The sequence below is a fragment of the Thalassophryne amazonica genome, chromosome 13 (assembly GCF_902500255.1).
Source record: "Thalassophryne amazonica chromosome 13, fThaAma1.1, whole genome shotgun sequence".
NCBI lineage: Eukaryota > Metazoa > Chordata > Actinopteri > Batrachoidiformes > Batrachoididae > Thalassophryne > Thalassophryne amazonica.
The window spans coordinates 59,471,624-59,588,800 of NC_047115.1; the positions used below are offsets into that span (position 1 = coordinate 59,471,624).

General features: G+C 41.2%; 2 protein-coding genes and 1 long non-coding RNA gene across 3 annotated transcripts; 2 read left to right on the top strand and 1 right to left on the bottom strand.

Annotated features, from left to right (window-relative positions):
- Positions 1-24,430: 24,430 nt before the first annotated feature.
- gpr137ba (G protein-coupled receptor 137Ba) lies at positions 24,431-38,287 on the top strand. Its single transcript, XM_034184312.1, has 7 exons — positions 24,431-25,113; positions 31,388-31,437; positions 31,508-31,730; positions 33,819-33,965; positions 35,761-35,889; positions 37,659-37,771; positions 37,856-38,287. Exons 1-7 carry the CDS (start codon positions 24,766-24,768, stop codon positions 37,965-37,967), a joined length of 1,122 nt encoding a protein of 373 aa, XP_034040203.1. The 5' UTR covers positions 24,431-24,765; the 3' UTR covers positions 37,968-38,287.
- A 142-nt stretch (positions 38,288-38,429) lies between these two features.
- Positions 38,430-39,470, top strand: LOC117522897. Its single transcript, XR_004564364.1, has 2 exons — positions 38,430-39,010; positions 39,047-39,470. It is a non-coding gene; the product is annotated as an uncharacterized LOC117522897 (long non-coding RNA).
- Positions 39,471-39,762: 292 nt separating this feature from the next.
- Positions 39,763-95,442, bottom strand: egln1a (egl-9 family hypoxia-inducible factor 1a). The gene is made up of 5 exons (XM_034184313.1): positions 94,503-95,442; positions 57,639-57,758; positions 40,563-40,699; positions 40,415-40,482; positions 39,763-40,307 (listed from the first exon to the last, which is right to left on the bottom strand). The coding sequence occupies exons 1-5, from the start codon at positions 95,172-95,174 to the stop codon at positions 40,252-40,254; spliced, it is 1,053 nt and encodes a 350-aa protein (XP_034040204.1). The 5' UTR covers positions 95,175-95,442; the 3' UTR covers positions 39,763-40,251.
- Positions 95,443-117,177: the final 21,735 nt, after the last annotated feature.

The following is a 117,177-nucleotide window of genomic DNA, read 5'->3' on the forward strand; positions in this document are numbered from 1 at the left end:
TCCTCTTGCCTTACAGCCTGGACAATTAGGGGAAGATCTGAGGGCGAGGGGTAGTGGGGTTGTACTTCACAGGGATGTGAGGCGGCTAGTTGTTCTGCTACCTATTGAGGAACAGGGGTTATAATTTTGATGTGGGCGACCTTCAATGCGGACAATGTAATTTGGGTGCGTGTGCGCATGAAGCTCGAGTGGGAGGTGTCGCGCTGATCAGCTGTTTGTCATTTGTGCTGATTAGGGCGGAACTGTCGGCTGGTTAGCGCGTGTACCCAGGCCCTTTATAGGGGCGGACTTTATTCATACCGGATGTTACTGTAGCGACAAGTAGTGGTTGTGGGGCGAGCTTTAAGTTATGCTCGCTCCGATTGATTCTAAACAACTGCGCGCGTACCTGCAAATAATCTGTGAAAGGCAGTCGGTAAGATTTTTGTGTGTTAATATGATCACACTGTTGGGTGTCTTTACTTCTGCCCCACGTCGCTACATGTGCTTGTGAAGGCGCTGTAGGCGACATGGGGCGTTGTTCGTGTGCAGTTTGGATGGGATGATTCGTAGATATTTGTTGTTTGTACGAAAGGGGATCTTTGTGTATGTGGTGTGGGCGTGAATATTCATTTAGATTCACGTGCACTGAAGCTGCAAGCCGCTTGGCTGCGGGCTTATGTTTTAAATTATGATTTTTGATTGTTACTTTATAGTTTGATAATATAAGCTGCTGATTATTTATTGTGTAAGGAGTAATTTATTCAATCGCGTGGCTGCATCAATCAGTAGTGATAATGAGGACAATAATTTGGTGTTGGCGGCTTTTATATGTATTTTAGGAAATGAAATTGATTAAATGATAAGGCACGTGTCGCTAAGTTAATTTGAGTTATTTGGAAATGGTTTATGGTATATTATATTTACAGTTGTGTATGTATGTGTGTTTTAAGGTTTTTTACCTGGTGGCATTAAAGCAAAATCCAATAAACAAGAAGTGGAAAATGTCAGTGTCATCTGAGTAAAACATCTGCTGCATGATTAAGGAATTGCGGGTGAAATCCCTTCGAGCGTGGGGCGCAGTAAAATAAGGAATAACGCTCGACACCCTGAGAACACAGAGCCCGGGCCGGTACGTAGGGTTTAATTAGGTCAGCTAGGTAGGGAGGTGCCAGTCCATGAACAATTTTATAGGCTTGTAGCAGAACCTTAAAATCTGATCTCACAGGATAGACAGGAAGACAGTGAAGAAATGCCAAAATGGGTATAATCTGGTCAAACGTTCTGCTTCATGTCAAAAGTCTGGCAGGAGCATTTTGAACAAATTGGAGACCCCTAATGCTGGAATGTGGTAAACCAGAAAATAAAACATTGCAGTAGTCCAATCTGGAATAGACAAACACATGAATCAGGGTCTCAGCATCAGCCATAGACAGGATGGGGCAAATCTTAGCTATATTTTGCAGGTGGAAGAAAGCAGTCCTTATAATATCTGTAATGTGGAGGTCAAAGGACAATGTATGATCAAAAATTACTCCAAGGTTCCTCACTTTGTCAGTGTGATGTATCACACACAAGCCTAGGCTAAGCATTAGCTGGTCAAATTGATGCTGATGTCTCACTGGACCAAGAACCATCATTTCAGTCTTATCAGAGTGTAAAAGTAGGAAGTTGCTAGTTTTTCAGCTTTTCACTGATGCAAGGCAGTCTTCTGAGGATTTTATGCGGATGAGATTACCAGCAGTTATCGGCATGTATAACTGAGTATCATCAGCATAGCAGTGAAAGGTAACCCCAAAACACAGCAATATGTACCCAAGGGGTGCTATATAAAGGGAGAAAAGCAGGGGGCATAAGACGGACCCCTGTAGAACCCCAAATTTCATATCACTAAGGTCAGAGGTAGTGCTATTGTACAAAACACAGTGAGAATGACTGGTCAGGTATGATGTCAAACATGCAAGGGCATTCCCAGTAATCCTAAAACGATTCTCCAGCCTATCGAGTAGAATATGATGATCCACGGTATCAAACGCAGCACTGAGATCTAACAGCACCAGAATCATAGAGGTGTCCGAATCCATTGCAAGCAGAAGATCATTCACCACATTAGTGAGAGCCATCTCTGTGGAATGATATTTTCTAAAAGCAGACTACAGTGGCTCAAAGAGATTATTCTCGGTAAGGTCGTCCACGGGCTGCTGTGAAACCACTTTTTCCAGAATTTTACAGGAAAATGGTAGATTTGATATCGGCCTATAGTTTTTCAATACACTAGGGTCAAGATTAAATTTCTTAAGTAATGGTTTTAATCACTGCAGATTTGATACATGTAGGAACAGATCCAGAAGTTAACGAGAGATTAATAATTTTCAACACAGTCGGCCTAAGAGTGGACCACAGGTCCTTAAACAGTTTTGTTGGTATAGGATCAAATAAGTAGGTTGTGCTTTTTATAGACATGTAGATATGTATGTATGCATTTTTTATAATTATGTATTAGTTTGTGTTCAGCCATAAATAAATATTTTCCAACCTTGTGCTGTGGACCTCATAGAGTTTGATACAGTTTTAAACTGCCACCTTCTGGTCATTCTGTGAAGAAGCAGTTCTGTTTCACATAAAATGACGAGTGAATCTTGAACACAATAAATAATTCAATTCAAGAATTCATTTTTTGTATTATGCTTTGGGGGAGCACGGTGACTGAGTGGCTATGGCACTGTTGCCTCACAGCAAGAAGGTCATGGGTTTGATTTCTGTGTGGAGTTTGCATGTTCTCCCCGTATTTGCGTGGGTTCCCTCCAGGTGCTCCGGCTTCCTCCCACATTCAAAGACATGCAGGTTAGGTGAATTGGAAACTTTAAATTGTCCATAGGTGTACATGTGTTGGTTTGTCTGTATGTGGCCCTGCAACAGACTGGCGTCTTGTCCAGGGTGCCCCCCGCCTCACGCCCTATGACTGCTAGGATAGGCTCCAGCTACCCATGACCCTTAATTGCAGTAAGCACTTGAAGGTGAGTGAATAATACGCTTTTGAGGTCAAAGATGATATTTTGTCTGATGTGCTTCTTCAAAGTGAAGAGGAAAGTACTGCAGATGGCAGCGAGCTGTGAGGTGTGGGTCAGTGTGTTGGGGAGTGACTAAAGATTAATGTATCCTGCAGCCAAAGGTGAACTTGAGTGACCTCGATCCTTGACCATCCTCATGTTCACATGCCCCTGTGCTGTGAAATGCCGGCCGGCCCCTCTACTACCAAACATGGCTGACTTCACCGAGGATTGTGCACACATTGGAAGATTTTTAAGAATTTTAATTTTCCTGCTGAGGTTTTCTTGTTTGAAATTAGACCATCTTTATGAAGATTTAACTATTTTCACGTCAGACACAGACATAACCCATAATTTTTGAAGTGATGTGACTTTTATTTTTATGAACTGTACCAATTACAGTACTTATGTTGCAAGACACAGCAACCTAACATCCAAGTTTAAACCCCCACCACCACCACCTTTGTAACGTTAACACATTTTAGAAGTACTGCTAAATATTTGAAGTGATTTTCATTTCAATCTATAAGTGTATGAAGTCATGGAAAGCCTGGAACCTAGTCTCCAAACAGCACAGTTGTAAATTCAGACACTGATTCAAGTGCTGCAATCAGAGTATCAAATTGATTCTGTAAAGATCACAGCATTTTTCACAATGTCAAGATCAGTAAACCTTTCCTCACCAACAAAACCAACTAAGCCGCTGCTTTTTGTAACCCTACCTAACACCCAGTCCATGCAAGCACTAAATATCATTCCACTTTTTAAAACCCTTCAAACTAGTGTGTTGAAATCTATATATTAAAAGCCAACTAGCCTCCGTGTATGTGTGCATGCGTATGATTTTGATCACAGAGAAAATGGGGAGAGCTGACATTTGCCATTTGGTATGCTTATGTATTTTGTGTCAAGGATGAATACAGCCAAAACAGAACATTGATAGCACTAATATTTTTGGAGAAATTCCGAATATTTCATAACAACAGTGAACATGTCAGCTACCTATTTTATATGAGATCTGTTAGAAAAGTAACGGACCTTTTTATTTTTTGCAAAAACCATATGGATTTGAATCGTGTGATTGCATCAGCCAAGCTTGAACCTTTGTGCGCATGCGTGAGTTTTTTCACGCCTGTCAGTTGCATCATTCGCTTGTGAGCACACCTTGTGGGAGGAGTGGTCCAGCCCCCTCTGCGGATTTTCATTGTCAGGAAATTGGCTGATCGACTGCCGCTTTGCTTCATCAAAATTTTTTCAGAAAGTGTGAGAGACAGCCAGGTGGAAACCATTTGGAAAATTCAGATGGCTTTCGGTGAAGATCTTATGGGGATCACACAGATTAAGGACAATTCCAACTGGATTAAAGACGGCCCACAGCGGTTGAGGGCACACCACGTCGAAAGGAGTCAGTTGAGGTGGCTCGGGCATCTTTTCCGGATGCCCCCTGGACGCCTCGCTGGAGAGGTGTTCCGGGCATGTCCCACTGGGAGGAGGCCCCGGGGAAGACCCAGGACACACTGGAGGGACTACATCTCTTGGCTGGCTTGGGAACGCCTTGGGGTTCCCCCGGAGGAGCTGGAGGAGGTGTGTGTGGATCGGGAGGTCTGGGCGGCTTTGCTTGAGCTGCTGCCCCCGCGACCTGACTCCAGATAAAGCGGAAGAAAATGGATGGATGGATGTTCATCTTAATCAAGACTACCAGGACACTGGCAGAGAACTCCATATCCTCCCTCACTTTTCTAAACAGGGGAGCAAAATAAACTTTATACATATGCTTAAATGTAGGGGTTTGTGCACCCAATTCTTCTGTTTAAAGACATTAATGATGTATGCTGTACAACCATTCCACCCTGGCAAAAGAACAGCTCAAAGACATTAAAAGCCCCAAATTACCATGACATTCATGCCCGTGATGTGTGTATGTAAACTTCCAACCACAACGCTATAAGCTTGTTATCATGTGCACAATTGCCTCGGGCATTGCAAAGGGCTGCAGTGGTTTGTGACTGCTCTTTTATTTTTTGTAAGTTGGGTAAACACACGTCTAATATATGTGTATATAACTAAAATCTGCAGGAGGAGCATGACTCTATATAAATTAAGCATGCAAAGTACACTCAACAAAAATATAAATGCAACACTTTTGGTTTTGCTCCCATTTTGTATGAGATGAACTCGAAGATCTAAAACTTTTTCCACATACACAATATCACCATTTCCCTCAAATATTGTTCACAAACCAGTCTAAATCTGTGATAGTGAGCACTTCTCCTTTGCTTAGATAATCCATCCCACCTCACAGGTGTGCCATATCAAGATGCTGATTAGACACCATGATTAGTGCACAGGTGTGCCTTAGACTGCCCACAATAAAAGGCCACTCTGAAAGGTGCAGTTTTATCACACAGCACAATGCCACAGATGTCGCAAGATTTGAGGGAGCGTGCAATTGGCATGCTGACAGCAGGAATGTCAACCAGAGCTGTTGCTCATGTTTTGAATGTTCATTTCTCTACCATAAGCCGTCTCCAAAGGCGTTTCAGAGATTTTGGCAGTACATCCAACCAGCCTCACAACTGCAGACCACGTGTAACCACACCAGCCCAGGACCTCCACATCCAGCATGTTCACCTCCAAGATCGTCTGAGACCAGCCACTCGGACAGCTGCTGAAACAATCGGTTTGCATAACCAAAGAATTTCTGCAAAACTGTCAGAAACCGTCTCAGGGAAGCTCATCTGCATGCTCGTCGTCCTCATCGGGGTCTCGACCTGACTCCAGTTCGTCGTCGTAACCGACTTGAGTGGGCAAATGCTCACATTCGCTGGCGTTTGGCACGTTGGAGAGGTGTTCTCTTCACAGATGAATCCCGGTTCACACTGTCCAGGGCACTGTGGGTGAGCGGTTTTCTGATGTCAATGTTGTGGATCGAGTGGCCCATGGTGGCGGTGGGATTATGGTATGGGCAGGCGTCTGTTATGGATGAAGAACACAGGTGCATTTTATTGATGGCATTTTGAATGCACAGAGATACCGTGATGAGATCCTGAGGCCCATTGTTGTGCCATACATCCAAGAACATCACCTCATGTTGCAGCAGGATAATGCACGGCCCCATGTTGCAAGGATCTGTACACAATTCTTGGAAGCTGAAAATGTCCCAGTTCTTGCGTGGCCGGCATACTCACCGGACATGTCACCCATGGAGCATGTTTGGGATGCTCTGGACCGGCGTATACGACAGCGTGTACCAGTTCCTGCCAATATCCAGCAACTTCGCACAGCCATTGAAGAGGAGTGGACCAACATTCCACAGGCCACAATTGACAACCTGATCAACTCTATGCGAAGGAGATGTGTTGCACTGCATGAGGCAAATGGTGGTCACACCAGATACTGACTGGTATCCCCCCCAATAAAACAAAACTGCACCTTTCAGAGTGGCCTTTTATTGTGGGCAGTCTAAGGCACACCTGTGCACTAATCATGGTGTCTAATCAGCATCTTGGTATGGCACACCTGTGAGGTGGGATGGATTATCTCAGCAAAGGAGAAGTGCTCACTATCACAGATTTAGACTGGTTTGTGAACAATATTTGAGGGAAATGGTGATATTGTGTATGTGGAAAAAGTTTTAGATCTTTGAGTTCATCTCATACAAAATGGGAGCAAAACCAAAAGTATTGCGTTTATATTTTTGTTGAGTGTAGAAACAAACAACAACAACAAAAAACAAACAAACAAAAAAAATGCTTCAGAATGCACCATTTAACAGAGAGTTTATTTCATGGCACCACTGTAGCAGAACACTACATTTCACCCCCCGCAGGATGAGATTTGCTTCTGCTGCCTTTGAGTAACGGAGTATGACTCCTTTCAAATATTTTTACAGTGTACGGTTTTGGACAGGCAGACTTTCCCAGACATTCACTGCAACATTTGCAGACCTTTACTGATAAATCAAACATTTTTCATGTGCTCCAGCAGAAGGAAAGCGTAGCCAGTCTGAGCGGCTCTTTCAGTGTTGGTGGGAAGTTAAAGGTTAAACAGGGTTAAAGGTACAACCATCTGCGTCAGCAGTTATATCATGTTGGGGGGGGCACTGCTCCCTGTCTGTGGGTTCCTGTTCAGTGGGTCCTCCTCACAGATCATGTGCCTCTTCTGTCCGCAGTGGTGCTGACACAAAGCTTTCGGAACCACTGAACCATTCTGACACAAGATTCAAGGGATAGAATTATTGCACGTATTTATAGTGATTTACAATTAAGTAATTTATACATTTTATATTTTGCTGAGCAAATGTTATGTAACAGTAACTAATCTGTGCATGTGGTATTATTATTTAAATGTCAGTATGTTATAGTAATGATCCAGGTATGATGAATAATAAAGGTATAAAAACAGTGTTGGCTAAAACAATGATGTGTGTATTGTATTTCTGTTGGCAGACACAGGCAGATACTAGAGATGATGTTGTTAACATGTTACAATACCCCGAGAAATTAACATGACAATTTTAGAATAACTAAGACTTGACAGGTGTTTCATTGGAAACATTTGTGCTGTTGTCTAAGACAGTTTCAAAGATTTTTTTAAACTAAGGCAGTTTAATGCTGCCAAGCAGTGGAGTTTATGTGATTGCTTCCCCTCAGTGTGTGTGTGCACAGTAACTCAAAAGCAAATAGGTAGATTTTAACAAAAAATATTTTTGGAAGGATGGGTCTTTGAGTCTTGAGTTTGAGAGCAATCTGGGTCAGATTTACAATATTTTCTTTTATCCTTTCCTGTTATTTTAAAGACTGGCCTCACATCAAACAGATGTGTGTGTGCATATGTATGTTAGGCTCCCGTACACACATATGCCCCTCCCTCCAAAAACACAAACACCCCCCCCCCCCACACACACACACACACACACACACACAACCCCTAACACTTTCTCCCCCTTCGTGTGTGTGTGTGTGTGTATGTGTGTGTGTGATTTTGCAACATTATGCAACTGATGATGACTTACTTGAAAAATGTGACTAGTATTGTGTCATACTGAAACAGGAAGCTCTGGCTCCGTTGCTTAAAATGTCAATTTTTTGTGATGTTACAAATTAATTTCTATGTAATATCACACATGTTAATTATTTTACTGGATATGAAACAGTGTGTTGCTGCATTAAAATAATTCATCTTTCAGTCATTGTCCTTTACCAGTGTTAAAGGTAAATGGTGCATCCATTTGTGTTTGTTGCTGCGACAATTGGAAAAAAAAGTTGAAAATTAACTTTTGTGTGGTGGATTTTTCTGTCTTGTGCTTAATAAAAATAATAATAATAAAGTAAGACCTTTCGGCTGCTCACTTGTTTTCACTTGATTTGGCACAGGTTTTACACTGGATGCCCTTCCTGACACAGCTCCACAGTGCGTGGATAAATGTGGCAGGGGTGGGGTTTGAACCCACCAATAATAATAATAATAATAATAACAATAATAATATAATACAAGCGAAGTGCCACACAGTGGCACGAAGCTCGCTCATGGTACAGGGAGCCCGAAACAGGAAGTGCCAGATTTTGAGTCCACAGTAAAACAGGAAATGTCAAACACTTCCTGGATCGACACTTCCTGGATTGACAGACAAGATCCCATAGAATCTTGCAGGAACACAGTGGCAAGTTCACACTGGAACAGGAAGTGCCAAATTTTGAGCCCACAGTGAAACAGGAAATGTCCAATGTTGAACACTTTCTGGCATGGGTGGAGCTAGAGTGGAGGCCAGGGTTGCGCTGGACTCCCCTGAAATCTGATTGGACGCAGATGATTGACATGTCACGGCACCACGTCTGGTTGAAAAGATTTGTATTTTGAAATCAGTGAGTCACACTGACTGCTAGATCCCTCCTGTCCAGTAGTTGGTACTGTGTACCACAAAAAGTTCAAATCCACCTTAGTAGAAGAAGAAAAAGGTTTGCCTCAGATTTGAAATGAACACATCGTTTGAAACATGGACTAATAATGACACCAAAGTTATATTAGTGAATAAACTACCATTTTTATTTATTTATTTATTTATTTTGCCAGAAATGAGGACCAGGGTTTTATTTTTATTTTTTTATTTTTTCCCCTGTCTGCATATATAGTAATAGTAAATGCCACACTGGCAGAACCATTTATGAACATTAATACCCATATATGCAATTTATTCTTGCAAGACAGAAGGTATGCAATGCATGAGTGAATGTGGTGTGTGTGTGACCCCCATCGGCCCTTCCCGATCAGCCTACAAAGCCAACTCAAAGCCAACCAACAATTTCTATCAGGAAGGGCCGACCACCAAAACAACACAAAGACAGACAAGAACGAGAGACAAGTGGTGAAGACAATAACTGTGACATGAGACACCAAGGAGACGGGGCCCCAACCATACACCATACCATGGCAAACAACCACACATAAACAAACAGTGACAGCAACAGTCTGTTGTCTAATTAGTGAGCATCCATACCCTAATCTAGAACACCGTAGTGTTAATCCCATTAAGAGCACCCAAAAACCGAATTGTGGTGATGGCCACAAACAAGCAACCATCCACACACATAGACCCAGATCACAGCTAAATATCCGATCACTACTGTGGCTGATGTGTTGGGCCAAGACAAGAGTAAAGAACCTTACCATATGACATGGACCACTCCGGCATGTCTGAAGTCATGCGGCCGGCCGCAAGCACTGACAGAAGTGGGTCCAGGACGCAGGGCCCCAGGGGAACCAGGAGAAAAGGGGCAGCGGAAGGGCACAGGGGCCAGGAAAGGCAGCCCCCAGAGCCACCAGGCAGCACAGCAAACCAACAGGGGAGTGGCCCGACGGCGCCGGAACGCACCCCCGACACCACCCCTCCCCACAGAGGCACAGGGAGCAGCCCCATACCCAAGGGAAGCACACAGGATGCCGGCATAGGTCCACCAATAGGGGGAGCCCCAGAACTACACCACCAGGGCCATGGCCCCCGAAGGCAGGAGCGAGCGGTGGCAAGTACGGGGGGAAAAGGAGCCAGGTTTTTAAAAGCAGCATTTCCCCTTTAATTCGGGTTGCCTTATATATGCGTGTGTCTCCCATGATTTTTAAAGGAGCAGGCAGCTGTTGACTAAATCTCTTAATTTTGCTGTCTGAAGGACTTAAATAACCTCTTAGTTTTGCTCTCTGAGTGACACCGGGATGATGCATTTCACTTAAAAATGCACATGCCACAGAGTGTTTCTCAACTGTACTCAAAAATATTGGAACACTTGGCATTTCACACATTTTAATTTGTTTATGCCATTTTAAATACAAATAATAAATACATATAAAGTTATCTTCCTTAAACTGAAACTGGAAGCAAATTCTAGAACGTCATATAAATTTATTAAAAATATAAAATACAACTTTCTGATGAAGTGGTGTAGAGGAGGATTTTCTTACAATTTGCCAGAAAGTACATCTGAGATGCAAGCCTGATGTTTTGGCAAAAGAAACTTTTGTATTTCTTCATAATTGATGTATATATAGTCCAAGACATATTCAGTGACTTGGAAATGTTCATGTTTCCATCCCCTGACTTGTCTGAAGAAAACTGGCAATAAAACTGATAATTGTTTACAGGTACTATCAAGTTTTAGAGATTTGCTTTCAGTATGAGTTTGAGGAAGATAATTTTAGAAATATTTATTCTTTATATTTTTTGTATTTCTTGTATTTGAAATGGCATAAACAAATTAAAATGTGTGAGCTAAACCTAGATTTATAAATAAGAGCAACACCCCCACCTTGCTTTGCATCACGAGGAACGTGACTAAATGTGTAAGCCGGTGGGCAGGCCTCATTTAAGGGTAGGACAGCTGTAGGTTTAAGCCAGTTTTCACATAACCCAATCATATCTAAGTGATGATCCACAATTAGATCATTCATCAACAATGATTTTGAGGATAGTGATCTTATGTTAATGAGACCCAGACTAAGGACCTCTGTGGGGTTGATGGTTGGACTGTTTGGGTTTAGGGGTGGTTCCAGAGTAGCATATATAAGATGCCTGGAAGTAGGTTTAAGTTTGAGACATTCCACTCGAGTTGGAGGTAGCAGACACGAAATCTTTGATATTGCTGGAACAGCCAATGGGCCATCTCAATTTCAACATCATCCAGTGTAGTAATGGGTATTACGTTTGCAAAGCATATCCCTCTGTGATTTTTATGGACACGTCTACGGAAGCAGGCCACAGTCTCAACTTGTTGAATTTCCCTCCCTGGCAGATAAACTGCTCTATCACCATAGTGGATTTTCCCCACTAAGATAATGGATTAGCACACTCACCTTTGTCACAAACCTTGCAGAGTCACTAATCATCTGCTCCGTGGTCTGCTATAAAAACCTAATGTTACCCTCCCTGTAGAGCTCCATTTATGTTCGCAGACAAGATGGCGGCGCCTTCCCCAGTAGGGTGAAGGCCATCCGGCATCAGCAAGCCACGGCAGCCCCAGAACGTTGCTAAATAAAAATAAAGATGAGCGGAGGATCCAGTTCATTTGGCTCTGCCGCCATCCCCAACTCAATGGTTCCGCTCACATTGCTCCCCAGACTTGGGGTGTTTTGTCATTTGACTTCTCCATGGGAGTGTATCTCAATAATGTGCACCAGTGAAACCAACCAAACAAGATCCACTGGTTTGTCAGTTCTTTTTCCATCCTTATCCAAGTGTAGCAGGATGAAGGTCCTGGGTCCTGATTGAAAAAGACGTTCCCGCTAGCTTGGCTAACAGGGAATTCCCCTTTGGCTGACCTGGTACAGGAATGGTCTTTAGTGCGAGCTGTCTGGGGTTCAATCCCACCGCCGCCCTGACCACAAAGGCCCTACGGTCACACAAGGTTGAATCACTGAGCAACAGCTTTACTTTTCTGACTCTTCCATCTGCACTTGGATATACTTCTGTTACTCTTACCAGTTTCCACTTGTTCCTTGGAGAATTGTCCTCTTGAAGAATAGCAGTGTCATTCACTTTTGTGTTCCTATTATCCTTTTGCCAGATTTCTCTCTGTTTAAGATTGAGAAGACATTCTTTCTTCCACCTTGTCCAGAATTTATTGGCTAAAAACTGAACTTGGCGCCATCTCTTTCTTAGGTACAGGTCCTGACTCAAAAACTTGCCAGGAGGGGGCAGAATGACACTGGAGGTTCTATACTTGGATCATTCAGGTTTTCTGTGGTTAATAGTCTGCTATTCACAATAGCCATAACTTCATAAAGAAATGCTCTAAGGAAGCAGTGGTGGGCACAGTTCTGCTAATCCACTAATTATCGAAGCTAATGTTTTCATTATCGGATTAGATTTTCAGATAATTTTGAAAACCATCAGCGGACTAATTATTTTTCGATAAATTTTGGTCCAATATTTTTAGATCACTGACGTATTTTTGCAGGCGTGGTGAACAAAGCTTAACAGTTACAAACATTTATGAAGTCTGACATCAAAGATTTACTGTACAGATATAATGTTCTATCCTCTGCAAACAAAGGAGAGCTAGTTCCAGAAGAATCTACTCTATTCTTTGCAGACAAAAGGAGAACTAGTCACAGAAAGGAATAATAATAATAATAAGAAGAAGAAGAAGAAGAAAATCTCATTTCTTTTGACCCCATACCGGCTTGCTGGCCATATCACCCAAGTCATCCAGAGGCATACAGTTATAACTTATGGTTAAAATTTTAACCAAACTAATTTTGGACAAGTTATTTAAATTAATGTCACTTCTGAAGTTTTAGAAAGTGAAAATATCAGATATATGTTTTAGTTTTAAAGTAATGCGCTAATTTTGAAGGTTTCAGTGTGGACATTGTGTCTCCAGACAGTGCATTATGGGTAATCTCAGTACATTCATGACAGGAGAAATGCATTTGAGACACTCTGATCAGGCTCCACACGGACAACAGCATTAAATACCTTGTATATTGTGCCTAAGACTCTTGTGAATCTCTGGGTTTATAGACATTGTTATTGTGTTTGTTTTATGTAAAAATACCAGGAGAAGTGTTGTGTCGGCCGCTGAAGAGGAGGTACTGCTGGCCCACCACCACCAGAGGGCGCCCTGCTTGGAGTGCGGGCTCCAGGCACGAGAGGGCGCCAGACCTAGAAGAAGTGACAGCTGTCATTCATCCCCTGCACCAGCTGTCACTTGTTCATCATCATCACACCATAAAAGCTGGACTGCAACTCCACCTCCTCGCCGAAAAATCGACTACCAATACCAAGGTAATTTCTCTGCTGACTGACACTGTGTGTGTTTAACCTGAACTTCTATTGCAGCCGTTTTTGTTATGTGTCGACGCGGGTTGAGGAGCGGACCTGCGTCAGACGGAACCCAGCGCTACAAATAACCAGAAAAGCGGTTCCAAAAACAATATATTTATTACACCCACTGTGCATAAAGGTGTAAAAACAAAAACAGCGTCCCTCTGGTGGAGTGACTGTTGGTATGCTCTCCAGCGCCCGCAAGGATCAAAGCCCGGCGCTCCTGGACTCACTACCACCGCCAAACACCCCCCAGGTGGACACGACAAACCGACTCTCTGTGAAGCAAAGAAGAGGTGAGGTAAGTCAGCAGTTACAACAATATCTTTCAAAAGACACGCTATCAGCAACACATTCAGGTCTGTATCTTTTTTAACTTTATGCAAATGAGCAGCTTCCCACAACAAGTGGAGGATCACTTATCCGCACACCACAGCAGTGAGAAGCAAGCTGCACAATTCTCGTCACAATTCAAGTATACTGCGCAACAAAACACCAAGTCACTATCAACAATTAATCAAACACTTAATTACCTTTAATGTGTGCTGACAGCATGTGTCCTCACCCTTCCCTGCTTCACGGGCTCGATGTGTCAAATCCAGGCGCGGTCCTCAGCGTCTCACAAACGAACATCACAAGGTCGAGTTCCCGGCAGTTCTGCTTGAATCACACATGCCTTAAATGCAGAACGCCATCCAATTATCTGCTTCAGCTGAAAGTCTTTAAGGTTGCATGTGAGCACCAGTCACAGGTGCTACACATGATGTTGATGAGGGTGAGGACTCTTCAGCCAGCACCTTCTCCACAGACAAATCAGTTTCCATGCCACCTGAAGAGCAAAGAAAAGAAAAGAACACCAAAACATCCAGCCACACCCCCCAACACACAACAGTTTTCCTGGAGTGTTTCCTTATCTGGAGGATTGGCGTTTGGTGTGACAGTGACGGCTTCGCCTCACACCCCATCTCAGATAAGTGGTTGACCAGGAGCTGCATGAGTGTGTGTGATTTGGAGGTGGAGGTGCTCCCTCCTAACTGTGTTTGGACTGTGAATTACTGAGTGTGCGGACTCACACTCACACATCATATCTCTGCTTTCTGCCAGCAGTACCAGGGTCGACAGCCGAAGACAGAGGCCACCTGGGGACTCGGGACTTGGCGGCTCCGGTGTTCTTCAGACCGTTGGTGGTGGAAGCCGTGTGGGACGCGGCTTCTCTCTCGTCAGGGGTCTTCTATCTTCGAGCCTGCCCACACGTCACCTGGTGTTTATTGACTGTGAAGATTACTGTACGTTTCGTTGTGTATTATCACAACATTAAATTGTTACCTTTTGGCTTACTCATTGTCCGTTCATTTGCGCCCCCTGTTGTGGGTCTGTGCTACGACACCTTCCCAACAAGAAGCTCAGGTTGCTTCTCCATTATTTTCATTTGGAATTACTGTGAGCTGCAATCGCTTCCTGTTTGCTCTTTAATGTCTTGCTTATGTCAAACACTGTCTGTCCTCTTTGTTCCAGAGTAATATATATAAGATGTCTTAAATTCGGTTATTAAATTCCACGCATCTTAAATGTAGCAGACACGGATTATTTATTTGGAATGTTTGTTTTAGCAAGTTTTCAGGATCTCTACTGCCATCTCCTGGCCAGTAGTGTTCATGGCAGTATTCACACTAAGTATTGAGATATCACATAGTCCTTTGCGCGCCAGAGAGTTGTTGCAGCTGATGAAAAGAAATAAAAATGTACATTTTGGTTGTTCATTTGCAATTGCTGTCATAGATTCTCTCTGTGCTGTTTAAACCGCAGCAACTCTCTGACGCGCAAAAAGATTGTAGGTTAGGGTTTGAGCATCTGTGCACCAGTAGATGGCAGTGTTCTATTTATTTTGACCCTGGTTATATCAGACAGTTGTCTAATCACAACTTGACCTTTGGCTTTTGAAATGGCTTTTTTTAACAAATAAAAAATGGCATATTTTACAAAAGCACATTTATATGTAAACAACACACACCTCACATTAACGTGTTGGATTTTACATACAATGAATGATTCAACCAATCAGTGTTAGCGGAGGCTCATTTACCCATAATCCCTTTGGCATCTGTCTGTGTTTGTTACGAAACGTCAGAATGAGTGCATTATTTAAAATTAAAAGATATGTGTTATATTTAACTTTATACAAATGACAGAATTGACATTAATGGAGTTATTCTATCCGGATTAATTTGTTTTATAAATCAAAACCATAAGTCAAAACTGCTTTATTTTCCAAGACCTCTTCCTCGCAGCGACACTGTTGTATGCTGTTAAGGAATAATGATGTATTTTTTGACGTATTTTCCATAAGTTCTTTTTGCCCTCTTTTATATAAAAAGGTCCAAAACAGTCAATACCACAATAGGAGAATGGGGGTGCTGTTTCCATTCTATCCTCTGTTAAATCTGACATTGGTTGATCTCGTATTTCTCCTGCATTTTCTGCAGATTGTGCACCTGTAAATGTGTCATGCAACTGTGCTGCTGCATCCTGTGATCCACAGTCATGGAGCACAGCTCACTGACAGTTATTCCTCTTCCTTGATGCTGCACTTTCTCGTGAAAGTGTTTAATAAGTAAAGATGACACATGGCTTGATTTGGGGATAATGGCAGGATGTTTGATATGTGGGTGAAGACTAGATCTTGTTAAACATCCTTCCACTCTAAGTACTCCTTGTTCATCAACAAAGGGACTTAGGCTACTTCCAGTAAAATCAGTGCCCCCCCCCGGTTCACTTCTCGGCTGCTGAAGTAATGACATTTGCGATCTCGCTCTGGGTATATAGTGAACATGGATGGTATCATATACATGGGGGGGGGAGAGCTGTTCAGACTTATTATAGCTCTCGGAGGGACTATTCAGATCAGTGTTGCAAACCAAACGGTCCCCCCTAAAAACTGGTCCATCCTGCTTTCACTGTGCATAAGTCATTTGGAACCACTGCAGCTCATCTGCTCTTTACACCCAAAGTGATCAAAGGGAATAACGTGATTATTAATCACCAGATGACAAAGTAAAACCACTTACATCATTCTAAAGTCAGATTTAAGCAGAAACGAGGAGATAATCTGAGGCACTACTGACACTTTGAAATGACAGCGGCACAGTGAACGCAGCACCTGCAGCTCCTCTGGTTATGGCGCTCTGATCACTTCCGCTGTCTTTTATGATGAAATAATGCTGAATTTATGTGGAAATTTGTTGTACTAAAGCTTCAGGTATCTGTCGCTGAGATAGATAATGACTGGAGTGTAGTTTTAAGCAGAAACGAGGTGATAATCGGTGAACCGCGGCTGACACACAGAAATGACATGCGCAGTGAAGGCAGGGTGGACCAATTTTTAGGGGGGACCATTAAGTCTGTGACACCGGGTAGTAATATAAATACACCAAGTCATAGAAGACTATCGATCAGTAGCTTGTGCCAATCTGTAATAAATATACCCTTTAAAATAATTTAGAAATTACAAGTAAACTACGAAAAACACTAAACATTATGGCTTTATTTTGCTTTAATTTATAAATATAACACGACTAATGATTGGAGGGGTGATCAGACTGCAGTGCCTGTCAACTAATCGTTCCATTCTGAAATGACGTGTGCGTTGTCAAGGCAGGGGGACTGATCAGACAGCGACACCGGACCAATCACAGCATGTTCCATGGTGCAGGAGCAGCTGAATGGTTGAGTTATCCTCTCCACTGAAAACTCAAGAGCCAGGGAGTTGGACATTTGGTAACAGAGGATTTTTCCCAGCGCAAAGCTCACAAGATGACCCTCCACTGAACCAAATGTTTTTCAGGGAACTTGGGGTATGTTAATGATCTGACTGTGGAGGGCTGCCATGCCCTTTCCCTGTTTGATCACCACTGTGTGCCAGTTTCACGAGAGGTCTGTGTTTTCCACGTTACACACTTGCTGTTTGGTCAGAAGATCTTTAAATAAAGTGTCCAAAAATATAAAAAAACAATAGTATCTCTCTTCTGTCTTGTCATAGGCTTCATTTTATTATCATCGCTTTTTGCCTTAAGCTTTATCATGTTGGGCTGCACTCTGCAAGAAAAATGATTTTGTAGTCCTTTCAGCACCACCATGAATTAGATAGCTCCTTCCCTGCTGTCTGATGCCATGATGAGGTATGTTGACCTGCAGACTGTTGGTACACATGTGATTCAGAGTTGGCTGTTAAATCTAGATTCTTGACCTCTTAAAAAATTTCTAATACAATAACCCAAGTCATATATTTGATTGCTAAATCCAACACACTGTTGGTGAAAATCTATACAGACCTCATTATGTGGGTGGGCACGTCCATGTGCGTGATTGCCCATGTACACCTAATAACTAGTAACATGCGTGTAGGGCCCGTCAAAATATCTTGCACTGGGGCCCGTACCACTGGGGAGGGTGTGCTACTTTTATTATTTATTTTTACATCAGTGTCTAGCAGACTGGCCCCGAAGTGTGAGTGGGTCGTGTTTGACCAAGGGACAGTGGAAGTGATAACTATTCAGTTATGAGTGGGTTCCAGTGCATGTGGGTCTCCCAACAAATGAGAAGGTGGCCAAAAAAGCTGTGACAAAAGAAAACAGACATCAGTATCAATCTTTCCAAAGCAGAGTACAAATGTATTTGTATGGAGGGAAATGAATTTACAATGGCAAAAATGCTGGGAGCAGGAGACTAAGGGTAGGTATTTATTTTCAGTAGCTAGTAGAGTGACAGATTCGGTAATTAGGTGTAGAAGAAACAGGTGGAAAAGAAAGGATAAAGTGACTATTACTAGACTGACAATTGGTCCTACTTACTTGAACAGTACTCTCTTCCTCCTTGGAAATCATCAGGATGGACTATGTTTGGAATGTCCACAGCTGTCCTCATGTAATGCAATAAATATTCCAGAGAAAGGCAAGAGCTTCTCTCAGAATTTTGAAGAATAAGACTGAAAGAAGTTTCTGGAGGAAGTATTTTAAACATAAGGTCAAGTGGGAGGAGAAAGTGTTAGTTTTTTAAATACTTTAAATGGTCCACAGTATATAGCAGATATACCCATCACTAATTGCAATAGTTTTAATCTATGTGTAATTTGATTTTAAATGACCACTGAAATAACACACTAAAGTAAAAAGTATAGAAAATTCTATCGATGGGAAGAGCTTTTTAAGGCTTCTGTAAAAAAAACATCTCTGATGTCATTAGTGTTTTTGTTCTTACAGTGTTGAAATATGCTGCATGATGTTTAAGGCTGGCTTTCTTGATGACAAATGTACCGAATTAAGTGAATGTTTTTGGTCACCATGGGAACTAAAAAGAATATACATACCACTTCAAATGGCCCAAAATCCAGGTTTCATTGATTGCATTGGTTTTACAGATTTCAGTCTAATGCACCCCAGATTTATTTTTGTCAGGGTTAGACTGGGGTCTGTTATTTAACATTGTACTTTCTTAAAATCCTCGAAACTAGGAGTATACAGATTTTGTTGTCCAAATTCAAATTTTCATTTCACTTGTCAGAAGAGGTGTGAACATCCTCATTGACTACATTCAAAACAAATTGTTTTAAAAACACACAATCTTTCATTGAAAATGCTTATGCTAATGTTTCACTGGATTTTTATTCTTGCAAATGGTTTGGTTAATTAAAGTTTTGGTACAGTCTGAAGAGTTTATTATGATGATTGTCAGAAACGTATCCAGTCCAAATGAATATGTGTGTGTTCTGTGGAAAACCTTTGTGTGATAATGAAGAGACAGTGACATGAACACGACGAGGCTGTGACGGCATCCAGAGAGCAAGTGCAGCGCCAGAAGAACTGCTGTCTGTTTGTGTTGGTCAGAAGGTGCATACTAAATGCTGAAGAGATGACATCAACATCATTGCGAGAGACAAAGAGGTCATCTAAGGAAGCAGATCGACTCCAGACATCTCTGAATTTACAGTCAACCGAGACGGCTTTTGTCTATGTTGAACAATGTTTGTTCTGTGGTTGTGGAGACAGCTCTGGAGGCAGGCAAGAAGTCCTAAGGTCATACCTGTCCACACAATGGACATGCAAAAACCACATCCTCAAGGCATGTGAGAAGTGTGGTGGTTCATGGGTCGACATTGTCAGACACCAGGTTCTCTCTGTGTATGAATTTCCTGTTGCTGATGTAACGTACCACAGTCTCTGCTCAACAAATTTCAAAACTGGAAAACAGATTCCTGATATATTCTAATCTGATAGCAGAGCCTTCAAGCAGACCCCCAGGCTGGGCGGCGCGGGCCCCTCCTGCTGTGGCCTTCACCTACTTTGCCTCAGTTCAGAAGACGGACTACTTCAAGTTCAGTGCACATAAACAATGTCAAATGTATATGTGTTGTCTTTAATTTTGATGTGTGCCATTATTGGGTGATTCTTAGACTACGGGCACTTATGTCCTTTGATCATATTGTATGAAAAACAGAAAAAAAAGGGGAAATTTCACACTTTTATAGTTATCTTTACAATGAAAGTGTGTTAAGAAATTTGTTCTAGTAGTCTATGATGACTTTTTCACCTTTTTTCAGCATCATTATATGCAAATATTGCCGTTTTGTGCTTGTCCCACACCCAGACTTTTGATCTTCAATGATAAAAATGAATGGTAAAGAAACATTTTTTCTAATGTTTTAAAATATCTCTGAATAAAATATCAGTAAAATAATCAAAACATAATTGGGGTATTCAATGTCATACAACTGTTGTGATTTTTTTTTAAACAAAATGTAGTTGTCCCACACTATTGCCGTAATTTCCACCACAACACTGTAATGTCCCTTTAAACAGTTTGTATGAAAGATTGTTTGGGTAGTTTCTATGGAGATAAACAGTGACATCAGAGCACATGTATATAGCACCAAATCACAACAAGCAGTTGCCCCAAGGCGCTTTATATTGTAAGGCAATGGTGTGGTGGAAATTACATTTACAAGGCCAATAGTGCCCGTAGTTAAAGAATCACCCTATTACGTTAAACAAGTAATAATTGCTGTATCTTGTCTGAGGTAATTGGAGTGTAAACGTAATTGCCCTTTATGGGATCAATAAAGTTGTCTGAACTCCGAAGACCAAGAGGAGTGAGTGACCAAAGAAGCCACAACAAGAGAAGCATTCTGCTATGGTTAGAGGTCTGGGATGGAACGAGACCGTTTTAGACAATGGACCCAAATGCTAGGGAGCAGGATACGGGAATGAGTACAAAAGAAAAGATATTTATTGGTACAAATAACAAATTATGCTGAATGGAGAGATGGCCCACCTCCTACTGGTGAAAATAGGGAGCTGCAGTATCCTGAGCCAGTCTTGAGGATAAACTGAGGAAAGGGGTTCAGATACCAGGACCAGGTGAAACGCTCACCTCTGAGACCAGGAACTAGGGGGAATGAAGACACAGACAGTGAGTGAATGCGTTTGTAACTGTCAAGGCGGGCGGTTGCCCAAAACCAGGAGTGGTTGGACCCATGAAGCAGACTCCCAGACTTGGTTTAGGCGTGTGAGTAATCATGGTCTTTATTCCATGCTCAGGTTCAGCACACAGGTGATCAGTCAGCGGAGCAGAAGCACAATATGGGTTAGGCAAGAACGCAGTCATATTCAGGCAGGGTTCAAAGGCATGAGCAAACAGTTATCAAGGGTGAGGCAAAAAGGCATGGTCGAGGAGAACAGAGCAAAACACGGTACACGGCAAGGCAAGAAATCAGGACAAAATACAGAGGCTGGGATGTGTGCATAGAGCGACAACAAACTGGCAAATGTGTGGTGGCTGGGTGGAGATTAAATAGGTAGGTGATAAGGTGCACGTGAGGAATAATCTAGAAGGGGGTGTGGCTAGTGAACAAAGAGTATGGATGGGACAAGATGGTGAGGAAGGGAGTGCACAAAGTAGAGTGATGTAAAAGACAAAGATATGTGAACAGGTGCCAAGAGTGTGAGTAAGCGGGAACACAAAGCAGACTGGAACAAAGTGTGAGAGCAAAGTGTGAGAGCAGGGCACAAAGCACAGACAGATGTGAGAGGGATGAGAACAGAGCAGATGCAGGGCGTGGAGTGAAACAGAGAACTCCAGGGGGCATGAGGAAAACCAGGGAACTATGAACAGAACATAATATAACTGGAAGCAGGCATGAGCACTGATCGGAAACATAAATACTAGAGCAAAACAAGGTGACAAATGAACTACAAGAAAAAACAAACTACAAGAAAATAAAAAGCAAAACTGGAAAAGTAAGCATAACTGATAACAAAACAAACAAGTGATAACCTAATAAAACTAAAAGAGCATAAGAGATAAATACTGAAACTAAACAGAAGCCGACTAAGAAAACAAGGTGGCAAAACAAACCATAAAAAAGCAGAGACAAAATACTAACAGAAAACAAAACCTGACATTAAGCACAAGAAATGTTACAAATAAGAGAAACTAAATAACCAAGTGATGAATTAATGAACAATAAAAAACAACTGACTAAACAAAACTAGAACAGAACGAAAGGCCAAAGTAAAAAGTAGCAAAAAACAAAGCAACAAATCAAAACAGAACAGAGAACAATCACATGATGAAAATAAAATAACTAGTACATCAAGACTGGGGCATGTGAAGGGGAAAAAAGAAAGAGGGAAAACCCAAATCAAACCCCAGATCTGGCCGAAATTGTGACAGTAACACTGAAGCCACTAAACAGTCACTGTTCATAAAAGGCTTAGCACAGGATTCTTCAGAGGCTTGGAAATAATATTCTCTTCTTAGGAAATAAGGTTCACAGTTCATAAATTGTGTCCACAGTTTATCAATTGTATCCAAAGGTCAGAGGTCAAGTACCGCATGTGTGACACAGTTCCAATTAAGCAGGACTTAAACAGCTGGGCTCAATACAGTTTGATATCAGAGTTAATGCAGTTCTTAGGAAGAGTTCTTGGAAAAGTTCTTAATCATAGCACAGTCACAGACAGGAACGAGTGGAATCCCACTAAGACGAGGAGGAACTTAACTGGCGTGAAGCAGATCCGCGCTCTGAGCTGAAAGCCGAGGAGTTCCAAGGTGACTTACTGTGCTGGGATCCAGGGTCCTTGATCCAGGGCAGTGTGGGAGCCACTCAGGAAAGCGTCTGGAACACCAGGAAAGACAGTTCGCTCTAATACAGGAATTAGAAAGTTGGCCAGGTTACCTGAAGTTTAGCTGCGGGAAGCTCCAACATCTTAAGCGCATGGGAGCGGCAGGTAGATGCAGTCAAGGTCACAGAGAGGCAGTCAGGCTTGATCCTCCTGGAAACGGTCTGGATCTTGGAAGAGTCTGTGAAGAACCAGGCCTCAGGGATCTCAAGCAATCTCAAGGAACATACAATGCAAACCGCAACGCAAGTATCTGACAACTACTGAACAGAAAGTCAGGGTTTAAGTAGTCTATCAATCATCAGTCACATATGTGATCCAGGTGTAAAAAATAACAGAGGGTACCATCTGGTGGAGAAACTAACACATGACACTGGTAAAAAGACTAGTTAAAACTAGGATCCAGGGGAAATCCTGACACGTTCCTTTTAGTGGAGCAGATATGACTTTTGGTCAGAATTGTTCATGTGGTGATACAAGCATCAGATTTGACATGAATGTGCTTCATAAATCAGTGTTTGAGAAAAAAGTGCTGGCCGCTTGAAAATCCAATATGGCGGCCAATCACTTTTCAATATGATTGGAGCATTTTTAAATTTTGACCCCTGTGTAATTCGTCATTTGACCCCTACCTGGCCGCCTTATTGGATTTTCAAGCGGTCAGCACTTTTTTCTCAAACACTGATTTATGAAGAACATTCATGCCAAATCTGAAGCATGTATCACCATGTGAAGGATTGTTTCAGTTATCTGCTGCACTATGAAAGTTATTGAATATTTGAAGGAAAATGACAATGAACAGACTGTCACAGACCTGATCATGAAAATGGAGTACTGTGATGACAAGTGTGATGCGTATGGATTCACTGACATGAAAAATGAATTCAAAAAACTTTGAAGAGGAAACTGCCATCACAGAAACTGAAGGCAAAACAAATGTAGTCACTCTGAAAAGTACAACATTCCAGATATTGCATGATTTTCACATAAAATCAAAGGAAGAATCTTTTGACGAGAAATGTGAAATAATAAAAACAGCTGCCAAACTCATCAAGAATGATATCAAAGAAATTAAGCAACCACGAGACGATTACTGAGCCTCCAGCACAAAGCAAACCACAGAAGACAACTTGAGTGACCTCCCAGAGCAGAGGGATATGTTCAAAGACTATGTGCACCATCAAACTGGAGGAACAAACACAGAGAACCTGAACCAGAAAATATAATGTTCATATCATATATTCATGTGATGTATATATGTATTCCATGTCATGTATACTTTCAGCTTTAAGAGAGAAAATAAATTTATGTGAACACCAACTTTGAATTTATTCTGTGTGCCTTAATAATTATATACCTAATGTGTATAACTTTGCATCACTGTTTAACTTCGCTTCAACAGTGACGAAACGTTCAAGACTTTCGTATTATACATAAAAAATAAGAAATTAAAATAATAATTATACATAAAAAAAAATCCAAAATAACTGAAAATTATACAAAAAATAGCTTATAATGAAAGATATGTATTTTCTTAGATGAAATCACTCTGGTATAAAAGTATTTTCTGTTTTAATTCATCGCTACATGTTTAATTTGATGCAATAAAATGAGATTTAAAAGGATGGCGGGTGGGTGTCTGAGACAGTTTAAAAAAATGTTTGCATACTTTTGATATGTTTGTAGTGCTTGAAATTTTGCACAAGATGCAACAATCGGGAAAACTATTGATTAAATAGAAATCGTTGGTTTGAGCCCCATTTTGCAATATATTTACTGGACTAAAAGACACATCGAGAGGATTTAGTACTGCTATAACGGACTGATGCAGAAGGTGGCACCAATGCAACAATAAGGATGCCGGTGTTGTGCCTGGCTGCCGTTAAATGCCAAAGAAGAAGAAGAAGAAGAAGAAGAAGAAGAAGAAAAAGAGGAGGAAGAAGCGTTAGTTTACTTTTCAAATAAACCTCTTCTTTTCTCAGCACTGTAAACGGTTTCTCACAGGACGCTCCTGTGAGAAACCGTTTACAATCTTGAGAAAGGAAGAGGTTGTTTTGAAAAGTAAGAGCGTAGGGGGCGTAGCTTCAGTTCGCCGACGAGCGTCATGAGACGAGCGTCATGAGACAGGTGTCGACTCTCAGAGTGTGACAGCTGCTTCATCTCTCTGCCTTCCTGCGGTGACAGCAGCCTTTCCTCTCCGTTCCCGGTCGGCGGACTCTGGCGTCGCTCCGCTCCATCTTCCCGTGGACTCATGGAGGAACGTTCGGAGCCTCTGCCCACGCTCAGCCCGGCCGTGCCCCTCTACGTGACTCAGGGCCTGACGGTGGTCTACACGGTCTTTTACTCGCTGCTCTTCATCTTCATCTACACCCAGCTGTGGCTCGTCCTGCGTTACCGACACAAGCGCTTCAGCTACCAGACCGTGTTCCTGTTCTTGTGCCTGCTGTGGTCGGCCCTCCGAACCCTGCTCTTCTCCTTCTACTTCAACAACTTTGCTACGGCCAACACTTTGGGTCCCTTTGCCTTCTGGCTGCTGTACTGTTTGCCGGTGTGTCTGCAGTTCTTCAGCCTGTGTCTGCTCAACCTTTACTTCACTCAGGTGAGTGTGGAGTCCCAGCGGCGGCTCCAGGGGGGCCCGAGCCAGCGCGGGTGGTCTACAGGGCCACCATGCTAGCTTCACCGTGGTTTCCTGTTTCCAGCTAATTTGTTTATTATTATTATTTTTATACTGTGTGAGCTGTTATTAGAGGAAGTTGCTTCGTGCATAGTTTCATTTCATGCTGGTACAACTTCTTCTTCTTCTTTTTTTTTTTTAAGTGTTGATTTTTTTTTCTTTTGAATATTTATGAGTGAAACTCCCTGAGGGAGCTTAACCAATTCTCAAAGGCATTCATCTGGCAGCGCCCCGATGTTCGTTTTTCACTCAGTGATAAAATTCTCGAACTCGGTGCAAATACATACAATTTGGTCACTTTTAAAAGCTGTGAAATGAACCATTATCCATTAAATTGACTTTATTGATGACTCCAGCCCCAACTTGGTGAATACATCTCATTGAACAAGCCAGACAGAATACAGAACCATCTGATTTCAGTTGAAAAGCACACAGCCCGAGCGCATTTTCACTCAGGGGCCAGTCGCACATGTGTGCGAAAGTACAAATTCTCACCTAATTTTCATTGGAAGTGGCATATACCCAACTGCGAGAATATCAATCAATCAATCAATTTTTTTATATAGCGCCAAATCACAACAAACAGTTGCCCCAAGGCGCTTTATATTGTAAGGCAAGGCCATACAATAATTATGTAAAACCCCAACGGTCAAAACGACCCCCTGTGAGCAAGCACTTGGCTACAGTGGGAAGGAAAAACTCCCTTTTAACAGGAAGAAACCTCCAGCAGAACCAGGCTCAGGGAGGGGCAGTCTTCTGCTGGGACTGGTTGGGGCTGAGGGAGAGAACCAGGAAAAAGACATGCTGTGGAGGGGAGCAGAGATCGATCACTAATGATTAAATGCAGAGTGGAGAATAGTTGCTTCCATTCACCTAAATGTACTATGTTGTGAAGATGGAATTTCATACATTTATATAAAAATTCTTCCCATAATACTTTATCTTCCTATTTGATCTTTCTGCCAATAAATATAGATATTTTTTCTGTCTATACATGTAATAAGATAGAAATCTGATGTATTAAAAATGAGATGGTTAAAAGTGTAGCCCCTTTCAGTTCTTTGAACCATTAAATGTATAACAAAAAATACTTTGTTTGGCATGCTATAAATTTGTTCCTTAGTTTTCATATAAACGGTTCATAATCTTACATCACTGAAATGATCAAAATACACCTGATCTGGAAACAAGATTTTTACCCATGTGGATTAAAATGCACTTATTTTAACCCTTGAACAGCAAATTTAGTTGGCCTCAGCATCATGGATATGAAGAACGTCTGTAAACTTTCAGTTGCAACTGAAGTGCTAAAAATAATAATAAATAAATAAATTAAAGCATAAAGAAAATGACAGATACAGATAGTAAACAGGCAACCAGAGACTGTGTTGTGAAGTAAGGATACAATCTGGACATATTTCACACATGATTTAATGAACAGCTGGACGGGTGAGGGCTCAGTCACACTGGGGTTACGATCAGCATGTTACAGGTTCAAGACAAAATGTCCCATTTGTGCGTACCTCATTCTCTCGATTATTCCATTAAAAATGGGTGACGGCAGTGCGTTGTGAGCTGAAAGTCAGTCTCAGAGCATATCGTGAACATGTTCAAAATATGCTTGGTGACTCCAAAATGTGGCGACTGATTTTACAGAACCATATCAGTGGTCACAGAGGTGTGTGTGTGGGTGTGTGTGTGCTGGTGACTGTCACTATTATTTGGGTGAGTGTGGGGGGAGTGTAACAGTTTTCAGTTTTACTGCATACTGTACGCATGACCATCCTGCCACAGTCATGTGAATTTCTGAACAAAAGGAAGACCGTCTTAGAAATTTGTGCCTCATACGTACAACCATCCCACGACAATGGCACCATCACCATACTTATGTTGTGCCACAGTGTCTTTGTGACATCACGAAACAATCTTATATATATATGACTGCAACTCTATTTATTGCCAAAATATTGGCAGCTGTGTTCTTGAGGGGCGGTGATGGAGACTGTCGGCAACTCTCCCAAATCGCAGACAGTCTTATTTATGTCTGTGTGACTGGGGCTTAAGAAAACACTCACACAGGTCTGCTGTGTCAGATGTCAATAGGAACTTGAGTTGCAGTTACAATCATTTTACTTGATTTAAGTCAGAGGGGACGCTTAGTTTGAAATTCCATTGAATGCATCATAAACATCACTTACATCTTCTGCATCTCATGGAGTGAACTCACTGTATTTGCTATGTAATCCTCCCAAAATAAATACTTTTAATAAATACAAGCTACAGCTAATAAATACAATTAGCTGTAATTTAATATCTGTCACAGAAATAAAGGTACTGTATTATTATGACATTTCAACGCACAGCAAATTTTGTCAATCAAAGGGGACTCCACCTTTAAGGACTATGTTATTAAACTATTAGACATACAGTCCTGCTCAGAATTACTGACACCCCTATATTTTAACTACATATTTTAAAATACGTTCAGAAATGAATGCAAACAAACCAATTGTGCAATCAGAATATATTCATGTTCAAAGGTATTGAACAGAAACAAACAATAAAACAAAATGCCAGTTCCCTTTAGGCAAGTCACAAGATGAACACATGAGCATTTGCAAGTCACTGATTCACTGCACTGAATTATTAAGAAATACAAACTGTTTGACACTGTATGGCGAATCTGTTTGGAGGGGGCAGTTCTCAGAAACAGAATGATCCCGGAACAATGGCAGTTCTGAGGGAAGCTATCAAGACCCTATGTCAACTTTGAAAGAGTTATGGCATAGTTCAAAAATAATGAAGCCTAACTGCTGATTTGCATTGCATTTGTCATGAACAAACCGTTATGTTATTTAACACCATCCAGATTTATCTGTGAGTGCCTATAATCTCTGACAGGTACTGAAAATTTCCTGAAAAAATTCAGCATGGTTCCAGAGATATGCATGAACTTTACCCCAAAAATAGCACTTTTTTTCATCAATTTTGTGTGACATTAATATTTAGCATTATCATTTAAAGTTGAATGTTAAAGAAATAACCTTGTATTTTGTCAGTTTGTTTGTGCTTCATACTAACACACAGTAATACATTTTTGTAAAGGTAGAAATGTCATTTCCTAGGAAAAAACATGTTTCTAAAGCAAGGTAAACCTGTTGCAAACGTAATGCTGAGAATAAGTCCTTGATTTATTTGTGTCCAAACCTTAGCTATATCTCCTACTCTGCTTCAATAGAATAATTATATTACTCAATAATACCAGGAAGTAGTGGACAGAATTTCTTTGTTTCAGGCTTTTGCAGACTAAAGAAGATACCTCCAACTGTTGTTGCAAGCGTTACACACATAATGATATATATGCACTGATAATTTCTAGCAATGACTGAACTGAGGCCAATAGAAATATTGAAACTCTGATATATAGCATACCTAAAATAACATTTCACAAAAAAGACCACTTTTAAATTTTGATGGTTATGTCACACTTTGGCTTCATTATTTTTGAACTAGGCCTTATAGGCTTCAGCGGCTGTGATTGGAGAAACTTGTCGGTTGCATCACCAGTAGCAGCTTCATGTTGGAGTGGGACAGAGGAAGATTTTTAGACAAGAAAATATCTAGATCCAGGCTTCAGTCTCACATGTGCCTTCTGTCAAACTGTAGTTGAAGTGTCATGTTTTCTTTTTAAGAAAGTGCCACTCCACCACTATAAAAGGGTGCCAGTAATTCTGAGCATGACTCGTATATGTCTGTGAAAAGAGGAATGGTGAAAGAGACTACACTGATGTTCTCTCCAACCAACTTATGAGCAATTTAGTGAGATGATTCGCAGTCAAAGAAAACTGCAAAGAACAAAGAAACAAAACAGACAGGTGGAGTTTCAGAAAGTGGCCTCTAAGTATTAATAACAATAAAATTAGCTATAACAGCATGAAAATCAAACAAAAAATTTAAATGGACAACATAAAATTAGGGAAAAAAGTAAGAGAAAGGAAGGCAGAGAATGAAATTTCAGAAAACATTTAAAAATGACCATTGTGTTTGGAGTTGTTAACTGTTGCAACCTTTGTGTTTCCACAGTATTAATTCTTATTTTTATGGTCTTATTTATCCCTGAATATTCAGAGCAAGTACTTTGACTACATTCATACAACATCTTTCGACAGGGTTTGAGGACTGTAATTGAGTTTTACTTCTAAAACGTTATCAATAAATAATCAGGAAATAGCAGTTTAGTTCTCAGATTAATACATTTTTCTGTGTAGTAACACTGTCTCTATCACGCCTGCTCCTAATTCATCATCCAATACCCATCCAGCAGGTGGCAGACATGTCTGCGGAGTATTACACAGGAAGGACAAAGCAGCTTTTCGGATTGGTCTTGTGCATGAAAGTTTAAGAGATGTGAAAGTGGTTGTTACATACATACACTCATACTGTTGGACAGCATGTCTCATGGCCATATCCTTGGTCTATTTGATAACTTCATATCTCCTCTGGGACACCATGATGGATACTGTTCTTTGCTTACCACGCTACACAGACAAAACACAATTTTGATTTGACACATACGGATATGCAGCGCGAGCAGCCACTAAATGTCAAATGTGACATTTTTCAACCAATCACTTAACTTTACTGATCCACGTGTAGGGTAATGGCCCGCCTTGGTGCGGAGTCAAGGGCAGGCGGAAGACGTAGGTAGAGCGCAGGGTGAGGGCAGCTTGCAGGCTGTCATAGCAACTCTCTGTTCAAAGAACTCCTCCTTCTGTCGGACAGCTTCCCTGAGGCACCTAAGACCTTCAGTCTATAGCTCCCTGCTGCAGTTTCAGCAATAGAAGCTTTGAACATTGCCCATTCTGGTTCAGTGCTCCCAACCTCTACAGGGATGCTAGAAAAGCTCCACCAGAGGTGTGAGTTGAAGACCTGTAGGACAGTGGGCTCCTCCAGATGTTCCCAGTTCACCCGAACTATCCGTCTGGGCTTACCAGGACTGTCCAAAGTCCTCCTCCATCCTCTGATCCAGCTCACTACCAGATGGTGATCAGTTGACAGCTCTGCCCCTCTCTTCACTCGAGTGTTCAGAACATGCGGCCTCAGATTAGCTGATCACAAAATCGATAATCGACCTTTGGCCTAGAGTGCTCTGGTACCATGTACACTTATGAGCATCCTTATGTTCGAACATATGTTTGTTATGGACAGCCCATGACTTGCACACAAGTCCAATAACAAACAACCACTCGGGTTTAGATCAGGTAGGACGTTCCTCCCAATCACTGGACTTGCTTATCTATGCATTTATTCACTCATTACATTTTACATTTTATAAGGTGCACACCGAGGCTTTTCCACAGACTTGGAAGATGCAAAAAAAAGTTTTTTTTTAAAGGCCAACTCTTGATTTGTTTGTGCTTGTGGAACTCAAACTCCTGTGAGTTTTAAACATTTCAAATTGTGCCCTTTTTGCCCAGTACTCAGGTGACAGCTGCTGTGAGATCAAGGGTCAAGTTTCATACAAAGAATTTGACTTATTTTCTAACAGTATGCTTTTTTGGTCACATTTAGTTCTGAAGGCTCACCTCCCCCTCACTCATATGCACTTACTGCTTATGACGCACAAACAAGGTCACCATTTCACAATAAAACCGCATGATTAGTTTACAGCACATCATCTGACACCAAAATGTCCTTTTCAGAATTTCAATCAATCAATTCAATCAATTTTTTTATATAGCGCCAAATCACAACAAACAGTTGCCCCAAGGCGCTTTCAACCTGCAGCACAAATATTTGCATAATTTATTTGTCTCTTTCAGAAGTTTTAATACAACAGCAAATCTTTATTATCTGCAAGGAGAAAGTGGAATCTTTCAACTCCCATTAGAAACAGGGCTCATCTTTTTCCATTACAGGACTTCCTGTTAAACACGGTGCTGCCAGTCTAACACACTCCCACTCAGAGCATTGTACAAACTGCCAGCACTGAGTCACTGACTCATCATCTTATGTCATCAAAACATCAAATAGCTTCTCTTTCAATGCTTATTTTTAGCAGAGTCCTCCCGTACCGATCTAGGTCACGGCTGCAGCTCCCCCCGCTGTACAATCTGAACACTTTGCTTTTCTAGGAGTACAGCCATGTTTTAAAAGAGCGTCATGCATTTTAGTGATGTCATTTATTTTCTGTTGGCAGGTTGTTTTCAAGGCAAAGTCCAAATATGCACCAGAACTTCTGAGATACAGGTAAGAAAACTTGGAGCCATAACTGCATTTGAGGAAACCAGCAGTTTATTGAACACATGTCCACCTGCAGGCTACCGCTGTACCTGCTCTTCCTGTTCGTCAGCCTGCTGTTTTTGGTGGTGAACCTTGTTTGCGCCCTGCTAGTGAGGATGACTGCAGCGCAAGTCCACACCGTGGTGTTGGTGAGGGTGACCATCAACGACACGCTGTTTGTCCTGTGTGCCATCTCACTCTCCTTTTGTCTGTACAAGATCGCCAAGATGTCACTGGCCAATATCTACCTGGAGTCAAAGGTGACACATGCAGATAAACGCAGAGACCACAGGCATTTCACGCTGTGCAGAGCACGCTTTAATATAGATGCAATTCTGTAATTTATGCTCTGCTTTCATAGCAGCATGGTTTTTATTGCTAAAGATCTGTGCATGTGCCGCTCGAAGACCGGCGTGGTTTGATAAACAGAAACAAGCTCAGCCAGCTGTGTTCAGACATTAAAGAGCTACTCGTCCCCAGAGCAGAGCTGGAAAACGTGCAGGCAGGAGGTCCGGGACCAGGATTGAGAATCACTCCTTACTACAGGGTTTAAAAAAGAAAGAAAATTTTAAAAAATGCAAATGACAGAATTTTATAAAGATGAAGGTCATAGTCAAGTCTCATCTGTATTTTTATGCAAGGCACCCCCACCCACCCACCCACCAGACACACACACACACACTTCTTGTTAGTTTCATAACCTTTTTACATTTTTAACTTAACTAAAATAAAAATATTTATCTGTCTTAGATGGCAGCTACAGTGGGGTAAAAAAGTATTTAGTCAGTCCCTGATTGTGCAAGTTCTCCTACTTAGAAAGATGAGAGAGGTCTGTAATTTTCATCATGGGTACACTTCAACTATGAGAGACAAAATGATAAAAAAAATTCCAGGAAATCACATTGTAGGATTTTTAAAGAATTTATTTGTAAATTATGGTGGAAAATAAGTATTTGGTCAATAACAAAAGGTTTGCACACACTGTAGCTCGTATTTTGGCCCATTTCTCCATGTAGATCTGCTCTAGAGCAGTGATGTTTTGGGGCTGTCGCTGGGTAACACGGACTTTCAACTCCCTCAACAAATTTTCTACGGGGTTGAGGTCTGGAAACAGGCTTGGCCACTCCAGGACCTTGAAATGCTTTTTACGGAGCCACTCCTTTGTTACTCGAGCGGTGTGTTTGGGATCATTGTCATGCTGGAAGACCCAGCCATGTTGCATCTTCAATGCTCTCACTGATGGAAGAAAGTTTTGGCTTAAAATCTCACGATACATGGCCCCGTTCATTCTTCCCTTAAAACGGATCAGTTGTCCTGTCCCCTTTGCAGAAAACAGCCCTAAAGCATGATGTTTCCACCCCCATGCTTCACAGTAGGGATGGTGTTCTTGGAATGCAACTCAGCATTTCTTCCTCCAAACACGATGAGTTGAGTTTTTACCAAAAAGTTCTATATTGGTTTCATCTGTCCACATGATACTCGAGTCCCTCTCTGCGTAGTGTGTAGCCTTTGTTACTTTGGTCCCAGCTCTCTGCAGGTCATTCATCAGGTCTCTCTGTGTAGTTCTGGGATTTTTGTTCACCGTTCATGATCGTTTTGACCCCACGGGATGAGATCTTGTGTGGAGCCCCAGATCGAGGGAGATTATCAATGGTCTTGTCTTTCATTTTCTTACAATTGCTCTTACAGTTGATTTATTCACACCAATCTGCTTGACTACTGTAGATTCACTCTTCCCAGCCTGGTACACATCTACAATTTTCTTCCTGGTGTCCTTTGACAGCTCTTTGGTCTTGGCCATGGTTGAGTTTGGAGTCTGACTGTTTGAGGCTGTGGATAGATGTCTTTTATACAGATAATGAATTCCAACAGATGCCATTAATTCAGGTAACAGGTGGAGGACGGAAGAGCTTCTTAAAGAAGTTACAAGTCTGTGAGAGCCAGAACTCTTGCTTGTTTGTGAGTGACCAAATACTTATTTTCCACCATAATTTACAAATAAATTCTTTAAAAATCCTACAGTGTGATTTCCTGGAATTTTTTTTTCTCATTTTGTCTCTCATAGTTGAAGTGTACCCATGTTGAAAATTACAGACCTCTCTCATCTTTCTAAGTAGAACTTGCACAATCAGGGACTGACTAAATACTTTACCCCCCCTGTCTTTTACAAAAAAAAAATGTATTGTGTGATTGCCAGGGTATTATAATCACTCATGGTTGTCTCTACTTGTATTGTTACTTTGGTTAGTGTCTCCAGAACGTTTGGGACAGATTGATCACAGGTCAAAAATTGAGGTTAGGGGAACGGTACAGTATGTTTTTTTAATTTAACCACTCAAATTGCGCAGGGGACGTCTGTGTGCCAGGCGATGCTGATCGGCGTCACGGTCATCGTCCTGTACACTACCAGAGCCTGTTACAACCTGGTGGTCCTGGCGCTGTCCAACAAGAGAATCAGCTCCTTTGACTACGACTGGTACAACGTGTCAGATCAGGTAAGCCACATACAACCCCTGGCAATAATTATGGAATCACCGGCCTCGGAGGATGTTCATTCAGTTGTTTAATTCTGTAGAAAAAAAGCAGATCACAGACATGACACAAAACTAAAGTCATTTCAAATGGCAACTATCTGGCTTTAAGAAACACTATAAGAAATCAGGAAAAAATTGTGGCAGTCAGTAACGGTTACTTTTTTAGACCAAGCAGAGGGAAAAAAATATGGAATCACTCAATTGAGGAATAAATTATGGAATCACCCTGTAAATTTTCATCCCCAAAACTAACACCTGCATCAAATCAGATCTGCTCGTTAGTCTGCATCTAAAAAAAGGAGTGATCACACCTTGGAGAGCTGTTGCACCAAGTGGACTGACATGAATCATGGCTCCAACACGAGAGATGTCAATTGAAACAAAGGAGAGGATTATCAAACTCTTAAGAGGCTAAATCATCACGCAATGTTGCAAAAGATGTTGGTTGTTCACAGTCAGTTGTGTCTAAACTCTGGACCAAATACAAACAACATGGGAAGGTTGTTAAAGGCAAACATACTGGTAGACCAAGGAAGACATCAAAGCATCACGACAGAAAACTTAAAGCAGTATGTCTCAAAAATCAAAAATGCACAACAAAACAAGTGAGGAACGAATGGGAGGAAACTGGAGTCAACGTCTGTGACCGAACTGTAAGAAACCGCCTAAAGGAAATGGGATTTACATACAGAAAAGCTAAACGAAAGCCATCATTAACACCTAAACAGAAAAAAACAAGGTTACAATGGGCTAAGGAAAAGCAATCGTGGACTGTGGATGACTGGATGAAAGTCATATTCAGTGATGAATCTCGAATCTGCATTGGGCAAGGTGATGATGCTGGAACTTTTGTTTGGTGCCGTTCCAATGAGATTTATAAAGATGACTGCCTGAAGAGAACATGTAAATTTCCACAGTCACTGATGATATGGGACTGCATGTCAGGTAAAGGCACTGGGGAGATGGCTGTCATTACATCATCAATAAATGCACAAGTTTACGTTGATATTTTGGACACTTTTCTTATCCCATCAATTGAAAGGATGTTTGGGGATGATATCATTTCTCAAGATGATAATGCATCTTGCCATAGAGCAAAAACTGTGAAAACATTCCTTGCAAAAAGACACATAGGGTCAATGTCATGGCCTGCAAATAGTCCGGGTCTTAATCCAATTGAAAATCTTTGGTTGAAGTTGAAGAAAATGGTCCATGACAAGGCTCCAACCTGCAAAGCTTATCTGGCAACAGCAATCAGAGAAAGTTGGAGCCAGATTGATGAAGAGTACTGTTTGTCACTCATTAAGTCCATGCCTCAGAGACTGCAAACTGTTATAAAAGCCAGAGGTGGTGCAACAAAATACTAGTGATGTGTTGGAGCGTTCTTTTGTTTTTCATGATTCCATAATTTTTTCCTCAGAACTGAGTGATTCCATTTTTTTTTTTTTCCCTCTGCTTGGTCTAAAAAAGTAACCATTACTGACTGCCACAATTTTTTTCCTGATTTCTTAGTGTTTCTTAAAGCCAGAAATTTGCCATTTGAAATGACTTTACTTTTCTGTCATGTCTGTGATCTGCTTTTTTCTACAAAATTAAACAACTGAATGAACATCCTCCGAGGCCGGTGATTCCATAATTTTTGCCAGGGGTTGTACACTCGGTGTGCTTCAAGTCAAAAGTTCTGAAAGGAAAAAGCTGAAAGTTTTGTTACTGTGTGCTGTTATACGGGGATAAATCGAACCCCTAACCCCCATAGGCAGATTTGCAGTCCACTCTGGGTGACACTGGATACGTAGTCTTTGGGGTGATCCTGTTTGTGTGGGAGCTGCTTCCGACGTCTCTGGTGGTTTTCTTCTTCAGAGTGCGGCAGCCAATCCATGACCAGGTGAGTCATCCACTCTCCTGTTTTGTATAAGTACATCATGACAGTGTCAAAGGTTTAGGTCATGTCAGCCGTTGAGGATATCTTCCCCCAATGGCAGATGCAGTTTCTTGTTGGTCAGGTTGGTGGGGAAGGAGGGGGTGTGATACCATTATTTAGTGGCAGGGTGACATTTGAAAATATGCATTTCAAAGGTGGGGGGGGGGAGAAGATGGATCAATGGTTAGGGCGCTGAACTTCTGTGTAGAAAGTTGCCAGTTTTGTCCTGGCATCCCCTGCTTCCTGCCCAGCAGTAAAAGAGGTACCTGACTGACAGGTGGGAGAACTTTTTACCAGGGCTTTGAACCAAAGTTTTTTTCCCAACTGGTTCATTTTGAACAGAAACTGTATTTTAACATCTCCGATTTTGGGTTCCACCCCAAAATTGACGTTCCAGAACTGGTTACAACAAAAAAATATTGTTCCCGAACCGGTTAATAATTTTCCATGTCAGCTGTGGGACATTGAAAACACTGTATATGCCAGATCTGTATGTGGTGCTGTAATGCTCCCAAGAAAAACAGAGAACACAAGAGCATACTGTAGCAAGCAGCAGAAGCTAGAACTTTTCAAAACGGGACACAGTAAAATAAAGCCTTTTAAGAGAGAGGGTCCACAATAATCACATGAAATAGGCTTATTGTGTATTTTTGATTGCAAATTCAGGATATTCAACACGTTGGATTGTCTTGATCCGATATCACAGTGCGTGTGGTGTCTTCCAACCACAAATGAGCACACAGCCTGCTGGATGTGACGTGCAGCCAATCAGAAAGCGAGGCGACGGACGCACAGATCGAAATCTAAAATCAAAACAGCTGTTATGGCATACCAGAAAGTCCGGTGGTCACACTGTCTCCACTCCTTTTCTTTTTGTATCGTTTTTCTTTTTCCTGTGTTGTAAATAGTCCACAAACTAATAGAACAGCGCTTGCGCCACATCAACGTGAGGCTGATGCATGGGCTGACGTCAGCATCTCGGCCACCAAACAATCAGGCTATGAGAGAGAGGCCAGTATCTGGCCCAATTCAGGGCCATTCTCGGGCTATGTTCGGGCTATGTTCGTGTGTGGTGTTGTCCTTACAGTGTGGCTGCACACCGCACGAACACACTGTACGACCATCACTGTTAGAGCTTTGACTTTTTTTTTTTTTTATCTCCACGTGTGTGGTCCATCAGGTTTTGGAAACCTACAGATAATTTTTAAAATCCTGCCACGTGAACCAGGCTTTACAGGAAACAGGTGAAACTGTTACAAATTCAGTAAAATCTAAAAAGCATAAGAACAGAAAAACTACATGGCAAACAGCAAATAATAGTCAAGCTCATTTTTAATTCTGCTTCACTTGCAGTGAACATTGCACCGTCATCCTTCAGTCTCATTTACATCAGGCACTTGTTCAATTCGTTTGACAAAGAATCAAACTGATTTTAATTTTGCCGTACCGGTCTAATTTGGGGGGATACAACTGGAGCTGTATGTGGCGTGGAGATGCTATTAGAGCAGTGCAAAGAATATCTCACGTTTACTATGAAAAATGAGGCCATAGCAAACTTGATCAGTCAGAATAGTTGGAGGGGCAAGAAGCTCAGGTTGAAAGCAGGATTTTGAATGGCAAAGGTCATGTAGGTCTACTAACATCCTTGGAAGGGGACTACAGCCCCATCAAGCTCTTTAATCGAGCGCCCACACTTATCCCAGTGAGAACGATCTTCTGCTTTTTGCTTTTAGGGGCTTCCGGGTTACATATTTTCTTCTCGGGCTTATTTCTTCGACAACCCACGGCGTTATGACAGCGATGACAACCTGGCTTGGACCATAATCCCTCAGAACATCCAAGCGAGGTAATAAAAGCACATCATCCACACCTGAAGCACGTTGTAAGAATGAAAAATCTGAGTGTTTAAAGGATGTTTTTATTTTGTCAGTTTGCCAGTTGACAGTTATGAGTGGGAGGTCCAACGCAGCAACACATGCCTTCTCCCACCTCCTCTGGAGGAGCTCAGCTATACCGCTGAAGCTCACAATGGCTCCTGCTGACCTGCGGACTTTTTATTTACTTATTCTTCTTGTTGAACCGAGGCACATAGGAATGAAAGTTGCTCAGATAAAAATTAATTTTGCCAGTATGTGACGGCCCACACACGGGACGTTAATTTGCACACAGCTAATTTTGACTGCTCTTAAGCAATTTTAATTGTATTCTTTTTACTGTATATTGTGTAATATATTTCACAGCCCTTGTAATATGTACTGTATTTTTGTGTTTATGGACATACTTTTTCATACAAATGTTTGTATATATGAGATAAAAAGTTTTGTTGTGAAAAATGTAGTTCATTTTCTCAGCACAGAGGGGCATACCACACACACACACACACACACACACACACACACACACACACACACACACACACACACACACACACACACACACACACACACACACACACACACACACACACACACACACACACACACACACACACACACACACACACACAAAGCTGCTCATTGTTGAATATTTCCATCTGTTCATTCCCCTGCTGCCAGCCTCCCTGAACGTTCCAGAAAACTTCACTTCTTTATTAAACTGAAAATACATTGAAATTTGTTGTATTTACATATAACTTTAACCAGTCACAGGCAGAGAATCATTTAAGAAATGCAAAATAAAATCACACCTCTGCCAAGGCCAGAAAAGCTTGAAATTCAATGTTTAGGTCAGACCCAAAACCAGACACATACAGTTTTTCTAACAAGTTACTCAACAACCAGTGTAATGTATTACTGTGAATTATCAATGCATACTGCACAATACAAAATCAGATTCTGTGGCCCTGATACAGTTGTCAGTTTTTCCTGGGTGACAACACAGATCTGAATGTAGGAATGTGAACAGCGAGTGGACTCTGAGGACAAGGCCCACCCTTCACGACAGCATGTGGTCAATCGTAAAAATCTAAAGTTTCATTAGTTGTGTAATATGGCACGACTTCAGTTACCGGCTGTAAGAGGTTGCAGCCAGTGCACGCGTACCCATTTTATTAATAGACGTTTGCAAAGAGGAATGTAATCTGCAAGTACTGTACACATGATATACTATGGATTTTTTGCAGTATTTTATACTTAATAGAAGACTGCAGTATATATATATATATAACCCTGTACATCTCAGATCTTTGCAGTGACAATTTAGATACTGGCTTTCAACCATGATTGAGGATAAACTGGTAAATTGGCGACTTGATTCTGTTAAAGCACACGTATAACCTTATGTAGAAAAATGGGAGTGCCAAAGATGAAGACCCACCCACCCCACTCCCCACATAAAAGTAGTAAATAGAGCATGAAAATATTTGTTGCACTTTCTTACTGAAAAGTTTAGCTCTATCAAGAATAATAGCCATTATCTTCCACAGCCCTCTGATGCAGTTAATAAAAGCTGAATTGGTTGTGGAACATCCAAAAATCAAACCAGTTTCCCCTTTCAGTAATAAGTTACAAATAGTGAACTTATTTCCCATCCTATGCGATTTATTAGTCTTGCAAAAAGAGGTCTCCTGTAGAGGGCAGTATAAAACTACATAAATATCAAGGTGACTGGTGCCAATTCCAAAATATGCTGTTTATCTAGTGGACAGGAGTTACAGTGCATCCAATCTGTTGCAAGCAGAATTTTGAGGGGGGGAAATGAATTTATTCCATTTTGGAATAAGGCTGTAACATAAAATATTAAGTGAAGTGCTGTGAATACTTTCCAGATGCACTGTAGTCAACATGTCATGAAAACTCCACTGTGTTGCAAAAGAACTAAAACAGATACATTTCTGCCTTAAAAAGAATGTTTTTTTTTATTATTTAGATCATTCTTCAAATTACTGCAAACAAGCATGACTTGGCATACAGTATCTAATAAGAGCTGATTCACAGAGAAACGTGTTAGCATGTGGAGCATGTGCAGAACACTGTACCTTGAAGAAAATACTAGGGTGGGGCTGGGGGAAATAAATTTACTGAGAAGCATCCTTCTGGCATGATATGATTTTCTGAAAGTCAGCTGTAATAACAGTTTTCTTGACCATAAAAGTGTGAGAAAAAAAAATTAAAATCCCTTTAAGTACTGTGACTTCCGAGGTCTTACAGGGCTGCACAGGATTGCTGAAAATGGAAAGAAATCACTGTGTATTTGTTTGTTTTGTTTTGTTGTGTTTTTTGAAGAAAAATTTGCCCACTCTTGCAAAGTGATGTAAAATGCAAATGCATGGTCTCCACAGGCTACTTTCTTGGGGCGCTGCACCTCACAGCTGTCTGCAGAGGGGCCTCAGCTGGCATCTAAAGGTTTGTCCAGGTCTACCTTTAGGCCTTTCTCTCCATTTCCTGGATGTGCAGAGAAGAGGGAAAGTGACAGACTTTTGTACTGCAGCACAAAGAAAACATTCTGAACCTGAACAATAGGACTGTGCTGCGTGCACATCAAAACTGACCTGTTAAGTACTTCTCTTTCGCTCTGGCTCGCTCCTCCGCGTCAAAATACCACACGGTAATGGCATACCTGTAGAAACAAAATTCCCAACATCACTGCACAACAGGTCACCAGTGTGCTGAGTGAGATAACAGGTGTGAGATAATGACCTCGTGGCGTAGGCTGGCTGAACCTCATGAGGGTTTCGTCTGTCCGACCAGAACAACAGCAGACGGTCAAATTTGGGCTCAATGTCTGCAAACTGGGCCTTTCCCTCTGGGAAAATTCGAAGAACGCCGCCATGTTCCTGAAAGAGGATGACAAAGGCAATTGACCCGTCACAGACACGAATCAGGACAAAGCAAAGGAAGCTTTAGGAAAAGATCAGTAAGTCAAGTCTCGGGTGACAAATACCACATTTTGTAGCTTGATTCCCATCACGGCCACATGCGCAAACAAGAAAATGTTCCCCCCAAACCTGCATGTGTTACATTTATTATGTACGATAGAGGATGCCCTTAAATTCATCTGTAGTGCGTGTGGCTGGCTCAAATGTAAACATGAGATATCAGCATTAAGGAAAAGGCTTGTCCAGGACAGGCTTCAGAGGAAAGCAGACGATAGGAAGCAGCCGCAGGGGTCGGCCTTCCTGTACACGGATAGGAAGAATAACCCACAGGAAAACTGTGCTGGCTGGATAAAGAACCTGCAGAGTTAAGGAGCAGATTGCTGTGAATGTGCCGCTTGAACTGTCACACTGCTGATACGATAGGCCCCTCTCTTCACACGCAAGGCAGCAGAGCTACATGGGGGTGCTCCCTTTGTGGGAGAAGGGATGCTATTCCCATTTGTAGTATTTTGAATGAGGGGAATACCGGTGGCGTGAAAACTGAATACAACACAATAGGGTCAAAGGAGACCAGAGTTATGGTGTTTCCAGAACACAAAAAAGCTCAGGAAGAGCCGCCTCTTTGTCAATGGCCTGACTGTGACGAGATTCAAACCAAGTTCATTCTGGGTGCAGGCCTTAAAAAAAAGAAAAAAAAAACACCACCCCAATGATGGCTAAGGTCTGCTGGTCTGTCTGTTTAGATTTTCTTTTTGAAAAGCAGCATTCCTTCTTAATTACTATCATGTTACAGCACCCCAACACCACGGCAGTGTTTTTATTTTCATACAGTTTAACAAGGCCATGCACTCCTGCGGATTCTTCCAAACTGCTGATTTGGTAGCACAGCTTTTCAAAAACCCATTTACAGGTAATGTGTGGCACCGAATGTGAGCAGGCCGCATGCAGCCGTACGACACCGCAAATACAAATTACATTTACTTGATTAAGACTGTTTCAGTCCACAATAAATATGTATGTCACAAAATCCACTGAATTACAGCTGATTGACTGATTTCAGTTGACGTGTACTGTTTGAGCTGTACTCTGGTCTAATATGAACCAGATGAGCAGCACAAAGTGCAATAATGTTACAGTATTATGGGGCTATTCACCATTCCTTCCAGTTTAATCATGAATAGCAAATTGGGGCATGTTTTGAAGCATCATAGTAACTTCTTGACCCAGCTTTTCTCAATCTTGAACAGACTTTGTATACGTGGTAGTTACAACCGTCATCAGCACCAGAGCCATTTTTGCACTTTTTTGGACCATGGGGTTCGTAGTAGGACGGTGCCATGTGGAATTGGCCTGCTAGGTTTATTAATCAGGCATTTATGTTGTTATTATGGTTATGTACTTGTATAATACAAATGTAATGGGACCGGTTATATTTCAGGACAATGATTGATTTTGTATCAACTGAACTGATATCAAGTAACTGCACATGCAATCCAAAGACAGGCCCACTTTTAAAATGGGAAAGGTATAATACTTCATCCTAACCAGAGGAAACACCCCAACAACAGTGAGAGGTGTGTGACATGTGGTACGTTGCTAAGCACTGCTGCTAGATTCTTGACTAAAGCCAGATTTAATCACACTACACTGCTTCTGGCTTCTTTCGCTGGCTCCCTGTGATTGTAAGGGCTGACTTTAAGGTTTTATTGATGACATAAGGCTCTAAATGGGCATGCACCTCCATAGCTTGCAGAAACTGTTAAAACGTATGTGCCTTCTTGTGCCATGCGGTCACATGATGAAGGCTTGCTGTGCACTCCCAGGGTAATAAAGAAGTAAGCAGATTTTATATCGTTTGTCTACTGCACTCCTCTTTTGGGGAACAGTTTGCCTGCTGATATTAGAAAGTCCACTTCACTTGAATGCTTTCAAGACCATCTTAAAACTTGTTTATTTTTTCCTGTTTATTCTATTTTGACTGTATTTGCTGTATGTATGTTTATTTGCATTCAACATTTAATATGAATTATTCTTTTATCGTTCAGCTGGCTGTGGCAGATAAACTGTTATTTTATAGATTTCGGGATGGACTGGTTGACTGCCTGGGTGGTTCCCATCCAGTTTCCAAGGTACAGTAGTGTTCAGAATAATAGTAGTGCTATGTGACTAAAAAGATTAATCCAGGTTTTGAGTATATTTCTTATTGTTACATGGGAAACAAGGTACCAGTAGATTCAGTAGATTCTCACAAATCCAATAAGACCAAGCATTCATGATATGCACACTCTTAAGGCTATGAAATTGGGCTATCAGTAAAAAAGTTTGTGGAACAAACAGGTGTGAATCAGGTGTCCCCTATTTAAGGATGAAGCCAGCACCTGTTGAACATGCTTTTCTCTTTGAAAGCCTGAGGAAAATGGGACGTTCAAGACATTGTTCAGAAGAACAGCGTAGTTTGATTAAAAAGTTGACTGGAGAGGAAAAAAACTTATATGCAGGTGAAAAAAATTATAGGCTGTTCATCTACAATGATCTCCAATGCGTTAAAATGGACAAAAAACCCAGAGATGCGTGGAAGAAAATGGAAAACAACCATCAAAATGGATAGAAGAATAACCAGAATGGCAAAGGCTCACCCATTGATCAGCTCCAGGATGATCAAAGACAGTCTGGAGTTACTTGTGCTGTGACAGTTAGAAGACGCCTGTGTGAAGCTAATTTATTTGCAAGAATCCCCCGCAAAGTCCCTCTGTTAAATAAAAGACATGTGCAGAAGAGGTCACAATTCGCCAAAAAACACATCAACTGGCCTAAAGAGAAATGGAGGAATATTTTGTGGACTGATGAGAGTAAAATTGTTCTTTTTGGGTCCAAGGGCTGCAGACAGTTAGTGAGACGACCCCCAAACTCTGAATTCATGCCACAGTTCACAGTGAAGACAGTGAAGCATGGTGGTGCAAGCATCATGATATGGGCATGTTTCTCCTACTATGGTGTTGGGCCTATATATCGCATACCAGGGATCATGGACCAGTTTGGATATGTCAAAATATTTGAAGAGGTTATGTTGCCTTATGCTGAAGAGGACATGCCCTTGAAATGGGTGTTTCAACAAGACAATGACCCCAAGCACACTAGTAAATGAGCAAAATCTTGGTTCCAAACCAACAAAATTAATGCCTCGCAGATGTGAAGAAATCATGAAAAACTGTGGTTATACAACTAAATACTAGTTTAGTGATTCACAGGATTGCTAAAAAAGCAGTTTGAACATAGTTTTGAGTTTGTAGCGTCAACAGCAGATGCTACTATTATTGTGAACACCCCTTTTCTACTTTTTTGTACTAATAGCCCAATAGGCTATTTCATAGCCTTAAGAGTGTGCATATCATGAATGCTTGGTCTTGTTGGATTTGTGAGAATCTATTGAATCTGCTGGTACCTTGTTTCCCATGTAACAATAAGAAATATACTCAAAACCTGGATTAATCTTTTTAGTCACATAGCACTACTATTATTCTGAACACTACTGTAGTTCCAAGGTGTGGAAAAGCACGGCACCAGTGTATGCTCCCAGATTTGAGTCGTTTTTGTTTTGCTTTTGCTGTTTATGGATACAGAAATTTCATTTTATTGTTGTGGTTTGGGGCAGCGCAGTGGCTTAGTGGTTAGCACCGTTGCCTCACAGCGAGAAGGTCGTGGGTTCAAGTCCCATGGCCTTTCTGTGTGGAGTTTGCATGTTCTCCCCGTGTTTGCGTGGGTTTCCTCCGGGTGCTCCGGTTTCCTCCCACATCCAAAGACATGCGGGTTAGGTGGATTGGGATTTTTAAATTGTCCGTAGGTGTGTGTGTGTGTGTGTGTGTCTGTGTTTGTTTGTCTGTTTGTGGCCCTGCGACAGACTGGCGTCCTGTCCTGGGTGTACCCCGCCTCGCACTCTATGGCTGCTGGGATAGGCTCCAGCCCCCCGCCACCCTTAATTGGACTAAGTGGTAAAAGATGAATGAATGAATGAATGAATGTTGTGGTTTGCATTTTATAACATTTAACAATTTTGTAAATTTTTCTACTTAAAGTGCTATATAGGTAAATTATTACATATGATCCAATCTCAACATCAGTATTTCCTATCAAAGTACATTCTGACTAATTAGAATTTGTTTTATTAAACACAACTGTCAACCCGAATGCTTGTATTCTATATTAAAAACAATGACCTGCTATAGTCTCAATAACCACAGCACCATCGATGTATTCAACATCACCAAGCTATCAATACCTGCTAATTAGTGACAACAGCACCAACACCGAAATTACACAATACAAAATTTTACTCTGAGGAAAAACTGGGGCAGAAAAGTCTTAGATGATCTGTTAATACGATTAACCTCGCAGCAAGACAAATTATTTCAGATATTTAGAAAGAAATATTCAAAAAGACTGCCTGGATCCCAGCACCCACTGTCACTCAAAGCGATCCCACACTTAAATATTAATAACGTTATGGCTTTAAAGAGCTTAAACTGATTATCAATATAAAAATTCATCCACCGTGCAGTTGTTATAAATAGAGAAACTAGCCATAGAGACCATTTTTGAACCAGGCTGTAAATGTGCATTTCTGCTGTAAAGTTGGGCATTTTAACATTGGGGGTGTGTGTGTGGGTGTCAATAGGAACCGACCTGCTTTTGGAGTCAGCCTCAAGTGACCATTCAAGGAACTGCAGGTTTTGGCACTTCTGTGTTGGCTTCATTTTTATTTATTTATTTTTTGTTTTGTTTTAAATCACCACTGTAGTTGGCGCCATTTGCATTTACCACATATTTTATTATAATTAATGACACCTAGTGGTCAGAGTTCAAACATCAAAATCATCACTTCCTTCTTTGAAGTCAATACAACTACAACGCTGCACTTACTGGAATTGTTAAAAAGCCACATAAACAAAAATCTGGCATATTTATTTTGGAAAGCATCTACAATCACAAATCAGGAAAAGTTAGGATGGAATGGAAAATGCATAAATACTCCAGTGATTCTTACATTTACTTTGACTTCCATTTTACCACAGGCAGCATGAACCAAATATATTTCATGATTTGTGTGGTCAACATTTCAGTCCTTAACACACACACACACACACACACACACACACACACACACACACACACACACACACACACACACACACACACACACCACACACACACACACACACACACACACACACACACACACACACACACACACACACACACACACACCAAGTGAGGATGTTAAAACTTCTGCCACTTTGTCATGTTGCCATTCATTCTCACAACACTTAAGACATTTTGGCATTGAGGACACTCAGCATTTCAGGTGTTAATTTTGTCACCTTCTTCTTATAAAACATGTCAATGTGTGCAACAATATGGGGTCATTGCTGTTGCATTTTTCATTTCAAAGTTCCATACACAGTCTCTACTGGGGACACATCAGGACTGCAGGCAGGCTAGTCCAGTATCTGCACACCCTCTTATGTCATGTGTGCAGAATGTGGTTTTTGCTTCGTATCATTGAAAAATGCATGGATGTCCCTGGAAGAGATGTTATCTTTAAGACAGCATATGTTGCTCTAATATCTCAAAATATTTTTCTACATTAATGACTATAATGACATACCATGACAGACCCTGGCTCTTGGACTTGTGGCCGACAACGGTCTGGATGATCCTTTCGTCTTTGGTCCGGATCACACAGCGTCAATTACTTTTAATAAAGATCTGGAATACTGATTCGTCTGACAATAATATACATTACTTTCCACAGTCTGATGGTCCAACTCAGACACCGCTGAGCCCACGTCAGGCTTCTTTTTTTTTTGCATAGTAAAGTTTTAAGTGCTATGTGTGAATCTAACTCCATATTGTTGTGATTGACAAAGTTCCTAAAGTAACCCCTTGCCCGTGTGGTTAATCCACTATTAGCGAATAACTGTTCTTGATGGAGGCTGCATCTGAGGGACTGAAGCTCACAGATGTTCATTTTAGGTTTGAATCCTTGCTCTTTGCACAGTGACATTCCTCTAGATTCCTTGAATTGTTTAATGACATTACCCACTGTAGAGGGAGCAACATGCAAATCACTTCAAATCTTTAATTTTTTCATTTGTTGACAAACTCGAGATCCTCTGCCCATCTTTACTCCTCAAAGACTTTTTTTGTGGATACTGCCTTTGTACCAAATCATGATTACAATCACTTGCTGACATCACCAGTTTGAAATAAAATTTCATTTTTCCCCTCCTACCTCATTACTAGCCCTAAATAACCCCATTACACTCACTCAATTCTGAGGAATAAATTATGGAATCACCCTGTAAATTTTCATCCCCAAAACTAACACCTGCATCAAATCAGATCTGCTCGTTAGTCTGCATCTAAAAAGGAGTGATCACACCTTGGAGAGCTGTTGCACCAAGTGGACTGACATGAATCATGGCTCCAACACGAGAGATGTCAATTGAAACAAAGGAGAGGATTATCAAACTCTTAAAAGAGGGTAAATTGTCACGCAATGTTGCAAAAGATGTTGGTTGTTCACAGTCAGCTGTGTCTAAACTCTGGACCAAATACAAACAACATGGGAAGGTTGTTAAAGGCAAACATACTGGTAGACCAAGTAAGACATCAAAGCGTCAAGACAGAAAACTTAAAGCAATATGTCTCAAAAATCGAAAATGCACAACAAAACAAATGAGGAACGAATGGGAGGAAACTGGAGTCAACGTCTGTGACCGAACTGTAAGAAACCGCCTAAAGGAAATGGGATTTACATACAGAAAAGCTAAACGAAAGCCATCATTAACACCTAAACAGAAAAAAACAAGGTTACAATGGGCTAAGGAAAAGCAATCATGGACTGTGGATGACTGGATGAAAGTCATATTCAGTGATGAATCTCGAATCTGCATTGGGCAAGGTGATGATGCTGGAACTTTTGTTTGGTGCCGTTCCAATGAGATTCATAAAGATGACTGCCTGAAGAGAACATAAATTTCCACAGTCATTGATGATATGGGGCTGCATGTCAGGTAAAGGCACAAGTTTACGTTGATATTTTGGACACTTTTCTTATCCCATCAATTGAAAGGATGTTTGGGGATGATGAAATCATTTTTCAAGATGATAATGCATCTTGCCATAGAGCAAAAACTGTGAAAACATTCCTTGCAAAAAGACACATAGGGTCAATGTCATGGCCTGCAAATAGTCCGGATCTTAATCCAATTGAAAATCTTTGGTGGAAGTTGAAGAAAATGGTCCATGACAAGGCTCCAACCTGCAAAGCTGATCTGGCAACAGCAATCAGAGAAAGTTGGAGTCAGATTGATGAAGAGTACTGTTTGTCACTCATTAAGTCCATGCCTCAGAGACTGCAAGCTGTTATAAAAGCCAGAGGTGGTGCAACAAAATACTAGTGATGTGTTGGAGTGTTCTTTTGTTTTTCATGATTCCATAATTTTTTCCTCAGAATTGAGTGATTCCATATTTTTTTTCCCTCTGCTTGGTCTAAAAAAGTAACCGTTACTGACTGCCACAATTTTTTTCCTGATTTCTTATAGTGTTTCTTAAAGCCAGAAAGTTGCCATTTGAAATTACTTTAGTTTTGTTTCATGTCTGTGATCTGCTTTTTTTCTACAAAATTAAACAACTGAATGAACTCTGAGGCCTGTGATTCCATAATTTTTGCCAGGGGTTGTATAATTTTTTCCCAGCTCAGGACCATCTGGTCCCTAACTTTAAAAAGTTAGGAGCCAGTCAAAATTTCAAGAAGCCACTTAGCAACTTTAAGGTATAGGCCATTCAAATTTCACTAAAATGACAAAATTTTGTTTGTACTGAAATCGGAGCATTATAATGTCTTGTAAAATTACAACTCTGTTTCTTAAGGCTACATAGTTACCTGGAAGAATTCCATAAAGATTTTTTTAATGCTGTTTGCAGGAGGGCATGCATGTGTAGTGTGCATACATGAGCTTTTGAATAGACCGGAGGTTTGACTGTGGGTGATGCGTGCACGTAGCGTGACCTCCATGAGATAGCTTGTAAATCACTTCAGAGGTGTTATATGCTTACAAAAACAGCAGTTTTAGTCTTAGAAGTGTTTATTTCTCATTAACATTTACATAATATATGAGAAACATGATTTACACAGAAACGGAACAGTGTCGGAGCATTTTTTTCCATGTTGAATCAGCAGCGAAAGACCAGCCAGTGACCTGACAGTGCCTCTTGACTTTGATTGGCTGTCACCATGTCCTTGCCAGAATCCTTTGTGCGTCTGGGGAGGCCCCACGTGATCTATGATGTCACTGCCATCGACTATATGGGTCTCAACCATCACTGCCGTAAGTAGTTCAAGGCCTTCTGTTCTTTTGAAAATTTACCCTTCAGGGGAAGTTTATTATTTTTTCTAGACAATTAAAATTTTGATCATATTGATAATGTCATATTACAGTGCATCTGGAGAATAATCACAGCACTTGACTTTTTCTACATTTTATGTTACAGCTTGTAGTCCAGGAGTCATGGGGTCAAACCTGGTTTTGTTGGATAAAGTTTTTTTGTCTGCTGATTTTTGTAGCCTCAGGGTAGCGCTCGGTGTTATCCCTTGGGCAACTCTGGATATTAACCCCTTTATACCCAACACGGTTAAATCATGACATAACGCCTAGTTCACACATTTCCTTGGTAAAAACTCATATCAAATGCATCAAGTTTTCCTTCTCTGATATTTATTCACATAATTTTACAGAAATTGCAGTAGTGCTGAAAAAAATGTTGATCAAAACTGAATGAATTAACCCTTTTCCAACCATTTCCAATAGCGAATTATATCTGCAAGATTTTCAGACAACAGGTAACCAACAGTCGAAAACTGCCGTCTCTTCTGGAATAGGATATAATGTATGTTTTTAGCCTTACTGGCCTGTTCACCATTGTATTGTATTTAACACAATGGTGTTAAACACAATGCTATGCATTGTGGCTAGTTCAGGCTACTGCTGTCTTGAGCATCCTACCTTGAAGCATGCACAAAACATTGTACAAGGTAAGGGTTTACAGCTACATCTCTTGGTATTAGCCACATCGGATCATTTCCAAAAAGTAGTCTGGGGCAGGTTTTGTGTTGTCCGGTAAAGTGATTGGGGTCAATGATTTGTTGTCTGTGTCCTCCTTCCAACCAAATGCTTCTGGGTCCAATTTCATAGGGTCAACATTGACAGAAAATGTGCCCGCTTCACGTTTTCTATAAAGGCCTCTCTTTTTGGTGGAAGAGTAGCCAAGTTTGGTGAAGATGAATGGCCTCTGCCATTCTTTATTCCCCACATCAGAAGTCATGTGTGAGAAATGTCTGTGCTGTCCCTTGTGCCATAACACGCTGAGATGAAACTTGTTGCTTGATCAATTACTTGCTGGAGGGGTGCATCCATATTCCCTACTGCTGACAGATCATATCCATCTTTCAGGGTTTTGATGACTTTCCCTTGTCCATTTCCAAAGTAACATGCCACTGTGTCACATCCTGATATAGCATGCGCAGGAAGAAGGTTCTTAACTATTTCCTTATGCTTAGCCAGTGTCAACTTGATATCCAGTATTGCCCTTTCCTTGCTAGGGGATTCCATGGTAAGTGGCAGTTCCAGTCCTGCCATTTGGTAGTGATGAAGTAGCAAAACAAATACATCAGTATCATCTGAAATCACAGATATTTGCTGGGCCTCCCTGACACACTTCAGCACTTGTTGGACAATTATGACATCAGCTATTTCCGCGTGAGTTTCAAGATCAAATCGAGTGCTTCTTTCTTTCTTTCTGATTTCAACAGGGCAAGGATCCTCCCCAGTCACTACCAACTTGTGGCCTAGTACTCTGAAGATCAAAAATCCTGTCTTGTGTCAGCTCTTCACAGAGGATATGGATCAACTGTTTCTTGTTTTCAACAGAAGACGAGACAACCTTCTGCGCAGGCAACTTTGTTGTCCGAAGCAAATGATGCTTCCTAGTAACACCCATCTCCCTGCCATCTTTCATAGTGGACTTTATGCTGTACTCATAATATCTGTCTAGAATGAGATAGACATCACTGCTGGTCAAGTAGGAGGCTATTCTTTTATTGAAGTTCATGACAAAGTCCGCAACAGTACCAACTTTCAAATCTGTAAAAAGTAAAAACCCTTTATTGTTTACCAATATGGTCTTTTAACCACTCAAGGCATCACACATACGTGATAATGATAACGCATAGAAACACCGAAAAAAAAAAGTTGGAATTAACCAGGGTCCCTAGATTATCCGGATGTTGCTCTTATCATGAAGCTACCAAGGTTCATCTGATCTTCAGTGTTATATTCACACTAGAGTCAGCTGTAGAAATATTTTTCTTACATGCATAATCTGTTCAGGGTTTCAAAGCAAAATTTCATTTCTGAAAATTGAGGTAATTGAACTCTTGTTTATATGTATTCATGAACAAACCTCAGAGGAACTAACACACAACAGAGATGATGCAGTAAGTTTGGTGATCTGCTAAAAGATGGCAGCACACACTAATTAAAGATGTTTGCTTAAGCTGATTATTATTATGGCTTTATAAACCACAATGACGGTATCAGAGAAATAAAGGTATCATTCTAGTTCTGCTATAGTGTATGTACTTAAATTTGCTGCCTTTGAAACTGACGAAACGTAAGATATGACTTCTTTTACTGAATTGAAAACTTAAAACAATGGAATGGCAAACATGTGCAACAGGAAAAACTGCAGTTAAGTGGTGTCTATAGTAAGACTGAGTGACCAAAATTAAACTGGTACGCTCAGCTGATGACACCCAGGCTACTAGTAACACAAATACTAGAAAATGGTTAATTGACCTAATTAAGGAATTAAAAATTGTTTGGATACACTCAAAAACTCAAGCATATTTAAGCCTTTTATTAACTCACTTCTTTTGCGAAATGGAGAAAATTGACTTTTTACAGAAATAGAGCGTATCCAACAGAAAGGGGTTAATATCCAAAGTTGCCCAAGAGATATCACTGAGCACCCCCTAATTCTTGTTTACCTATCCCTAGGCTACATGAATCAACAGAGAAAAAAAAAAAACTTTATCCGACAAAACAAGGTTCATCAAAATTTAGGGGTTTGACTCCTGGACTATTGATTCCAAAATGGAGTTAATTTTTTCCCCTCAAAATTCTACACACAACACCCTATAATGACAACATCAAAAAAAAAAGTTTTGGTTTTTTGTTTGTTTGCTTCTTTACATTTTTGCAAATTAAACAAACAAAAAAACAAAACAAAACAAAAAAACTAAGAAATCAAATGCATATAACACTTTGTTGATGCACCTTTGGCAGCAATTACAGCCTCAAGACTTCTTGAATATGATGCCACAAGCTTGGTGCACCTATCTTTGGGTAGTTTTGTCCATTCTTCTTTGCAACACCTCTCAAGCTCCATCAGGTTGGATGGGGAGGGTCGGTGCACAGCCATTTTCAGATTTCTCCAGAGTAGGCATGTGGAGATTAACCAATATGAACAGTATCTAGATATAAATGTGTGTGCAATCTGAGTGCATTGATTCATTCAGTGTGCATCGATTCATTTGATAGGCTGAATCGTGTTGCAGCGCTCGCTGCCTGCTTGCATCTATGCACATTGAATGCACCACGGGTGGAAGCCAGAAAGCTTCATGATTTCCTCATTGGTCCGTCAGTTCGGGACACCGGAGCGCCGTTGTTTTTGAGGGCGTTTGTCGGGAAATGAACGCTAAATGTCGCTACGTTGATTGCTATTCGCTGGTTCTCTGCTTCACTTCCAGCGGCAGGTCCAAAATGTCTTCATGAACCCCTCTATGTCTCTTTAAAGATGTACCTATGTTGAAAATTACAGACCTCTCTCATCTTTCTAAGAAGGAGAACTTGCACAATCGGGGACTGACTAAATACTTTTTGGCCTCACTGTGTGTGTGTGTGTGTGTGTGTGTGTGTGTGTGTGTGTGTGTGTGTGTGTGTGTGTGTGTGTGTGTGTGTGTGTGTGTGTATAGACCTACAGTTGTATGCAAAAGTTTGGGCACCCCTGATAATTTCATGATTTTCCTTTATAAATCATTTGGTTGTCACGATCAGAAATTTCAGTTAAATATATCATATAGCAGATGAACACACTGATATTTGAGAAGTGAAATGAAGTTTCTAGTATTTACAGAAAGTGTGGAATAATTATTTAAACAAAATAAAGCAGGTACATAAATTTGGGCACTCTTGTCATTTTATTAATTTGAATACATTCAGCACTAATTATTGGAACACAAAATTGGTTTGGTAAGCTCATTGAGCCTTGACCTTCTTACACAGATGAATCCAATCATGAGAAAGGGTATTTAAAGTGGCCATTTCCAAATGTTTCTCCTCTTTGCATCTCTTCTAATGAGTAGCAACATGGGACCCTCTAAACAACTCTCAAATGACCTGAAAACAAAGATTATTCAACATCATGGTTTAGGGGAAAGATACAAAAAGCTATCTCAGAGATTTCAGTTGTCAGTTTCCACTATGAGGAATATAGTGAGGAAATGGAAGACCACAGGCACAGTATTAGTTAAGGCCCGAAGTGGCAGGCCAAGAAAAATCTCAGATAAGCTGAAGCGAAGGATGGTGAGAACAGTCATAGTCAACCCACAGACCTGCTACAAAGACCTACAACATGATCTTGCTACATATAGTGTCTCTGTACATCATTCAATTATACAGCACACTTTGCACAAGGAGATGCTGGATGAGAGAGTAATGCAGAGGAAGCCTTTACTGTGTACACGCCACAAACAGAGTCGCTTGAGGTATGCTAAAGCACATTTGGACAAACCAGCTTCATTTTGGAATAAGGTGCCGTGGACTGATGAAATTAAAATTGAGTTGTCTAGCAACTTTCTACTTTTGAACTCTGATAATACTGAAATGATGGTTCTTGGTCCAGCAAGACATCGGGATCAATTTGATCAGCTAGTGCTTAGCCTAGGTTCATGTGTTATACATCATACTGACAAAGTGAGGAACCTTGGGGTAATTTTTGATCCTACGTTGTCCTTTGACCTTCACATTAGGGACATTACGAAGACTGCTTTCTTCCATCTAAGAAATATAGCAAAGATTCATCCCATCTTATCTATGGCTGATGTTGAGGCACTGATTCATGCTTTTGTTTCTTCTAGATTGGACTATTGTAATGCTTTGTTTTCTGGTTTACCACAGTCCAGCATCAGGGGTCTTCAACTGGTTCAAAATGGTGTTGCCAGACTCCTGACATGAAGCAAAAGGTTTGACCATATTACGCCGGTTCTGGCATCCCTTCACTGGCTTCCGGTCTCTTTGAGATTGGATTTTAAAGTATTACTATTGGCCTATAAAACTGTTCACGGACTGGCACCCCCCATCTGGCTGGCCTGGTTGAGTCCTATGTGCCGGCTAGGGCTCTGCGTTCACAGGATGCAGGACTATTGTGTGTCCCCAGGGTGAAGAAAAAGTCAGCGGGTTACAGAGCTTTCTATCACCACGCCCCAGCTCTGTGGAATGATCTGCCTGCGCACATACGACAGTCGGACTCTGTGGAGACTTTTAAAGCCAGGCTGAAAACACACTTGTTCTCTCCGTTTTATCATTAGTATTTTATATGATTGTGTGTCTTTTTTATTCCTTTTATCTATTTTACTTTTGTTTTTACTTATTTATGTTTAAATTTTTTTTTATTGTGTTTTAATCTTATTTCATTTAATTCTGCTTTTAAATTATGTTTGTGAAGCGCCTTGAGGCGATTAGTTGTGATTTGGTGCTATATAAATTAATAAATTATTATTATTATAGTTATTTGGACATAAGGGGCGGTAAGCATGGCTGAAAAAGAACAGAGCATTCCAAGAAAAACACTTGTTACCTACAGTAAAATTTGGAGGTGGTTCCAAAATGCTGTGTGGCTGTGTGACCAGTGCAGGTACTGGGAATCTTGTTAAAGTTGAGGGTCACATGATACAGTCAATATCAGCAGATTCTTGAGAACAAATTTCAAGAATCAGTGACAAAGTTGAAGTTGCGCTGGGGCTGGATCTTTCAACAAGGCAATGACCCTAAACACTGCTCAAAATCTACTAAATCATTCATGCAGAGGAACAGGTACAGTGTTCTGGAATGGCCATCTCAGTCCCCAGACCTGAATATTATTGAAAATCTGTGGTGTGATTTTAAGCGGGCTGTCCATGCTCGGAAACCAATGCACCTGAGATATTTTGTAAAGACGAATGGTCCAAAATGCCTTCAACCAGAATCCAGACTCTCATTGGAAGCTATAGGAAGTGTTTAGAGGCTGTTATTTCTGCAAAAGGAGGATCTACTAAATATTGATGTATTTTTTCCTGTTAGGATGCTCAAATTTATGCACTTGCCTAATTTTGTTTAAAGAATTATTGCACACTTTCTGTAAATCCTAGAAACTTCATTTCACTTCTCAAATATCACTGTGTTTGTCTGCTATATGATATATTTAACTGAAATTGCTGATCCAAACCACCAATGATTTGGAAAATCATGGAAATCAGGGGTGCCCAAACTTTTACATACCACTGTACAATTCTGTGCATTTTTATGAAATAGCTGTAGTTTTCACATCCTATTGTGTAAAGACTTTCATTGAAAGAAGAAGCATTTAAGTTTGTTTTTTTTTTAAATCATGCATAGACATCATTAAAATTTCAAAAAGTAGTAGTTGCTATAATAGACAGATATTTGATTTCATTTCCTACAAATATTTTTGCCAAAACTTTGCTTGCATTTTACCTACTGATTTGATGAAACAAATGAGAAAATCACTCTTGTACAAAAAAATATAATGTAATGCTAAAATACTTTCAGCCATATCAGGATAAAAATAGGAAACAGAATGTGACCTTTAGACCTCTTAAAATAGGTCAAGGTAGGCCATCTTCGAAATTGTCCAAGGCCTGTGTTCCAAGAATATTCCCTGTGAATTTGAAGACCCTGGCAGTAATAGGACTGGACTTATGCTGAGCACTGACAGTCTGATGGATGGACAGACGGAATTCCGTCACAATACCCGATGGCCATATTTTGGCCTCGGGTAATGAGTTCAATTATCACATAAATGGCCTTTAAACCAACTTCTGTTGAAAACTGGGAAAAGGGAAAACAGCAAAGCATGTATTTTCAGGCAAAATGGCCACTGGATCCTGGGAAGTCCAGCAGTGCTCACTGTAGTAGCTCTGAGAGGTACACTAAGTAAGTGCTGCCATCCACTGACTGCCAGCTGTACGAGGTCTGTCCAAAAAGTAACGGACCTTTTTATTTTTTTCAAAAACTATATGGCTTTGAATCACGTGCGACTGCATCAGCCAAGCTTGAACCTTCGTGCGCATGCGTGAGTTTTTTCACGCCTGTCTGTTGCGTCATTCGCCTGTGGGCAGGCTTTGAGTGAGCAGACCAGATCATTTCTAAACTGAACGCTGTGTTGATCCGGGACATCATGTGACTACCACAGAAATGGCAAGAGAGCTGGACATAGCACTTTTGCGGAACATTCCACTGTTACAGGAGATTTTGTAATGAAAGACGTGTGGAGGATTTCGCACGTCAGCACGGAACTGCCCATGGCACGCAAAAAAAAACAAAAAAAACACCTCCGTGTTGGAAACCATTCAGAAGATTCAGACGGCTTTCGATGGCTTTCAGTCGAGTGAGTATCCGAGAAATTGTGTAACAGCTGGACATGCCACAACATGTCCTGTGAGACTTCCAACACGGAGGTGTGTTTTTGTTGCGCGCCACGAGCGGCTCCGTGCCGACGCTCGAAATCCTCCGCACGTCTTTCATTACAAAATCTCCTGTAACAGTGGAATGTGCCACAAAAGTGCTATGTCCAGCTCTCTTGCCATTTCTGTGGTAGTCACATGATGTCCCGGATCAACACAGCGTTCAGTTTAGAAATGATCTGGTCGTTCCAGCCTGTCGATGGCCGCTCGGTGCGCCGCGCGCCCTCCACCGCTGTGGGCCATCTTTAAAAAGGTTTTAACAGTCCTTAATCAGCGTGACGCCGACAGAATCTTCACCGATATCCATCTGAATCTTTCGAATGGTTTCCAACTGGCTGTCTCTAACAGTTTCTGAAAAAATTTTCATGGAGCAAAGCGGCAGTCTCTCAGCCATTTCCCAGACAAAAGAAATCCGACGAGGGGGGTGGACCAGTGCTCAATCAAAGCCTGCCCACAGGCGACTGACGCAACAGACAGGCGTGAAAAAACTCACACATGCGCACGAAGGTTCAAGCTTGGCAGATGCAATCACGCGCGATTCAAATCCATATAGTTTTTGAAAAAAATAAAAAGGTCTGTTACTTTTTGGACAGACCTCGTATACTATTCTCACTGGAAACAAACAAACTGTGCACAAACAAATAAGGCCACTGGTAGCATATAAAATTGGTAAACAGTACTGTATTGGAAGTGCTGCCAATTTTTTAAACAGAAGACTCCTGAAACTTTCAGAAATTATGCAGCATGATTGTTATTTCAGGTTAAATACACAAGTTGGGACTGTTTTTCCCCTGAAGTGAAGGTTTGAGGTCCTAAATTTGTTTTCACAATGGTAAACCTAACTGGGGCGTTCACTGCCCTTTGAACCTTGTGCCAAGCTTGACACTGAGCTGGTTTAAAATGTTTCAGATAATACTGCTAACACTCAAGCAGACAAACAGGGAGAGAACATATCCTTCATGGCTGAGAAGTTCATATTCGAAAAAAACATAATCTGGGACTAAGAAATACTTTCACCTCATGCTGCTCACATACCTTAGCATTCCAATCTTTATTAAGGTAATATATGCACGTGGCACATCGCCCATCACCATTGGGGTTATCCACGTGGCGCACGTACCCTGTCCCATTGCCTGGATAACATGCAACCATTGCCTGAAGAAGAAGAGAAAAAAAATTGATTAATGAAACCTGATTATCATTATGAAAGCATGAACACTTACTATACCTTATGTTACATTCAATGACGTGTACTGCATGAACATGGTATACAACAAAGTTGGCACGTGATAAGGACACAGCAGGTCTTGGAACAGGCAGGGGGTAGTGTCCCATTATGACCTACAACCAGAGTGATAAAGTGGTCACTTCTGTCTAGAAAATAAACCTGAGATATTGTGCTTCATGTAGTTCACTCTTGTGTTTTCCTGTTGTATTAAAACTTGTATGGTAGGTCTGGTTGTTGCCAGGGAAGACTCAGTTCTTTGAAATGTCTTGAATTAAACAGACATCGACCAAAGTCCCTGAGCAATAAGACACGCACAAGTAATAACTTGTACATTGCCTGGAGTACTGTGAAAGAAACCTCATGTCTGCTGTTCAGAAATAAGGCTTCAAGTTTTGTTTCAGTGGGTGTGAAGAACAATTTGAACTATGTTTTAACCAGCGCCATCCAGCGATAAATACACTCTACTCTAGCTGAAATTCCCCAACATAAAATACTTAAAATACATATTTTTTGTAAATTTGTTAAATGTGAGTGTATAAATATAACACAATGCTAAAATATCTTTGGCTGTATGAGCATTGTGTTATTTATAATTTGCAGTTTTATTCATTATTAAGATCCTGTTGTCTTACGTACAATTTGTACATGTTCAATAAAGCCCCTCTATTAATTAATCAATATTTACATTTTAAGAGAGGAAGTTGTACAACTCCATAGAAAGTAAGCTTTGAATTAGCAGAAGTTAGCATGCACACTACTGTCTGCAAAATGTCTTGTAAATAACTCCAGAGGTGTTATCAGGTTATATTAAACAGTGTTTGCAGTTTTAGAAGTGTTTATTTCTTGCTAACCTTTACATAATATATGACAAAGAGGATATATTTACACACAAATAAAAATAGTAGTGCTATGTGACTAAAAAGATTAATCCAGGTTTTGAGTATATTTCTTATTGTTACAAGGGAAACAAGGTACCAGTAGATTCAGTAGATTCTCGCAAATCCAACAAGACCAAGCATTCATGATATGCACACTCTTAAGGCTATGAAATTGGGCTATTAGTAAAAAAAGTAGAAAAGAGTGTGTTCACAATAATAGTAGCATCTGCTGCTGATGCTACAAACTCAAAACTATTATGTTCAAACTGCTTTTTTTTTTAGCAATCCTGTGAATCACTAAACTAGTCTTTAGTTGTATAACCACAGTTTTTCATGATTTCTTCACATCTGCGAGGCATGGAATCAACCAACTTGTGGCAACTTTCAGCTGTTATTCCACTCCAAGATCCTTTTAGAACATTCCACAATTCATTCACATTTCCTGGTTTTGCTTCAGAAACAGCTTTTTTGATGTCACCCCACAAGTTCTCAATTGGATTTAGGTCCGGGGATTGGGCAGGCCACTCCAAAACATTAATTTTGTTGGTTTGGAACCAAGATTTTGCTCGTTTACTAGTGTGCTTGGGGTCATTGACAAGTTGAAACACCCATTTCAAGGGCATGTCCTCTTCAGCATAAGGCAACATGACCTCTTCAAGTATTCTGACATATCCAAACTGATCCATGATACCTGGTATGCGATATATAGGCCCAACACCATAGTAGGAGAAACATGCCCATATCATGATGCTTGCACCACCATGCTTTACTGTCTTCACTGTGAACTTTGGCTTGAATTCAGAGTTTGGGGTCGTCTCACAAACTGTCTGCGACCCTTGGACCCAAAAAGAACAATTTTACTCTCATCAGTCCACAAAATATTCCTCCATTTCTCTTTAGGCCAGTTGATGTGTTCTTTGGCAAATTGTAACCTCTTCTGCACATGTCTTTTATTTAACAGAGGGACTTTGAGGGGGATTCTTGCAAATAAATTAGCTTCACACAGGCGTCTTCTAACTGTCACAGCACAAGTAACTCCAGACTGTCTTTGATCATCCTGGAGCTGATCAATGGGTGAACCTTTGCCATTCTGGTTATTCTTCTATCCATTTTGATGGTTGTTTTCTGTTTTCTTCCACACATGTCTGTTTTTGTTTTTTTTTTTGTCCATTTTAAAGCATTGGAGATCACTGTAGATGAACAGCCTATAATTTTTTGCACCTGCGCACATGTTTTCCCCTCTCCAATCAACTTTTTAATCAAACTACACTGTTCTTCTGAACAATGTCTTTAACGTCCCATTTTCCTCAGGCTTTCAAAGAGAAAAGCATGTTCAACAGGTGCTGGCTTCATCCTTAAATAGGGGACACCTGATTCACACCTGTTTGTTGCACAAAACTGACAAACTCACTGACTGAATGCCACACTACTATTATTGTAAACACCCCCTTTTCTACTTTTTTTACTAACAGCCCAATTTCATAGCCTTAAGAGTGTGCATATCATGAATGCTTGGTCTTGTTGGATTTGGGAGAATCTACTGGTACCTTGTTTCCCTTGTAACAATAAGAAATATACTCAAAACCTGAATTAATCTTTTTAGTCACATAGCACTACTATTATTCTGAACACTACTGTATACTGTATTTAACCCAGCTGCAGTTCATCTGTCACTGTCGATGTGTTATACCACGGTTTACTTATTTTAGTTTCAAGTAACAATCTCTGTTTATATTTGGTTTAATGCTAGCTTTGACTTAGGTGCAATGACAAGGCGCTTAAGCCCCTTTCACACCGGCCCAACACAGATGCGTCATGTGGCGTCATGACGACGCCGAATTATGCAGCCTAACACCACAATATGCTGAGGGACGCAAACGTTTAATTTTTTGGGGATTTTCGGTGTAGAGCACTGGATGCAGAAAGGAAGTAATTTTCACGCAAGTTGAGGCAACGTTACACTACTTAACATGACTGGATGCCACACCCACACAATACCATGCTATCTGACGTCAATTTATGATTCCTGTTGTGCTCCATTGTTGCCGAGCTATAAATCACACAGGATTGTTGTTGAACTTTTTATACCGTATACACAATGCAGTAAAACTATACCGCTCAAAGAGCACATATGAACAATTAAAAGAAAAAAAAAAATGCTCATTACAGCCTGGCTGCAGCTCCTCTGCACTCACCTCCTCAAGTTCTCTCATGATTGTGTTAAATAAAGTCCATTAACTCCTTCTTATAGACTGATCGCTGAAATGTCCACATCCAGTATAACATTACGTTGACTCACGGATGATTCGCGCGCGCGTGTGACCACCGGCTGCAGCTCTGCGGTCACAGGAAGAATGACAAACTATAATGGAAATCAGAGCGCACACCTGCAGTGCTGCACAATAAGAAAGAAAAACTAGAACACACATCAGAGCGCACACCTGTAGCACGGCACAGAAAAAATGATAAACCAGAAGAGAAATCAGAAATAAAGTCCATTAACTCCTGGAAATGTTGTATTCTGACTTTTTCCCATGTATCAACTCCATATGCCTGTCCAGGCAGTCTGCGCTCCAGTTTGCTCTCCCCCCTGCTGCGTGCAACTGACGCAGACATTCCTGTGCCAAAAGATACACAGCATATGCAACTTGAAGCAGGCCCGGTGTGAAAGGAACTTTACATGCACCTAACATTAGCATAAGCCGAGTGCTTCCATTGTGAACAAGATTTCTAATGTGCTTAAAAAAATACTTGTTAATAAATACAACTTGTTAATTTCTGTTTCTCAAAAACAATTTCCTCTGTCATATTAAGATGGGCTTTTACGCATACACAACTAAAATTAATTCACTTTTGAGCTGTCCATAAAAAGTTCACCCAAGAATACATGTTCGTACTCTTACACAAATGAATATAAGGTTGCATAGCACTCTTGGCTTTCAATAAATTCTTAGCATTTGTAGGACTTCAGTGGTGATTAGATTGTACTGCTGAGTCATCATGCTTTTACCCTTTTTTATTATTCAACCAGGGTTCTAGTTTTTGGAAATCCACCCAAATGCAACAGAGTATAAAAATTGCAATATTAGTCACGGCTGAACTTTTTTGATCAAATGCAAAATTAAAATAAAGATTTTCATTGTTTTCTGGCAAAATCTCATCAGGATATGATGCAGGACTATGGGGTTGCAAAAAAAGTTGTATCACTAATGTGCACGGTTACTGTGGTAATTGAGTGAACTGAGAGTTTCCAGGTTCAGCAGAGGCTTCCACTGGTGAAGCAGTATCTTATTTCTGATTTGTCCACACAGTGACCCATACCACATTTGGATTAGAACTGGACTGAGACCACGTCCTCTGCTGCAGTGGCCCTGCTCCTGTGCTTTGCACATTTTGCATCTCTCTGACTTAATCCTGGTATCTGCCACCACGAGGGATTGAATACACTTGATTAAACTAATTAGCTGTGAGTACAGCAGGTAGGAATGGAAAATATGCAGAGCAACTGTCTGCATCATCGTGAAGTACCTTCATGTGCACTTACACCAGTGGTCACAAGTCCATTCCATCAAGCGTCATGAGGGTTCAGTTTTTTGTTCCTTCTGATCATATCAGCAGGTGATTTCAGTGACTGAAGCCCTTCCCTCTAGTCAAAGTGGTGGCAATAAAGTAAAGTCATCTGGCCTTAATGAAAACATCGCACTCCACATTTGACAAGTGCCAAGGAGAGCAGTGAAGACACACAGATGAAAAGGTCACTCTCGGCCCTTGTGCACCGTGTTTAAACAACAATATGACAAAGGGCAAGTTTCCACACATTCTTCCACGCACTTGCATCAACACACACCACAGCAACATCACAAACAGTCACAGCAGACTAAACTCTTTCACTCGGTCATGTGCAAAGTAAAGTAAGCTCCCTTCTCTGATTGGACTGTTGGAAAGTGAGTACATTGCAGGCTGCTGACAAGACAAAAGCATTGTGAACTACAGAAGAATGGCAGCTCACGTGTATAGATCCTTGTATACACGCGAGCTGCCATTCTTTGTAGATCTCATCATGCCCCCCCGGCCGGCCGAAGTTACAGTTATGGTGCTACATTTTACAAAACAGTCAAAAGTTTGCACTCACTTTGCAGAGAATCTTGAAAAAGTACCAGGACATGAATCCACAATTTGTACCTCCAAAAAGAAATGCATCCTTTTTTATATATACAATTAGAATCTTATTTTTGTGAAGGGAATTTTGCATAAAATTTGACTAATCAGTTATCATAAAACTTATGAAAAGACCTATCCTGGAATATGCTCTGTTAATTTTAGGATCAGATCTGATGGAAAATGCGATTGGTGTCAACCAACCCCTTCCCCCCACCCCCACCACCAAAAAAGGTGAACAAACAGAAAAAAAAAAAAAAAAATTGAAACAAAACTGTAAAAATGTTTAACGTGCTCTGGAACATCTACCGTTAGATTTTTTGGTCAATCCACATGAATGGGCAAAGCATGTAAGTGAAGTTGCTGCACCCCTGGACTGAAAATATCTGATTTAAAAAAGGGAAAGGGGCAATAGCAGGAAATTAAAATAAAGAGCAGGCCTGCCAATATATAAACCTTACTTTGTTTCTTTGTCATGCTAGCTGTCTGTCCCTGTACAAGATTCTTAATCTGCATTGTCTCAGTTCACCTGGCATTAAATGGGCACTGGCCTTAGCTGACAAAGTAACCTGTGTCAGACTGCCATCCCATCCAAGAAAAGTTGGTGTCTATACTTCAAACTACAAAATCTAGAGATAAGCACTGGCACCAACAGACCTACGGGCCCATTTTGGACTTACTTCTTTAAGATTGTTGGAGACGGAGGTTTTATTTAACATTGCAATAAATGTGGCATTTGGGCCAACAGTTTAAACATATGCTGCTTTGACTGTTCTTCTAAACATTGTGAGCAGGTGGAACATAAAAACAAAAAATTAAAACGCTACCCTTACATCTCAGTGTTGCTTCTTTCTGTATTTTGACGTAATTGCTTATGTCAAACTGCATTGTGCGCACATCTTTTAGAGTGATGCAGGTTAACATTGGAATGCACAATATCAGGGCCTTCAAAGCCAAATAAACAACAAAACCTTCAACATAAAACATGGGGAGGGTGGGGGTGGCCTACTACTGCTCTGGTTGCAGAGCAAAAACCTGTTATCATAACGACAACAACAGCAAAAAAAAAGTGTCTCAGAAGGAACTACTGGTGGGATTCAGGGTGGGTGAGGGGTATGCCAAATAACAAAGGGCTTTTTGTGCCTATAAGATACACTGGCTGGAAGACGTGTGTGTAGGAAATGAACTTATCAAAGAGTAAGAGAGGTGCAGATAATGAGAGAAGGGAGAGGGGTGGGGCTGGTGAAGAGAAAACTGAACTGCTTTAAACTTTGACTCCTGGCCTCCCTCCAGAGAGAGCAGTATTTTAATGGTTCTGCTACGTGCAGAGCGTGAGGAAGGTTGGCTGATCCTCGGCTATGTCACCCCTCCCACCATTAACTACGTGGCTCACACTGGAAGCCTGGACATGGGTAAACAGTTGCAGTTAGGACTCTACGCGCAGACTGAAGGAAGGATTATTTCTGCTTCTCACACCTTCAACTACTGTGCAAAAACAAAAACAAAAAAACAAAAGCAGCCATTTCAGCTGTACAAACTCCACTCGCCACCATGAAAATTCAGTAAGGTATATCTTAGAATTGGAATATAATATATAAGGTGGACCTATGCTAGTATATAAAGGTATATCTAAATATCTAAAAAGGAAGAGTAAAATGTCTGGGAGCATATATTTACAGTCCCATTATACAGTGCCCTCCAAAAGTATTGGAACACTTGGTATTTCACACATTTTAAATTGTTTCTGCCATTTCAAATACAAATAAATAAATGAAAAAAAAAAAATACAAAAAAAAAAAAAATCTAAAATGATCTTCCTTAAAACCCAAACTCAAAGCAAATCTCTATAACTTGATATAAACTAATTAAAAATATAAACATCAAGATGATGGGTTGTGTAAGTAATGGAACGCTTTGGTATAATATGTTTCATTGCCAGGTTTCTTCAGACAAGTCAGGGGATGGATACATGAACATTTCCAAGTCACTGAATATGTGTTGGGCTTTATTTACATCAATTATGAAGAAATACAAACAGTATGGCACTCTATGTTAAATCTGAATGGAGTAGACAGTTCTCAAAAACTGAGTGATTGTGCAAGAAGGAGAAGAGTGAGGAAAGCCACCAAGACACCCAGACAACCCAGAAGAAGTTACAGGCTTCTCTGGCTGTGACTGGAGAAAAAAAAAAAAAAGAGAGACCTACTTATAATCTGGAAAAATAATGTAAACACTGAAACAGCAATACAGCTAACACATCACCGGTAAAGCTCTATTTGTGACCGTATAACCAACTTGAACGTCCGCAAATCATCAGACACAACAGGGTTAGTCCCTAAATAAACAATAACTTTCTAGAACATTAACAAAACCTGATCCAATTAAACTACTGCTCTGAATACTTCTCCTTACAGCCATGAAAGTCGATACTGGAAGATTATCTTCTTTGCCAACTTTAAATTTTCCCCTCTTTCTCCATTTCAGCCTCCTTTCCTTCCAGTCACATATTCTTCCATGTCCTTATGAAGCCCTCATTAGTAGCGTGACCTTGCTCATAGTTTGTTTACATTCCACAGGCACCATAGCACATGCCAAATGGCGTTCATGGGGAAAAGACAGACAAATAGAGGTCACTGAACTAGCTTGCCAAGACCTTTTGATAGGACAATTCAAAGGCAAGGTAAACACATTCAATAGTGTAACCAACTTAAACAGGTAGACGCACCAAACAGCCTATTTTCCAACAAATCTGATGGAATGTACAGTTAAACTTCTTTTCCACTGACAGTGGTGATGAGGTGTTTTCCTAGTAGGAGTTGCCCAAGTGCTCAATTCTGTACACATGGAGCCTCCCTAATATTGAGCTGCAATTTGTAAAAATTAGGTTACAAATTCAGGTAAATATTGTTTCAGTTACAGGTGCATCTCAAAAAATTACAATATCATGAAAATTTTCAATAATTTGACAGTTACTTGAGGGAGTGAAAATTTTATATACATTTTTTTTTTTTTTTTACACAGCATTTTTTAACATTATGGCTTACAACAAAAAGTATCTAACAACATTAGTATATTTCATTTTAAGTGATTATCTCTATTTATCCAGTATAAATAAGTGATGGGACAACTAGTCGTAAAAGTCAACTACAACTAGCTAACATCTGACAAGTCAACTATTTTTTATTAGTCGCCAAGTCGAAAGCCACTTATGTTCATTTAACACAGGGCAGCATGGTAGCTTAGCGGTTAGCACCGATGCCTCACAGCAAGAAGGTTGTGGGATCATTTCCCACCCTTTCTGTGTGGAGTTTGCATGCTTTCCCCGTGTCAGCATGGGTTTCCTCCGGCACTCTGGTTTCCTCCCACAACTAAAAACATGCTTGTTTAGGGTCTGCTCCTTTCTCTGTCCCTGACCAAGGCAGCATCTCTACATCTGGAGTTGCTCCCCTGGTGCTGGACTATGGCTGCCCACTGGTCTCAGCTTGGATTGTGTCTAACTATAAACAGGATGGGTTAAATGCAGAGGACAAATTTCATTGCATGCACATATGTACAGTGAGTAAAATAAATATTTGAACACCCTGCCATTTTGCACGTTCTCCCACTTAGAAATCATGAAGGGGTCTGAAATTTTCATCTTAGGTGCATGTCCACTGTGACAGACATAATAAAAAAAAAATAAAAAATCCGGAAATCACAATGATTTTTTTTTATAATTTATTTGTATGTTACTGGTGCAAATAAGTATTTGAATACCTACCAACCAGCAAGAATTCTGTCTCTGGACATACAACTAAAATGAAAATTTCAGACCCCTCCATGATTTCTAAGTGGGAGAACTTGCAAAATCGTAGGGTGTTCAAATACTTATTTTACTCACTGTATGTATGTACAATGACAATAAAGGCTCTTCTTCTTCAAAAAGAATAGACCTGCTGGAGCTGCCAACACTCCCTTCATTCAGTGAAGAAAGTGTGTGAACCTTGGCAGGTGAATTAGTCAGCTCAAATGGATAGTCTATGCCTAGTAAATGAATGTAGGTATTGTCTTCATGCTAATGCTGTTTTTTGTATTTGTGATTTTGTACTTATATTTGTTAAAACAAATGTCACATTTTAGTTTCACCATGAAAATTTGAAATTGGCTTAATTCATTCAATGGCAAATTTACAACCCCTGGCAAAAATTATGGAATCACCGGCCTCAGAGGATGTTCATTCAGTTGTTTAATTTTGTAGAAAAAAAGCAGATCACAGACATGACACAAAACTAAAGTCATTTCAAATGGCAACTTTCTGGCTTTAAGAAACACTATAAGAAATCAAGAAAAAAGATTGTGGCAGTCAGTAACGGTTACTTTTTTAGACCAAGCAGAGAAAAAAAATATGGAATCACTCAATTCTGAGGAAAAAATTATGGAATCACCCTGTAAATTTTCATCCCCCAAATTAACACCTGCATCAAATCAGATCTGCTCATTGACATTGACCCTATGCCATGACATTGACCCTATGTGTCTTTTTGCAAGGAATGTTTTTGCAGTTTTTGCTCTATGGCAAGATGCATTATCATCTTGAAAAATGATTTCATTATCCCAAACATCCTTTCAATTGTCCAAAATATCAACATAAACTTGTGCATTTATTGATGATGTAATGACAGCCATCTCCCCAGTGCCTTTACCTGACATGCAGCCCCATATCATCAATGACTGTGGAAATTTACATGTTCTCTTCAGGCAGTCATCTTTATAAATCTCATTGGAAAGGCACCAAACAGACGTTCCAGCATCATCACCTTGCCCAATGCAGATTCGAGATTCATCATTGAATATGACTTTCATCCAGTCATCCACAGTCCACAATTGCTTTTCCTTAGCCCATTGTAACCTTGTTTTTTCTGTTTAGGTGTTAATGATGCCTTTCGTTTAGCTTTTCTGTATGTAAATCCCATTTCCTTTAGGCGGTTTCTTACAGTTCGGTCACAGACGTTGACTCCAGTTTCCTCCCATTCGTTCCTCATTTGTTTTGTTGTACATTTTTTGATTTTTGAGACATATTGCTTTACGTTTTCTGTCTTGACGCTTTGATGTCTTCCTTGGTCTACCAGTATGTTTGCCTTTAACAACCTTCCATGTTGTTTGTATTTGGTCCAGAGTTTAGACACACCTGACTGTGAACAACCAACATCTTTTGCAACATTGCGTGATGATTTACTCTCTTTTAAGAGTTTGATAACCCTCTCCTTTGTTTCAATTGACATCTCTCGTGTTGGAGCCATGATTCATGTCAGTCCACTTGGTGCAACAGCTCTCCAAGGTGTGTTCACTCCTTTTTAGATGCAGACTAACGAGCAGATCTGATATGATGCAGGTGTTAGTTTTGGGGATGAAAATTTACAGGGTGATTCCATAATTTTTTCCTCAGAATTGAGTGATTCCATATTTTTTTCCTCTGCTTGGTCTAAAAAAGTAACCGTTACTGACTGTCACAATCTTTTTTTCTTGATTTCTTATAGTGTTTCTTAAAACCAGAAAGTTGCCATTTGAAATGACTTTAATTTTGTGTCATGTCTGTGATCTGCTTTTTTTCTACAAAATTAAATAACTGAATGAACATCCTCTGAGGCCGGTGATTCCATAATTTTTGCCAGGGGTTGTAGTCGTCGACTAACGATTTTCATTAGTCGTCCCAACCCTAGTATAAATGCCATGAATCTCTCCGTCTGGTTCAGTACACACAGCCACAATCATGGGGAAGACTACTGACTTGACAGTTGTCCCAAAGACACATACTGCTACCCTCCACAAACAAGGTAAGTCACAGAAGGTCATTGCTGAAAGGGCAGTTTTCCCACTTAGAAATCATGGAGGGGTCTGAATTTTTTTTTTATCTTAGGTGCATTTCCACTGTGAGAGACATAATCTAAAAAAAAAAAAAAAAAAAAAAAAAAAATGCAGAAATCACAATGTATGATTTTTTAATAATTTATTTGTATGTTACTGCTGCAAATAAGTATTTGAACACCTACCAATCAGCAAGAATTCTGGCTCACACAGACCTGTTAATTTTTGTTTAAGAAGCCCTCTTATTCTGCACTCTTTACCTGTATTAATTGCACCTGTTTGAACTTGTTACCTGTATAAAAGACACCTGTTCACACACTCAATCAATCACACTCCAACCTGTCCACCATAGCCAAGACAAAGAGCTGTCTAAGGACACCAGGGACAAAACTGTAGACCTGCACAAGGCTGGGATGGACTACAGGACAACAGGCAAGCAGCTTGGTAGAAGACAACAACTCTTATGATTATTTATTAGAACGTGGAAGAAACACAAGATGACTGTCAATCTCCCTCGGTCTGAGATTCCATGCAAAATCTCACTTTGTGGGGTAAGGATGATTCTGAGAAAGTTCAGACCTACACAGGAGGACCTGGTCAATGACCTGAAGAGAGCTGGGACCACAGTCACAAAGATTACATTAGTAACACATGATGCTGTCATGGTTTAAAATCTTGCAGGGCAGCAAGGTCCCCCTGCTCAAGCCAGCACATGTCCAGGCCCGTTTGAAGTTCATCAGTGACCATCTGGATGATCCAGAGGAGGCATGGGAGAAGGTCATGTGGTCAGATGAGACCAGAATAGATTTTGGAATCAACTCCACTTACCATGTTTAGAGGATGAGAACAACCCCAAGAAAACCATCCCAACCGTGAAGCATTGGGGTGGAAACTGGCCAGTCTCCAGACCTGAACTCAATAGAAAATCTTTGGAGGGAGCTGAAACTCCAAACCTGAAAGATTTGGAGAAGATTTGTGTGGAGGAGTGGACCAAAATCCCTGCTGCAGTGTGTGCAAACCTGGTGAAAAACTACAGGAAACATTTGAACTCTGTAACTGCAAACAAAGGCTACTATACCAAATATTAACACTGATTTTCACAGGTGTTCAAATACTTATTTGCAGCAGTAACATACAAATAAATTATTAAAAAAAAAAAAAAAATCATACATTGTGATTTCTGGATGTTTTTTTTTTTTAGATTATGTCTCTCACAGTGGACATGCACCTAAGATGAAAATTTCAGACCCCTCCATGATTTCTAAGTGGGAGAACTTGCAAAAATCGCAGGGTGTTGAAATACTTATTTTCCTCACTGTATATTATTATTATTATTATTATTATTATAATAATACAAATAATGAATGTTTGAGTTCAATGGTACAAATATTTCATGAAGCGAAAGCTGGAACATACCATTCAACAAGGCTTTGCTTCGTTGAATGGTATGTTCCAGCTTTCACCGAATTAAATATTTGTTCCTTTGAAAGAATGTAAAAACATTCATTATTTTCTTTTATACAACAGCTAAAATAGATCCTTGTCATTTGATATTTTATTAATTTATAAACAACAGAAAAGGGGCTTACATTTTGGTGTTCCACTGCTGCTAAAGTCCAAATTGTGACGTGTAGTCCGGTGATGCTGTGCACGGACTTCGGACTTCCATAAGAAAAAAAAAAAAAGACTGTCGTTCCTCAGTGCAGCCAAAAATCACGTCAGCTTTTCATTTGAACAGCTCTTCATGCATCCAGACGGCTTACAGCGGTATGAATTTTGTGTGTGTTTTACAAGAATTAACAGCGTCAGTTAGCTCAATCAAATCGTCTTGGTAGAGTCGTGTGTCCCCTGCACGCGCACACACGCAACCGGGTCGGCATTTGTGTGCGCGTGTACTTAAAAAAGTCTGTTTCTAAGGTAAGAACACTTATTAAAACTTTTTTCTTTTACTTTATATATTTTATTATGCACAGGTAAAATATATGTCTATTTGTTAATAAAAAAAAATGATTACAATAAACAGGACGTTAAAGTGCAAACTTTCCCCCCGAACGACATGAACAGGAAGCGATCACAGCTCACAGCAACACCCATTGAAAATAACGGAGAAACGACCTGTGCTGCTGGCATTTTTACATAAAACAAACGCAGTAACGTCTAAAAACCCAGATAATATATCCAGGAGAGTTTTAGGCACAATATACAAAGCGTTTTAATGTTGAGATGTTAATGCTGTTGTCCGTGTACAACGGTTTAAGTGCAGCCTGATCAGAGCGTCTCAGTGTAGTTCTCAATGTTAATGACAGCGCGCCTTTTTTGTTTGGAGCCTGAAGCTGAAAATCACATGATGCCTTACATCACACTTAACAACTGGATTACAATCTGAATAGGCCAGTGTGCGCTGCATGAGAGTTACGGCGTGCGTTTTTTTTCAATTAAAATGTACCTGCTGCTGTGCATGGCATACCAGAGCATTGCAGTGATATGACATGCTATCACCTTTTTAATCATCATTCACTTGAGTCTCATGAATGTCACAAGTTGCTCTATGAAAATTAATGATAACATACACACAATGTAATGCAACTTACTATATATTAGCTAAAGTGACAAGAAATATACAATGGCATAACTAAAATTCTTCTCTATTACCCATGCTTAGAACGAGTAACTTAGCTTGTAATACACTATTTTCTGACCCAAAGCCATTAGTTATATATTTTCATTTTGGACATTTATTATACACTGATCTATATATTTTTACCATATACGAGGTCTATTAGAAAAGTATCCGACCTTATTATTTTTTTCAAAAACCATATGGATTTGAATCACGTGTGATTACATCAGACATGCTTGAACCCTCGTGGGCATGCGAGAGTTTTTTCACACCTGTCGGTTACGTCATTCGCCTGTGGGCAGTCTTTGAGTGAGGAGTCCTCCACCCTCTCGTTGATTTTTTTCATTGTTTAGGAATGGCTCAGAGACTGCTGCTTTGTTTGATCAAAATTTTTTCAAAACTGTAAGGCACAACTGAGTGGACACCATTCGATAAATTCAGCTGGTTTTCGGTAAAAATTTTAACAGCTGATGAGAGATTTTGGTCTGGTAGAGTCGCCGTAAGGACGGCCCACGGCGCCTGACGGCGATCTGCGCTTCGAGGCGGCAGCGTCTCACCGTTTCAAGTTGAAAACTTCCACATTTCAGGCTCTGTTGATCCAGGAAGTCGTCAGAGAACTTTCAGAAGAAGTCAGCATGAGGAGTTTATTCGGACATTCCATTGCTAACGGACATTTTGTAATGAAAGAACGTGCGGGCAGAGTCGCATGTCGGGCTGGACCTGACCGCGGGGGGTCGCGACAGGAAAAACACCTCCGTTGGAAACCTTAATGGACAAGTTGGAACATGCCCAAGCTGTTAAACAATTTCTCAGTTACTCACTTGTTGAAAGCCATGAAAAGCCGCCTGAATTTTACAAATGGTTTTCAACACGGAGGTGTTTTTCCTGTCGCGGCGCACACAGATTTGCTAAGTCGTCACGGAAACGACTCGGCGAATTTGCGTGCACGTCTTTCATTAAAAAATGTCCTTAAACAGTGGAATGTCCGCATAAAGTCCTCATGCCGGCCTCTTCTGAATCTTCTCTGTTCTCTCACGACGTCCTGGGTGAATTAAGCCTTAAATTAGGATGTTTTCAGCTCGAAACAGGCCGACGACGACGCCTGTAAGCGCTGCGCGACGTCCCGCTCCGTGGGAAGTCCTTACAGCAACAGAAACACCCCATAATCTCTCATCGGCCATTAAACTTTTCACCGAAAACCAGCTGAATTTCTCGAATAGTGTCCACTCGGATATTCCTCACAGGTCCAGAAAAAATTTTTGATAAAGCAACACGCGCCGTCTCGAGCAGCGTGTGAAACAAAGGAATTCAGCCGAGAGGGCGGGACCACATCTCACTCAAGGCCTGCCCACAGGGAAATGATGTCACCGACACACGTGAAAAAACTCACGCATGCGCACGAGGGTTCAAGCATGATTGGTGTAATCGCACGTCATTCAAATCCATATAGTTAAAAAAAAAAATAAAAGGGTCAGTTTATTATCTAATAGACCACATATTACACTTTTGTGAGCTAAAGACTTTGGTGAACCCATTTCTAGCACCAAGATACTTCATCCATATGTTGTTCTTTCTGCTGCTCCTGTTCATTCAGGGTTTCCAAAGCAGACCCAGCACAAATTCATACTGGGATTTACGCTTCCTGACACAACCTGGAGAAAACCACACAGCCCCTGGTCTTCCAAAGAGGTCTCCCATCTGAGTAACCAGGACCTACTCTGCTTAGCTTCTGAGATGTGATAAGACTTACACAGAGCAGACTGGCTGCACTTCATCCACATGAATAAATTATTATGTTTTTATTCTGCACACTGTGTGTGTATGTTTGGCGAGCTGGCCACGTACCTTGCACATGCATACACACGTCAGAGGGAGAAACTACAGACGAACTGAGATAAACTCACAGGCACATACCGGGAAAGCAAGCGCTTCATACAGGCACCAGGGGAGGGAAAAACAAGAGAACGGGAGGGAGCGCGAGAGAGGCATACAGTGCACGCTTTTTCTCCACCACCAAAAGCAGTACCAAACATCAGAGATTACTGATAGATACGCTTGCCTTTAATGTTTAGCCCCAGATCATAGGCAACACCCCCCTTTCAGCTGGCAATTCTGTGGAGGCCATGCCACACCACTCCCTCTTTGCAACACACACTACGTAAACTGCAGTATTCACGTAAATCGAATAGGTCGGTGAGTCATCCCAAAGCTGGTGAGTTTATATGCATTTATATAATTTAGATTTTTATGTTTACATATTATAAATATAACTCCAACAAATCATACCATTTGGAGCATAATTTGGGAAGAACATGATATTTATGCAAAGCGACCATGACAACTGAAAGTTTGGGGACTGTCCCTCTTGTGTTTAGCACCTTTGATAATTTTTTTTTTTTTTTTTTTTTTTTTTAACAGATGTGTCGCACCGGCGTTGCTTTTTTCCCTCAACTGAAACATTGGGGAATGATCGTGCACGGACTGAAATTTCAAGAAATTTGCTGGACCTTTGTAGGATTTATTATGATGAATTTTTATGGGTTCTGTTTTTTGGGTCACCCTGTGTGTGTGTGTAGGTATACGAGTATATCAAATTAATTATACATATATTGTTATTTACATTTATATTACATTTACTTATTAAGATCCTATTGTCTTACATACAATTTGTACATGTTCAATAAAGCCTCTCTGTTAATCAACCAATTATACACCATTTGTTTTAACTGCATCTGCAGGAGGGCGTGATCATACATGAGCTTTTGACAGGAGTGGAAGTTAGCATGCATGCTGACATCTTGTAAATCACTCCAGAGGTGTTATGAGGTTATAAGAACAGTGTTTTCAGTTTAGAAGTCAATCAATCAATCAATCAACTTTTTTCTTGTATAGCGCCAAATCACAACAAACAGTCGCCCCAAGGCGCTCCACATTGCAAGTCAAGGCCATACAATAATTATGAAACACAGTCTACGTCTAAAGCAACATAACCAAGGGATGGTCCAGGGTCACCCGATCCAGCCCTAACTATAAGCCTTAGCGAAAAGGAAAGTTTTAAGCCTAATCTTAAAAGTAGAGAGGGTATCTGTCTCCCTGATCTGAATTGGGAGCTGGTTCCACAGGAGAGGAGCCTGAAAGCTGAAGGCTCTGCCTCCCATTCTACTCTTACAAACCCTAGGAACTACAAGTAAGCCCGCAGTCTGAGAGCGAAGCGCTCTAATGGGGTAATATGGTACTACGAGGTCCCTAAGATAAGATGGGACCTGATTATTCAAAACCTTATAAGTAAGAAGAAGAATTTTAAATTCTATTCTAGCATTAACAGGAAGCCAATGAAGGGAGGCCAACACGGGTGAGATATGCTCTCTCCTGCTAGTCCCCGTCAGTACTCTAGCTGCAGCATTCTGAACCAACTGAAGGCTTTTTAGGGAACTTTTAGGACAACCTGATAATAATGAATTACAATAGTCCAGCCTAGAGGAAATAAATGCATGAATTAGTTTTCAGCATCACTCTGAGACAAGACCTTTCTGATTTTAGAGATATTGCGTAAATGCAAAAAGGCAGTCCTACATATTTGTTTAATATGCGCTTTGAATGACATATCCTGATCAAAAATAACTCCAAGATTTCTCACAGTATTACTAGAGATCAGGGAAATGCCATCCAGAGTAACGATCTGGTTAGACACCATGCTTCTAAGATTTGTGGGGCCAAGTACAATAACTTCAGTTTTATCTGAGTTTAAAAGCAGGAAATTAGAGGTCATCCATGTCTTTATGTCTGTAAGACAATCCTGCAGTTTAGCTAATTGGTGCGTATCCTCTGGCTTCATGGATAGATAAAGCTGGGTATCATCTGCGTAACAATGAAAATTTAAGCAATACCGTCTAATAATACTGCCCAAGGGAAGCATGTATAAAGTGAATAAAATTGGTCCTAGCACAGAACCTTGTGGAACTCCATAATTAACTTTAGTCTGTGAAGAAGATTCCCCATTTACATGAACAAACTGTAATCTATTAGACAAATATGATTCAAACCACCGCAGCGCAATGCCTTTAATACCTATGACATGCTCTAATCTCTGTAATAAAATTTTATGGTCAACAGTATCAAAAGCAGCACTGAGGTCCAACAGAACAAGCACAGAGATAAGTCCACTGTCCGAAGCCATAAGAAGATCATTTGTAACCTTCACTAATGCTGTTTCTGTACTATGATGAATTCTAAAACCTGACTGAAACTCTTCAAATAGACCATTCCTCTGCAGGTGATCAGTTAGCTGTTTTACAACTACCCTCTCAAGAATCTTTGCAAGAATCTTTGAGAGAAAAGGAAGGTTGGAGATTGGCCTATAATTAGCTAAGATAGCTGGGTCAAGTGGTGGCTTTTTAAGTAATGGTTTAATTACTGCCACCTTAAAGGCCTGTGGTACATAACCAACTAACAAAGATAGATTGATCATATTTAAGATTGAAGCATTAAATAATGGTAGGACTTCCTTGAGCAGCCTGGCAGGAATGGGGTCTAATAAGCATGTTGATGGTTTGGATGAAGTAACTAATGAAAATAACTCAGACAGAACAATCGGAGAGAAAGAGTCTAACCAAATACCGGCATCACTGAAAGCAGCCAAAGATAACGATACATCTTTGGGATGGTTATGAGTAATTTTTTCTCTAATAGTCAAAATTTTGTTAGCAAAGAAAGTCATGAAGTCATTACTAGTTAAAGTTAATGGAATACTCAGCTCAATAGAGCTCTGACTCTAGAAGTGTTTATTTCACACAAACCTACTGTGTACCCAACATGTCCGAAAAGGGGTAGGGTGAAGCATCAGCTTATTTATCCCTACCCCTTCTTCCCCACAACCAGTAATACCCTTTGCCACATATACACATAGATTCCTACACACCTAAACCGATATCAATATATATATATATATATATATATATATATATATATATATATATATATATATATATATATATATATATATATATATATATATATATATATATATATATACACACATATATATATACATATATATACACACATATATATATATACATACACACAACATACATACACATACATACACATATACATATATATACACAAACATAAATATACACCTACACATACCTACTTACATACAAAATACTATATATTTACAAGCCGAAGCAAAAAAACAAAAACACCCTAACCCTCATTACCCTTCCTCCTCCCTATACCTAGAAAAAAACATATTTTTGTACCGCTGTTTGAACTGGTTCATGCTTGGACATTGCTTGAGCCCCACTCCCAATCTGTTCCACATCCTCACCCCACAGACAGAAATACAGAAACCTTTTAATGTTGTTCGTGCCCACTGATGCTTTAAATTAAATTTCCCCCTCAGACTGTAATCCCCTGATCTGTTAAAAAACATATTTTTAATATTTGCTGGAAGTAAATTGTTTATTGCTTTATACACAATTTGTACTGTTTGAAAATGAACCAAGTCTGTGAATTTTAAGAATTTGGATTGTAAAAATAGTGGATTTGTATGATCTCTATAGCCAGTATTATGAATAATTCTTATAGCTCTTTTCTGCATTACTGATAGTGATTGTGTTGTACCTTTATAAGTATTACCCCATACCTCTGCACAGTACTGTAAATATGGTAAAACCAGTGAGCAGTAAAGAATGCGGAGTGAGTTGTGGTCCAGAATATGTTTCGCTTTGTTTAGAACTGAAATGCTTCTTGACAGTTTACTTTGTATATGTTTTATATGAGTCTTCCAGTTTATCTTATCATCTATAATCACCCCCAGAAACTTATTTTCATGTACCCTTTCAATATCTACCCCCTCAACTTGTAACTGAACCTGTATGTCTGTATTACAATAGCCAAATAACATGTATTTTGTTTTACTTAAGTTTAATGATAATTTGTTTCTGTCAAACCATATTTTCAATTTTCCCATTTCTATACTGATCCTCCTCAGTAACTCCTGCAAATCCCCCCCTGAACAAAAAATGCTTGTGTCATCTGCAAATAATACTAATTTTAATATTTTGGAAACATTGACAATATCATTTATATAAATTAGAAACAGTTTTGGACCCAATACTGACCCCTGTGGGACGCCACAAGCATTGTCCAAGCATGATGATGTATATTCCCCCAACTTCACAAACTGTTTTCTGTTACTTAAGTAGCTTCTCACCCAGTGCAACACCAACCCCCTAATCCCATACTGTTCAAGTTTATTGATTAATATGTCATGATTGATTGTATCAAAAGCCTTTTTAAGGTCTATAAATATTCCAACTGAATGTAATTTGTGGTCTATGGCGTTTGTAATCTCCTCAACTGATTCTATTAATGCAAGTGATGTTGAACTATGTGCTCTGAATCCATATTGACTATCAGTAAGTAATTTATGTTTATTTATGAATTTGTCTAATCTATTATTGAATAACTTTTCTAATAATTTGGAAAATTGTGGAAGCAAAGAAACAGGTCTATAATTTGTGAAGTGGTGTCTATCCCCAGTCTTATACAGCGGCACAACCTTAGCTATTTTCATTTGATTGGGAAATTTACCGGTTTGAAATGATAAGTTACAGATGTATGTTAATGGTTCTACAATCCATTCAATGACCTGTTTTACCACCACCATATCAATTTCATTTAAATCGGTAGATGTTTTATATTTACAATTATTCACAATGTCTATAATTTCTTTTCCATCCACTGCTGTGAGGAACATTGAACAGGGATTTCTTTCTATGAGATTATTATCCCAATCCTCAGGTTGGGAATCAGGATTTTTTTCTGCCAAGCTTGGTCCAATATTTACAAAAAAATTATTAAAACCGTTGACTACCTCACCCTTATTTTCCTTCTTGACATTATTATCAATGAAATACTGAGGGTAACTGTTTTTTATTACCATTTTTGATAATGCTATTTAATATATCCCATATTCCTTTAATATTGTTTTTGTTATTATATAATATGTTACTATAATATTCCTTCCTACATACCCGTATAATATTAATCTATTTTTGTATTTCTTATATCTATTTTCTGCCTCTTTAGTCTTTAGTTTTATGAATTCTCTATACAGTGTATTTTTCTTATTACATGCATTTCGTAACCCTTTCGTCATCCATGGTCGAGCTTGGATTTTTTGTTTTCTGTAGTCTTGTTTAATTGGACAATTTTTATCATATAATGATGTAAATATTTGTAAAAAAGTTTCATATGCACTATCAACATCACTTTCACTGTATACCTTTTCCCAGTTTTGCTCCTGTAAATCCTTCTTTAGTGTGTTCATGTTTTCCTCTGTCCGCACTCCTGTATTTTATTTTCTCCTCTGGCTGATTCCGCCGATGGTTTCTATTATAAACGATGAAAACTGGTAGATGATCACTAATGTCATTGATTAATAATCCACTCACAGTGTTATTCTCAATATCATTGCTGAATATATTATCAATTAAGGTAGCACTATGGGATGTAATTCTGCTTGGCCTGGTGATTTTTGGATATAAACTCATACTGTACATTATACTGATAAATTCATCTGTTATTTTATGCTTATTTGGATTGAGCAGATCAATATTTAAGTCACCACAAATGAACACAGTTTTTTGATTAGTTTTTGAGAACATTTTTCCCATACAGTCAGTGAATGTTTCAATACAAGATCCTGGTGCTCTATATATACAGCTGATACAATACATTTCTAATACATTTTTGCTTTTTTCTTCACATATTTCAATAGTTATACATTCTAATAAGTTATCAATCACAGTTGTCATATTGTCTACTATTTTATAATCCATGTTCTTATCCACATACACAGCCACTCCTCCTCCACTCTTATTCTGTTTACACAATTAAATTCATATCCATCCAGTTCAAAATCCATTCCTTTATCTTCATTGATCCATGTTTCTGAAATAGCAATTATGTTAAATATTTTTTTAAACTGACTTAAATATTCTTTAATGTTGTTAAAGTTTGCATATAGACTTCTGCTATTGAAATGGATTATTGATAATTTGTTATCCGTTCTAATGATCCGATTAAACTGTTCATCTGTATAATAGCAACAACTGTCATTGATATTTGAGAAAAAATTATTGTCCGGGTCTATATCGTGCTCCAAGTCCAGTACATTGTGGTCTGTGTATTTAAATGTTCTCAGTTCTACTTTTCCATGATCAGCAATCCTTTGAGTTATATCCTTCTTGTCTCCAGATGTAGATGATGTAGTAGATGAATAGGTTCCTCTGGTCTGTGTCATGGTGTTGTGATGTGTTTGTGTCCTCATACCTTATTGGTCATATTTGTCCAGATCCTCGATGTTCCTATTGTTCATATTTGTCCAGCTCCTCGATGTTCCTTATTGCCATGACTTTTGCTTGTTCAGGTGATCCGTTCAGTTTGATGAATATTTTACAGTTTGAAGTCCATGTGTGCTGGATTTTTCCCTGTTTCTTTAAGAAGCGTGCTTTCCTGGCGATGTCGGCATTCCGTTTGGTGAGATGTTCATTGATGAATACGTTTGTCCCTTTCAGTTTTCTTCCTTGTTTTAACAGTGCTGTTTTGTATTTTCTGTTGATGAATCTCATGATGACGGTTCGTTTATCACCGTCATTTCTCCGGGGCAGAGGGTGGCACGCTTCAATGTTATTTAAATCCATTTCTATACCTTTAGATAGGAGGAAATCAGCAACCTGTTTTTCCACAGAGCTGACCTCCTGTTCACTGGGCTCTATTGGAGTGATATGGTACTATGAGGTCCGTAAGATAAGATGGGACCTGATTATTCAAAACCTTATAAGTAAGAAGAAGAATTTTAAATTCTATTCTAGAATTAACAGGAAGCCAATGAAGAGAGGCCAATATGGGTGAGATATGCTCTCTCCTTCTAGTCCCTGTCAATACTCTAGCTGCAGCATTTTGAATTAACTGAAGGCTTTTCAGGGAACTTTTAGGACAACCTGATAATAATGAATTACAATAGTCCAGCCTAGAGGAAATAAATGCATGAATTAGTTTTTCAGCATCACTCTGAGACAAGACCTTTCTAATTTTAGAGATATTGCACAAATGCGAAAAAGCAGTCCTACATATTTGTTTAATATGCGCATTGAATGACATATCCTGATAAAAAATGACTCCAAGATTTCTCACAGTATTACTAGAGGTCAGGGTAATGCCATCCAGAGTAAGGATCTGGTTAGACACCATGTTTCTAAGATTTGTGCGGCCAAGTACAATAACTTCAGTTTTATCTGAGTTTAAAAGCAGGAAATTAGAGGTCATCCATGTCTTTATGTCTGTAAGACAATCCTGCAGTTTAGCTAATTGGTGTGTGTCCTCTGGCTTCATGGATAGGTAAAGCTGGGTATCATCTGCGTAACAATGAAAATTTAAGCAATGCTGTCTACTAATACTGCCTAAGGGAAGCATGTATAAAGTGAATAAAATTGGTCCTAGCACAGAACCTTGTGGAACTCCATAATTAACCTTAGTCTGTGAAGAAGATTCCCCATTTACATGAACAAATTGTAATCTATTAGATAAATATGATTCAAACCACCGCAGCGCAGTGCCTTTAATACCTATGGCATGCTCTAATCTCTGTAATAAAATTTTATTGCCAACAGTGTCAAAAGCAGCACTGAGGTCTAACAGAACAAGTACAGAGATGAGTCCACTGTCTGAGGCCATAAGAAGATCATTTGTAACCTTCACTAATGCTGTTTCTGTTGTTGGGAAAGTGTAGGTACACGGACCCACAACAGGGGGCGCAAATGAACGGACAATGGAGTAGGTCAAATAACAACACTTTACTGTTGTGAATGTGCACAACAAATACAACAGATTACAACAATGGACAAAAGTCAATTCACAAAGATGTCGTGTGGGCAGGCTCGAAGATAGGAGACGCCTGTCCAAAGCAGAACCGGAACCACACGATTTCCTCTGCCACCAGACCCCAGGAATACTGGAACCGCCAAGTCCCGAACTCCCAGGTGGCCACTGCCTCCGCGTGTCGGACCTGGTACTGCTGGCGAGGAACAAAAAGCAATTAAATGAGGGCGTGTTTGCACCCAGGAATCCGTATAGCAGGAATGCTACCTCCACCTCTCGTTGGAAAAGTAGTCCACACTAACAACGCACAAGTCACAAAAAAATACTGTCAAAACAGTCAGCTGAGGTACGTTACCTTCCAGGTAGAACGATATCTCGGCTAAGAGGTGGAGGCGTCGTCCTGCTGATATTCCCCTGTTGATCAGATGATGGGTAACAGCTGTTGCAGGTGATGCGTGACAGCTGTCACCCTGGCTGCTCCTGTGAGGCGGCTGCGCCCTCTCGTGCCTGAAGCCCGCACTTCAGGCAGGGCGCCCTCTGGTGGTGGGCCAGCAGTACCTCCTCTTCTGGCGGCCCACACAACAGGACCCCCCCCTCAACGGGCGCCTCCTGGCGCCCGACCAGGCTTGTCCGGGTGGCGGCGGTAGAAATCGGCCAGGAGGGCAGGGTCCAGGATGAAGCTCCTCTTCACCCAGGAGCGTTCTTCGGGGCCGTACCCCTCCCAGTCCACCAAATACTGGAAGCCCCGGCCCATCCTACGGACATCCAAAAGCCGGCGTGCCATCGATGATCCGGGCAGGAGGCGGTGCCGGACCCGGAGTACAGAGGGGTGAGGTGTGATGTGGTTTTATCCGGGACACGTGAAACACAGGATGGATCCGCAGTGAGGCCGGAAGCTGAAGCCTCACCGCGGCTGGACTGATGACCTTAAGGATCTTAAATGGGCCGATGTAACGGTCCTGTAGCTTGGGGGAGTCCACCTTGAGGGGAATATCCTTTGTGGATAATCACACCTCCTGCCCTGGCCGATACGCAGGGGCCGGGGCCCGCCGACGGTCTGCATGGGCTTTTGCCCTCGTCCGGGCCTTTAGCAAAGCAGAACGGGCGGCACGCCACACCCGACGGCACTTCCGTAGGTGGGCCTGGACCGAGGGCACACCGACCTCTCCCTCAACCACCGGAAACAACGGGGGCTGATACCCCAGACATACCTCAAAAGGGGAGAGGCCGGTGGCTGAAGACACCTGGCTGTTATGAGCATACTCGATCCAGGCCAAATGGGTACTCCAGGCCGCCGGGTGCGCGGCAGTCACGCAGCGCAAAGCCTGTTCCACCTCCTGGTTTACCCGTTCTGCTTGCCCGTTGGTCTGAGGGTGGTATCCGGACGAGAGACTCACCGTGGCCCCCAGTTCCCGGCAGAAGCTCCTCCAGACTTGCGAGGAGAACTGGGGACCGCGATCGGAGACGATGTCTGTTGGAATCCCACGCAGCCGGACGACGTGGTGGACCAGGAGGTCCGCTGTCTCCTGGGCTGTTGGGAGCTTCGGGAGGGCCACAAAGTCAGCCGCCTTGGAGAACCGGTCCACTATCGTGAGGATGGTGGTGTTGCCCTGGGACGGCGGGAGGCCCGTGACAAAATCCAGGCCGATGTGGGACCAGGGGCGATGAGGCACAGGCAGCGGCTGGAGTAGGCCTGGTGCCCTGCGATGGTCAGCCTTGCCCCTGGCGCAGGTGGTGCAGGCCTGGATATAATCCCGGACGTCGGCCTCTAGGGACGCCCACCAGAAGCGCTGACGGACAACTGCCACGGTTCTTCGCACCCCTGGGTGACAGGAGAGCTTGGAGCCGTGACAGAAGTCCAGGACTGCAGCCCTAGCTTCTGGTGGGACGTATAGTTTGTTCTTTGGCCCAGTTCCGGGGTCCGGGCTTCGTGCCAGGGCCTCCCGGACGGTTCTCTCTACGTCCCAGGTGAGGGTGGCCACGATAGTGGACTCCGGGATGATGGGTTCCGGTGGATCCGACAACTCCGTTTTGACTTCGTCTTCATGCACCCGGGACAAGGCATCCGATTTCTGTTTTTTGGTCCCGGGAAGGTAGGTGATCCGGAAGTCAAAACGGCCGAAGAACAGTGACCAGCGGGCTTGCCTGGGGTTCAGCCGCTTGGCGGTCCTGATATACTCCAGGTTCCGGTGGTCAGTGAAAACCGTGAATGGCACGGACGTTCCCTCCAACAGATGTCTCCACTCTTCAAGAGCCTCTTTCACCGCAAGGAGTTCTCGATTGCCGACGTCATAGTTCCGTTCGGCCGGGGTCAACCTGCGGGAAAAATAGGCACACGGGTGAAGGACCTTATCGGTCTTCCCGCTCTGGGAAAGCACAGCTCCTATCCCTGAGTCCGAGGCGTCCACTTCAACCACTAACTGGCGACTAGGATCGGGCTGCACCAGAACGGGTGCAGACGAGAAGCGCCGTTTCAACTCCTTGAACGCGGCATCGCAACGATCCGACCAGGTGAAGGGGACTTTTGGTGAGGTCAGGGCTGTCAGGGGGCTAACTACCTGACTGTAGCCCTTAATGAACCTCCTGTAGAAATTTGCAAAGCCGAGGAACTGTTGCAGCTTCCTACGGCTAGTGGGTTGGGGCCAGTCTCTCACCGCCGCAACCTTGGCCGGATCAGGAGCGACGGAGTTGGGGGAGATGATAAACCCCAGGAAGGACAAAGATGTGCGGTGAAACTCACACTTCTCGCCCTTCACAAACAGCCGGTTCTCCAACAACCGCTGCAGGACCTGACGTACATGCCGGACATAAGTCTCAGGATCCGGGGAAAAGATGAGTATATCGTCTAGATATACGAAGACGAATCGGTGCAGGAAATCCCGCAAGACATCATTAACTAATGCTTGGAACGTCGCGGGGGCGTTTGTGAGGCCGAACGGCATGACCAGGTACTCAAAGTGACCTAATGGGGAGTTGAATGCCGTCTTCCATTCGTCTCCCTTCCGGATCCAAACCAGGTGATACGCATTTCTAAGATCCAGCTTAGTAAAGATTTTGGCTCCATGCAGGGGGGTGAACACGGAATCTAATAATGGCAACGGGTATCGGTTGCGAACCGTAATCTCATTCAGCCCCCTGTAATCAATACATGGACGAAGTCCGCCATCTTTCTTGCCCACAAAAAAGAAACCTGCCCCCATCGGGGAGGTGGAGTTCCGGATCAGCCCGGCAGCTAATGAGTCCCGGATGTAGGTCTCCATTGATTCGCGCTCAGGTCGTGAGAGGTTGTACAGCCTGCTGGACGGGAACTCAGCGCCTGGAACCAAATCAATGGCACAATCGTACGGACGGTGCGGGGGAAGGGTGAGTGCCAGATCCTTGCTGAAGACGTCAGCAAGATCGTGGTACTCAACCGGCACTGCCGTCAGATTGGGAGGGACTTTGACCTCCTCCTTAGCCTGGGAACCGGGAGGAACCAAGGATCCTAAACACACCCGATGGCAGGTTTCGCTCCACTGAACCACCACCCCAGACGGCCAATCGATCCGGGGATTGTGCTTTAACATCCTTGGGATGCCCAAAATCACGCGGGAGGTAGAAGGAGTTACAAAAAACTCAATCTCCTCCCGGTGGTTTCCAGACACCACCAGAGTTACTGGTTGTGTCTTGTGTGTGAGTAAAGGCAGGAGGGTGCCATCTAGTGCCCGCACCTGCAATGGCGTAGGAAGCGCCACCAGAGGGAGCCCTACCTCCTTTGCCCATCTGCTGTCTAGCAGATTCCCTTCTGACCCCGTGTCCACCAGTGCTCGGGCTTGAAGGGTTAAATCCCTGCTCAGGATTGTGACTGGGAGTCGTGTGGCAATTTGTGTGTGTCTCACTTGAATGTCTTGACCCCCCCTTAGCCCAGTCTCTAAGGGCGAGTGTTGACGTCTTGGCCGTTTGGGGCAGTCTCTCTGTGTGTGCTCTGTTGAGCTGCAGAGAAAACACTCTCCACGGATCAGCCTCCCCATTTTGGCCCTGTGCGTTTCCCTAACAACGTCAACAGGGGGAGCTGTTGCCCCACAAAGCGCTGCGGCTGTGGAGCGTGGGGAGGGCGGCCCCTTTTCGCACCCGGAAGGGAGAGGGGCGGCGCGTATCCGGTCACGTCCTTCGCCTCGCTCCCGACAGCGTTCCTCTAACCGATTGTCTAATCGTATAACGAGATCAATAAGCCCGTCTAAATCCCGCGGTTCGTCCTTGGCCACCAGGAGCTCCTTCAGGACCAACGACAGTCCGTTTACGAAGGCGGCGCGGAGGGCAGTGTTATTCCAGCCGGACCTCGCAGCCGCGATGCGGAAGTCGACTGCATAAGCAGCTGCGCTCCGGCGCCCCTGTCTCATTGACAGCAGCACGGCTGAAGCGGTCTCTCCTCTATTTGGGTGATCGAACACTGTTCTGAACTCCCTCACAAACCCATCATATGTCAGAAGGAGCCGTGAATTTTGCTCCCAAAGCGCTGTAGCCCAAGCGCGTGCCTTGCCGCGAAGCAGATTAATTACATAAGCTATCTTACTAGCATCAGTCGCATACATGACGGGACGTTGTGCGAAGACGAACGAACACTGCATAAGAAAGTCCGCGCACGTCTCCACACAACCCCCGTATGGCTCTGGAGGGCTTATGTATGCTTCAGGGGAAGGTGGGAGGGGTCGTTGAACGACCTGTGGAACGTCACTGTTACGCACAGGGTCGACAGGAGGGAGAGCCGCAGCAGCGCCCTGAGGGCGCGCTTCCACCTGCGCGGCGAGAGCCTCCACCCTGCGGTTAAGGAGGACGTTCTGCTCGGTCATTAAATCCAACCGAGCCGTGAAAGCGGTGAGGATCCGCTGCAACTCACCGATCATTCCTCCTGCGGACGCCTGTGCGCCCTGTTCTTCCATTGGCCGTTCAACAGCCGGTTGATGCCCCTCGGGATCCATGACGTTGGCCGAGATATCCTGTTGGGAAAGTGTAGGTACACGGACCCACAACAGGGGGCGCAAATGAACGGACAATGGAGTAGGTCAAATAACAACACTTTACTGTTGTGAATGTGCACAACAAATACAACAGATTACAACAATGGACAAAAGTCAATTCACAAAGATGTCGTGTGGGCAGGCTCGAAGATAGGAGACGCCTGTCCAAAGCAGAACCGGAACCACATGATTTCCTCCGCCACCAGACCCCAGGAATACTGGAACCGCCAAGTCCCGAACTCCCAGGTGGCCACTGCCTCCGCGTGTCGGACCTGGTACTGCTGGCAAGGAACAAAAAGCAATTAAATGAGGGCGTGTTTGCACCCAGGAATCCGTATAGCAGGAATGCTACCTCCACCTCTCGTTGGAAAAGTAGTCCACACTAACAACGCACAAGTCACAAAAAAATACTGTCAAAACAGTCAGCCGAGGTACGTTACCTTCCAGGTAGAACGATATCTCGGCAAAGAGGTGGAGGCGTCGTCCTGCTGATATTCCCCTGTTGATCAGATGATGGGTAACAGCTGTTGCAGGTGATGCGTGACAGCTGTAACCCTGGCTGCTCCTGTGAGGCGGCTGCGCCCTCTCGTGCCTGAAGCCCGCACTTCAGGCAGGGCGCCCTCTGGTGGTGGGCCAGCAGTACCTCCTCTTCTGGCGGCCCACACAACATCTGTACTATGATGAATTCTAAACCCTGACTGAAACTCTTCAAATAGACCATTCCTCTGCAGATGATCAGTTAGCCATTTTACAACTACCCTTTCAAGAATTTTTGAGAGAAAAGGAAGGTTGGAGATTGGCCTATAATTAGCTAAGATAGCTGGGTCAAGTGATGGCTTTTTAAGTAATGGTTTAATTACTGCCACCTTAAAAGCCTGTGGTACACAGCCAACTAATAAAGATAGATTGATCATATTTAAGATCGAAGCATTAATTAATGATAGGGCTTCCTTGAGCAGCCTGGTAGGAATGGGGTCTAATAGACATGTTGATGGTTTGGAGGAAGTAACTAATGAAAATACCTCAGACAGAACAATCGGAGAGAAAGAGTCTAACCAAATACCGGCATCACTGAAAGCAGCCAAAGAGAACGATATGTCTTTGGGATGGTTATGAGTAATTTTTTCTCTAATAGTTAAAATTTTATTAGCAAAGAAAGTCATGAAGTCATTACTAGTTAAAGTCAAAGGAATACTCGGCTCAATAGAGCTCTGACTCTTTGTCAGCCTGGCTACAGTGCTGAAAAGAAACCTGGGGTTGTTCTTATTTTCTTCAATTAGTGATGAGTAGTAAGATGTCCTTGCTTTACGGAGGGCTTTTTTATAGAGCAACAGACTCTTTTTCCAGGCTAAGTGAAGATCTTCTAAATTAGTGAGACGCCATTTCCTCTCCAACTTACGGGTTATCTGCTTTAAGCTGGGAGTTTGTGAGTTATACCACGGAGTCAGGCACTTCTGATTTAAGGCTCTCTTTTTCAGAGGAGCTACAGCATCCAAAGTTGTCCTCAATGAGGATATAAAACTACTGACGAGATAATCTATTTCACTCAGAGTTTAGGTAGCTACTCTGCCCTGTGTTGGTATATGGCATTGGAGAACATAAAGAAGGAATCATATCCTTAAGCCTAGTTACAGCGCTTTCTGAAAGACTTCTACTGTAATGAAACTTATTCCCCACTGCTGGGTAGTCCATCAGAGTAAATGTAAATGTTATTAAGAAATGATCAGACAGAAGGGGGTTTTCAGGGAATACTGTTAAGTCTTCAATTTCCATACCATAAGTCAGAACAAGATCTAAGGTATGATTAAAGTGGTGGGTGGACTCATTTACATTTTTAGCAAAGCCAATCGAGTCTAACAATAGATTAAATGCAGTGTTGAGGCTGTCATTCTCAGCATCTGTGTGGATGTTAAAATCGCCCACTATAATTATCTTATCTGAGCTAAGCACTAAGTCAGACAAAAGGTCCAAAAATTCACAGAGAAACTCACAGTAACGACCAGGTGCATGATAGATAACAACAAATAAAACTGGTTTTTGGGACTTCAAATTTGGATGGACAAGACTAAGAGTCAAGCTTTCAAATGAATTAAAGCTCTGTCTGGGTTTTTGATTAATTAATAAGCTGGAGTGGAAGACTGCTGCTAATCCTCCGCCTCGGCCCGTGCTACGAGCATTCTGGCAGTTAGTGTGACTCGGGGGTGTTGACTCATTTAAACTAACATATTCATCCTGCTGTAACCAGGTTTCTGTAAGGCAGAATAAATCAATATGTTGATAAATTATTATATCATTTACTAACAGGGACTTAGAAGAGAGAGATCTAATGTTTAATAGACCACATTTAACTGTTTTAGTCTGTGGTGCAGTTGAAGGTGCTATATTATTTTTTCTTTTTGAATTTTTATGCTTAAATAGATTTTTGCTGGTTATTGGTGGTCTGGGAGCTGGCACCGTCTCTACGGGGATGGGGTAATGAGGGGATGGCAGGGGGAGAGAAGCTGCAGAGAGGTGTGTAAGACTACAACTCTGCTTCCTGGTCCCAACCCTGGATAGTCACGGTTTGGAGGATTTAAGAAAATTGGCCAGATTTCTAGAAATGAGAGCTGCTCCATCCAAAGTGGGATGGATGCCGTCTCTCCTAACAAGACCAGGTTTTCCCCAGAAGCTTTGCCAATTATCTATGAAGCCCACCTCATTTTTTGGACACCACTCAAACAGCCAGCAATTTAAGGAGAACATGCGGCTAAACATGTCACTCCCGGTCCGATTGGGGAGGGGCCCAGAGAAAACTACAGAGTCCGACATTGTTTTTGCAAAGTTACACACCGATTCAATATTAATTTTAGTGACCTCCGATTGGCGTAACCGGGTGTCATTACTGCCGACGTGAATTACAATCTTACCAAATTTATGCTTAGCCTTAGCCAGCAGTTTCAAATTTCCTTCGATGTCGCCTGCTCTGGCCCCCGGAAGACAAATGACTATGGTTGCTGGTGTCGCTAACTTCACATTTCTCAAAACACGCCAATAACCAGAGTTTGTTCCTCGGCAGGTGTGTCGCCGAGTGGGGAAAAATGGTTAGAGATGTGAACGAGTTGGCGGTGTACACGGGGCTTCTGTTTAGGACTACGCTTCCTCCTCACAGTCACCCAGTAGGCCTGCTTTCCCGGCTGCTCGGGATCTGCTGGAGGGGAACTAACGGCGGCTAAGCTACCTTGGTCCACACCGACTACAGGGGCCTGGCTAGCTGTAGGATTTTCCAAGGTGCAGAGCCGAGTCTCCAATTCGCCCAGCCTGGCCTCCAAAGCTACGAATAAGCTACACTTATTACAAGTACCATTACTGCTAAAGGAGGCCAAGGAATAACTAAACATTTCACACCCAGAGCAGAAAAGTGCGGGAGAGACAGGAGAAGCTGCCATGCTAAACCGGCTAAGAGCTAGTAGCTGTGCTAAGCTAGCGGATTCCTAAAAACACACAAAGTGAATAATGTGTGAATAATTTAGAGGTGATTCAGCAGAGGGAGTGCTTTAGTTAAGGCACGTGAAGATTACACTGTGAAACAAATCATTATCTAGTTAACTAGATCAATTTAACTGCGCAGATTAAACACCTAACAGATACAGCAAAACACAGCTGTGCTCCGGAACAGGAAGTGATACAATACCGCAGTGAGAGCCAACCACCAGTAGAATGCAGTTAGCTAGTGATTGGCTGTCCCTGTGACTCTCAGAGCGTGATGAATAATTAGCAATAAAATACATCAGCAACCACTAATTATTACCATGTGTGTGCAGACAGACTGACAATCATACTTTGATGTTGTTTTGCTAACAGGGATGCTAAATAATATGTGATATTTCCTTGAAATAAAATAAATAAATAAAGGGCACAGAGCACAGTTCTCTGTATTCCAACGGCATTCTTAGAGCCGTAAGAATGTCTGTTTGCAGGTCTCTCCCAAATGTGACACGAACCTAGATTTTTTTTTACACCCCCCCCCCCCCCCCCCCCCCATTCTGGCTGATTCTACTTGATTCCTGCTCATTCCAAATAAGTGTGATGATTTCAGGATGCTCTGTATGGGTGAGAGAGATCTGGCAACTTAATAAGTCTTGTCAACTCTGTCCCATCCATATATAGTACAATATATGAGTGGCACAGATTTGGGCATTTCCATATGACTTGTGGTAAATTTTTGGTGAACTTCCAAGTTATTTTTTGTGTACCTCCCACACATAATACATTTTTAGACACCATTTCTTGCATGCATGTACTAGGGATGGGTATTCAAAACCAGTTCCTGTTAAGACTTGATAAGATCGATCCACCGACACCAATAGCCTTTTGCTTAACGATTTCCTTATCGGTTCTTCAGTTCACATTACACCAGAGCAGCTGTTGTTTTTGAGGGTGTGTATTGGGAAAATTATCCTTTCGCTACATCTCTACTCTGTGGTCTGCAATCAATGTAGAGAAATTATCATTTTCCCGCTGCTTCAAGCAGTGAGGCTTCTATGCTTCGCTGCTTTTCAGAATCAGCGGGTCTGCAATTTCTTCATTAACCCCCCTCAAAGCCATTTAAAGATATCAATCTTGACTCACCTTTGTGCTGACTAAAGTCACTGACTGGGAGTATTGTCTTGTTGCGGGCAAGAAACAAGAATCGTCCTTTGTTCCACACCGGAGTTTTTATTTGTTCCTCATTAACTTTTTGTGGGGCAGTGCACGCGATGGCTCTCTGGTGTGAGCTGGACCCGTTTCGCCAGTTCATAAACTGAAGTTACTATCCCTCAGGTAAAGGAAATAATAACAATAACTATTAACAATAATATCATCATCTGTTTTGCGGGACTAACAGCGCAGCTCCAAACGTTGGCAAGATAGATTCCGGCCGGAATTAATAACTTCAAAGCCAATCGCCATTTTAAGTCAAATGACACCTCTTTCCAAAGATTGTAATATAAACAGCAAACTACAACAGACCAAAACCGTTGGGTTTTTTCCCCGAATTGAGATGTCCTCCATTCTTTATGAATTACATTGATCTTGACATGCAAGACCACAGCTCAGAGGCTATGGAGTTAAATTTGTCGCATTTATACCTGAAAGTAAATGCTTTTGACAAAAACTACAGATTTTCTTTATTCCCATTTATGTCCAGAGATCCAGGATCCAGTGACCAAGTTCATATTTATTTACTTTAAGACTCAATAAAATGCTGTTGACATACACAGACAACCTGTAAAGCCCACTTTTAGTACACTTTTAGTACACAGAAAATGCACAAGAGGTATTCATAAGGAATAGATAAAGAAAAAGGATTGACAAGCGGAATTGATAATGACATTGATAGATAAAATCTTATCAATACCCATCCCTGTAACCTGCCGCTGAAAAACATCCCCACAGCATGATGCTGCCACCACCATGCTTCACTGTAGGGATGGTGCCTGGGTTCCTCCAAACATACCACCTGGCATTCACACCAAAGAGTTCAGTCTGTCTCATCATACCAGAGAATTTTGTTTCTCATGATCTGAGAGTCCTTCAGGTTTCTTTTGGCAAACTCCAGCTGAGCTGCCATCTGCCTTTTACTGAGGAGTGGCTTCCGTCTGGCCACTCTACCACACAGACCTGATTGGTGGATTGCTACAGAGATGGTTGTCCTTCTGAACATTCTCCTCTCTCCACAGAGGAATACTGAGTTCTGACAGAGTGACCATCGGGTTCTTGGTCACCTCCTGACTAAGACCCTTCTCCCCGATTGCTCAGATTAGATAGGTGGCCACCTCTCGGAAGAGTCCTGATGGATCCGAACTTCTTCCATTTACAGATGATGGAGGCCACTGTGCTCACTGAGACCTTCAAAGCAGCATAAATGTTTCTGTACCCTTCCCCATTTGTGCCTCGAGACAATCCTGTCTTGGAGGTCTATAGACAATTACTTTGACTTCATGCTTGATTTGTGCTCTGACATGCACTGCCAGCTGTAGGACCTTATATGTAGACAGGTGTGTGCCTTTCCAAATCATGTCCAATCAACTGAATTTACCCCAGGTAGACTTCAATTAAGCTGTAGAAACATCTCAAGGATGATCAGTTGAAACAGGATGCACCTGAGCTCAGTTTTGAGCTTCATGGCAAAAGCTGTGAATACTTAAGTAAGTGTGATTTCTTTTTTTTTTTTTGCAATAATCTAAAACAAAAAACAACAACTTTTTTCCACATCATCATTATGAGGTATTGCGTGGAGAATTTTAAGGAAAAAAACACATTTCATCCATTATGGAATAAGGCAGTAACATAACATGGAAAAATGAAGAGCTGTGAATATTTTCTGGATGCACTGTACAGGGTTCTCATCAGCATTATAACAGTTACGATTTTATAATGAAAAATTACACTACAGTTGGGCCGTTACGTTGTTTTTGAGGGTGTGTAACAGGAAAATGATAATTTCTCTACATTGATTGTGGACATGCTGGTTCCAATTTAAATACAAAAAAGAAGAAAAATCAAAAAATTATCTTCCTTAAACTCAAACTGAAAGCAAATCTCTACAACTTGATATACATTAATTAAAAACATAAAGTACAGCTTCCTGATAAAGTAGTACAGAGGAGGATTTTCTTAAAAAGAAAAGAAAACCTGAACGTTCGGCTACAATTTGCCAGAAAATACATCTGAGATGCAAGCCTAGATTTGATGTTTTGGTGAAAGAAAATTTTCTATTTCTTCATAACTGATGTAAATCAAGTCCAAGACATATTCAGTGACTCTGAAATGTTCATGTATCCATCCCCTGATTTGTCTGAAGAAAACTGGAAATAAAACTGACTATTATTTACAGGTATTATGCCAAAGTGTAGCATTACTTATGCAACCCATCATCTTGGCTTTTATATTTTTAATTTATATCTAGTTTTAGAGATATGCTTTCAGTTTGAGTTTAACAAAGATAATTTTATATTTTTTTGTTATATGTTTTGTATTTCTTGTATTAATTGCATAAACAAATTAAAATGTGTAAAATACCAAATGTTCCCATACTTTTGGAGGGCACCGAATCCTAACCTTATGAGTGCAAAATGAGTGTGGTGGCATTATTACTGTTTTCTTTAAGAATGCTTAATTCTTACTGTTGCTGCACTTTGTGTGAAATTATAGTCATATCATCTGAATAGAGTGATAATATTTGGCTTCAATATTGAAATACGATAATTTGGCCATATTGTGCTACCCTACTGTCAACTAGCTGAAAAGTTTGAATATTAATTTACATCTAGCTACATTTAAAAAATAAAAATCCTTAAAGTGGCAGGGGGTTAAGAGGGCTGTAATTAGGAAGCTCCCCCGCAAGCTGAAAGCTTTTAGCCATACTAATGCTCCCCAGAGGTGTTTACTGAAAATAAAAAGTGTGAAGGACCTAAATGTGGTGGTGGGGACTTTTTCCAGACATGTGAGATGCAAATAAAGAAAATGCTTAAAATGACAGGGGTTTAAGAGGGCCATAGTTGGGGGTGGCAGGAGCTGAGTGGCAAAGATGCAGGTTTTTAGCCATGCAAATGGTCCCCAGAAGCATTTCCTGAAAAAAGTCTTAAGAACCTAAATGACATGGTGAGATGCTGAAGAGTGTCGCTCATTCATGTCCGCGATGTATACATATTATTATATCAATGACATACAATGGTCTTAAAATGAAAACAATATTGCTGTAGTGATATTTTCGGAGGCAGTCTACTGTATATCATTCAGTTACAACAGACCCTGTGTGGTGCTATCCAAGTGTTCTTTTTTGGAGGTGGCTTTACAGGTTAGCTGCAAGGTCCACCCCACTTCCCTTTGGGAACAAACCTGTCAAGGACTGGTATACAGGAAGATCAACGCCAGTACAACATGCCTTGGGGCTTATATATGTCTTCCCTGTTCAAATGGTTTATTTTGGAAGCTTGTGTGCAACAGCTTCCAGAATTGCACTTCTGTAATTCCAATATGACCAGGTCTACTTTTGGAAGTGGACCAATTCTGATACTGCATATGGCATACAGACTGGACCATGTCCCACCATGTCACAGAATACTTTCAGGCTAAAATTTTACTTTACCACTGTATTTTCTACATGCACAGTCAACATAATCGGGCCTGTTGAAAATACCGTTTAAGTGCAACTTTGCACTTAAAGAACCTTATCTTTCAAGCATGAATACACCCTGAATAACTGTACACATTTTCCGCTCATTACAAATTCAGACATCTATACAATGCTGAAATACTTACTTTAGTCCTTCCGTTTATTGTATAGTTTCCCAGTTTGCCATTGCAGTGTCTGATCAGGTCGTCCATGCGACTCATCAGAAAGCGGATGTTCTCACAGCCGGGCTCCTTCCCCTCGACCCACGTGATTTTGTCCCCCCGGATGTCTTTGGTGGAATCGCTTTTTTTACTGACCAGCTGTCCGTCTGTGAATCTGCCCGTTTTATACAGGGATTTGACATTCTCCACAACACCCATCCCTGTCTCAGCTCCGAGGAAGTTGTCCACCACACAGATGCCGTGTTTGTTCATGCACGGGACGATATACTCCACAGCCAGTTTCTGGGGGTTTAAACTGCTCTGTCCGTTCGGTGTTGTGCAATTATTGGAGCCCTGCTCTCGGGCTTTGTCACCGGCTTCAGATGTCTCTGCTTTGGGAATACAGCCTTTCGTTTTCTCCCCGCTCGAAGCCGCCTGCTCCTTCGTTTGTTGGGCTGTCTCCTGCGCCAGCTCGGGCTTCTGTCTGGGGACGTGCGGCTTGTCCGCTTCCTTACAGATGAGCTTGTGTTTCTTCCAGTCCTGTTTCTGGTGTTCCTTGCTGCAGTAGAAGGAGCTCCGGCACCTCCCGCATATGAGGAGGTTCTCCATTTTCCCACAAAGTTCACAGTACTGGCGGTCCCTGATCAAGTCGCTCATGTCTGCATCCACCTCGGGTGTCCTGCGCCTTTAATTCCGATCCCTCACACGCGCCCTGCTAACCAACAACTTTGGCACGAGCCAAACCGGACACCAAACCTCAAAACGGAACCATTTAATCACACCAGCCTTCTCCTCATGGATTCTAGGAGTGAAATAACATCGCAACAAGTGTCTCCAAGCGAACATTTTCTGAGTCGTTGTATTCTGCCAGCATTTCTGCGGACAAGCGGTCTATCCAGCAAGTGTACGTGCGCAGACTGACTGAGCCCCGCCTAGGTATGACGTCACAATCAGGCACCGCCCTTCTGTGGTCACTTCAAGTACGGTGAGAGAAATGAGAGCTGGTGCACAAGGCTTCCTCAGTCGCTTGCAAACAAAGTGTCGGCCTACTTTACAAATATAGAAAAGTACAAATACATTACACTAAGTGTCTGATACAAACAATGAAGTTGAACAATTTAATCGATTGATAACAACAGCAAAACCCCACACGTTCATCTTTCTGGATGCAGTGCGAAACTTGGCAGTGCGAATCACTGCTCAGAAATCAAAATTTACTGGTTCACCTGAATCCATTAACAACATGCGTGTATATATATATATATATATATATATATATATATATATATATATATATATATATACATATATATATATATACATATACATATATATATATATATATATATATATATATATATACATATATCAATGCAGTGGGCTCAGACAAAACAAGTGTTAGTTTCAAAGTCAACATGGTTCCAACTGCATTACTTTGTTCCTAAATAATAAATAATACCAACAGTAATAATAATAATATATATTTTTCAAATAAATAGAATCTGGCTATGGGATAGACTGGCATCCTGTCCAGGGTGTACTCCACCTCACACCCTATGACTACTAAGATAGGCTCTAGCACCCCCGTGACCCTTAGTTGGAATAGGAGGTATAGAAAATGGATGGATAGTAGAATCTGGTTAATATTGTCATTATTATGTGCAAAAACTGTTTTTAAAATATCTTCAAAAGTGGACCATCTCCCCCAGCCCAGGCCCAGTGTGCCTGAATTGAGAGAGTGGCGACATGACGAGTGGGGAAAAAAAAAGGTCACGTGACTCATGGTGCCATCTTGGTTCCAAAATAGCATTCGCTGTTTATCTGTCTGCATGGAAGTCCAGCTATTTTATTTATTTATTTCCTGAAAATGCCAGATTGCTGTGCATTTGGAGGCACAAATAGACACAGTAAGGGGTTCAAGATGGTGCCCTGGTTGTTTTTAAATCAGTGTATCCGGTATCAAACAGCGAGGCAGACGCACACTGTTGATTATCTAAAACACAGTTATAGTATAGTATTGCGTTGTGCACATGGTTGCAGTGCAGAAGTTTCCAAGTTCAAACCCCACCCCTGCCACATTTCTCCATGTAATGTAATGTGGAGTTGCGTCAGGAAGGGCATCCTGCGTAAAACTTGTGCCAAATCAACATGCAGTTCCACACTCTGTCTGCTGTGGCGACCCTGAGTGAAAACAAGCGAGCAGCTGAAGGGACTTACAGTATGTTTTATAAAATAGGTAGCTGCATTTTTCAAGAGCGGTAATAAATTATGCAAAGTTTGTATAAAGATTTGGAATGATGCGTGAGTCCAGAATGTAATTATCAATGTCTATTGTTCGCTGTTGTTACCTAATATCTGTAGTTTCAACAAAAATATTAGTCCTATCAACTTTCCGTTTTGGTGCTGTTCATCCTTGACCCAAAATACATAAGCATACATACCAAATGGCAAATGTCAGCTCTCACTAGTTCCTCCGTGTTCAAAGGTAGACATAGACGCATGCACGCATACACGTACGCAGAGGCCGCTTCACTTTTAATATAGGACTTACTGCCCCCTGCTGGAATGGCGTGTGAGTCCAGAATGTAATTATCAACATCCATTGTTCACTGTTGTTACCTAATATCCCTAATTTCTCCAAAAATATTAGTCCTATAAACTTTCCATTTTCACAGCATTCATCCTTGACCCAAAGTACCATAAGCATACCAAATGGCAAATGTCAGCTCTTCCCGGTTTGTCTGTGATCAGAGAAACCGGGGTTTCTCTGTGTATCTCTGCAGATTTCTCTTTGCACCTCTCTTTGCAGGTTTCTCTTTGCATCTCTTCTCTGTGTGCATGTATGCACACAGAGGCCCCTTGGCTTTTGATATAATTGTATGCAAAGGTTTGGGCACAACCTGATAATTTTCATGGTTTTCCTTTATAAATCATTGGTTGTCTGGATCAGAAATGTCAGTTAAATATATCATATAGCAGACAAACACACTGATATTTGAGAAGTGAAATGAAGTTTCTAGTATTTACAGAAAGTGTGCAGTAATTATTTTAACAAAATTGGGCAGGTGCATAACTTTGGGCACTCTTGTCATTTTATTGATTTGAATACAATAAGCACTAATTATTGGAACACAAAATTAGTTTGGTAAGCTCATTGACCCTTGACTTCCTTACACAGGTGAATCCAATCATGAGAAAGGGTATTTAAGTTGGCCATTTGCAAATGTTTCTCCCCTTTGCATCTCTTCTAATGAGTGGCAACATGGGAGCCTCTAAACAACTCTCAAATGACCTGAAAACAAAGATTGTTCAACATCATGGTTGAGGGGAAGGATACAAAAAGCTATCTCAGAGATTTCAGCTGTCAGTTTCCACTGTGAGGAACATAGTGAGGAAATGGAAGACCACAGGCACAGTATTAGTTAAGGCCTGAAGTGGAAGGCCAAGAAAAACCTCAGATAAGCTGAAGCAAAGGATGGAGAGAACATTCATAGTCAACCCACAGATCTGCTCCAAAGATCTACAACATGATCTTGGTGCAGATAGTGTCTCTATCCACCGTTCCACTATACAGCACACTTTGCACAAGGAGATGCTGTAATGCAGAGGAAGCCTTTTCTGCGTACATGCCACAAACAGAGTTGCTTGAAGTATGCTAAAGCATGTTTGGACAAGCCAGCTTAATTTTGGAATAAGATACTGTGGACTGATGAAACTAAAATTGAGTTATTTGGACATAACAAGGGGCAGTATGCATGGCTGAAAAAGAACACAGCATTCCAAGAAAAACACTTACTACCGACAGTAAAATTTGGAGGTGGTTTCATCATGCTGTGGGGCTGTGTGACCAGTGCAGATACTGGGAATCTTGTTAAAGTTGAGGGTCACACGGATTCCAGTCAATACCAGCAGATTCTTGAGAACAATGTTCAAGAATAAGTTGAAGTCGCGCCAGGGCTGGATTTTTCAGCTAGACAACGACCCTAAACACTGGTCAAAATCTACTAAGGCATTCATGCAGAGGAACAAGTACAACGTTCTGGAATGGCCATCTCAGTCCCCAGACCTGAATATTATTGAAAATCTGTGGTATGATTTTAAGCTGGCTGTCCATGCTCGGAAACCAACAAACCTGAGATGTTTTGTAAAGAAGAAGAATGGTCCAAAATACCTTCAACCAGAATCCAGACTCTCATTGGAAGCTATAGGAAGCATTTAGAGGCTGTTATTTGTGTAAAAGGAGGATCAACAAATTATTAATGTATTTTTTCTGATGGGGTGCCCAAATTTATGCACCTGCCTAATTTTGTTTAAAGAATTATTGCACACTTTCTGTAAATCCTATAAACTTCATTTCACTTCTCAAATATCACTGTGTTTGTCTGCTATTAAGAGACATTCCATAATTAGAGGACATTTTGGCATATACACTTCTTTAGCACTTTGAGATTCCATGGAATGTAAAGTGCATTACAAATAAAATGTATTATTATTATTTTATTATTATTATTAATAAAAATAAATCTTCAGTTTTAGCATCTTATGTTATATATTTAAGAAATATGGGTCATAAACTACTAAATTATATGATTTGTCAAGCTCAGCCATCAATGGTACTTTTTCCACCGCATATGTTTTATTTGCTGTGTGTATGTATCCGCGCAACCCTGTTACAAATACAATATGGTATGGAAAAAGGATATTTAAAAATATTTTTCAGTAAATCCTATTTCATTCAATAAAGGAAGTAAGTTTACCCTGAACAGTCATATAATTTAGGCAAGACTGTTGATATACATATAAAATATAACACATGCTTAATAAATATTAAAAATGATGTAAAAGCATGTCACAAGGAGGCGGGGACAAGAGAAAAACCTAATTTTTAGGGGTATGTTACACCTATTCACTATATTTAATTATGTAAAGACACAATTTCTTTCCAGCAAATTATTATATTTTGCTTTATGACAGTTTAATTGGCAGGTTATGTATATATATATGTATGTATGTACATATATATATTTTGTCATTTTTGACTAAAGTATTTTAAATATCAGGTGGGGGACCAGCAAATGTCCTCTAATTCTGGAATGTCTCACAACTGATCCAAACAACCAGAGATTTGTAAAGGAAAATCATGGAAATCATCAGGGGTGCCCAAACTTTTGCATACAACTGTATATAGATTAAAAATGAAACAGTGTCTTCATCTATTTTTGAAAACACTGCTTTCTGATGATCCTTGCAGCAAAAAGTGGGTGCTGGCCCTACCACGCAGACGAAAGAGAGGAAGCGCACACTTTTTTTTTTCTTGAATCAAGCTTAACTGACTAATTTTAAAAAAACACCTTTATTGGGCTGATTGTTATTGGATTTTATCTGTTCGGCAACAGGGCGTACAGTTGATTTATCGATGTAGCTTCTGAGGCAATCAATGCAGAAAAGCTGCACTCCACATCCCTACACAAGGCTGTTTTCAGGTTAATGGTGTGTTGAAATGCACATTACTGAAATATACAATGAGTATAATATTACTGAAAATGTATTAGTAATACCTTACATTGCTGCCTCACAGCATAAATAAATACATTACTGTAATTGTATCTGTAACAACACAGCATAGAATTTGTCAGCAATCACACCACACTGATTTGCATCACAGTATTAACACCATCCTTCATATCTTGGGGCCTAAAGCTACTTCTAATCGGTAATCCGTGTGCACTTGTCCTCATTTTAGATAGGGCTGCCCTATGGACTGCCTTAACATCTGATAAATTCATTCATTCATTTTTTATAGCTGCTTACGCCAATCAAGGGTCACAGGGGCTGGATTCTCTCCCTGCAGTCAGAGTGAGAGGCAGGGTTCACCTTGGACAGGACGCCAATCTATCATAAGGCATATGTGGTAAATATTTGTCATGAATGCCACTTTGTTTTAATGGACATAATACATCAAGTTTGCTGCTACCGGCAACTCCATTATGTCCAAATACAAACTCACAGCACCTGTGTTCAAAGCTGAGTCTTAGATTTTCCTGAACCAGACCTGTGTTTTGAGCTGAGCTTCATTCATCCATAAACATAAATTTTCAAGCAGTGTCACCCATGAGGACCTTCTACTTGATTTTGCAATGAATATGACAGCAAACTCCTCAGAGTAGGAGATTTGTTTAATGTGGACTATAAGCTTGAACATAGCTATCAATAGCCAAGATAACTCACAAACAACTGTATGGATTTCCTTCAAACTTGGTGGGACTATTACTTGGAGAGATATAGACAGGTGATTAGATTTTAGAATAGTCTGGTCAAGGTCAAGAAAAACAAGCTCCTCAAAAATACCTTTTTTTCGACTCTCAGCTGGGACACAAATGTATTTTTGGAATACACACATTGTTGTGTGTTGGGGGGTGTGGCTGGACATTTTGGTGTTCTTTTCTTTTCTTTGCTCTCCAGGTGGCATGAGAATTGATTTGTCTGTGGAGAAGGTGCTGGCTGAAGAGTTCTTCACCCTCATCAACATCATGTGTAGCACCTGTGAATGGTGCTCATGTGCAGCCTTAAAGTCTTTCAGCTGAAGCAGATAATTGGATGGCGTTCTGCATTTAAGTCATGTGTGATTCAAGCAGAACTGCCGGGAACTCGACCTTGTGATGTTCGTTTGTGAGACGCTGAGGACCGCGCCTGGGTTTGACACATCGAGCCCATGAAGGAGGAAGGGTGAGGGACACATGTTGTCAGCACACATCAGAGGTGATTAAGTGTTTGACTAATTGTTGATAGTAACTTGGTATTTTGTTACGCAGTATATTTGAATTGTGAGGAGAATTGTGCAGCTTGCTTCTCACTGCTGTGACGTGCAGATAAGTGATCCTCCACCTGTTGTGAGAAGCTGCTCATTTGCATAAAGCTCAAAATACAGACCTGAATGTGTTGCTGATAGTGTGTCTTTTGAAGGATATTAGTTGTAACTGCTGACTTACCTCACCTCTTCTATCCTTCGCAGAGAGTCGGTTTGTCGTGTCCACCTGGGGGGTGGTTGGCGGTAATAGTGGGTCCAGGAGCGCCGGGCTTCGATCCTTTTGGGCGCTGGAGAGCGTGCCAGCCTTCACTCCACCAGAAGGACGCTATTTCAGTTTTTACACTTCATTATGCACCAGCGGGTGAAATAAAGAAATTGTTTTTGTTATTGGAACCGCTTTCTGGTTATTTTTAGCGCTGGGTTCCGTCTGACGCAGGTCCGCTCCTCAACCCGCGTCGACACATAACACACGTGCTTTTATATTGTTCCACAGCCACATCTGATTTCCTCCCCAACACTTTCTATGCTAGAAAATGGTTTCACATCCATAATTTCAACAGTAATAGTGTTTCAATTTATATTCTTCATAAAGGGTCAACAGAAATTTAAATATCAAAAAAATAGTTCCATTAAACCAAAAAAGAAAGAAATAAAACTCCCTCACATGTGTGATTTTGTTTTCTAACCTGGTATAAAGGGAAGTAAGTTCTTTCAGCTTCTCCTTTTTACACTTGGGATCTGCATGTTGATTTGGAGCAAGTCTTATGCCAAGCGTAATTCCACATTGCATCATGTAGAATGGGTGTGGGTCTGGAACCACAAAATCTGCTCAGGAAACAAGTGCACAAACTGCTTGGCAACTATGCTGCTTTTTTTAACCATAACCCATAAAAAATAATTGAAGGTGTCATTAGTCAATAAATGAAGGTCAAATCCTGATGAAACATAACCTTATTACAGGAGAACTCAGATATGTTTTTTACATCACAAAATACGTAAATACATCAACAAAAAGCATTGGTAACCAGTGAAAAGTGAGTGAACATTGTTTTTACATTGGATTTATAAAGTCTTTACTTTTGTTTTTTAACTATTTTCTTTAAATGTTTCTCTCCTCAGTCACATCTGTGTCTTATGTTCTCAGAATCTTTTCTGAGAAGAAACCTGGTCCAAGACAAACACTATGAAAAAAAAAATGTACATCCAGGATTTTTCCATCTTGGATTCTCGTTCCTGTTCAAATTGGGTCTTTTGGGTTTCCAGCTGTTCCTGGATTGGGCTTCTTGTTGCTTCATTTCTTTTGTGCCTAAGGCCTTGTGGGATTCCAGCGTCCTCTGGTATTCTGCCTCCTTGGCCTTCAGGTTCTTGTAAAACTCTGCCCGTATTGCTGCTCACTCTGTCTCCATTTTGTTCCTCAGAATTTCCTTCTTAATGTCCTCCGTTTGTTTGTCTCCATCCATCATCCTCTTTTCTTTTTTCTTCACTTCATAGCACTGTTAAAAAAATGAATATAATGTGTCTTATCTGAAACCGATCTGAACCTGAATCTGACTGAAACTGAAACTCCTCTTTAAATCAGATCTCAGACCAGAGATGTAAGGTGACCAAAATTTATTTTAAAAATACCAAAATGATATCCAGCCTGTTTGCATTCAGACACAAGAGCAATTGGAGATTTCTGACGCCTGCTAAGGGTTGAGGAGGACTCAAAATAAAAGACATGTGATTCTCTTTGTGACTCAGTACTTTACCTGGATTCAGATTCCACAACACAATGCAATAACTGCGTACTGGTCCAGAATGGTCCGACTGATCAAGATGTTGCAATCTGATATTTAATTCACAAGCTGAAGCAAAACAGTGTCTTCCTGATCTTGGTTTTACATCATGATGTTGTATCCATGAAGTAGTTTTAAAAAAGAGAAATCCTGATCCAGTATCTGCATCCGGATCCATATCATCTCCAAAATGTAATGGAACCTTCCATGCCCTAATATCTATCTGTGGTGAAAATTTGGTGAAAATCCGTGTAGTAATTTTGACGTAATCCTTCCAAGCCTAAATAAAGTGAAATCCTGATCCAGAATCTGGATCCAGATCCAGATCAAATCCAAAATTTAATGGAGTCTTCCAAGGCCTAACACCAGTGTGTGCTGAAAATTTGGTGAAAATCCATCGAGTAGTTTTGATGTAATCCTCAAAAACCAACAAAGTGAAGTGTACAAATTGAAATCCTGATCCAGAATCCAGATCCTAATATTTATCTGTGGAGCAAATTTGGTGAGAATCCATGGTCAGTTTTTTTTTTTTTATGTAATACTTCCAAGCCAGTATAAAGAATCCTGATCCGGATCACATTCAAAATTTAATGGGTTCTTCTATGGCCTAATATTTATCTGTGGTGAAAATTTAGTCAAACTCTGTGCAGTAATTTTGACGTAATCCTGCTAACAGGCAGACAAATAAGTAAACACAGACGATTTCATTACGTCGTTGGCAGACGTAAAGATCAGATCTGAATGTTCTGACAAAACACATCAAAGATGAAATATGATATTTGATTCGAAACGAAAACATAGTTTGACACTAAAAGATCACTTGTGCACTCACACAAAAAGAAAAGGGGTGTGTACTTACTGGCCTGGATGGGGACGCCTCCTGGGCTGGTGAGATTTGTCAGGTTTGGTTCTTGGCTTCCTTCTACAGTGACAAACTGAACTTTCTGGTCTCCTTTAAGAATGCAGAGTTCTCCCCTCTGGGCTTCTGTTGATGGCAGTGTAGTGTGTGTGTGTGTGTGTGTGTTGCGAGTGAGAGAGAGAGATCTGCGTTGTCTCTCCCTGTTATAAAGCTGTAGCCATCAATCTCACTGAAACACCTGACCTTGCCCAAGACTTTTCTTTGGAAGATGTTAGGAGCTGTTGAAGCTGCAGCTGTGGTTTGGACTGAACCTTTGCAGCCGCATCAGCCTGTTGTCTTTGACTCTCTGCTTTGTTGCTTCTTGTTGGCCAAAGGTTCTGACTTCAGGCTTACTGAGTTTCTCCTTCTGCTCCTGTTGTTGCTTCAGATTACTACTAAGTATTCAGAAATCACTTTTCCATCCATTCTGTATTTCATCTTTGATGTCTTTTGTCAGAACATTCAGATCAGGGCCCTCATGTATCAAAGTGTGCATAGAAAAGGTTCTAAATGCTGTCATACAACCAACATTTAATGTGTGTGAGTGTGAAAGTACAAAAAAGTATGTATTTATCAAACAGGATGGTCAGGTTGGTCGTAGGCATGCCACTTAGTATCAACTGTTGATAAATCCTACATGTTCTAAAGCACATGCGTGTGCATGTTCATGGCCATTTGCATACAGAAATGTCCTCAGTTATTATATATGGTAACAAACCATCCATTTGTTAAGAGAGAGAGTGAATAAAATCAACTTTTGTGAGGCAAAGACTGAAGTGTGTGGTCACAGCTGACTGAGAGATGAAATATATGAAAAAATAGAGCTCTTGGCAAAACCTGCATTCATGGTAAATGTCCACCAATTGGAAGTATTGCTGCATTTCAAGAACCTTGAGTATAGGCTGCTGTGGGACACAGCCAGTGATTACCAAACAACCAACCTGCTGCTTATATTAGTAGATAGGGGGTATTGACTGAGATCACTCAGTACAGCATTATTGTCAGCTTTGGCGTGCACCCTCAAGGGGAATTTGCAATATTTATTTAAATGTTTTACATTTTTTATTTCTTTTTCTCTTTTCTTTCATCACTTTTCCTTTGTATAAAAGTTTGAAAATGCAATAAATACACTGTTTAAAAAGTTTTTAATTAGGAGTTGTTCCATCTTTTTGCATATCCTACCATCCTGTACCTCTTACACTGTTCGAGAGGGCCCCAGATCTCACACCCATATCACCTGATTGGTTTAACCATCTGAATGAACAATTTCGTGGCTAAAGCCACCTTGACACTTGCATGAATTTGATCCCTGCACTGGCACACAATCTTGCGTGCCAGTGAGTGAACTCGTCGTAAACTGTTGTAAACTGTGTGTGAACTCTGCATAGCTGTGTGCCAGTGCACAAAGAAAATTTTGAAATGTTGAAAATTTCTGGCACACATAAATTCCGTGCCACTTGTGTGAACTAGTTGTGGACATTGTGCAACCTATTCAAAAACACTGCATGTTATTGTGTGCAGGGCATCTGAACCTGAAATTATATTATGAAGAGATGTTATATCTATAATAAATATAACTTTACAGATACATTATCCAACTCATAAGAAGGAATGAAAACACAACTGTTTTACCTATCCATTACAATATATACGGTATATTATAAAGAATTACCTTTGAGACAAGATTCCAAGTGCGTTCTCCACCGCACAATGTGCATGAGATGACCTATAGCTGTAGGTAAGTTCTCTGTGATTCTGGGAGCGATGAGAGATGGTTTCATCAGCCAAGTTGTGAGAGCAAATGCGTCATTGGCTACGAAATTATATGCCGCAGGCTTTATTTTAAATAGCACGGCATCAAGCGGGAAGCATTGGCATGAAGAGTAGAAATGACAGTAGATCACAAGACTTATTTTTCAAACCAGTTGAAAACTTTAATTCAAACCCTGAGGGCTTGAATGTCTTCAGAGACTTGCCAAATCCAAAAGCCACAGTTTGTCATGGTCTGAGGTTGTATCCGTGCGTATCTGGATGTGGGAGGAAGCCCGCGCATCCGATGGGAACCCACACAACACACAGAGAACACGCAAACTACACACAGAAAGGCCACAGGTGGGAATTGAACTCATGACCTTCTGGCTGTGAGGCAACAGTGCTAACCACTAAGCCGCTGTGCTGCCTTATATGAAATTCTTTTTAATAATATTAAAGTATAGCTTGTATCTCCAATTATGAAACAGATTATCGCCTCGTTTCTGCTTAAACCTGACATTAGAATGATTTAAGAGGTTTTACTTTGTCATCTGATGGTTAATAATCACATTATTCCCTTTGATCACTTTGGGTGCAGACAGTCTGACTCAGACAGTCAGAATCAGACGTACTGCTGTTGCCCTCTGATTGCTTCCCCGTCTTTTATTATGAAATAATGCTGAATTTATGTGGAAATGATTGTTGTACAAAAGCTTCATTGCTGTCTGTTGCTGAGATAGATGACGACTGGAGTGCAGTTTTAAGCAGAAACAGGGTGATAATCTGTGAATTGCTGCTGACGCTCCGAAATGACGCATGTGCAGTGAAGGCAGGATGCATCAATTTTTAGGGTGGACCGTTTGGTCATGACCTTTGAGTGTTTTTGTGATTTGTTGTCCCCACCCACAACTGGGTTTTAAGTAGGACAGAATTTGGCAAAGTAAATAGAAAATACTTTATTACCATAATAAAGTTTTTGTTCAGAAAAAATAGAACAGTAATGAAACAATTTTCCCCATACATTGTCATGTTTGGATTTTTTCTTAAATTAAAAAAGTACACAAAAGTATGTACTTTCAGTGCACTTCTTTCCTGAATGCAGGAGTGCATACAGGAAACTAAAGTATTACACACTCATTACACTGGTATCACTCATTATCATATACCTATAAATGATACGCCAATATGATTGGATAAAACACTAAAGACTAAACAGCAATACCCTTTTAATACCCTACACCCTTTTCGCGGACGGGTAATATTTTTCATACCACCCGAGTAATCAGCCAATCCGGACAGCGGAGCGGCACCACGACGAAGAGGCGCGGTCAGAGGAACTGTGAAATACTGGTGAGTCACTATTAATAATTTCTTACGTGTCCAACCTCGTAGGTTGATCGTTAAAATTAAATTTGTTAGTTCTAAAAGCCATCAAAATTATTTATAGGAAAACGTTCTATTTTTTCTACTAAGGTTTGAACTTTGAGTGTTTACACAGGAGAGAAAAGTGAGAAAATGTTAATGCCTGTTTGAGAAAAGTTTATAAAGTGTGTAGTGAGGGGTTTTACAGCCTTAAACATCTATAATAATTGTAAAAAATAACGATGACTACTTTGCGGATTTCGCCTATCGCGGGTTATTTTTAGAACGTAACTCCCTTTCGCGGCCTCGCAGTTTCACAGATTTTTTAGTGCAATTTTGCATGCTTCTTCTTCTTTTTTTAACAGCGCATTGTGTTCTGCGTCCTTATCAGGCGGGCGATTGCTCTCACTGCCGCCGATGCGCTTACCGAGTCTGCGGGCTCGGTAAGCGCAGCAGCGGGCCACTCACACCGCCCCTGTCTGCTGTGCCAAGCTGCATCCAACTCCAGCAACAGGTCCAGAGACTATGCTCACTGTTTTGATGCGCAGTGCCCGGTTCTCTTCTTCTTCTCGTGTGTGTGTTCCCAGGTCTGCTGGGGGCCCCCCTACCGTTCTGAGGGGGGAGCAGCACATTAGTGTTTTTGTTATGTTTCGGACGTGGTCGGAGCACCGACCCAGCGTTTGAAAGGACCCAGCATAAAATAAGCAGAGCACGGTTCAAAGGATAACAGAATTTAATAAACATAACAGTGTGCAGTGATAAACAACTAAAAAGTCCGCGGTCTGGTGAGGTGGAAACACGGCGCGCTCTCAACAGCGCAAACGGTCCGGAGACACAGCAGTTCGGACCCAGGGACCCCGCCGACACCCCCCAGGTGGCCGCGACAAACCAAGTCTGTGAAGAAAGAAAACATGAGGTGAGTCCAACTCCACACAGAGAGACACAACTCAAAGGTGCACGCAATCAGCAAACACTTCCTGGCTTAAATCAATACATCAGCTTCTCACCCCTGCAGCAGAAGCTGATTAGACAATTAGCATAACGTGACAGCTCACTAACACAAGGTGTGAGGGACACCAAATCCACTGTCATTACTTCATAAAAGTCACCAAAAACGGAATTACCTCAGGAAGTGTGCTGAAGAGCGTGAGACCTCACCCAATCCTCCTTCACAGACTGTGGCGTCAAACCTGGAGCAGTCTCTGCGTCCGTGATGGTGAGATTGTTCTCCTGACGTCGATCTCACACGTCTGCTCACAAGGTCGAGTCTCTGGCAATCACACACTGTGCATTCAAGGTTTAAATGCAGCAATCTCTGATTAAGACAAAATACACCACAGCTGTGAGTCCTGATGACCTGCACATGATAACAAGCCTCAGGTGTTCAGGATGAGGTCCTAATGCTCAGCCACTCAGTCCTGAATGCATACCACCTGGTGGGAGAAACAGAAAACAAAAACCAAGCCAGCCAAACACCCCAGCCCACAACAGTTTTAGCTTTTTAATTTGGCTGTATCTTCTTCAAAGATATCCTCCATTGTTACTTTCGGGCATTCTTGCCTATTGACTTGCTGGCATTCCTCTAGTATATGTTTTTGGGTTTCCTCCTCAGCATTGCAGAACCTACAGGATACATTGGCATATTTATTCCTATAGTTGCATTTTACTGCCAGCATTCTTGTTCTTTCCATCATGATGCTATGTGCTTCCATCCTGTTTAGTTTGTCCAGGTAGGGTTTCCTTTTTCCTACTTCCAACGTTTTTACGTTTTCAATGTAATGTTTTACCTTTGATTTGATCTCTCCTTGTTCTTTGATATTCTTCTTTAGCTGTTCGCCTATTTTCCTTTTTATATCTCCTTTGCTTGTTTGATCCGTTATCTGCAGTTTTTCCTTAATCCTGTTGACTTCCCTTTTCCATGGTTTACTATTGTTGTTGATTATTCTTTTCATTAGGTCTGATCCTACTGTATTTATCCTTTTTTGGAAGTTGACCTTGTTTTTTGTATTATATGGTCTATATCCCAGAGCCCTGTTTCCGCATACATGATTTCTCTCGGTGTTGTTGTTGGTAATATTAGGAGCCGTTTTAATATATTGTCCAAGATTTGGTTCCTCATTTTCCCCTCCTTTTTTGTTGTTACCACTGACTCTCCTGCATACACAATTATTGGGATTATGCATGATTCCACTAGTTGCCAGATAACTCTCATGTCTATTCCTATTAGGTCCGGGCTTCCTGCTATTTGTAGGATGGTTTGTAAGGCTCCTTCTGCTTTCTTTTTTGCTTCTTCTATTTGGTCAGCTTGGCTTGTTGTTATTGTTGATTATTTTCCCTAGGTATTTGTAATTTACACATTTTTCCAGTTTTTTGGGTCCTATGTAGAAATTTGTATCATCTTTTGGTTTCCCTATCGTCATAACTTTACTTTTTTCTTCCCCAAATTCTATGTGGTACCTATTTGCCAGATCATTTGTTATATGTAGCATTATTTGCATTTCCTTGGCCGTCTCTGCTATGAGGGCTATGTCGTCCATCCATAGTAGGCATCCTATTTTTTTTCCTGTACATGTCTCTACTCCAAGGTTGCTATTCAGGATCTCTTTGCCTATTTCGTCTATTAGTAGTGCGTACATTATGACTGACAGGACTCCTCCTTGTCTAATGCTGTCTTTGATCTGTATTTGTCTTGTAAGTCCATATCTGGTCATTATTGAGGCTTTCAGGTTTTCGTTGAGCTCCTTTATTTTTAGCCATATTTTATCTCTTAGTCCATTTTTGTAGAGCGTGTACATCAGAGCATCTGCCCAGGCTTTATCCTATGCGTTCTGCATGGTCTTGGTAACCGCAGCCGCAGAGCTCCGTGGCCATGACTTTGATGATGATTCTTTGCGGGTCCCGCATCCGTACCCCCGGAGGCAGTGAGCGAAGGGAGAGCACACACAGTGTTCTGTGTGCATTTATCATTTATAGGTATATGATAAAATCATTATCAAGTTGTTTTACCAATGAATATAACTTTTTACACCCTTCAGAAAACCATACACCCTTCGGCATTCGGCCTCAGGGTGTATGGTTTTCTTCAGGGTGTATAAAGCCATACTCATTGGTGAACAACTTGATAACTGATAATATCAATACCAACACTGGTATTGATATTATTGATATTTGGATCACCAATAGAGCACAGAGGAGCACGACTGAGAGAGAAATCAGACACAGATTTTTAAACAGCAAGGAATGAAAAACTGATAACGAGAACAAACCAGACCAAGTCAAAACATTTTTACATCATTTTGGGGAAAGCTGGACATATTTTGTTAAAGCTGAATGAGGATTTGTTGAGCCAAAATGATATGTTTTTCATTTGTTTGTCATTCCACTGTGTTGTTGAACAACTATTTCTTGGTGCAGAAACTCAGTTATCATGTTGTAAGCAAATTTATAATTGTTATTTTGTTCATGTCGTTGCGTAAAATGATTTAGTGAGTTAGGAGGAGCAGGGTTACATAAGGCTCTTAGGCCTTGTGGCAGAACATGAGTGTCGTCATCATTACGGTGCACTCTCTCTTAATATTGCTGCCATTACGGTGTGCGTCCTCACTTTAAGTGGAAACTGACCTGTATGTTGGTCCTTTACATGAAAACTAAATATCTGCACACTGCATTGTTGTATAACAGACCAGGTTTTATTTTGGGATGAAGTTCATGGTGTCTGCACATCCGAGCTTGCACTGGATCCCGCTTGTGAGCCACCCGTTGGAGCTTCACCACTGAAGAACTGTTTCTGTGAGGTCTTCCATACCAACGATCTAGGACAAGAACACTGTTTCCATTGTTCTGAACTGTGGTAGGATTAAAAAAAAAAATCTCTGATAATGTTTTGCTGCAATACACAGGAATCTCATGGATTTTTCCTTTTCATTCAAGGACCTGTAACCTTGGACTGGTGATACTTTGAGTGTGAAAGGAGTTGTCCTTTTATTTAATGAGGATACGGAACTGTTTTGACCTTTTTGAATTTGGGAGGTGATGGTCTAGTGGTTAAAGCATTCAAACCCCAGCCTGACCGGAAAAACACTATGGGCCCTTGGGCAAGGTCCGTAATCCACTAGTTGCTCCTTGTGTGTAGTGGGCGCCTTGCATGGCAGTAGCCTCACATTGGGGTGAATGTGAGGCATTGATGTGTAAAGCGCTTTGAGCGTCCAATGCAGATGGAAACGCACTATATAAATGCAGTCCATTTGCCTTGATTAACTGCGACTTTTTATTATGTTGGTGTCGGCTGGGTAATCAAATCAAATCAAATCAGTTTTATTTATATAGCGCGAAATCACAACAAACAGTTGCCCCAAGGCGCTTTATATTGCAAGGCAAAGCCATACAAATAATTACGGAAAAACACCAACGGTCAAAACGACCCCCTGTGAGCAAGCACTTGGCGACAGTGGGAAGGAAAAACTCCCTTTTAACAGGAAGAAACCTCCAGCAGAACCAGGCTCAGGGAGGGGCAGTCTTCTGCTGGGACTGGTTGGGGCTGAGGGAGAGAACCAGGAAAAAGACATGCTGTGGAGGTAATGAAAACCCAAGTGTACTACTGATCACGGATCAAGGACTTCCTGTCTGATTGTTCTCAGAGGGTAAGAGTAGGCCCCAGCATCTCCTCAGCCCTAGCCTCAGCAATGTTCCCCTCACGACTTCACACCCGTTCACTCCAGCAACAGCATCATCAAGTTTGCTAATGACACTACTGCGGTGGGGCTAATCTCGGGAAGGGGAGAAAAGGTCTGCATACCAGGGCTAGGTGGAACATCTGTCTGGGCGGTGTACAGAAACCAACTTGCTTCTCAACACAACTAGGACCAAGGAGCTGGCCATCGACTCCAGGAGGTAAAAGACAGACATTCAGCCTCTTCTCATCAGCAGGGACTTGGTGGAGAGGGTCCTGGACATCCAATTTCTGGGCATCCACATTGAGGAGGACTTGATCTGGAGCACCAAGACCATTGCTCTCATTATGAAGGCAGAGCAAAGACTGCACCCCCTGAGAATATTCAGGAAGATCCGTCTCACAGTGAAAATGCTAGTGTCCTTTTACTGTTGCATCCTGACATGCTGCATCTGTGTATGGGTGCCAGCTGTACAGTTGCTGAGAGGAAGGCACCCCAGAGGATCATTAACACCACCTAGAAAATTATTGGTTGCCCTCTCCCCTCTTTGGAAGAGCTATACTTCTTGATGCATTTGAAGAGCCCACAACATTCTCCAAGATCCAACTCATCCTGGACACTCACCTTTTGAACTGTTGCCTTCGGGAAAATGGTTCAGGACAATAAAAACATGGACAAATGGATTAAAAATTAGTTTCTATTCAATTTATTTCATTTATGTTGCAACAAATCACAACAAAGTTGCCTCAAGGCACTTCACACAAGTAAGGTCTAACCTTACCAACCCCTAGAGCAAGCACACGGGTGACAGTGGTAAGGAAAAACTCCCTCTGATGATTTGAGGAAGAAACCTCAAGCAGACCAGATTGAAAGGGGTGACCCTCTGCTTGGGCCATGCTACCGACACACTTGACAGTACATGTATACAGGAAATTTTGGGAGTCTGTGCTGATGTCCAGGATGGGAGGCTGGCTGGGGAGGGGAAAGGGGCAGGGGGAGTTAGGTCCACAGATCCTGTCTATTTCATGACCATTACAGAAGTAGACACCCACTCCCACTTCTGGATGGAGCTGCACCTTGGACAGAGAGAAAAAAACAATATCAGGCAGCAGAAAGACTACAAATAAGGTATAATTTGTCAGTTTCTATCCCAAAGTATCTCAGAATATATTTGTTTTACTCTTTTACCATTTCACAGGGAATGCAAACTTTTGAAAAAATAGAGCTCTTGGCAAAACCTGCATTCATGGTAAATGTCCACCAATTGGAAGTATTGCTGCATTTCAAGAACCTTGAGTATAGGCTGCTGTGGGACACAGCCAGTGATTACCAAACAACCAACCTGCTGCTTATATTAGTAGATAGGGGGTATTGACTGAGATCACTCAGTACAGCATTATTGTCAGCTTTGGCGTGCACCCTCAAGGGGAATTTGCAATATTTATTTAAATGTTTTACATTTTTTATTTCTTTTTCTCTTTTCTTTCATCACTTTTCCTTTGTATAAAAGTTTGAAAATGCAATAAATACACTGTTTAAAAAGTTTTTAATTAGGAGTTGTTCCATCTTTTTGCATATCCTACCATCCTGTACCTCTTACACTGTTCGAGAGGGCCCCAGATCTCACACCCATATCACCTGATTGGTTTAACCATCTGAATGAACAATTTCGTGGCTAAAGCCACCTTGACACTTGCATGAATTTGATCCCTGCACTGGCACACAATCTTGCGTGCCAGTGAGTGAACTCGTCGTAAACTGTTGTAAACTGTGTGTGAACTCTGCATAGCTGTGTGCCAGTGCACAAAGAAAATTTTGAAATGTTGAAAATTTCTGGCACACATAAATTCCGTGCCACTTGTGTGAACTAGTTGTGGACATTGTGCAACCTATTCAAAAACACTGCATGTTATTGTGTGCAGGGCATCTGAACCTGAAATTATATTATGAAGAGATGTTATATCTATAATAAATATAACTTTACAGATACATTATCCAACTCATAAGAAGGAATGAAAACACAACTGTTTTACCTATCCATTACAATATATACGGTATATTATAAAGAATTACCTTTGAGACAAGATTCCAAGTGCGTTCTCCACCGCACAATGTGCATGAGATGACCTATAGCTGTAGGTAAGTTCTCTGTGATTCTGGGAGCGATGAGAGATGGTTTCATCAGCCAAGTTGTGAGAGCAAATGCGTCATTGGCTACGAAATTATATGCCGCAGGCTTTATTTTAAATAGCACGGCATCAAGCGGGAAGCATTGGCATGAAGAGTAGAAATGACAGTAGATCACAAGACTTATTTTTCAAACCAGTTGAAAACTTTAATTCAAACCCTGAGGGCTTGAATGTCTTCAGAGACTTGCCAAATCCAAAAGCCACAGTTTGTCATGGTCTGAGGTTGTATCCGTGCGTATCTGGATGTGGGAGGAAGCCCACGCATCCGATGGGAACCCACACAACACACAGAGAACACGCAAACTACACACAGAAAGGCCACAGGTGGGAATTGAACTCATGACCTTCTGGCTGTGAGGCAACAGTGCTAACCACTAAGCCGCTGTGCTGCCTTATATGAAATTCTTTTTAATAATATTAAAGTATAGCTTGTATCTCCAATTATGAAACAGATTATCGCCTCGTTTCTGCTTAAACCTGACATTAGAATGATTTAAGAGGTTTTACTTTGTCATCTGATGGTTAATAATCACATTATTCCCTTTGATCACTTTGGGTGCAGACAGTCTGACTCAGACAGTCAGAATCAGACGTACTGCTGTTGCCCTCTGATTGCTTCCCCGTCTTTTATTATGAAATAATGCTGAATTTATGTGGAAATGATTGTTGTACAAAAGCTTCATTGCTGTCTGTTGCTGAGATAGATGACGACTGGAGTGCAGTTTTAAGCAGAAACAGGGTGATAATCTGTGAATTGCTGCTGACGCTCCGAAATGACGCATGTGCAGTGAAGGCAGGATGCATCAATTTTTAGGGTGGACCGTTTGGTCATGACCTTTGAGTGTTTTTGTGATTTGTTGTCCCCACCCACAACTGGGTTTTAAGTAGGACAGAATTTGGCAAAGTAAATAGAAAATACTTTATTACCATAATAAAGTTTTTGTTCAGAAAAAGTAGAACAGTAATGAAACAATTTTCCCCATACATTGTCATGTTTGGATTTTTTCTTAAATTAAAAAAGTACACAAAAGTATGTACTTTCAGTGCACTTCTTTCCTGAATGCAGGAGTGCATACAGGAAACTAAAGTATTACACACTCATTACACTGGTATCACTCATTATCATATACCTATAAATGATACGCCAATATGATTGGATAAAACACTAAAGACTAAACAGCAATACCCTTTTAATACCCTACACCCTTTTCGCGGACGGGTAATATTTTTCATACCACCCGAGTAATCAGCCAATCCGGACAGCGGAGCGGCACCACGACGAAGAGGCGCGGTCAGAGGAACTGTGAAATACTGGTGAGTCACTATTAATAATTTCTTACGTGTCCAACCTCGTAGGTTGATCGTTAAAATTAAATTTGTTAGTTCTAAAAGCCATCAAAATTATTTATAGGAAAACGTTCTATTTTTTCTACTAAGGTTTGAACTTTGAGTGTTTACACAGGAGAGAAAAGTGAGAAAATGTTAATGCCTGTTTGAGAAAAGTTTATAAAGTGTGTAGTGAGGGGTTTTACAGCCTTAAACATCTATAATAATTGTAAAAAATAACGATGACTACTTTGCGGATTTCGCCTATCGCGGGTTATTTTTAGAACGTAACTCCCTTTCGCGGCCTCGCAGTTTCACAGATTTTTTAGTGCAATTTTGCATGCTTCTTCTTCTTTTTTTAACAGCGCATTGTGTTCTGCGTCCTTATCAGGCGGGCGATTGCTCTCACTGCCGCCGATGCGCTTACCGAGTCTGCGGGCTCGGTAAGCGCAGCAGCGGGCCACTCACACCGCCCCTGTCTGCTGTGCCAAGCTGCATCCAACTCCAGCAACAGGTCCAGAGACTATGCTCACTGTTTTGATGCGCAGTGCCCGGTTCTCTTCTTCTTCTCGTGTGTGTGTTCCCAGGTCTGCTGGGGGCCCCCCTACCGTTCTGAGGGGGGAGCAGCACATTAGTGTTTTTGTTATGTTTCGGACGTGGTCGGAGCACCGACCCAGCGTTTGAAAGGACCCAGCATAAAATAAGCAGAGCACGGTTCAAAGGATAACAGAATTTAATAAACATAACAGTGTGCAGTGATAAACAACTAAAAAGTCCGCGGTCTGGTGAGGTGGAAACACGGCGCGCTCTCAACAGCGCAAACGGTCCGGAGACACAGCAGTTCGGACCCAGGGACCCCGCCGACACCCCCCAGGTGGCCGCGACAAACCAAGTCTGTGAAGAAAGAAAACATGAGGTGAGTCCAACTCCACACAGAGAGACACAACTCAAAGGTGCACGCAATCAGCAAACACTTCCTGGCTTAAATCAATACATCAGCTTCTCACCCCTGCAGCAGAAGCTGATTAGACAATTAGCATAACGTGACAGCTCACTAACACAAGGTGTGAGGGACACCAAATCCACTGTCATTACTTCATAAAAGTCACCAAAAACGGAATTACCTCAGGAAGTGTGCTGAAGAGCGTGAGACCTCACCCAATCCTCCTTCACAGACTGTGGCGTCAAACCTGGAGCAGTCTCTGCGTCCGTGATGGTGAGATTGTTCTCCTGACGTCGATCTCACACGTCTGCTCACAAGGTCGAGTCTCTGGCAATCACACACTGTGCATTCAAGGTTTAAATGCAGCAATCTCTGATTAAGACAAAATACACCACAGCTGTGAGTCCTGATGACCTGCACATGATAACAAGCCTCAGGTGTTCAGGATGAGGTCCTAATGCTCAGCCACTCAGTCCTGAATGCATACCACCTGGTGGGAGAAACAGAAAACAAAAACCAAGCCAGCCAAACACCCCAGCCCACAACAGTTTTAGCTTTTTAATTTGGCTGTATCTTCTTCAAAGATATCCTCCATTGTTACTTTCGGGCATTCTTGCCTATTGACTTGCTGGCATTCCTCTAGTATATGTTTTTGGGTTTCCTCCTCAGCATTGCAGAACCTACAGGATACATTGGCATATTTATTCCTATAGTTGCATTTTACTGCCAGCATTCTTGTTCTTTCCATCATGATGCTATGTGCTTCCATCCTGTTTAGTTTGTCCAGGTAGGGTTTCCTTTTTCCTACTTCCAACGTTTTTACGTTTTCAATGTAATGTTTTACCTTTGATTTGATCTCTCCTTGTTCTTTGATATTCTTCTTTAGCTGTTCGCCTATTTTCCTTTTATATCTCCTTTGCTTGTTTGATCCGTT

What these genes read in the sequence shown, in the direction of transcription:
- gpr137ba (XM_034184312.1), top strand. Translation starts at nt 24,766, where the DNA reads ATGGAGGAACGTTCGGAGCCTCTGCCCACGCTCAGCCCGGCCGTGCCC. An exon ending in ATATCTACCTGGAGTCAAAG is followed by an intron (nt 31,731 to 33,818) that starts GTGACACATGCA and finishes CAAATTGCGCAG; the next exon opens with GGGACGTCTGTGTGCCAGGC. An exon ending in GGTACAACGTGTCAGATCAG is followed by an intron (nt 33,966 to 35,760) that starts GTAAGCCACATA and finishes TAACCCCCATAG; the next exon opens with GCAGATTTGCAGTCCACTCT.
- egln1a (XM_034184313.1), bottom strand. Translation starts at nt 95,174, where the DNA reads ATGAGCGACTTGATCAGGGACCGCCAGTACTGTGAACTTTGTGGGAAA. An exon ending in CAATAAACGGAAGGACTAAA is followed by an intron (nt 57,759 to 94,502) that starts GTAAGTATTTCA and finishes CTTCTTCTTCAG; the next exon opens with GCAATGGTTGCATGTTATCC. An exon ending in CAGCCAGCCTACGCCACGAG is followed by an intron (nt 40,483 to 40,562) that starts GTCATTATCTCA and finishes TTGTTTCTACAG; the next exon opens with GTATGCCATTACCGTGTGGT.